General features: G+C 44.1%; 2 protein-coding genes and 1 long non-coding RNA gene across 5 annotated transcripts; all 3 read left to right on the top strand.

The window, feature by feature from the left end:
• Window positions 1-11,276: 11,276 nt before the first annotated feature.
• LOC146195990 (uncharacterized) lies at window positions 11,277-47,898 on the top strand. The gene is made up of 5 exons (XM_084597992.1): window positions 11,277-11,537; window positions 31,942-32,218; window positions 38,638-38,781; window positions 39,473-40,921; window positions 47,350-47,898. Exons 1-5 carry the CDS (start codon window positions 11,514-11,516, stop codon window positions 47,550-47,552), a joined length of 2,097 nt encoding a protein of 698 aa, XP_084454118.1. The 5' UTR covers window positions 11,277-11,513; the 3' UTR covers window positions 47,553-47,898.
• Window positions 47,899-55,712: 7,814 nt separating this feature from the next.
• Window positions 55,713-98,408, top strand: LOC146195989 (uncharacterized). Of its 3 annotated transcripts, none has more exons than XM_084597991.1 (4): window positions 55,713-55,790; window positions 89,183-89,205; window positions 92,400-92,441; window positions 98,042-98,408. In XM_084597991.1, exons 1-4 carry the CDS (start codon window positions 55,751-55,753, stop codon window positions 98,264-98,266), a joined length of 330 nt encoding a protein of 109 aa, XP_084454117.1. In that variant the 5' UTR covers window positions 55,713-55,750; the 3' UTR covers window positions 98,267-98,408. The 3 variants fall into 3 exon arrangements, with proteins under 3 accessions (XP_084454117.1, XP_084454115.1, XP_084454116.1); XM_084597989.1 differs by lacking the exon at window positions 55,713-55,790 and adding an exon at window positions 79,988-80,112; XM_084597990.1 differs by lacking the exon at window positions 55,713-55,790 and adding an exon at window positions 80,131-80,269.
• Window positions 98,409-100,505: 2,097 nt separating this feature from the next.
• Window positions 100,506-127,782, top strand: LOC146195988 (uncharacterized). The gene is made up of 3 exons (XR_014706067.1): window positions 100,506-101,083; window positions 101,942-102,029; window positions 106,570-127,782. It is a non-coding gene; the product is annotated as an uncharacterized LOC146195988 (long non-coding RNA).
• The last annotated feature ends 16,397 nt before the right edge of the window (window positions 127,783-144,179 follow it).

Here is a 144,179-nt window from a genome sequence, read left to right as displayed (position 1 = left end):
AAGAGCCCAAAGCTGACCTCGCAGACCCCACGATGAAGCGACCTTACGACCACTCGAGCGATGACAGCGGCCCCGCGCAAGCCGTCCGGCGTGTACAGGGGCCTTGGCTTTCGGAAAACGGTGAACATTAGACCTGATTCTCCGAAGCAAGCATTCATCCCATCTCGCATCCATTGTGGTGGCAAGAATTTCACCTCCATGTCCTCCGCCCGTGTCCATCTGTCACATGATGCATACGATTACAACCAATCGATCGGGACGATCGCTCGGTTGCTACAGATCATGCTACGAACACGACGAAGTGGGCAGTGGCGTGGGGCGGAGCGCTCGCGCTAGGCCCGCTGGCCATAAGTATGTTTCCTCGTCATGTCATCAGGTCGTTCTGTTTCTGTTGTGTCGTGTTGTTCCATCACTTGTCGCGCCACCATGTAACAATATGACGAGCGTAAACTGTCAACAATCACTAAGTTCAATGACGTGTGTATACACATTAGTATAGAGAGCAAACGCAATCGTTACGAAACGACCTGCGTAGATGACATGAAAGCAGCGAAAACAGACACGGTCATTTTTTCGCTGTGTCCCTTGTTCTTGCGTTCCCTACCCTAACCTTTGGGCAAATTTACGCGCCAACTTGCCTGAAAGAACGTCTTGGAAAATTATACCTCTAGTTCCGAGGGTCTTTTTCTGATCTACATCTGAAACGCGTAACACATTGTTTCCGCCAGTACCTGGGTGTCCTTCATATTCAGAAAACTGGGATTCTGTATCCGTGAGAGTGTTCCTCGCCGAAGTCTTAGCCAATGTATGGCGGGTACCGACCATCACCTGGCCACGGGCGTGGGGTGTACTGATTTTTATGGTCTGACTATTCACAACAAAATAGTGGTGGGGGAGCCTCAGTTCGCAAATCGAGCCAACGTTTCGACAAGTGTACTTGTTTTCGTCTGGGCAAAAGCAAAGTTTTGGTCCAGACGGGGTGCAGACGAAGACAAGTCCACTTACCGAAACGCAGGCTTGATTTACGAACTCAGGGTCCCATTCCCTCTACCCTTGTTCTGTGCTTCTTTCATACCGTGTAGACGACTCCTTTATCTCGTTCTACCCTGAACGACAGTATAGGTTATAGAAAGCTTTGTCTTATGTTTGTCTATACAGCAGTTTTCCCATCCAGAAAATTATTCGATGCTGTGGCGTGAGTTCTAGGTGATCAGTGATATAAACAGATAATTTCTTGGATCTGCTTTGGCGTCGTCTATAAAATAGTCTTCCCAGCCAGCAAGTCCTTACCCACAGTGGCGTGAGGTCAGTGCGATCATTGAAAAAAACAGAATTTCTGCGGCAGCGTGTGCTTTCCGTCCTGCCGCACTCCTAGATGTAGCTCGTGTGGTATCTTCGGGCACCACCGGGAAGGATGCGTTCAGACGTATGCCCGTGTTGCCACGAGTAGTGAGCCCCTCCAAGACAACGGGAGCGAGCTGCTCATAAATCAGGAGCACCTAAAGTGTGCCGATGCCATAACCCCTCCAGGATCCGGCCAGGGTCCTGCTGTCCGGCAGCCGGAGAACACTACTAGCGGAGTGAATACGCAAGCTGGCGACCCCCCTGCACAAACAACTGACAAGACGGCGGATGCTGCTTCGTCGTCTGATCAGCCAACTACGAAAGGCACTTCGGAGGGCAGCGTAGCCGTGTCCCCGATGTATGCGACAGCCATTTCCATATGCCAGCTACGGAACGGGAAGTGCGTAGGCTAGAAAATCAGCAGAGGGTGGAGGGTGCTAAGAAAGGCAAGCTAGCGTCGTTGCGAACCTTGACGCGGTCTTCGCGCTTACTCGCAACGCCAGACCGCAGCTGTGAGACCATAGTCACAGTTGTTTTTTGCTGCGGCTATATTATGGCTTGCTGAAACAAAGTAGCTAAAAGTTGTCCCTCTAACCGTCCGACGGCTGGCCTCGAGACTGAAGCAAGTACAGTTGAACCGTTTGTTAAGCTAACTAAATTTAGACATCACGCAATACATGAAAGAAAAGTTCAGGATGAGCAGCAAACAGATAGTATGATGTTTGCTTTTCGGCCATGCTTCAATGTTTGCGTAAGCCATGCGGTCGGTTTTTCATCATGTTGCTGTCTTTTTCGGAGGAGAAGTGTAGGCATAGTAGTGGAGCAACTAATAACTTGTGCGGGGGCCGTTTTATTGCGGGCGATATCAAGTACAAAACACTTGCGTTGAGGGTGGTTGTTCTGTATGCACCGATGAAACAAAAACTAACAGCACGGATTTTTTAAGCAGTTGGTGCCTTTCCATGAATCCAGTCGGGCGCTTATATTATTGCGATATTTGAACGGTGTTGTGGACCCTAAGGATCGTTCGAATCGAAATATTGTAAAAGACCAGAGTGCCGAATTGCTGAAGTCTGTGCTCAACGAGTTCAGATTAGAGGAAGTAACAGCCCTGGCGAATGGTTAGAAACGTGTGCATTTCCCACATTTTTATTGTTGTAGTCACGCATGACTGGACAGGATATATGTGTCGCCGGATGTTTCTCCTTCCTGCAGCAGTATGAAGTGAAACAAGTGTCATTTAGTGACGACTGCTTAGTTGCGGTCACTCTGGACGGAATGAGGCAGTGTAAAGCAAAAATGAACTGGGACCTGAGAAAAATAATCTCTAGGCTTACAGAAGACGATCTAGTTTTAAGAAAACCTAACGAAAGCTTGAATATATTTGATTAGACCGAAACAACCTGTATTGATTCCTGGAATGCTTTAAACAGGAGGTGAAATTGAATGCCATTGAGCGCTCTTACATTATTACGTATGAGGAAAATAAACAAGAAAAGCAACTGCAATGGGTTTTTAAAACGTTTGGGCTTGAAGAGGAACAAATGCATGGCAGGTTCATGCAAGATATAAAAAGCATCATGTTAGGTTATGTTTTGTTTGTGGGGTTTAACGTCTCAAAGCGACTCAAGCTATGAGAAACGCTGTAGTGGAGGACTCCAGAAATTTCGACCACTTGGGGTTCTTTAACGCAACGCGCACTGAAATCGCACAGCATAGTGGCACCTTGAAAGGGTGCGGGATCGAATCGCGGCCGCCGAGGCCGGGATTCGATCCCGCACCCTTGGGAACAGTAGTAGAGTGCCGTAACCACTGCGCCACCCCGGCTGGCATCAAAGTAAGGCTAGAAGCTTTGGAGGCCCAGAACTACAGAGGCGCTGCGATAAGAGCGAGAACGAAAAAATGGCTAGATGGGGAAACGCCAACAAAACGTGCCCTCGCAGATGAAAAGGGATATGCGTGCTCGAACGAGATATCGGTTCTATATACAGGGGATAGAGGCACGATGGTCAAAACGAAATTACGAGTGCCTTCGTGGTGCAAGCTTTTTGCGAGCAAAGCGCCAAGAGAAGAAGAGTTTAGAGATAACTATTTGCCTCTGATGCCATTATTAGGAAAAGAAGTTACTGAATAGTTAGAGAACGAAATAAGTGTATATAAAATACAGAAAGCCATTGATGAACTGAATGTCGTATAGTCCCCAGGACAGACGATTTCAGTGCGACCGTTAACAAGAGCCTTAAAAGTAATCTGTCTATCATGCTCTATAGGCTTTTCAAGGAGTGCTTTGACGTAGGTTATCACCGTCGTTTAGCAACCCGCATACGGTCTTAGCTCCCAAGATGGATTACCCAGCCAAGCTTTTAAAAGTTACAAATAGACCGATCAGGTTAACAAATGTTGATTACAAAATTTTGATGAAGGTGTTAGCTAAGAGATTTTGAATACATTATACAATATTTTGTTGAACCTCATAAAACGTTTCAAATAAAAACCAGGACCATATTTAATCATATTCATGTAGCCCGCAATGTGCTCGAGTGCTGCGATGCTCTAAACAATAAAGTGGCCATGGTTCAAGTTGATCTTGAAAAAGCATTTGATCGTGTGTCATATGAAAGAGTGTACTGTTGTTGGAACATATTGGCATTGATTTAATTATTCTTAAATGAATTAAAATGGTTTATGTACGTTGTTCTACACGCCTTTTGATTAACAAAGCGTTATCTGAAAGAATTGCTCTAAGATCATCTCTGCGGCAGAGATGTCCACTGGCTCCTCTACGTCTTTTTGCTATATATTTGGAACCATTTTCTAGAATTGTAACTGCTAATGAATACATCCGTGGTTTTAAGCTGGGAGCATGTGAGGAGAGGATATTGGCATACGCTGATGATGTGGCGCTTTTTGGTAAGACCGTGAAAGCGTTGCGGAAGCTTTGAACGTATAACACAAATGTTTTGCTGGCAAACTGGTAGCGCTGTCAATTTACGGAAATGTTTCGGAGTCTAGTATGGGGAAAGAAAAGAGGAACCGGACATTTTCTGTTACATAAGATAGGCTACAAAGCCCGGAGTTTATTTGGGAGTCTAGTTGGAGAAATAAAGGGAGAATACTAATTACTGGAATAAAAAAGCGGAAGAAATACGGGAATGGACGAAAGTATGGATGATACGTCATCTATTTTCGCCCTTACGACTGTATGTAATACCTTTGTTGTGGAAAGGTTAATGCATTTACTTCAAGTATTGTATTTTGCCCGAACCGATATCCAAAGGTTTCACTGTGTTTTTGCGGTCTTTATTTGGTCGTCCAAGTGGAAACGAATCTGGAGAGATGGCCTGTTTTCGCGAATAAAGGAAGGAATGTAGTCACTATGCATCTTTATGTGCGGCAGGTGGTCTTAAGGTATTGTTTCGTACATGCCAAAAGGATGACGAACATTTATGCAAATCATGCTATCAGGTGCAGTTCCAGAGCTTATAGTGTCATCGTGCTCTGCTCGGAGATTGGCTGTGTCACGCTTTCTCTAATCAGTGGTATACGTGTTCTGGTTCTCGCGCGTGCGGTGCTCTTTAGAGTATTTGGCGACGGTAAGGCCTAAGCGGCTGTACAAGGATGTTATTGTACATTTGCTTCCGGCGCAATTGTACAGAGCCCTATACTGTGAAGGCCCATGGAAAGACGTGCTCAAGTGAGTTTAAAACATAAATTTTGCAACGGGCGTAAGCACATTCTTTTTTAAACTGCATACACGAATCCTCCCAGTCAAAACATGGATGGAGGAAATGGGCTTTTTTTTTTCTTGGAGCTTAAGCTGTCTGCTGTGTAGAAAACCTGAAGCAGTTGAGCACGTTTTCCTTGTTTGTTGAGTGCGGTGTTTTTCTGGGATGTTTTAGAGAGGACCCTTAAAAGAGACCTTCCACTGACACCGAGCGGAATCTGGTACTTGAAACTGTAAATGATAATTTCCAGTCTGACCTAATCATGCTATTGGGCCTGCACAGTATTTGGTGGAGTGGGATGGCTTATAGACATTGTGACGTGAATGCACGATTGGTATGTCATTATGTTTTCAACAAGTGTAGAAACTAAAAGAAAACTTAAAGCGTCAAGACGCTGCGGATGGGGTCTTGAGTTTGATTGACGAACTTGTGGTAATGAAAGTCCATTAGACACGGTTGTCGGCCAAGGGGCATGACAACCACGATCTTTTACTGATGTATTTGTTCCAATTTATGCCATTAAGAAAGACAAACGGGGTGGCGCGCTTGTTACGGTGCTCGAGTACTCTGCCCAAGGCTGCGGGATCGAGTCGTGCCCTGACGGTCGCTTTACAATGGAAACGAAGAGCAAGGCGTAAATGTGCTGTGCAATATCAGTGTACGGTAAAGAACCCCAGGCGGTCAAAATCTTATAAAATCAAAGCTGGAATCGCTTTGGGTCCCCCCAAATCAAACAAAACAAACAAGTTCAACAAATCTCAAATATTATAGGTCGCAACACTCCTGTAGGCGAATACTTGTATTGCGGTTACGGTGGGAAGGCACTCTACGTTTCTTACGCATCGAGAAAAAATGCAGTTCGATGAGTTTCATCGCTCAATGCCACACCTGCGAAAAATCTGAGGTTTCTTGCTGCTGGGAAAATACGTTTCTTTTTGTTGTAATGATGACGGCAGTTTTCTTGATAGAGAAACGGCCACTGCGCTTGGCAACGTTATCACTCAAGTACGCACTCGTGTAGTTAAACCTACGGTGGAAAGGAGGTCACTTGGGCTACAAGCGATCGTTGTACTTTTGGAGGTTACTCTTGAAATCGCATGAGGCATTGCTCTGGGAAGATTATTAACGAACAAAGTGACCAGTCCAGGGGTGATTTGAGGACAAGATTCAGAGGGCAGTACGTGTATATACTAGATATCGGGCTTCCTCAAAAGACCCCTGCCAAAGAGAATGAACATAACACTTCACATTTGAGTGGTTGTACAGTGCCAGCGCAAAGCGACTTCTGAATGTTATAGTAGTACGGTACGATGTAACTGACCTGATTTATTCGCCACAAGTGTTACGAACAGAGTTCAGCAGATCTACTTTCGCACTGACTGGACCTTACAGCTGTAGTAACGCACGCTTCTGTGGTGCCTACAACAATACCTTAGAAAACATTTAGACAACTTGGTACCTAAAAGATATTTTAAAATACATGGCAATGGTTGGGGACTCTTGGTGGTTGCTCTAAAATAATCATATCGATGTTTTAAGTCTCGTGGTACGTTTTCTACTTTACTTTATTAAGAGTGCTGAAAATAAACACCTGCAGCCAACAGCTTCCTCAGGAAATAAAGAGCCAAGAAAGTCGGTTTTTCCTGAATTTAAGGTATCAATTTCAGATGCAAAATATTTGTTACCAATTTGAACAGAAGGTGAATTACAAATTTACCCGGAAACTACTAACGGAACGCTTCATCCCTTTCTTTATATTACGGACCTATAAAGCGGAAAGGCTTTCTGAAAACTAAAGAATCACAATTTCTCACGTTTAAGATCGAGCACTCACACTAATCAATAACAGCACACATGGCAGCTAACAAGGTCACCTCCCTCGTAGGAAAGTTCTAGCTTTATAGAGGAATCACAAGCCATGCACTTCGACTTTACTCGTATCCTCCACCGAATTCAGGACAATTATTACTGACATATTTTGTCCACCGATTTCGCGCTATATCTCAAACCTTGTCCTACATATGCAGGGCGTTAAATTACCCTGACGCCACAGACTAGGCTTTTTCAGCCAATTCAGCACCCGCCTAGACATTCCACAACATCATCTTGGAACTAATCTGTGTCCTTAGCACCGCTGACTTTAGCTAACAACTTGATGGTAGTAGCAACAAAATATTTGTCCCTCCATGCCGAAAGGAAACCCTGTCCCACTGTAGTGGAGCTAAAATTGCCACATTCCTAACTGCGAAAAGAGATTTTCATCGTACCAGTTGGTAAACTGCGCTTATAGAAGAAACTAGTTTCGGTATGCATTTTACGAGTGATTATGAAGTGTGGCGCCATCGAGAATTGGTGAACGAAAGCTATGCGCTAGTTCTGTCATTGCCGTCTGAAAATTGCTGAATTATTACTATCGTTTTTTGTTAAATATTTCTCCATATGTTATGCCTAAGTATTTCTATTAATGCATTCGTCTAATTTTATTTGTCAGGTACTGTGAATTTAACAACAGTCAGAAAATTTCCAATCCCAACACGGTTTATTTTAATGAGCGCGGATGGCGGGAATATTCGTAGACAAGAAAATTTTGCCTAAACGAAACTGCCGTTTTTTGATACAAGGGCTCTATGGGAAGTTTCGCAACTGGTAATACTAAAGAGAGCTCTGGTTGGAAATATTGCCTATCGTCATCCCTGTTGTCACCAAAGTTCTCACCAGAGACAGAGGAACGGCGTTTACTGCCGAACTTGCTTACCCAAGTAATCCTGCAATAAAGCCAAACAAGCCATCAAAGAATCACTGCGCAACATTCAACGAACCATTGCGCTCACGAAAAGCTTGATCAATAAATGCGACTGGCGAAATGCTCTTAATGTAGGGCGACGTGGAACAGCAAGCCTGGAATAACGTCTTCAACTATGAAGTCCGCGAACTAAACGCTGTCCAGTAAATTAGTCAACTAGGGTTCAACTAGGCACTAGGCACTAATTAGTCAATTAGTGCCTAGGGTCGCTCATGGCACAATATGAAACCGCGCCCAGAAAAACTTTTATAAGCTTACAACATAAATAAACATCAACATCGCCTCCTACCTTTATCGAGCAGCGAACATATCCAATGCCCTGGCTTAGAAAAGACACCCAAAATTCTGATATTAGGCCAATGTCGCACTACATAAAAGTTTCGTCACCGAACGTAGGTTTAGCCGGCCGCTCTACACCACGAAATAAGTGAAAAGTTCTAGCGCAGCTACCTCCACCTGCAAAAGCTCCTTCTTCGAATCTGAAAAAATGAATAGGAAGTTGTATCGAACCCAGTCACCCAGTACTGCGTGACTGAGTGACTAGCGTGCCGTTTATACTCCGAAGGGTGCATATAGGCCAAGAGCAACGTTGCGATTGAAATGCCAAGGCTTATTTTTGCTTTCTGCCTTGGTAACGTTTCGTTCTCCTTTCTTTTTAACAATCATAATCTATTTGAGCAGAAAATGTCGTAAAGCTTACGAATGTTTATTTGCTCTCTGAAAGCCGCTGGAACCCGGCCGTTATGCGTTCAGTGCGCTTAAATTGTTTTTCATTGAGACACCTATTGAAGCGTATTATAAGGGGTAATGTTGCGGATACGCTACCGTATGCTGGCACTCAAATAGGCTGCTTTATGACCTGAGAAACAGTGATTTAAGGGCGGTTGTTCGTACTTGTAAGCAAGGGCTGTCCTAGTTAAACGCTAATAAAGGAAAAAAAAAAAACACGGCAGGTAATGCAGTTGTGTGGGAACGTGGGCAGAGACACTGAAGCGGATGACCGTTCTGGGAAGGTATTTTTGTGTCGTAAAGAATGTAAGGTGCAAGCATCATGCATGGTGAGAATTGAAAAAAAAAAAAAAAAAAAGCAGCGAGGATTAGGAGTGCTCCTGGGAGAAAAAAGAAGTGACATCCTCTTCGTTACATTAAATCACTTCTGGTTTATTCATTTTAGTCTTTGGTATTTTTAAATTACATGCCAATCGCGTCTTATGCCCTTTTTGGCTCTACTTCCGGTTGCGTGACATCGTCTAAGTTACAATAATTCACTTTTTGTTTACTCATTTAAGTCTTTGGTATTTTCAAATTGCAAGCCAATCTCTTATGCCCTTTTTCAGCTCTACTTTTGGTTGCGGCACGTCACATCCTCTACGTCACATTAATTCATTTCCTGTTTATTCATTTTAGTCTTTGGTGCTTCCAAATTGAGCGCCAATCCCTTCCTTTGCCCTTTTTCGGCTCTACTTCCGGTTGCGTGACGTCACATTCTTGACGTCACCGTAATTGAGTGATTTAATTAGCTATTTATTATTTGATACATTCAAATGTGGCGCCAAGCCATTCGCTTATAAGACCATTTCCGCCAATACTTTTTAAATTTTTGCCTCTAATTAGTTACCTAAATATTCTATTGGCTTAATTATTACTTTCTCACACTAATACATCACGCTCTATTGATTGACACCACTCATCAACCTCGACTTCTCAATTACAACTGCTGCAGACACGATTTTACATATTTTGCCTCTAAGTAATTACCTAATTACCGTACTGGCCTAACTATTAATTCGGACAGAACAATACGTCACCCTCTATCGACTGACACCACTCATTGACCTCTACCGCTTCTCAATTACTCATAACTGCGGTGGATAGCTTTTACATTTTTGCCTGTAATAATTACCTAATAACTTTTGCCCTAATTATATTTTCCGCAGCAACATTACGCCAGCCTCAATCGATAGACTTCGCTCCTTAACCTCTACCGCTTCTCAAGTACCTGCAACTGCTGAGGACACGATTTTGCGGAAACGGTCTGCGGACAGCAATCAGTAAACATTACGAAGTAACGCTTTCGTGGTAATATTTTTTGCTCTGCTGCCTTATTGCGAAGGAGAAGCATTGTCACCTATTCCAGCTATGATGCTGGAATAAGCGACAATGCTTCAGAGACGATCTTCCGTGCTATCACGTTGGACACGAAACAACCCAGCTTTTCACTCGATGTGGGTAATGCTTTCTGGTGCCTTCTTTAGGTGTAGCTGTCAGTTTTAAAACAGAGTGATAGGTGTTTATTGAACGAATGCTGATAGCTTTGACTTTTTTTGTTTTCAAACGAAAGAAACAAAGCAATGCTGTGGGTTTCCAAAACTGAATAGAAAGTTTAGTTTTGCCCAGCTGGTATCTTATGCTCATCCTGTGTTGTAAAACTTGTATTTTGGCTGGATTAGACTCATGCAAAAAAGCTATGTTAACTGGTCAGCCAATATAACTTGCTGCTAAACAAGTTTGATAGTTCATCTGGTTCAAAAATTTATCTTTTGAAATAGGGTGCTCTTTTATGAAGTTTATTTTAGTTTTATCCATACTACACGCAATGCTGGCTAAATAAATCAAGCTGAAGCTATTTCTCCAGGAAACTGAATACAATTAAATCATATTTACCTCCGTTTTCTCACCTGAAACACGTATAAATATTCTTAGTTATGTCCCAGTCTCAGGAACAAACGAATGAGAATGTAGGCATTACTCTTACAGTGAACCAGTCACAGCATTATTGAGCTGCAAAGAAAACTGCAGTAGCAACACCTTTCTTCGATAGGTATATCCTCAGTGCAGCATGCTTAAACTGAAACTTCTATTTGAAATATTCCCTTCAGAAAAACCTCGGCGCAGAAAATGAGCCGCAGTGCCGTGCTTTCGCTGTGGTTTTATCTTAGCTATCTGAATCGCTTTATCTGGACACAACACACGAACGAAGCGAAGGAAGGAACAAGCAAAGGCCCCATAAACGATGACCCTCTCGCAGATATTGGAGGACCATCAAGTTTAGGAGAGCAGCATGATCTGCGCGGAAAGTGTGGACACCTTGACAATGAGCTTGCCTATTCCCAGGCACCTTTTGGGCTTGAAGGCGCAGCAAGGGGGCCGATAAGAGAGAAGCATCTCGTTAGAGCGTCGTTACAGTGGCAGCTCCGGAACCAGTTCTGACCGCATCAGCCGGACCCGCGCAGAAGGCGCGAACTTGACTCTGTGATGCGGCCGCGTAACCTCCTCGCTCGGCCTTGATAAGCGGCACCTCCTTGACGAGAAGTGCCGATCACCGCTCGCTAGGGACGACAGAGACGAGCGTCTATTGCGTATCTCGTATAACGACCAAGGCGGGACGTTCCGCTCGTACGCGTTGCTGCCGTTTGGATGAGAGAAATGAGAGAAGGGTTTCGGCGGAGAAAAAGGATATCCCCGACCGAGGTCCCCCCTTTTGCTTATAAGTTTGAAACGAGGAAAGCTTCAGGGGGAGAGAGAGGGTTCAATTTAAGGGGTTCACGTGCCTAGACAAGCGGACGATATTGCAGTGCGTCGCGTGCTGTCGAGGAAGCCTAGCAACAACAAACGGAGGGCCTACACTGCAGTTCCACAGAATGAGAACCAAATCCTGGACACTGGTAAGCGGCTCGCACACGTCACTTTGTTCGCTCTGTTATTTTTTTTTTTTGTTGCACCGACACATCATGAATTGAAAGAGGGAATTAGTCATAGTGCAGCAAGAATGCAGGAGTTTAGTCTGGGGAGAGTGCATGAGAGGTTTGCATTGTGAGCTGTTCTTTCTGTACCTTCGCGCAAGAGGTGACGCAGGGGAAGAACCATTAGCAGTGGTTGACTGATTATCTAATAGACAACAATGAACTATGACTTTCAATGACTGGAATTGGTTCCATTAGGCTCTATGTGGTTTTTCGTCCCAACGCCACTTAGGCGATCACGGCCTAAGTAGCTGGATATAGACATTTGAAGCGTTCAAATGTCACTCACCTCGCAGAGAACACAGCCACATTTAACGCATGCAGCGAAACGCGGTTGTTGAAGCCAGAAACGAGCCTAAATGTTATAAGTAGTGCCGGGAAAATAAAATGCACATTGAAATATTTTCCAAGATATAACAAAACTGAATACGTTTTTACATCAAGATATTAAAAAGTAAGGCTAATATAAGTGAAAAATAAAAATAAATGGTACATTAAATTAGATCACTTTCCGTCTTCAAGCGTTACCGGGTGTCCAAATAAATGTAACCAATGGTTTCAAAATATGGCTCGCTGTAGTCAAGGAAATTAAATTCAGAGCAGTGGAGGGTCCTATTACCTACAGTGCTGCATTGCTGTGCTTGTCAACTTTAATCAAATAATCAGATATATTTACATTTCCGGGAAACAAACATCAACGGAAATATTGTAGACGTTTTCGAAAAAACGGTTAAATATGTTGTTTTTGTCAAGTTTTGTTTTAATTAGCTTTATTTGCTCTACTTCAAGAAAGCTCTCATGTGATTCAAGAAAGCCCATTGCACTGTCAAAGCTTCATTGGAGGCAGCACATAAAACAAAAAGCGGCTTTTCCTTATCTAAGACACATCTCCGCAGTCAGAGCAAGTGCCGCCGTATCCTGGAAGCTTTTAATTTTTCTTACTACACGAGGTATTGCTTACAGCCGGTAAATAAAGCTGTTAACGTAAACGGTAGCTTCATGGAATCAACGTACCTATTTTGGAGACGACCTGTAAATTTCAACCTGGTTTTTCGATTCAACCATTAGTAGTTCAGAAACTTTCGAAAAAAGTACAGAATGTGCACTGAAGAAAGCAAAAGCATGAGCGTTGCTACAAACACGTTGCAGAGTAGAAATTTCTTTTTCTTTGCGGGTGTTCGCTGTAGGGCTCCATAAAGCATGAGATTGAACGATGCGTCGTCTCTCCTGTCATGTGGCTTTCCTAGGCGCGCATTTGTTACGGTGCTCTCGCAAGTGTAGAGTTGGCAGTACGGCTGTGTTCGTCGTCGCACTCCCTTCGTTACCATGAAGACGGCAGGAACGCTTAACAAGAAGGACACATCTCCCGGAATCTTCCGGACAGCTCTCGTGAATAGATCTTGCGCATGCGAGATTTCCTCCTTAAGCTAAAAAAGGCTTTCGCCTTAAGTAAGTAGGTAGTCTCGTCCACTTCTAGCTGTAAATGCTCACTGGTTCCAAAGCGTCATTGCTTCCGGCCCGGCCCAGCAGTACCGCTAAGTGGCAGGCCATGTGAGGCAGCATGTCCGGTGCCCTGTGTGCTTGCATCTATTTGCATCAATATGTGTCTGTGTCGGGCGCAGTGTATTTTTTTGAAAGCAGTGACAGTGTTATAGCTAGCAGTGGATGACCCTGCACATATGATCTTTGCTATGTATTTAACGTTTCGAAAATCAAAAAACATACTGTACACTAGGTTAGGCGGCGCTGAAGAGCCCCGAGCGGGTTTTTACTGCGCAAGGACAAACCATCGCTTTTTAATTCTGTAGATACATTAAGCTGGGACACCCTGTGTTCAATGAGTACGCTTTTAGTTTTCAAGGTTATTTTCAAAAGCTTTTGAAGACCCATACATAACAAAAAAGTGGTTTTTAACTGGGAATTAAAGCGCTCTTGGGCTTGATCAATGTGACTAAATATTTTGCCCACACTTATGCTCGGTTTTAAGGGAGTGACGCGAAAGCGTCAGTGGAGCCCCTTCGCGGTTCCTCTTGACGATGCAGGCACGCACATTGCCTTTTCTGTCTCCACCCCAAGAATTTGGTGGAAGATCATACGGCATACATAAAATGCCTCGCTTTATTCGTGTTGCACGAATGTTCCTGCGTGGCCCAGCGGTAGTGTGCAGGGATCGCAATCAATGAGTCCATAGTTCAAGTACTGCCTAAGTGTCTTCATTGCTGAGCACTTTTCACGTGTACATATATTTTTTATTTCTTGATCACGTTTGCGTAGTCTTCCAACCTTCTAAGTGCATTATATTTAATTTTTAAACGCTTATTGATTCCACCGTTCCACGCATGAATATCGCAGAAGTAACCGAGAAAGGGTTTTGTTACACATCAACTCCGGAAGCCGAGTTTCGAGCAAAACAGGGCTCTCTTATTGCTAAAAATAGCAGCTTGGGCATGTTGGTTATGCATCTCGAGGCAACAGGGCCGAACGTGGACGGGAGAACAAGATTAGAAGACGACACAACGAACTGTTAACTCGAGAGTGTTATTGCTGTTGCACTAAGTGTGATCACCGGCATTGCTGGACTGGTTGACATTCCTATTTTGACACGGCTATGGAGTTACATGTATTTTGTGTACTGAACGCTGTGGCGACATCACAGGCCTCGCTGTCATTATCGCTCTTATCGCCTTTTACATCATTGCTCACTCGAGTGGCGTTCAAAGCACGGACGTTCTTGGCCCTCACCCTGTGCCCTCCTTTTCTGTGTGTGCCATTTAGAATCATATCTCCGGCCATCGACCTCAATATTTGTCACATTTATCTGCTACTGCCATTCCTTGAACGTGTTATGTCTGGCCATTTTGCTAAAAGGTTATTTGTATATAAATGTTGACTCCATGTAACTCATGGCAGCAATAAATGGCTTGAAGGTGTTTATGTTCTGGCAGCCTCATATTTCTCTACTAAAAACGCCTCCTTGTAACATTCCACATAGAGTACTTATATAAAAGAGTTTTCTCATATCCAGAAGAGCAAATAGCGGACTAAAGATAAATATTTTCATTGAAGGACAGAACCGAACGCTACATTTTGAAATTTATACTAAATAAATAGAATTCAATCGGAGGTTTTTCGACACTTTTGTTCATTGACAGAAAGTATGAATCGGCACATCACATTTTTTATTGATGATCCTTTCAAAAACACTATTGAGACAGAGAACTATCATTGCTGTGGCAATGAAACAGAATGGCGTCTCTGGGCGATTGTTACAGGGTGTGCGTATCTTAGAGGTCGAAAGCCCTGCTTCTGCTAACGGAAAGCTTTCCACGCACGAACAAAGTTGAGCGTAGATTCCGACAGCCTGTAGCGGCACACCCACACACCAATGAGCAACATCACGTCCTCTTCGTTACATTCAGCTGCGCACTTCTCGCCGTTCCGCAGGGCGTGTGGCGCCATATCCGGCGCTAGCAAGCCAGGATTCTCTGTAGATCACAGAAAGATGCGGGATATGCTGTCCACCGTGACTTCTAATATCTGGCATAAAGCACACGCTGCTAAGACGGCAGGCAGGATTATGTGATCAGTTTGTGCGGAAATCAACATTGAGAGCCGCAGCGCTCTGCACGCATACATCAACGTATGGCACTTAAGGCGCCATAGCATATTATCCTGCTGTAAAATACTATCCGTTACCACGTCGGGGCGTACCATACCGTGATGTACAAGACATTCTTCTTATCACATCTCTAATTACAAAAGTGAGCTGAAATATTTAAAATAAGGCAGTTTAATTAGACCGACAAGCGATAACAGCATGGCAGAAGCACATTAGCCGTCGAAAAACTGCTGGCAGCCGCATTTTGAACAATCTTCAACCAGTTAAATTCCTTGTTCACCATAGCCTCTGCAGATAATAGAAGTACTGCACATTCCTTTTAGGGATAAGAAAAAAAAAAGGACGGTTTCATTTTCTTAAGGCGAAGCAATGTAAAGAAAAATACGGTCACGTATGGTTAGTGCAATGCGAAGAACTTACAGTTCACAAATAGGCCATTTTTCATAAAGAGTTTGGTTTGGTTTGTGGGGTTTAACGTCCCAAAGCAACTCAGGCTATGAGAGACGCCGTTGTGGAGGACTCCGGAAATTTCGACCACCTGGGGTTCTTTAACGTGCACTGACATCGTACAGCACACGGGCACCTTGCTTTTCGCCTCCATCGAAAAGCGGCCGCCGAGGCCGGGATTCGATCCCGCGTCCTTAGGAACAGTAGTCGAGCGCCGTAACCACTGCGCCACCCCGGCGGGGTACGAAACTAAACTAGTACTGCCAATCCTCTAAATACGCTAAGAAAAAAAATGGCGTGCGCGTGCTGTTAAGAATGCAGTTCGTTTAAATTCATCCACACTACAAGTTTGCAGCTTACCTTAAGCCTCAGCGACTATAGTGTTAGTTAGTTTATAGTACATAAAGAGTGTAATGTACACCAGGCTTGAAGTTACTTGCAGCACCTACTTAGTGAGAACTATTTCAAGTTTATTCCAAGAGTTACAACGCCTGTTTCGAAAGAAGTAGGAACTAGTCGGAATCCCGCAGGGAGGAAATCTTTTTTCTAGCGCTTCAGGTTCCTTTTGCCGCCTAGCTTATTTCACACAATGTAGTCTTCGAATCTGGATAGCCGCTTATCTTGCATGACGGTAAGCATTAGGCAAGCCTATCATTTATAGGCCGCTTTGTTCCTCGACACTCTGGCAGCACTATCTCGCTATGCAGATCTGCCTCTCACGTCAAGGTCCCTAAACTACATTCAAAAAAGGACGCGCCACCATCCCACATATACAGTTCTTTCTTGTCGCGTTCGCTGTCAACTGTGGACAACCCTCATCGTCATTATCAAAGCGAATCGCAGTGTGCCTCTAATTTACATGTTTAGCCTGCTTATTTGTGAAACGCAGCTACATTTACTTACCTCTACAGTCTAAACAAAACGCTGTGCACCTGTCAGCCATCGGCTGCCAAGCTTACCCCTTCATTTTTTGGATGCAGCTCAGTGTTGTGGTTGTAACGTGAAAATTAAAAGAAATTAAATAATCATTAAAAGTTTGCGGAAACCCGTGGAGTCGAACGCGGTTCTTCCATAGTGCGGGACGAGCACGCAACCACAATGCTACAAAACCGCATTGTTCGTCTGCAAATGAAGGTGGACCTAATGTGCGCAATACCTTACCACTATCAGCTTAAGTTTAGGTGCGTCTTTAGAGGGAAACTGATTACGGATGTAGTAGTTAAGTGGTAGCAAAGAACATTTCCGCTTTGCTTACCTGCGATGCGGCGCTCACTAGAACATTCTCTTTATTATACGGGGCTCCCGGAACAGATGGCGCGAGCCGCCACCCGATTCCAAGCCTTATGCATCCATCCATCACGTTCAAGTCATCAGCGTTTAAGCTATCGCGTTGATCGCTTAAGGACGAAGCTTAATAGCGTCCTCCAATTTTTTTCTTTGAATAATGAAGTTGCCAAAGCTCGTCATGCTGGAAGCTCTACACAATACACACTTTTTAAAATAATTAGCATGCCTCCATTCCGCAAACTCCACTGCACGTATCTTCGCATTCTCTCTGTTAAGCACAGACGCATACATGAATAAGTCTCACTCGGTCGCGCACTCTTATTCAAGATCGACACGATGAACATTACGGCTTCCAACACCACAGAATGGCAGAAAAGGCGGATAACCTAAAGTAGGAAATGTATATCTGTGAAACATTTTTAACACGATAACGTTAAAAGACCCCGTTAACCAAAAATTCGGCGTAGGCAGCCAGCGCCGGCGTTCTGAGAGAAAAATCACAAAAAAATCACAAGTAAAGCTGGCTGGCAGTAACAGGCAGCAACATGGTAGAGCACTAACTGGACTTAGGGTTGTCCGACGTTACGTTTGGCAGAAGTTGCCAACTTGGGTTTCTCCTTTCATAGGGGAGGATGATATCAGAATGGCCAACCAGGACCGCTGCTTTCATGTTACCCCTATAGGCCACGCATGTTGCTATGTACGACTCGGTTAGAGAATGGCTTTATATGTAGGCTATCGCACCGTACTCGTACAGGCGGAGCTTGAGCGTTTGCCATAATTTGTCTGCTCTAAAATGTATATTGCACGCGCCTAACTCTCGCCACAGTACTCTCTTCCCATCCCCCCGTGCCCCCTCCTATTTAAGGCATCACTTTATGGAGATGAGCTAGCAATAGCGTGGACAACACGAGATTTCATTCTCCTTTATTCGAATTGTCGTGCAAAAAGTTTTAAAAGTGCGATGCACCCTAGAGGCGCGTGCTGTATTTCGTTGAGGCTGCCCTAAGGAAGGCAGTTTAATCATGTAGCTTTGTAAGAGCAAAAAGCGCTCAGTGGATCATGTTTCGCGTGCGCGCTGCTGTATATAATCTTATCGAAGTATCACGAGGCTCGTCGCCGCCGCCGAAGCGTGCCGCGTATGAGAGGCAACTTGCATGGGTCAGCGCATATAAGGAGAGTACTGAGAGCGGCTCTCGACGACAGTTAGAAAATGCCCTGGGCGATCGGGGATATTCATCGGTTAGAGGTAAAAAATAAGCAAAGCAATGACTTTGGCAGGATATGATCTGTGCCAAAATCTCCTTAGGATAAACTCAGGGTAAAGGCACCACAATTTTTTCTCTCCTCTTGGAAGTAAAGATGTGTGATCAATGAAATCCCACGTTTCCAATTTCACAGATGCAGCGCTATAGGTAGCTACATTTTCAACTGTCGAGGTATTTCAAAATGCCGCACTGTGAGATTTGGTAAGGCATATTAAAGAGTTGCCCCGCCGATTATCAGAGAGCAGTATGTACAAAAGCCCTAGGAGACGAAATAAGCATGCCTGGAGCTTTGAAAATATTTGAAGAATAATAGTCATGTTGATCGGGAAAAAAAATGAAGCTGAAAATATTCTAAAAGCAATAATGAAATATTATGTAACCGCTGAAATAAAACCTTTGCTGCAAATCTAAATTGATGAATAGAACTTGACGAGATAAAAGGATTTCATGTCTTCGACGTCGAAACAAAATTAACCCTGAATCAAAATCTTAATTTTCAAAAAGGGTTTTCTTTGCTCCCAGTGCGTTAATTTAGTCCTTTTGTTTCAAGTTACATCAAAGAGTAATTTCGAAGAGCAACAATATGCCACAATAGCTCTTGAAAACTGTTTCATTTTCGTGTTCGTGAAATGGAATTGCTCGAAGAAAAGCGGCTTTTAAAAATAGTTAGTCGTAACACCCACATCGAATTGCACAAAACAATCTTAAAACTGTCTTAGCTAAGTCCAGACTTAACTGGAGTCTAAAGAATAGGCCCCTAGTATGGCCGCTTAAGACTGGAGTTAAGACTGGGCTTCAGTCCTGACTTGAATAAGTCGCTTGTATGATTACGACTCTAGTGCTGTCTTGGTTAAGACACAAGGACGCCAGGTGTCTAAGTAGAGAAATTAGGGAAATACAGGGATGCGCTGACACTGTCCCTGCTGTAAGATGTACACATTCCGTCAATTTTGCGTTGTGTAAAATCCGTGCCATTGCTTTTTGCGGCTTAAGATTGTGTTACGAGGAAAAATGCCCCAAGTGGTTGCTGAGGCCGTTCTGGGAAGCCACTGTGGTGAACAGGAACCCGAAGCGTTCGACGTTCGGAACACGAGCCGTCTTAAATAAGCTTGGTCTTTCTGAAGACACCATTTAAGTCTGGACTTAGCTCGGTCTTTATCGTGCAAGCCGGCCCCAAGCCGCGATTATAGTAAAGGCTTTGAGGTCTAGCGCTTCCACTCGACAGCCTCACTGTCACTGGCCGCTGGCTGATGGAACTTGGCTGAGGGGTATTTAGTAGACATTATCCGGATTCGCTTATTCCGATAATATTTATCTGTTAGGCGGCGGCAGTTGATCTGAGCAGTTACTGATTGGCAGACGGGTTTGTGCGCTTACGAGAGCGCATTAGATGGCCAAATTTGCAGGTGCTGCCGAGTTCTTTCAGATGAGAAAAGAACATACCAGAACTCTTCCAACCACACGTCAGACACTCTTCCTAGGCAACACAGGTTCGTTGGTACAGCTCGGATAAAGAGGGTGTTTAACCCTACGCGGTGGGAAGAGTCGAACCAGTTGCCTAAGCCAAAGGAATGCCGGTTTAACAATACTACTACCCTTCCCATATTGCTCTTACCATTTTTCATTGAAAGAAACGTTTGCATCATTATAAACATCTTGGGATCTTTCCCTCAATTTTCTGGCATTCATAAAGTTTCATTTGTGCGCAATGTATCCACAACGCATCGCTACAGCAAAGTGCTCCTGTGGTGCATGAAGTAGCCGAAAATATTTGTACAACGCAATATCTAATGCCCCCCCCCCCCCCTTCCAGTCTTTGGAATCAAGCAAAACCTTAAACGTTCAGGTAAACCATGGGCAACTATGCCCTAATCATAATATTTAGGTGATTTTTTAGCTTCATGTTAGAAGGCACATGAATATTTTGATCAGTATCAATGTGAAAGCATGTTTCCGCTCATGTGTGGAGTGCACATGATCTTTCGAGAGAACGCAAAATGTTTAAAAACATGATATGTCTGAAAGATAAAATGAAATCATGGAGCAGCAGGCCATTGCATTAGTAAGTCTATAATATAAAATGCTTGAGCATGTTATTTGCAGTAACCTATCTATTCACCTGCAAAGTGAGAACTTTTTTTTTTTGCTATCTAGAGCATGCATTTAGGGCTGGAGTTCACTTTGATAAACAATGATTTTCATTTATTTAGGATATAGTTCCCGCGATTAACTCATGCAAGCAAATAGACTGCACCTCCTTGGGCTTTTGGAAAGCACTTGATTTCGTTTCTACCCCGCCGGGGTGGCGCAATGAAGGCGCTGGACTACTGTGTCCATAGATGCGGGATTTAATTCCGGCCTCAGCGGCCCCTTTTCTGTCTAGGCGAAAAGCTAGGCGCCCCTGTGTGCTGTGCGATGTCAGTGCATATTAAAGAACCCAAGGCGGTGGAAATTTCCAAAACCCTGAACAACGGTGTCTTACATAACTTGAGTCGCTTTTTGGCGTTAAATGCAATAATCCAAACCAACCAAACTAATTCCATTTCATATGCACTTGTGGGACAAAAACTTTTCCTCCTTAATACGCTATTCGACCGGGTTATATGATTGAAGCATACCTAACGGAAAGAAGGCAATTGGCGGGTTCCGCAGCGGTTCGCGTTTGGCCGAATGCTTTACATGACCTATTTAAATCAATTTGGAGAACATAGATCCTATGCTTTGGTGGTGATGATTACTGTATGGCGGAGAGTGAACGTTTGCAGAATGAGCTGAACTCTATATTATGGCGCTGTTATTTCTGAAAGATAAATGTCAATCTTTCCAAGTGTAAACTCGGGAGATTTGCAACTAAGCAAACAGTCAATGCTTACTAATATGTCATATGTGAAACCTACCTATCCACTGCAACAGATTATAAGTACTTTTCGGATATTTTCTCACCCAACACTCATGGAATGCTTAGGTTCATGCCATAACATTGAAGGCTATTTGAATGTTAAAGTTTCCCAGACATACTTATAAGCAGGTACCTGTTAGTCTGAACCGAACGTTATACTCATCAAACGTACGTCCCATCCTTAGGTGCGCGTGCAGTGCTTTATATCCGTCAACTCGAACATAGCAAGCTGGAACTAATTGTGCTACGAAGAAGTTCGGCAATGGCGCGAAAGGAGGACTCACGCTAGGCCAGCCATTAAATCATCTTTTACCCTGTCGCCATGTTGTGCCGTCGTCTTGTTTGTCGCCACGAAACATTTTGGTTGGAAGTGATGTGCACGCCATCGCCATTCTCACTTTGGATTGTCGACGCCATCCGTACGTCGGGAATATCGGCTGACCGCCTGGGGATATCGCCGCGCACCTTCACCCCAACCCTTCCTGCCCAGATCTGACCAACCGCAACTACCACAGCCCCACCCCCAGCACTGATCTGAAGACAAGGCGCACAGACGAACCAACCAGAGTCGAGACCAGAGTAAAGAACCGAAGGAACCGAATGACATGAACACGCAACCCCCGCCCAGCCGCCCAGCGTGACTTCGAGCTATCGGTCCCACGGCTGTTTGGTGGCGGATGGTTGAAGAGCTCCAGGGGAGGTGGATCGCACAAGCGTCAACGGGTTCATCGTCACAGTGATGGCAAGCTATCATGCTCTTCTATGTTTTCTTCAAACTCCTTCCCGTCGCGTCACCACCGACTTCTACGAACCGATCGCGAAAGATCGCTCGGCGGCCTTGGAAAGTGTTACGAAGAAGATCGGCAGTGGCGCGAGAGGAGCCCTCGCGCTAGACCAGCCAATAAATCATCTTTAATCATGTCGCCATGATGTGCCGTCTTCTTGCTTGTCGCCACGTACAATAGAATCACGTGCTGCTCGCTTCGCCTCACGATCATGACTTCTGGACAAGATATGCGATATTTCAAAGCAGCTAGGCTAGCCGAAGCACAAAATAAGAAGAAAGCACTTGATCATGTCACTACTTCATAATATTTTGAACTCGAGAACTGGAATTCTACAGTTAGGTACCTCGAAAAAACCGACGTATGTATCTGAGACACGCACTATGCTCTTAAAGTAAGTGGAAATGCCCAGCAGAGTAAACACATTGAAGCATATAGCCTCTTTCCAAAGACAATACATGAATTGTATGCTTTCCACAGATCATTTTCTCGAAAACTCCATTATCTTAAAAATGAGATTTGAAAAGTTTTATGTTTCAAATATGACTCTTGCTTTCATTTTTGCTTTTAACATTTCTTCGGGTTTTTCTGTGTATCGCGGTATAGGCCTTTTTTATTTAGTGCCATTTTAACTCTTGCCTAGTGCCATACTACGATAGTGTATGTGATACATGCCATCATCGCGTGAAACATTATTTTTATATTTTCTTGACATTGATTCATCATGTGACTTTGCTTTACCAGCTTTTCAATCGCAGTGTTTATTAAAGCCCAACTTCGCGATTGAACTTGGAGGCCCTGTAGGTATTTCGAATACACAAAAATAACCTGCGAAAAGAGAAAGAAGGATTTCCGCCTCTGGGTTTCCAACCAAAGTCAGAAGGAACAGTGCAGATCTCCTGGCCCAGATCATAGAGCACTACATCACTGTGCAACAAACTTGCACTGTGCATTTATCGTCTTCATGAATCTATCTGCGCTGATACTTCATTTCCCCTAATAAAGTACGCCTAGAGTTACTGCTTTGCCAGGTGCCTTTGCTAGGGTTGCGCGAAGGCGCCGCATAAGCAACCAAGTTGTGGGTGAAGCCATACGTCCTCTTTGCAGGAATCAAGCAGTGAGACTGAAAAGCAGTCGGGAAGAGATTACTTTAGCGGTCCTAATAGAAATAAGTCACCGTCGCCGCAGCTCGCACACAGCGGGGCATGTCGTCCCCGCGACAGATGGAGTGCCTGTTGTGTCGGCTTCAGCGTGTTACACAGTTGCTTTGTGGCGAAAGAAAAGGAACGTGCAACTCTGGCAAGGTCTACATAGTAACACTAAGTATGCCATACACATAACGCCATCTGGCCGAGTAGGGCAGATGTTCGCTAGCGCAATGTTGGGCGAATCCATCACGTGGCGCAACAGAGCTCTTAATGCTTACAAATTATTCACAACGCTGTGAGAATCTTGCAATTTTTTCTCCATTGGTAATCTGTCAACAGAGTCTGACTGTGCCAACTGCTTTATCTAGATGGCAGTAGTGTAGGCAGCAATTTCAGCAAATGATGAATAGGACATGAAATGAAAACTTAATAACAAAGTACTCGAAAACATGAAATATATTGAAACACAGTTGAAGACGATGAATTCTGATTGCCGTCCTTTCTGTCTTTATACATTTAGCGAGATAAGATACAAAGGCCGTAAATTTCTTATGTTTAATTCTGAACCGAAAAGCTCGGAAGCATAGATTAGCTGTACGCTTCCAGGCCTAGAATATTCATGGTCACACACTTACTCTGACCTGCCTTTCCTTCTTTAGTTAATATCAAGTGTATTTTTGTTTAAGATCAACATTGCGTGTTTCGTCAGCAGGTCCCATGTCCCAGTGTTTCAGACTTATGCTTAGGCCCATGTGGTTTCCGTTCCTCTAGGCACCTCTCATTGTTTACTATGTTGCACAACTGAACGCCGTTCGTGAGCTTTATCAGCTATCTGACTGTAATATACCGCCGATCGCGGTTTCTCAATGGAATTATTTATTCGCGACTTTCTATCCGTCCTCTTATTGAGCAACTAAAAGTACGACATTTCATTTTCATAATGCCAATGGACAACAAATTGATGCAATCAAGGCAGAAAGCTGGATTAGTTTGGGTGTCATCACGACAATAAATCACCGAATAAGAACATTTAGGCGCTGCACTGTCATTCGATGTTGCATTCCTTTGATTTCGTTTTTATCCTGCGGCGATTTGAAAAAAGCACCAAACCTTTCACTGGATAATTTTATAATAATAATAATTGCTAATTATGAGCTCTATAACGTCTATAAAGCATGCCTAGCAGTGAAAGGCGCGTGCAGAGGTCGAGAAGGTGTAAAAAGAAACTAAGTGTTAATGAAAGCACCAGGTGCAATGTCTTCCATATTATCGCTACTGATCTATGCGGGCTATATTCACAGCTAGGAGAGGAGTGTTTTAGGCGCCAGTTAGATGGAGTGAAAATTTCCCAGCCGATTATGCTAGTGATGGAGCTTTTAGTAACTAATACTGCATGATAGGTCCACTATATATACCACAAGTCAGCAAGATGTAGGAATAATCAATACAAATATTGTATTTCACTATGCTGCTCATCCGCAGCTAAGCTTTCTAACATGAACACCCTCTCCTATTATTACCTGTAATGTATTTGTATTGTTACGTAATATGTGCGGATTATATGATTAAGGTGACCGGACATTGATGATGAGGGTTACAATGCGGCGAAGACATCAAACTGATGTGAGCTTGACCTGGTAAATATATTGAGAAAAATGAAAGAGGCATATCAAGGAAGACCACTGATGCAATATCGAATCATATGTAGTGTTCAATAAAACGTTGACTTATTCACCTGACACCATCGAGTGCTGGATAGGAGACAAAATTCTGAATTCGAAACAGGAGCTTAGGCTTATTGGAATGAAGGAAGCGGCTTCTGAAGGGAATTGTGACTCTCATAGCAGAGCGGGCCACGGCAAAAGAAATGCGTGCTCAAAAAGCTGAAGGAGGCTACGTCACGACAGTGTGACATACACTCTACTCGCACAGCGGCTGTTATGATCTGCAAAAAACTTCTGAAAGCACTGCATAATCTGCAATGGAAGACACGAAAGCCTTATCATTTCTGCTGCACACGGTACGTCGCGCACACCCTGTATAGATTTTGCTATCAAGGCCAAGGCTCGTGCCGCACAGTGAAAATTGTTTTACCTTGGCACGCTTTCGTCGCAGTGCTTCTGCAAGTGTGGGATTTGACGGTACGTCGTCATTGTTGCGCGTGGCCTTCTTTGGCGCGCGTTCGTTGCAATTCTCCTGACAGTCGGCATTTGGCTCTACGGCGTCGCTTGACGTCGCACCCCCTACATTGCCATGGAGACGGCAGGTACGATAAACAAATACCGCGAAGAGATCTCGCCCACACGAGATGTTGACCGTGAACCAAAAAAAGGCTCTTCCACTATAAAAAGAAACTGGAACTCCTGGGTGTGTGAGAATCTCCTTTAGATCGTTATCACCTTAAGGAAGACAGGAAGACATATACATGAGCTGTTGGGTGTTTGTCTCATTCAAATGACCATAAAGAATATTTCAAGAGAAGTACCTGGACATTCGATGTATATTAGGGGAATAACTCATCGTAAATTCTCATTGGGCAGGAAGTTTTCGAATGCCAAGTGTAGCGGCACAGTGGTCGGTCTTCAAATCGCTTTGCATGTTTCGTGCCATCTGTCAATTCCTAGCGAAATTCTTCACCAATGTCATTTATTACCTTTCTTTTATATGCAATTACAGATACAAAGTTCGAATTAAACCTGCTTTGGACGCCGCAAGAAAACTCTCTTCCTTCTGGCATTTTTAGATTTTTTTTGCCGTGTGTAATTGGCGAAGTTGAATGAAGCATTATGCCTTCACAGAAATACATATGTCGAACCATATACAGCTAGACCTCTTAAGAGATAGCATGCAAAAGGGACTCACATAATGTCAGCTTTCGAGCGTGATTCTGCATTTCCTGCAGCGGGCTCATTAAATAAAGAGCACCACCGACCTCCCTGACACCACGACGTAAAGTTGGGATTATATTTAGCAGGATCTAAACGTGCGTCACAGAACCTCCATTGCGCAAGAAAGTATTTCCTTTTTTAGGCGGCCATCAGTAAAAATAAATAACCTCGTCCGCGCGCTATTCTAAAGCGTCATAGTTTTGAGAGACGCATCGCTGTTTTTCCTGCAACCTCTGAATAGTCTGCGTCGTGAGGTGATGTTGAACACCTTTTTTGTTGAAGATTCTATATAGGATGTGTACAATTTATGCTCTATGATGGAGGTGGAAAATAATGGTTAATGCATGCATCACGAGTCGGAAATCAACTTTATTGTTACTCTTCGTAATAACCAGCTATTCGGATAAAATGTACAAATATAGGGGAACAATTTCACGGTCCACTATACTGCAACCCTAAAATAGCGGAGCGGGACATCTTACACAAACATAGGAATCTTCTGTTAAAAAAGAGAGGCGTTCCATGCTTACGACCATTTAATAGTGCACTTGGGACTTCTGCACCCTCAGGATCAGGTACCGTTCTTCGTACAAAGGCATTAAAGAGCGTGTATATGGAGGGCAGCTTCTCCTACCGAAGAAAGGAAGAAAACTATATTGAAATACATGGAGCACCCGTGATTGTTTGCATATCGTTAGGACTGCCGATATCTCAATCCTGTGGCAGTACACGGCGTGTTGTTATGAACTGTATGCAAATGAGCACCAGGTACACTCGTTTGAAAACATTGAATTTCAGACATCAAGTCGCCGAGTTTGATAATACTACGGTTGAACTAAAGCGCTCTCCAGCTATGCAGTTAGGTGTGCAAAAGGGCTCAACAAGAGCGAATTAAAGCCGTTGTAATGAGAATAGCCTCAAAACGAAATTAGCAGTGGATGGAGAGGTGGTAGGTTTTTCTATTTTAATGAATGCAAAAACAACTGTTCCGGCAGTGTATTTTAGGGAGTAGTTTCGTTGCGCGTAGATACCTATTAGGTGAAGAAGAGGGGAATCGTAGGCAACTGTGAATTGTTTTTTGAACCAAATTTGGTAAGAAATACTGATAAACAAAAAAAAGCATACTGCAGCATTTCGTAACAGCAGCAGAACATGAAGCGATCATGAAGATTCTGAGAGTTTCCGAGCCAAGCCGTCTTTTGTTTGAAGATTATGTATTATCGGTGTCATTCGCAGTATAATGTTCCTTATCATGAAGATGGTATCAGGAAAGCAAGCTAGATATAGACAATCTTATAATATTTTGTCAATGCATTGTTATAGGTGAATGAAAAATGACACTAGAAGCAAAAATGAATAGACCTGGAATTAGTGCACATGCTGCATAAGAAAGCAGTGGTGCGTCATCGTCTCTTCATTTGTCTTAACTGCATCCAAGTTATGACGAATAGCCACTATCGTTATCTAGTACACTCTCTCTTGATAGAGGTGTTGCTGTAGTTGGTCATACAAGTCCATTTTTTGATAGTCAATTTCATTTCGTTTTGTGAAATACACTATACATTCAAATGGGACATTTTGCGAAGCGCTAGCTGACCGAGTCTTCAGTGTCGCAGCAGTAATCCAAGCAGATTTTGTGAGTATGTCTGGCACCCTCTTTAATTAACAAAGTCATAAGTACAGTGACCTTTTCGAAGATAAGAAGAAAAGTTTATAAAAATGAGCCTTGTAAAGACAAAACTGCACAATTCTCAAAATGTGTCCTCTGTGAATAGGCGGAAGCACTCAGATATAGAGGCTTACCACCGAGTACTTCTACGATTGCACAGGCACGTATACATATGCAAGCACATAGGACAATTAGTTCAGTCTTTCAGTCGTGTCCGACTCTTCGTGACACCATAGACCATGTCACGCCACGCCTTCCGGTCTCTCACTATCCTCCTAACATCACATAACTTCATCTGCAGCGCGTCGAGGATGCCATCTAACCATCGCGTTCACTGCCTACCCCTTTTCCGGCGACCCTCAACCTTTCCCAACATCAAATCTTTCTCCAGCAGCTCCTCTCTTCTCATCAGATGACCAAGGCATCTGAGCTTTAACTTTAGAATTTGACCCTCCAATGAGCAGTCAGGGCTATGGTCGATAATATCGACTAATGTGATCTTCTGGCAGTCCAAGGAACTCTCAAGAGTCTCCGCCAGCACCACAAATTAAAACGCGTCAATTCTTCGGCGGTCAGCCTTCTTCACAGTCCAACTCTCGCATCCATACATCACAACTGGAAAGACCATAGCGCGAGTTATACGGATCTTGGTTGAAATTTCATGGCTGCAGTCTCCTTCCAGGGTAATCTTGGAGCCTAAGAAGAGAAAATCTGGCACAGCTTCCACTTCTTGTCCCTTGATGCTTCATGACTTGATAGGGCAAGACGCCATGATCTTTGTCTTTTTAATGTTCAGTTTAAGCCCAAACTTCTTACTCTCTTCTTGTACGCGCATCAGAAGTCTCTTGAGTTCCACTTCACTTTCTGCCATTAAAGTGGTATCATCCGCATACCTAAGGTTGTTGATACGTTTTCCAGCAATCTTCACTCCAGCTGAAGACTCGTCCAGACCGGCCTTCCTCATGATGCACTCTGCATATAGGTTAAATAGGCTGGGCGACAGTATGCAGCCTTGTCTCACTCCTTTCTCAATCCGAAACCAATCAGTAAGACCATGCCCAGTTCTGACTGTGGCCTCTTGCCCTTCATACAGGTTCCTGAGGAGACAGATGAGGTGAATTGGTACTCCCATTTCTTGGAGAGCTTGCCACAATCTGCTGTGATCTACACAGTCAAACGCTTTCGCATAATCAATAAAGCAGAAGTAGATGGGTTTCTGGAACTCTCTTGCTTTTTCCAAGATCCAGCGAAGGTCGGCAATTTGGTCTCTAGTATCCCTGCCCTTGCGAAACCCGGCTTGCACGTCCGGAAGCTTCCGATCCACATGTTGCTGCAGCCTACCTTGGAGGATTTCCAACATCGCCTTGCTAGCATGCGAAATAAGCGCGATCGTGTGGTAGTTGGAACAATCTTTAGCACTGCCTTTCTTTGGAATGGGGATGTAAGCTGACCTCCTCCAATCCTGTGGCCACTGCAGGGTTGTCCAAATCTTCTGACATATTTTATGCAGAATTTTAAGAGCGTCGTGGTTGGGGTTTTGAAGCAACTCAGCTGGAATACCATCAATTTCGCTACCTTTGTTCTTAGCAAGGCTGACTAAGGCCCATTCAACTTCACTCTTCAGGATTTCCGACTCGAGATCAGTAATCACAACAGTTTTATGTTGGGTTTGCACATCCGGGTCCTTGTACAGTTCTTCTGTGTATTCCTGCCACCTCTTCTTCCTCTCTGAGGCTTCAGTGAGGTCCTTGCCTCGTTTGCCCTTTATCACGCCCAGCTTAGTACAGAAGCTTCCTTTGATATAGTTGATTGTATTATACAGAGCTGTTGTGTTCCTTAATTGGCTGTTGTCCTCAACTGCTTGGCACTGTATGGTCAGGAAGGCATTCTTATCTCTCCTTGCTATTTTCTGAAAATCCGCATTGAGAACCTTCTATCTTTCTCTTTTCCCCTTAACTTTTGCCATCCTCCTGTCTTCAGCTATTTGCAAAGCCTCTTCAGATAACCAGTTTGCTTTCTTGCATTTCTTTTGCTTTGAAACTATCTTAGTAGCAACTTCTCGTATTATATCACGAAGATCAGTCCACATCTCTTCAGGCTCTCTGTCTTCTAGATCTAATTCTTGAAATCGATTCCACTCTTCCACAGCATATTCTGAAGGAATTTGATCCAGATCACACCTGAAAGGCCTTCTAGTGTTCTTGCTTTTCCTCAATCGATGCTTAATTTTGGCAACAAGAAGCTGATGATCGGTGCCACAATCGGCCCCAGGCCCTGTTTTTACTGCTTGTATAGCGCTTCTCTATCTCTGCCGGCAAAGAATATAATCGATCTGATTCCTGTACAGACCGTCCGGTGAAGTCCATGTGTACATGCGCCTCTTGGGTTGTTGAAAATGAGTATTCGCTATGGTCAGGTTGTTTTCTTGACAAAACTCGACTAGCCTCTGCCCAGCTTCATTTGGCTCACCAAGACCGAACTTGCCTGTAATTCCGGATATTTCTTCACTCCCGACCTTAGCATTCCAGTCTCCTATAAGAAAAACAACGTCTGATGATGGAGTGCGGTCTAAACGGCATTGCAGGTCCGCATGAAATCTCTCAACGTCAGCTTTTTCAGCAGTAGTGGTTGGTGCATAGACTTGGATAACTGTTATGTTCAAAGGGTGACCTTGGATCCGACGTGAAATCATTCGGTCGTTTTCGGGGTTGTGCCCTAGCACTACATTGCCCATTTTTCTGTTTACTATGAGAGCGACCCCATTCCTTCTCTTGAATTCGTGCCTACTATAAAATACATAATGGTCGCCGGAGTTAAATTCTCCCATTCCATTCCACTTGAGCTCGCTAATACCCAAGATATCAATGTTCAATCTGTCCATTTCTCGCTGCTCATGGACATAGGACAATAGGACATACGAAAGCATCTTCTATAAAATGTGAAAATGTCAGCGTGTCTGCCGTTGTGCTTATCTTCAATAACTAAATAACTATGGTAGTAATGCGTGCTGAAGTTGTGACTACATGCAAGAGGCAAAAACGAGCAGCGTAATGATAGACCATGCGCAGTAGCAATATTGTCTTAAAGCTCGTGCCCATCTGACTGAAAGAAGCATTATACAGGGATGATTGTGCAGGGCATGAACAAAGCCGGGAGCGAAAGGACACGAAAATGGAAGAAATTCAATTCATAACTGGGAAGAGTTGAGCTTCTTTTTAGGGGATCACTGGCTTCTGTTGCTCCTCATTCTCGCCGCAATCCTTCACAGTGTACTATGCTACTGTGTCAGCCTTGTACCAAACTCGGCTCTTCACGTTTGCGTTAAATCTTGTGTCTGCAGTGCCATATTTCCCACCGACGAATAGCTGAAAAGACCTGTCCGTATCTTCGTGCATAATGACGTGAAGATTATATTTGTCTATTTATTTATTTATAGTTTTATTTATTCCCACTGCACGCCAAGGCTGTTGACACAGCATGATTGATATTAGAACCACAAAAAATATTGAAGAGTATATAACAAGAAAAAGAAAAGGAATATTATTCAGGAGTAAATGTCAACGCCGGCGTTATTAACAAAAGCAACAAAATTCAAGAACGCAGGGCAACACAAGGCGCCTTTGTTTTGATAAAAATACTTCATTTCTTTTAGGAAGTTGTTTGACGGAAGAACAATTTATTGTAGTCTGCTTCACTTTTTCACTGTTTTACCAAAGTAGAGAAAACATTGTTGTGGTTGCAACGAGTTTGTTGAGTTATTTTTCGAAATTTGAAGCAGTCACCAGTGGATAAGCAAATATGAACAGAAGCGCTAAAGGGCAGGTCTTCAATGGTAATTTGAGTAAAAGTGTCCTGCAATTAGAAAAATATCTTAGATTTCACCGCCCAAGAGACACACTTATACCTAGGTGTTTCGAGATCTTGACTAAGGTTATAACTTAATTAGTCGTAGTTGATCACGCCTACAATAATAGCTCCTGTAGAAACATTTACATTTTCTCTTTGTTTACCATCCTCATCTAGAGAGACGCTGTTCATATGACGATACTAGCACGTAGGAGATATTTTTACATTCTAGTTTACTTTACATAAGCACCATACAGTAAAACGGTACAAAAATGGTTAAACATTTTACCAGAGATGAAGTTATGGTGTGTTACCTGGTTTTTCATTTATACATGAATGTTAACATTGTCTGCCTCAGTTTACTTTGCTTTAAATATGGGCTGTGTCTGGGGCTTCCTGTACGTTCACACATCGACCATATCTGATGGACTGCCTTCTCTGTACGTTGCGTTTATTTCGCACCTTTGCAGGAACCATGGGACGAGCCAATAAAGGCGAAGAATGAATACAATGTCTCGGTTGAAAGGCCTCCAGCCGAGGCGGCGCGTCGGAATCGTGCATCAGGTGGTCCCGACGGCAGGCTCAGCTGGTTCATAGCGGCCCTCTGCTTCTTAGTGAACCTGCTCTTCTCTTCATTCTTCCGTTGCGGCGGACTCTTCTTCACCTCCATCATGAGCACGTATGACGTGACCCGTGGCTACGCCTCCCTACCCCTCAGCATGTACAGTGGATTCGTTAGTCTCTCCGGTGAGACCTCTTGAACCGAACTGCTCCTGTCTGATTAAAAAACGGTCGTGTTTTAAGGCTGATCAATAGCCTCAGTTACAGTGGGCAGTATTATTGACTGAACTGGGAACGTGCTCGTACTTAACGAGGCCGAGTACCAGGTTCATAAAACGCAACTCTGCGCCCTGTTATTTGAATATAAAGCTAGGAATACTTGAATTTTGCTTTTTTCTTCCTTGTATTTGAAGACAGAGGAAGTTGATGTTTTCATCGCGCTATATCAGATGTCACTCCACAACAGTTTTGTCGTGCTCGGAACCTACTTCAAGACGCTGTGCTTCCTGAGGCATACAGAGAAGGGGCTGTCGAGTGAGGCAGGTTTCTCTCAAAATACATAGGATTAAAGCCGGGATTCCTGAACCATAGAAAAAAGCGATGTTTTAATACTGACACTTGGCAGCAAGCCCGCCGACGGCACAGCACGGCGACGGGGTTAAACATGATTTAATGGCGGGCCTAGTGCGGCGACATTGCTGCTTATCGTCCTCGTAACAATAGTAGGCGTCATCGAAATTGTTACTTTCAGGCAAGCCCCAACAGTGTAAATAATAGGCTTCCCACATATGCATATTTATGATTTGGACGAGGTGGTTATGGAAGCACTGCAAATCAGGAATTGACCTGAACTTGGCATAATTACACAGAGAACAAGGGAGGGAACCACTGCACAAGAAAAACAAACAGGGCTAAATGGCGTTAGGAAATTCAGAGGCGCTAGCTCCAGAAACTATCATCGGAAAAGAAAGGAAATGTACACAAAAAACGCTAACTTTCCTTTCACACAGATGTCGCTCCATGTATACAAGGCTTCGACTTTTTAAACACATTTTTGCATCCATGATGACAGCCCCAAAGTGTTTCCGTTAAATGTGGCGCGATGTTTGAAAGGTTTGAAAGGAAGGGGCATGCAAACGACAAGTGTAACACTGCAATTGTAAAAGTACTCATGCAGATGACGCGCATTTGAGGAGACATAGCCCGCGGTGTTTGAGAAGATGGCGGTTGAGAATATTAAGTCGTCTTTGGGTATTCCCACCTGGTGCTTTTTTAAACTCCGCACTGCCAAATGAATCACACAGGAAGAGATTTGTGTCTGAACAGCGTGTTAACAAGACGAAAGCGTTCATGAAGAGCGCGTATACGCGCCAGCTGTTTGAAGAAATAATAAATTACAAAAAACATGGCATCGGTAGTTAAGCAATGTCAACCGGAGCTTTCTATACATCACTCAATCAGACGTGACAATAAAATATTTTAAGGCAAGGTCGTCGTCTGAAGAGCACAACCCAGACAGCCTGATCGCTGTGTAGTACGTTTTTTTTTTTTTTCAGATGAACAGCAGCGCAGTTTGGTAGCAACTTCGAAATAAAAATAATTTCAACTCTCAGGTTAAAGTTGAACAAGAGACGTGCCATTTGTGCTGATCCCCAGAATCATGCTGGAAGTCCGCAAAATGCAAAGAGCAACACAAGTGGGAAATCAAAGAGGTGCTTCATGCGAAAGCCATATACAAGAGGCAATATCATGAAAAAAGCATATTCTGAAGCTCATTACTGTATAGAAACATAGAAAGCAAGACATGATGAAATACGAAAGGAAAGGAAAGGAATAACGTAGTTTACAAGCTTGAATTACGAGAAAAGAGATCGCTGGCGCATCATTCACTCAAACATTCCTCTCCCTGCAGAAAATGCCTTCCTAACATCACAATCTTCAAAAATGGTTAAAACTGTTTTAATCAGCTCAGTGCTTCTATCTGATGAATCGAATAAAAGCAGTGAAGCCTATGCAATGCATGTGCTATTTCGACTATAGTTTGAACGGATAAAAGCAAAGTTGTCCTAAGAAGTACGGATTAACAAGTGACAAGGATCAGGATGAGTTTGAGTGCGTTCTGTGGAGTACAACCTGCGGCATATTTATCCATTTAACAGTGTCGTACCCATTTCCTTCCCTCTTTTTATCTGTCGAGCTTGTGCCCACTGCACCGCTGCAGCTTACTGACCTGACATGGGTGTATTAGCGATAATTCAGTTTCAGTTGTGGGCTACCTTAAACTCTCCTGACTGTGCAATCGGGGCCCTTTTTGTACCCAATGTTCGCTTGAACGGGTAGTACGTTCTGTAAATCATGACAGGAAGAATATGTTCAGCTTTATTTCTATGCCCAGAAATGCAACAGCAAAAGTGTTAAAACTGAAGACGAAAATAGAGGAGCGTGAAATAACACAAACGAATAGGACTAATTGCTTGCTGCCCGAGAATGCATTGGAAGAATTTTTCGGCCAAATCTTCTGTAGTCGGCGGTAAGGAGGGGGGGGGGGGGGAGGGGGCGGACCAAGGTTTACTTGGAACTTTTCGAGACTGCAACCAACTATTGTTTTAGGGTTGGCCAGGGCAAACCTCGAAATGAAAGGGTTGGCCCCCAAATTTGGGATTAGCCACCTACCGGTACGATTGGAACCCTATATTATAAGAGCTGGGCAGAAATATCTCACGAACTTGACACCTTTTCTCATTTCTGATCACAGTTATGACGTCACAGTCCTACTTAACGAGTCTGAAGTTTTCAGTGGGGGATTGGTCATAACGCTGCCACAGTTTCTCTCAAGCGATATAATACATTCGAAATAAGAGGATGCTTTTTTTTGTGCTACGCACCGATGACTGGCTCGTCACAGTAAAATACAGAGCAAAAATCATATTTCGACAACTGATTACGATAGTAACTAATGTTACCTCCGCCACAGCTGTGCCGGAATATTTTATATCACTTAATTCAATAGTGAAAAAATAAGCTTTAGATATTGCCTCGAGAGAGATATTGTATTTGTCAATATTACTGCGAAGCTGTATACGTCTACCGTTCAAGGAAATTTTGGTGTCGTTGTCGTATACAAAAAAAACGTCTTGTGGGGATCATCTCGTTCAAATTTGCAGTGTAATCGCTGGTTACCCGAGCTTCGGATTTGTGTTAAATAGTTTGTTAGTTTAATCCGCACCAAATTGCTTGTCTGGACAAGCTTTGTCATATGTGAGGGAGTCGTACCGACGACCTTTGATCATGAAACCGTAAGGGGGGCTTAACTCCCTGAGGCCGTGGCGATAAATTATTATATTGGTTTAGACAAAAAGGAAACGCGAATCTATTTGTCATACTTCTTGGTGGAGACTTGAATCGCGCAGAAAGACAGGAGGGAGGTGGCTGTCAAAAAAGAGGTTCTATACTAGAGGGCTTCAAAATCTCCGTCAAATTAACGCGGACGTCGATATAGCCACGGGACGTACACACAGCGCATACGTCAGAATCACGAAGAAATCAAAATGGGGTTAGAACCTCCGTGTTTGCGTCGAAATAGAATAGAAACGCATAATTCAGACTCATTACTGCTTAATATCACCGAGAAAAATATATAATTAGGGCTGTATACCTCTACCGTCCAAGGAAATTTTTGTGTCCTTGTTGTAAGCAAAAACAACCATGCCTTAGAAAGGGGTTGACGTCATTCGAAGCCCTCGTGTGAAGTATAAACCACATAATGTAACATGAGTGCGCAGCAAATATTGCACTCGCATTCCTTCTCCCCGCGAGTGTTTCCCGGAAAAGAGTACCGTTGCGTAAGCTGTTCCTAGTGGAAAAGTACCCGACGGCACACACATAGTAACTTTAGCCAAGTGTTTGAAAAGGAAACTTTTGAGATGGGCCAGAGAAACAACGTGTATACGGATGCTGACCATCTGGCGCGCCACACGGAATGTTTTGTTTTGTAGTTAACTGATGTATAACTAAGATAATTGTTTAATTTACTAACTATTCCCTGTAGAAAATCAATGGATTTGCAGAGTTGGAGAGCACTTTCTAAAACACCATTCTATTTATTTCAGGTAAACAAATCCTCACTTGCATCGTTTTGCAATGCTAAAAGAAAGCCCGCGAAACACAAGAAAAAAATCACTTGACTGGCGCATTCGTGGGCCACGATTGTGCTGCTCTCAGCCTAGGTTTCAGTGAACGAAATCAGCTGCGGCCTTTACTCTGTGATCCCGTTGAAGCGGAAGGCCGATACATCTGCGGTGATTTCGTCGTCCGTTTCAGGTAGGGCGCACGTGAAGGTGCATTGTCGCAGCGAGCTCACCGGGTTGACTGCAACCATCTCCAACATATAAACCTACCGCTGGGACTGGGCTCTCAAGGCATGGCCGCAGCTAATTCCGTTCATTCAAACTACGATTTGGAACACCATAGTCGTGGCGCACGAATGCGTTAGTCATGTGATTTCTTTTTTAAGTTTGCGGACTTTCTTCGGAGCTTGGAAAAGTGATACACGGTGGCTTTATTTATCGAAAGTAATTATAATGGGGGTTTCAGAAGGCTGTCTCCAACTTTGCAAATCACATTTTTGGTCTAAAGGCAATACTTTGAAAATTAGGAAAATTAGGAAAATTATCGAAATTATAATCATTTAATTTCTAAATAAAAATTGCATGTGATGCGCTAAGTGGCTGGTTTGTTGGGCGAGTTGATAGTTTGTTGGGCGAGTTGGTACATATTCATTATTAATTTAAACAGCGCGAATTCGAAGACAAAGGACCAGATAAAAGAAAGCCACAGTACGAGCGCTGACTCACAACTAAGCCTAAGCCCTTTACTCCAAGGCCAAGATAAAAACAAACATGACGAAAACGAAACAATCACGTCGCACAACTGTTACAACTGTTACGTACTCAGTACGTAACGGGGGTGCTTATTTTGTCGTCTAAGGCGCTGCGAGTCACCCAAGGAACACCAGCACACACCACTCTGGCTTCTGTTTCTTCTTCTCCCCAGCCTCTTCTTCCTTTCTGACGGCGCGAAGCACGTTACACTTCCCTCCTCGCAAAGCCCCAGGGCAAGCAGTTTAAAGAAAGTACCGAGGATAGAACCTTTTTAGCCGAGCCACATGCACCACCTGGGTCCGGCGTGAGCATCGGCCACTTTCGGTGCGGCGTGAAATTACACAGTTCATGTCACTCAGGCGCTCCAAAACGACAAAAGGGCCGCTATAACGAAACAGCTGCTTCTGGGTTAAACCACGCTTGCGCAGCGGCGTCCACAGCAACACTAAATCACCGGGCACATAAGAGACATGTGGACGTCGGTTGTCATAACGCTCCTTCGAACGTTACTGTGAGTCCAGGATGCGGAGGCGGGCAACGCGGCGAGCTTCTTCGGCTCGACATAAAGTAGTGGCAATAGAAGGCTCGTTGTGGAGGGAGAAAGGAAGGATGGTATCAAGACAGCTGCGGGGAACTCGAGCATACAGGAGGTAAAATGGACTATAGCCAGTCGTCTCATGCTGTGCAGTGTTATACGCGTATGTAATGAACGGGAGGATGTCATCCCAGTTCTTGTGATCAGAATCCACGTACATCGCCAACATAGTGGTCAGAGTGCGGTTGGTCCGTTCAACAAGTCCATTCGATTGCGGGTGATACAGCGTTGAATGACCGTAATCGCAGGTGCATAGACGAAGAAGTTCTTCGATAACTTCTGTAAATTGGTGCCCAAGGTGACTTTTCTGTCTTTTTTAGTAACTTTTTGTGCAGCAGGTGAACCCAGGGGTTGTTTCACGTGATTGTTTCGTTTTCTTCATGTTTGTTTTTATCTGGGCCTTGGAGTAAAGGCCTTAGACATAGTTGTAAGTCAACGCTTGTACTATGGCTTTCTTTTATCTTGTCCTTTGTCTTCGTGTTCGCGCTGTTTAAATTAATAATGGCAGCTGTATGTATACAAGTAGTTTTTTAGGCCTTTCCGAAGAGCAAATAAATTAATTTTACTGTTAAAAGAACTTTTTAGTTTCTACAGAGAAGTCTTAATTAAGCACCTGTTTGAAAACAAAAAGTACCCTTTGACAATGCGAAAGAAAATTTAATTAGATTTGGTCAGGGCAACACTTCTAGAAGCCATGCTCGACATTCCTGCACCGACAAAATAGCTTTAACAGACGTTAGATTGGATCTTGGGGAAGTGAGAATAGCAATGTCCTGCCCGCAATGGCTTTCACAGAAAGAGCATTAGGAATAATTTGCTGTCTGTAGCGATTACGGAGCACGATTACGGAGCTGCGCACGAGTGTTTCTTCTCTTCTTGGCCCTACGAGGCGCCATGTCCACAGCTGCTGTCGACAGTCGAAGCCAGCCTGCATCATCGAAATTCAGCCAGCGTCTGCTGAAGTCCTTATTCGAACGTCCTTCTCAGCACCTTTTTTGGAATACGTGGTACAATAAGGTCACCAAACTTATCGCACAGACGTCAAAAGATGCATTTAACTAATAATATTGCTTGGATATTACAAATATTATTTCATAGTGACCCCATTAATGGGTGCACCTTTATCGCAGGTCTCATCGCCGGACCCCTCATTCACTGGTTTGGCGTGCGCTGCGTCGCCGTGCTTGGCGGCCTAATGATGGCTGCGGGCTTCATGAGCTCGTACTTCGCCAACGGCATACCATTCCTCGTAGGCTCTCTCGGTATAGTCACTGGTAAGCCGCGTATATACTCTTCATCCGCTGTCATTATTTTCCTAAATGGAAAAAAAGAAACCTAATAAAAAGTTTATTACAGACTCAATACGACACAATAAGAGGTGGGGATGAGAAGTGTCGTTAGTAAGAAGGGATAAAAGAGGGACCGCACTGAAATATGCCGTCCACTGAACTAGATCACTCATTGAACAGTTTTGTGCATTTTTGAAAAGCAGACTTGGAGGAAATCGTGTGAGTTTTACAGCGATTGTCTCTTTATATTGTTGTCATCTTTAAGAGCCTACGTTCACTGGTGGCCAAGATGTCTCTTCTTGCCTCTAGATAAACACTGCGCGCATTTGGAGTCAAAAATGAAGGGTTGGAAGCTTTTGGGTACTTCTAAGACTTTCACGCGCATTTTGCGGCTTACACACTCCGAATGAGAAATAACCTGTCAACATAAAACTTCTCGACATATCAAACAGGCTCGAACTTTTTATAATATTTGTTAAAGGGCCCTTCTGCTACACCCTTTGCCGCCCGCCGATAACATGCACCGATATTCAAACTTAACTGAAAGATGCAGGACAGAACTGTTTCGCGTTAAGGATGCATCATACGGCTATATACGATGGCCAAGAAGGTTTGCTTGTATATGTCTAAAATTTACTTCATATTTTTATATAATGTTGCCTTCTATTGCTCGCAGGCTTTGGAAATGGCATACTGTTCAGCTGCGTCATCGTGGCCGTCAACGAATATTTTGACAGGCGTCGTGGTGTCGCTCTCGGCATCAACATGACTGGTGCTACCGCAGCTTCTTTTATCTTTCCTAAAATTTTCGACGTTCTACTCACTGAGTACGGCTTGCACGCGACTCTGGCGCTAATAGGAGCCCTCCTGCTAAATATTGCAGCAGTAAGCTTTCTCTTCCGCGAGCCGCCTTGGGAAGAAGTAGAGAGACAGACGCCTGAAGCTCGGGGAAATGCACAAAAACATCAATTTGAAACAGTAACTTCGTATTCGGAAGACTGCATCCGTGCACATACCACGAGGCCATCTATCACAGTTATAGCTCCTGGAACAACCATGAGTCGCAGGGGAACGAAGATTTACGTGTCAGACAAAGATCTGGTCGACCGCAAAAAGTTGACTCTTCTCAGACAGTCTATAGATAGCACTTCCTTGAGAAGCACCACGCTTGACATGGGCCATGATGACACCCTCACTACTGAAGAAGAAATCAACCAAGCACGTTCTAGGAGAGGTACACTATTGAGCGTCGCCGGTTCACTCATTGAAGAGGAGAGGGCTATGGCTGGCTCTCGACGAGGAACTCTCATCAATGTCACTAGAAAGGGATCCATAATTGGCGAGCTGGATCTGAGGAAAATTACCTTGCTGCAGGAAGCAGTGGATCAACTGTCCAAGGCGAACAGCGTTCAGGGCAGCTGCGATGAGACAGCCGGTTTCCTGGATAGTGAGCGTGTCACAGAGAATACGTCGAAGAACGGAAATCGTCTCAGTGTGACCGGGCGACCGAGCAGTGACAACCAGGTGATGATGGCTTCGAGAAGAAGCACCTTCTCCTGCACTGAACCACGATGTCAGATTGAACTTCCTTCCAAGCCAGACGAGCCTCTACGCGTGATCCTTCCACAGATCGAAAAGAAGCCAGACTCAGCCATGCACAGTGCAAAAGTAGTCCTCTCCTTACCTCGTTTTTACTGCCACATGATCAGTTACTTTTCGTTCTGTTTTTTTCTGGACACATTCCTCGCCATCGCCGTTGATTACGCGGTCGACGTCGGTATCGAAAGTGGCAGTGCCGTCTTCGTGCTCACCTTCTTCTCAGTGACAGACACTACGGGCCGCCTGTTCGTTCCACTTTTGACAGACTACAAAATTGTGTCCCCGTACAGCCTGATGACTTTATCCTACCTGACAATGGCTGTGATCGCTCAGACAATGCCTTACGCGCAAGACCTTGTACCTTTCTGGGCCTCGATGATTACACTCGGGCTGCCTGTAGGCTACATCATGGTGGCCATCTCTGAAGGCATTGCTAGAGAAGTGGGTGTTCATAATCTACCCATTGCCTACGGGTTTACGGCTGGATTAACTGCCATCGGAGCCTTTATGAGACCAGCAGTCATAGGTGAGTTCTGAGCCTTCGTATCGGTTGACTGCCGAAAGAGAAGGCTTGAGTCATCTTAGCGTCATGTGCCGAATGAAATATCTACTTATAACGCAAATTTGCTCCAATAGTAGGTCATATGCAAACAACGTTTTCACTCCAGCACTCCTGCCTAGAAAGTACAGCGTTGAAAGCTATAGGGAGCGAAGAACTTGAAGTGACGCAAGCAGGAAGATGGGAGTTTTTTTCTTGTGGTTTTTTCGATTACGTACGTTTCCCCAGCAGAAACTAAATTAGTGCAAACAAGTTCAAAAGTACAAATAGTATTGTAGTAGACGTGCTTGTGGCATGTGCGTTGTGTTGGCTGAAGGCAAAAGTGGACGACGGGAAACATTTTCGATAAACCTGCAAACAGCAGTCAAGCTCTCGGTACATCCGATAAATAAACGCGTGGTAAATATCGGCGCTCCTCAGCCCGTGCTGATATATACTTTCCCAATCACTGTCATTCGGAAAGCATACAGATAAGTGATATTTTATAGTGAGCTTCTATGTTTCAAGTCAAGATCAGCCCACTTTTACGAATACCCGCGAGACGTTGAAGGTTCGCTTAGCTACAGCATCAAGCGTAAATATATTTTCCAAGCGTCAAAAATCACCTCCCCAATTAATGCGGCGTTGTTGGCGCGAATCTCAGAATACGAACGCGTGACATCTTACAGGCAGATAGAAAAAGAATTGTTGGAGTTTTATCAAGAACGATTCTGGTTAGCATGACTCTCCTGTACCACCTTTTTAGGCTATCCCAGTTCTTTCAGCATATTTTAATATGCCCACATTACACTTTTGCTATAAGCTTAACTTTTAAACCCCTACAAATTATCCTCTCTCAAACGTTCATGTTTTCACGCCTTCTATAGAGCTATACCGGGTGCTTCTTTACAATTGATCTAATCGTTTCTGCAACTGCGCGCTATGACAAGCAGTAACGGACTGTATATTGAAAGAAAAGAAGCATGGCAGATAGGGGAAGATTATTAGAGGGGCGGGTAGGATTTGGAAGATTGCGAGGATGAAGTAGCTGCAGTTTGTGCACATTCGAGTAAATTGTGAGAGGGGGGAAAGATCTTTGCTTTCCAGTGAGCATTTACAGATTGGATGTGATCTTTATGGCCTGTAACGAACCGGAAAACATTGCAGGTGGATGTGTAAGGGCGTGCTTCTGACTACACGGCAACCGATATCTGCGTGGTGGTCATTTGTGAGAAATAAGAAATAAATGCAAATCTTTGTGACAGGTCATTACTCTGCTACCTACATCAATGTTCAAATGGCAGGATTGAATTATTACCGTCAACTGCAGGGCATTCTTCTAAATCGTAGGTTCAGCATTTTAAAGTTTTTGTCCTCGTTTGTCGTCGCTGGTGGTGCTATGAAGCAAACTTTTGCCTATAGGGTTTTCAAAAGAGTACCTTCGAAACTTACTCACTAGTGGTGTTTCCCTTAAGTGTCCTAATTATTTACTTATTTCTAGACTTCCTCTTACGGGGAGTGCGCTAGCCAGTGTAATTATCATGTTGTGGAACCCATTTTAAATTAGTTCACTTCTTCCCACAAGGATGCAAGGATCATAAGCGCGCACACCATGGCTGTGATTGCTGCTCATCTATACAAACACAAGTCAATTCCCCTCACTGCAGTGTGCAGTGATTAGGGCGCCCGACTTCCGCATGCAAGGATGCAGGATCGAATCCTCCGCGGTGTCCGCGTTTCGATAAAGGCGAAAAGCAAGGCGCCTAGGTGTGATGTCATTGGACGTTAAAGAACTCAAATTGGCCCGAATTTTCGGGGCCATATACCACGGCTCAGCCTCATAAACATATCCGCCCAGTTTGTCGCACTTTCGCTCCATTAAAGCCCAAATTTGCATCATCGGAGTGGCACATGTCTTTCCAGCAAGGGAATCGTACAAGTACAAGCTGCTCTAGAGCTTAATCGCATATTTATTTACTTTTGCGCCTAGTTGGCAAAACGCTTAATCCCACATTGCCCAGCTTATTGACAATGTACTCTCTACAACTAACGATTTTTGAGCACGCGATAGTCTGCTTCACATTAGGGTGGTTTCACCTCCTGTAATCAACATCAATGGACCACTGACTAAAGCTAATGCCTCAACCAGCCGTTATGAACTTCTTGCTTCCTATCGTTCTCTATTGTCTTCCTTATTTTCAAAATAAAGCCTGTTTCCTGAGATGTAAGTATTTTTTCATCCGATCGCACATTGCGCAGAGCAGTATTGTTGGTGACTATGGCTTCGGCCTACGAAACCGAAGAGATCGCTCTTACCTCCCTATCCTGAAAACGTTAATATTGCTCACAGCACCGCCGTGTTTTCAGCATCTGGTAGCCATTTCGGCCTTAAAAAATACCGATCATTGCACGCCAGAGGTAAGGCGAGGTAACATGTGTAAGCGCATTTTGATGGCAACGACCTATATTTTCATTACGTGCTAAAATTTATTTTCTACTTCAGGTTTTGCTCCAAGCAAGTAGGCAACCATAAAATATCAATGGGATGACCTTTTTAATATAAGTTAGAAGCAGCTGTGGGATATATGAGGATAACAATATACCTATAGAAATGGTATAAGATTTCTATCTGTATGAAGAGGTTCCTCCTTAAGTGACTACTGCATGAAAATGAGCAATTATAAGTTTCTCTAGGAAACCAGCGAGATACATTTAAAATAACACACAAACAACTGCGGGGTATTCTGGGTAGTTTTAATGAAACTATTTACATAACTAGATTAGCTTCAGATGTGCACCAATAATTGACTTCAAAAGTTTGTCCTTTGCCACATGTGCTACAGCATTTTGAATACAGGTCAGCTGGGCGTGGTGCGCAAGCTCACTTAGCACGTGTTTCGCTTGTAGGGATCACACCGGGAATGGCAGCGCGCACGTCTAGCTGGCTTCGCGCGCTTGATCGCTTATCTGAAAGTGCTTTGAAATTCGAGTGGCTTATCAACAATAGCCACTCGAGCGCTACGAAGAGCTACGACGGGGAAACAGCGCGACTTTGAATCAGGGACAGCAGCTCATGGAGACGTTAACCATAGTTTACCCTACCTGCTCATTTAGAGAAACTTTATTCTCACTCGCCTTTCTTAAGAAACCTCGCTGGTCAAAGCGCATGGTGATGAAGCAAGTTTTGTCCGTGGCTCGCAGAAGTAGTGTAACATTGGCGCCACGTCTTCTTCACTAGCAACTTTCTTCCCTCTCTCCCTCTTATCTACAGGGCAGCCTACCCTTATGACGACACCATTTTTTATGCGGCTGAATGACCAAATTTCTCAGGCACGTTGGAGCTGCATGCTTTTTAGTCTCACTAATTTATTCCCGTGTTAAAAATACTTTAGCGACAGTTGTGATCTGACGTTCTGATTCGAGTCAGTGAAACGTGGACGACATGAGGATAAAAAAAGTGTAATGTTTTGCATAGATCTCTGAGTCTACGTTCACACATCTCAATGCCAGGTCCATCACTTCTGGGTGCTCGCAGCTTGCGCTATTACGGTAGCAAAGTTTTGGGTGGGAAGGAGTGGGGACAGTGTACAGCAAGGTATCCTCATGCCGAAGTCACAAGGTCGGTTCATTATAGGAGCACTTTATCTTGCACTTTGACTTGAGATAACCACATATATTCACGCGCTGAAAGATGAATCTCTTCATACATTCACTACACAATGCGATAAGCATCAAAGCTACTGGCTCCTCATGCCACACAATGTGTTAGCGTAAATCCTAGACACACATTTCGTCTACTCTTATTTGCTTACCTTCACTCGCAACAGTGTTTTGACCTCCACCGTTCCCCAGGAACAAAATACTAATAACAACTTCTGTAAAATGATCTGATCTCTGGTAGGATTCCATGCGCAAAGCCTACCAAAATATACCACAGCAACATTATTACTATAGATTTAAAAAAAAATGTATCTGAGTAGCGCATCAGAACATTGGTGCTCAGATTACGGGGAAGAATTTTGTGCCAATTTTAGAAAGTGCGAGTTGCAACCTATCGAGCGACAATAAACAACCATTTTCTCCAGAAAAACACATTATCTTCAGGCCATTCTCATAGGAAACAAACACAGATACAAATTTCATGCAGATCTTCAGGAAATTCTCATAGGAAACAGGCACAGATACAAGTTTCATGCTGATCGTGACTTCGGTTCGGCCATGGTGCATCGCAATTGAGTAGAATACCTAATCGATGCAAAACACTCATAGATGCGGTTGCTACACCCAGTGAACACACAAATTATATAGACACTGAGGGAGAACTGCAACAGTAGACAACCATTTAAAAATGTAGTTACTAAGCGTGGTGCGGGAAAGCCAGAAGCAAAATATTTTTTTTATGTAGTACTCGAAATATAAAAGCCTTGAGATAATTTATCAAAATGTTTTAGCCCTGCAACCAAGAGTATGTCGGTCAGATTAGAGCGCGGCTCTTTTCACGTATAAAGTGAGCTTATCCGACATAGTATAAAACGCGCTGCGAAAGTTCAAGGCAAGCTTTTGAGCAAAATGACTCTTACACAAAACATTGTTCTATCACATATGCATATTTATCTCACAGCTCTCACAGGGGAAATCAGATGGAGAGGATCAGATAACTACAGATTTGCTAAAGGATGGAGGGGGGGGGGATATCGCGCTACAAAACCTGGCCACGCTGCATACGCAGTGCCTGGTGTCATCGGCGGTACCAGAACCATGGACGAATGCAAGCATTATCCTCATTCATGAGAAAGAGGACTCTAGGGGCTATAAAAATAAGAGACCAATCAGCTTACTGTCTGTTATGCATAAGATATTTACTAAGGTAATCGCCAATAGAATTAGGGCAATCTAAGTAGACGGAAATCAAGCAAAGGATCAAGCAGGTTTTCGGAAATGGTACTCTACTATAGATCATATCCATACCATAAACCAAGTGATGGAAAAATGCTCGGAATATAACCAGCCCTTATACATAGCATTCATTGATTATGAAAAAGCATTTGACTCAGTTGAAACCTCGGCGGTGATACAGGCACAGCGAAATCAGGGGGTGGACGAGCCGTACGTGAAAGTGCTGGAAGATACATATAGTGGCTGCACAGCAACCATAGCTTTACATAAAGAAAGTAACAAATTTCCCATAAAGAATGGTGTTAGGCAAGGAGACACAATCTCCCCAGTACTGTTCACAGCTAGCTTAGAGGAAGTATTCAGAGACATGGAATGAGAGCAGTTAGGGATAAGGGTAGATGGAGAATACCTCAGTAATCTGCAGTTTGCTGATGACATTGCCTTGTAAAGTAACTCGGTGGATGAACTGAAAAATATGATTGATGACCTAGACAAAAAAGTAGAAAGGCAGGCTTAGAAATCAATATTCAGAAGACTAAGGTAATGACCACCAGCCTCGGGAAGGAACAGCAGCGAATATATCTCCTTAGAACAGGTAGTAACCACCGATCCGGACCATGAAAAGAAAATAAGAACAATAAGATTGGGATGGAGCGCATTTGGCAAACACTCGCAGATTATTACTCGAAGCTTACTGGTATCGCTCATGAGAAAGGTATACAACAGTCGCATCGTACCTGTACTCACCTATAGGACTGAAACATGAGGCTAACCAAGAGGGTTCTGCTTAAGTTGAGGACAACCCAGCAGGCTATGGAACAAAAAATGGTAGGGGTAACATTAAGAAATAGGTAGCGTGCAGAGTTGGTCGGAGAAATAACTCTCTAGTGACATTCTAGTGAAAATAAAGAAGGAATGAGCATGGACAGGACATGTAGTGCGAAGACAGGATAACCGATACTCGCTTAGGGTAACAAACTGGATTCCAAGGGAAGGAAAGCGTAGCAGGGGGCGGCAGAAAGTAGGTGGGGGGATGAGGTTAAAACGTTCTCAGGGGTCACGAGGATGCAGCCAGCACAGAACCGGGTTAATTGGAGAAATATTGGAGAGGCCTTTGCCCTGCAGTGGGTATAGTCAGGCGGATGATGATGACGATGATGATTTATCTCACATGAAACCGTGAAGGGTATCGCTAAAATGGAATATCGCACACGTGCGTGGTTGGAATGATCCTAAGAAAAGAAATAGCCTCGTGATTTTCTCGCAGAGGTATTCCGTATTTTCGGTGCTCGTGTTATTTTACTAACGCCATTCAATGCTGCAAGAATTTATACCTTTACATGTACACCTGATTCCATAGCATGCGACAGTGACTGGCAGAGAGTGTTTGCAGCTTTCCGTGTTTCGGCACGTCTCGCGCACCGGGGGACATTGACGAGTGGAAATACGAGCTTCAGCTTTGGCGAAGAAGGCAGAATTGCTCACAGAGGGCTTTCGATTTGTCTTCTTGTACTGTTCAGGTTTCTTCCGCGACAGCTCTGGATCCTATGACGGCCTTTTCCGGCTCATGGGCGGAATGGTGTTCGTGTCTTTCCTGCTCACCGCTGTGCTGTGGATTTCTGATCTGCGGAGAAGATCGACGGCGAAACACGGCAAACCTGAGGACGTCAGTGGTGTAATCACGGATTCTGACCACACTTCGGTCACGGAAAAGCGCCTGTGATGCTTAGAACTCGAGAAATTCACGCAAGAGCTCGCATGTGAGATAATATGATACCCCACCAGATAACGCCTAGACGCGCAAGGCTGCTATATTTATTAGCAGCCTGCCTGTGTCTTTGAAAAGGCAGAAGCGCGTTATTCGCGTTGGGTATTCGTAATCCGCGGAAAGAAAAACCATTATGCTCAGGTGTGCTAGAAAAATATTTTATTTTCGACAAGGAAGCTTCGAACACGTGTGAGATATTTATTGCTATCGAATTCTAGCGAAGAGGCACACATTGCTTTGGATGGAAAGCGAATGGGCTGGTGTACATTACACCCAGATATTATCTGCCAATAAATGATACGTGGAAGGTTCTTTTTGAGTGCCCTTCCTTTCGCCAAGCTTTCTGTCAATGGATTTACGTCCACAATCGTGCAAGTTGTTTGGACTATGTGCCAACTAACACCAGCTGTCTAGTTGCCTTGTTTCATCTGCAGCAAAGTGCGTTTATCCTGTATACATGAAGCTCGTGCATGAAGTTGTTTTTAACGCACAAATGTGGCCTCCTATTCGCGATAAAACACAGTTATCGTCGACAAGGTGTCTTGATAGATTGAACCACTCCCAAGCTGTGTTGAAGAAAATATTGCCTTTTAAATTCCGACAATCTTTATCACTTTTTATAATTTCAAATTATTACAGAAATAGTAACCTACATCTTTTGAAGTATGCTATACTCGGTAATTATTTCATTCAGAGTAATGAGCAAGGAAAATCTCTATTGCACCAGTTGGTGAAGCCTATCGCAGCGCTCAACACTAGTTTGACAAATGCGTTTTAGTTGATTTATGTGCGGCACCAACGCGAAAGAAAAGGGAAAGGGCACATGACATGTTCATCAATACAATTGGCGGGAACTTTATGAGGCAACGCGTCGCATTATCTATGTAAAGGAAAATGATACGTGTACCATTAGGAGACAGTATGGAGCACTGTCGGTCAGGCAACAAACGCGACTTAATGACATCTAAAGCAAGAAGCAATATGCATGAGCAGGCTATGTAAGACAAACGCGAGTAGTCCGCTTTTCGTTAAGACAATTAGTCTGATGAAGTGGCAGGTAGTAGAATAAATTTCAAGTGGTGGATGAGGTTAAGAAGCTTGCCGGAATTTGATGGCGGCAGCCTGGATCCTGCCAACCGGAGACAAGTGGGAGCGCACATTTTGCTGTGTTGGCATAATATGCCTGATAATTTGGATGATTATTGTGAGGAAATAGAATATGAGGAGGGCAGAGAGCATATTTTATGCGAATGTACACATGACATATGGCAATCGTCATTGGTACTGGAATAGTAATTCAATGTTAGTTTAAAAAAGAATTTTACTTTATCAGGATATTGTCAGCATAGTTAGACCCAATGGTTAAGTACAGTTTAAAAAGTTTGAGCACATTACTATGATACTTGAGGAAATTATTGACAAAAGGGTGCAATTAGCAGAGGTGGTATCCCCGTGCATTGATGCCAAGAACTTATTTCTTCAGAGGCAACAATCCCGTCAAGACCGAGAACAGATTGCATGTTTTTCAGACAGCAGCAACAAACCTCCACAAACCGGGTTTTATGTCGCAGTATGGTATCGATCGTTGTGAGGAACCTTTCTGAAAAGGAAGTTCCACTAGTCTATGTAAACCCCAGAGCATCGCTTCGCGTTTCACGCTTGACGTTGAAGCCCGACCAAGGTGAAACAAAGAAAAGACTGTCAGGATTAAAAGGGACCACGAAATGCCGAAAGTGAGGTAGAACAAATCGGTCGAAAGATTGGTTCTCCCTCATAAGTCAATTCATCGCAAGACCTTTTTAGCTAGCGTCATTAATACCAGAGATATCGGCGAATAAAAATTGCGCTCCTTCTCTCTCCCCACAACTCAAGACTCAGAGAAACCAGAAAAAAAAAAGAAAAAAGCTTGCGAACTCCTCCCTGCCCACAAAGCGTCATCGGGTGAAGCTCGGTTCTCAGACTTCCCGATGCTGCGCCTGTTTTCCCAAGCGTCACCCACGCATTCTTCGGTCACTGCCTAACTAGTGTCGTCTGCCTAACCAGTGCCTAACCAGTACCGTCTGCATAGCTTTCAACCTTTTCTCGTATCTTACTCGGTCGCTGGTTTCTTGTTTCTTGACCTCTCAGAATTCTGTGCAAAAACCGCGCAAACGAATTCGCGAGTGCATATGCCTGCAGCTGGGCAGGCTGCTGTCTACACACATCGGAGGCGGCCGAGGAAGAACACGTTCCTTCATATCCCTGTCCCATCCAGCGCAAATTAGCATGCATCTCTACCGAGCATGGCGTTCTACAGGACCCCTTTCTTCTCTCGTACTTCCGGGGTCAGTCTCTGGTGTCAGTAGCCTTTGTACCATCTTCTGCAGTTTGAACAATGGCGGCCGGCCTCCTCGCGGAGTTTACGCATGGATAAAGGTAAACGATCGAGCGTGCTAGTTGAATGCGTGCAAACATGTCGTCGTCGTTTTTAGCCATGAGGGTTTTCATTATGGTCGGCGGGAGGCATCTCTTGTGGTGCATAACAAATGGAATCTATACACGTATCGCCGGCTAGAGCACAGACTGATATGATCGCTGCAAAGTTTAGATATCGGAACTGGTGATCACGAATTATTCGTCCGCGAATCTTAAGAATTGAGATTAGCAAAAAGGATAGTGTAGTGCTTTTTTTTGACGTCTTTTCGCACATCATTTAGGAAATGCCAATACAATAACGAGTATTCTATCTCATGTGTACACATCGTCCGAGCCAGAATCAATGACGCAAAAGATCAGCAAAGCAGCTCGGCACATGCAGTTCGGAAGTCCAGTTTGTCACCGATTTCCGCACCTCCACACATGAATCGCACACAGGAGCACGCGAGCGGCCACGCTGGAGAGGCAGCAAAGCAGGTGATTCCAAAGCGCACTCTGTCGTGGCTTCGATGCAAAAGAAGCAAGGCCTAGCGACGACCAGAGATCAGCGCACGAACGGAGTGCTTTGGGCCGCAGCGCTCGCGGATGCCATCTCTGCGATAATCTCCTCAGTCTGCCGGACACAAGCCACGATTTCTTATCTCCCAGACGCCCATTCAGACCGTCGCATATCTGCTCCCCCCCCCCCCCCTGCTGCTTGTTCAGTTGCGGGGAACCTCCAAGCCAGATGATCTTGCCGGTAGAGATGCGTGAACGCATTCAGGTCAAACCACTCCCCAAGAACATGTAAGCGGATCGCCACGAAAGTCGGATGAGGGCCAGGGCGAAGACGTTAGGCAAAAGGTATCAAGGGAATGTTAGTGCCGTGTAAGTCGATGGGGGTAAATACAACATTACAAGAAAGGATGCTTTCGCTGTGAGCACGGTGAGCATCTCCCGCAGGGCAGCAGCTATAGTGATCACGGGCCGAGTATTGGAGGCAGAGGACGCCGCAATAGCCCTAGGAATAGTTCAAAACGGAACCAGCCCCATTCTCAGTGATTCCAAAACGATCTCCGTCATTATATTCAAAATTCTTAGCGCGTTGCCAAACGATAGGGACGTAGTGGTCCTCGTATCGATCCCGGCTCACTTGGGCGTCCGGGGGAATGAGGTCGCTCACCAATATGCTCGAGGTTTTGTCAGCTGAGCTGGTGAGGGCATCTCGGTCGCGGGTGCCTGAAGGGGTGAGTCACTGGAGAGGTATCAGGCCATTGCTACTTATTACAAGGAGCTCAGAGGGAGCCTGCCTCCTCCGTCAGTTCAGTCGTTCAGCCGTGTCCGACTCTTCGTGCCCTATTGACCATGTCACGCTACGCTTTCCGGTCTCTCACTATCTTCCTAACATCACATAACTTCATCTGCAGTGCCTCGAGGATGCCAGCTAACCATCGCGTTCGCTGCCTACCCCTTCTCCGGCGACCCTCAACCTTTCCCAACATCAAATCTTTCTCCAGCGACTCCTCTCTTCTCATGAGATGACCAAAGTAGCTGGGCTTTACCTTAGAAGTTGACCCTCCAATGAGCAGTCAGGGTTTATGGTCGACAATATTGACTGATTTGATCTTCTGGCAGTTCAAGGAACTCTCAAGAGTCTTCGCCAGCACCACAATTCAAACGCGTCAATTCTTCGGCGGTCAGCCTTTTTCACAGTCCAACTCTCGCATCCATACATCACAACTGGAAAGACCATAGCACGAGTTATACGGATCTTGGTTGGCAGACCAATGTCTCTGCTCTTTACTAGGCGGTCAAGGCTAACCATTGCTCTCTTTCCCAGAAGCAGGCGTCTCCTAATTTCATGGCTGCAGTCTCCTTCCGAGGTAATCTTGGAGCCCAAGAAGAGAAAGTCTGTCACAGCTTCCACTTCTTGTCCCTTGATGCTCCAGGAGATGATAGGGCAAGACGCCATGATCTTTGTCTTTTTAATGTTCAAGTTCAGCCCAAACTTCTCACTCTCTTCTTGTACGCGCATCAGAAGTCTCTTGAGTTCCGCTTCACTTTCTGCCATTAAAGTGGTATCATTCGCATATCTAAGGTTGTTGATACGTTTTCCAGCCACCTTCACTCCAGCTGAAGACTCGTCCAGACCGGCCTTCCTCATGATGCACTCTGCATATAGATTAAAGAGGCAGGGCGACAGTATTCAGCCTTGCCTCATTCCTTTCTCAATCGGAAACCAATCAGTAAGACCATGCCCAGTTCTGACTGTGGCCTCTTGCCCTTCATACAGGTTACTGAGGAGACAGATGAAGTGAACTGGAACTCCCATCTTTTGGAGAGCTTGCCACAACCTGCTGTGATCTACGCAGTCAAACGCTTTCGCATAATCAATAAAGCAGAAGTAGAGGGGTTTCTGGAACTCTCTTGCTTTTTCCATGATCCAGCGAAGGTTGGCAACTTGGTCTCTAATTCCTCTGCCCTTGCAAAACCCAGCTTGCACGTCCGGAAGCTCCCGATCCACATACTGCTGCAGCCTACCTTGGAGGATTTTCAACATCACCTTGCTAGCATGCGAAATAAGCGCGATCGTGCGGTAGTTGGAACAATCTTTGGCATTGCCTTTCTTTGGATTGGGGATGTAAACTGACCTCCTCGAATCCTGTGGCCACTGCAGGGTTGTCCAAATCTTCTGACATAATGTATGCAGAATGTTAACAGCGTCATGGTTGATGTTTTGAAGCAACTCAGCTGGAATGCCATCAATTCCGCTAGCTTGGTTCTTAGCAAGGCTGGCTAAGGCCCATTCAACTTCACTCTTCAGGATGCCCGGCTCGAGATCAGTGATCACAACCGTCTTAAGTTGCGTTTGCACATTCGGGTCCTTCTTGTACAGTTCTTCTGTGTATTCCTGCCACCTCTTCTTTATCTCTGCGGCTTCAGTGAGGTCCTTGCCTCGTTTGTCCTTTATCACGCCCAGCTTAGCGCAGAAGCTTCCTTTGGTATCTTTGATTGTCTTATACAGAGCTCTTGTGTTCCTTAATTGGCTGTTGTCCTCATCTGCTTGGCACTGTATGTTCAGGAAGGCATTCTTATCTCTCCGTGCTATTTTCTGAAAATCCGCATTGAGAACCTTGTATCTTTCTCTTTCCCCCATAACTTTTGCCATCCTCCTTTCCTCAGCTATTTGCAAAGCCTCTTCAGATAACCAGTTTGCTTTCTTGCATTTCTTTTGCTTTGGAACTACCTTAGCAGCAACTTCTTGTATTATAACACGAACATCAGTCCACATCTCTTCGGGCTCTTTGTTTTCTATATCTACACTTCACTTATACGAGAACAGCTACCACGTGGCGGCGGCTGCAAACGCGGACGCAGCCAAACCCCTGGACGTATGCCAAAATTTTTCCCGACATAACAAATCCGTACTGCCAACTGTACGGGCAGCCTTCCACCTTAGACCATATAATCTGGGACGGCGCAGATTTTCCGCCTCCGGGAGATCTAGTACCATCTCCCTCGCTGGAGCAGAGAAGTTGTTCTCGCCAGGCGGGACCCTGACGTCCAGTCCCAGGCCTCGGAAAGAGCCCAAAAGGTCGCTAACAGACTCAAGATGACAGCCACCTGGTGCATACCCAAGGCAAAAACCATCGAAATTGCTGACAAATAGTGTTTTTTTTTTTTGTCTCTCTGCGGTAATCTGGCGGATCCGGTGTTGCACTTAAGCGGTGCGATTATGTGTACTTTCGCGATGAAGCTGAGGGCAGACTTTTTTTGACGAATGTTTATTTTTAATTAGCAACTCTCCGAAAAAATGGCCGATGCTGCAAAGGTGAGACGGGACGACAGTGCGCTGCTGCGCCGTCGCTCGGTACATGAAGGTTGATGCTGCCAATTTTATGAAACAGAATTGTACAATCAGTACGGTGCTAATTCCGACCAGCTCGTGCTCTTTTCGCACTCCGGCGCCGACGTGCACTTTCAGTCAGACGCCTTCACCTTCTCAGTTAACATCGCGTAGCGAAGCGCCACGCTCAGTGGTTTACGCAGGCAGTAAATGCACAGCGATGAGCCGGCTTTCGTACCTACCGGAAGTGTGCCCGTAATGTACTGGCCACTGCGGCTGCAGCGAAGGGCAGCCTGTCGTGACCTGTAACTCTCGGAACTCGTGACGTGGGTACTCACGGCAGTATAGTCACAAATCACACCGCCACGCGAGAACCGAGCAACCCGCGAATTTCCAAAAAGCTGTTTTTAAAACTGATAATAAGTCACTGCCTATTTGCAAGCAGTTGTACTTTAAGGGTGCGCTCAGAAGCATTCGTTCTACGCATTCAAAATATATATCAGTGAAAGTTTTAGCCATTTAATGCCGCCTTTAACGGTGTATGAATGTAATGTGGCTGTATGACAATGGTACACAACAGTGTAAGAGTGCGTAATGTGATTGTATGAAGGTGGCACATATCCATGTTGAAACTTAACCCTCAACAATGCCTCCTGCCCTGACATTCAGCCTTGCTTTCTTGGAGGAGAGCACAGCCTCGACTGCCAAGCTACCTACCACATTCGATCCTTGGTGCCGCAGAGTACTCATCGGTTTTTCAATAGGTACAAGATTTTGCCATGCCTGGTGCTTCTGCTCAAGAGGTTTCCCTTATCGCCTCAGGCGCCTATTTTCTTTTCAGGCTTTACTAATTGGCCACTGGCTCTACAGTTGATATTTAAGCAAACTTGTGACGCACCATTTCGCTGCCTATTTCGCATGAATCTGTTAGTCTATTCAGGAATAGAAATTCGCACCAGCTTATTGTGCCTCCGAATGTATTCCATAATTGCATCACTATATGCCACATGACCTATCCCAGCCCGTGTTTTAGAACCTAGTATAGCTGACAACCAAGCTTTCCCCTTCATACAAGTCGGGGTCCTAAGCGCGTGGAAATGTTTTTGTATGCGGTTTTAAAAGAAGATAGCTTCACACGCAGAACGAAAAGCCTTTTTTTTAAATTAAATATTCAACTAGGTCGCATATTTTAATACAGAATGTCAAAAGAATTAAATTTCCAACCCAAACATGAAGGCGAGCTTCGTTAAAAGAAACGTGATAATTATTATCAGCTTATAAGAGGAACACACACATTTCGTCACCTATGTCCGTGTAAGGACAAGCATGGGACGAGCGATTTCGTTACCACTGTTGGAATATTTTAAATGTAAAACAATACAAATGCTAACAACATGCGTGTAATAGCATCTACAGAATTAGGCTACGCAGTGCTTTAACCTTGCCTAAAAAAATTCCCTATCGGCTTAAGCAGATAGAAAAAAGGCAATGCCAGAAGCCTGGAAAACGTCATATCTAAGGCCACTACCCGTCTCCTTCTAAGCCGGAGCTTCTATCCTGTGCGACGTCGGTTCCTCTTTGATCAACGGCAAGCGGGACCTGTTCCCCGATCGCAGCGGCGGCAATCGGGCATCCGCCACAAATTGTTCGGGCTGTGCAAATCACTGCAACAAGTGGCTTCCGACTTCCCAATGGATTCCAGTCCTTGTGAACGGTTCGCGCGGCGGATACGCGGTTTCCATGGCGGCGTGAAACCGGCCACGGAAGGGCCGCGGCCGGAAGGGCCTGTCGCAGGGTATGCGTGCTAGGGATGTAGGCTGAGCATAAATAGGGGCAGTTTCTGATACTGGCCGCAAATCCTTCGCTCTACTGAGTCGACTACATCCCGGAGGTTTCTCACCATACTAGGGACATGTCTCGCTATTTTCTAGTACTCCTGGTCATCTTTACAGGTAAGCGCCTATTATTCGCACTTCTCAACTGTTTCTTTTATTGCGAAAGCAGTGCTACGCCAGATATGACCGGTCGTCGCTGTGTCCCGCTTCCGTGTCCGTGTAGGTGTCAGTGTCCGTTGTCCCTCATGACGTTTGAATTCACGTTACCCCTATGTCACGGGCAAGAGCTGCCAACTCGTGTCATTCCTTTCAGATAGGAGGATGATATCAGAATCAGCCTACCAGAACCGTTTGCATTCTCGTTCTAATGCATTCTTATGTAGCAGGCAAAAGAAGCTTCCGCCGTTGCTTTCGCAATTCAACTAGGGTTAACCAGAGCTAAACTAAAACAAATTTTTATGTTCTGTATTCGAAGCTTACAATGGTCTGTAACCTACATGAAAACAAGAGTAATAAAAAACGCGGATCCATATTTAACGGACAGCCTTAAATATTATCGTCTTAGAACGAATGAAAATCTTTGCTGCAAAAGTGCGAACCGTTTCATATGTTCACGCGAGGCAGGCTTGTCGACTCGAACTGACGTTTTATATATATACCAAACGTGGCTTTCAAGTTTGTTCATCGAAATCGATGTCGCACATTAAGCTTGTGTAAAGCACCTGGTAAAGGGCACATCACATTTAGTGCTGGGACAATGAAATATTGACCTTAATGCAGCTGGGTGGACAGATTCCTTGTTAACAAACGGTTCACAACTTCATTTTCTCAATAGCTGTCTGCGTTTGGTCATTCTTATGGGATGTCGTGTGCTATTGAGGTGCATTCTAGCTCCATTGCCTTTTTTCATACAGCAATAGTCTGCTTATCAAATTGCATTCGAAATTCCGCTGAATTTCACTACCACATCAATGTGCACCGCTTTAAGTGGTCCATCATTTCAGTCACCTATAAATGGCCGATATAGGCAAACTCTATTTAAAATGATGTAGACGAGACAACCAAGATGTGGAGGCTAACCGAAAGAGTTCTACTTAAGTAGAGGACAACCCAGAGGGCTATGGAACGAAAAATGGTAGGGGTAACATTAAGAGAGAGAAAGCGTACAGAGTGGGTCAGAGAAATAACTCAAGTTACCGACATTCTAGTGGAAATTAGGAAGACAAAATGGACAAGGGCAGGACATGTAGTGCGAAGAGAGGATAACCGATGGTCGCTGATGGTAAAAACAGGATTCCAAGGGAAGGAAAGCGTAGCAGGGGGCGGCAGAAAGTTAGGTGGGCGGATAAGATTAAGAAGTTCGCAGGGGCAAAGTGGATGCAGCTAGCACAGAACCGGGTTAAGTGGAGAAATATGGGAGAGGCCTTCGCCTTGCAGTGGGTATAATCAGGCTGATGATGATGATGATGATGAGACGAGACAAGTGTATATCTGCAGGCCACAGTTGAAAGCAATTTTTGGTGACATGTTATTCCATTCAGCTTTGAGGTGGGATATAATTCAAGTGTTGAATGAGAACATTGCCACGCAGGGGTCTTAAAGTTTGTGTATATTCTCTGCATGCAAATACTTTATTTTTATACGGTAGAGAAGGATTAACTAGAGAAAATAATAAAATAGTTGGTTGGGTGGATAGCGTGTCAAAGCATAAGGCGTTATAATGCCGGCTTGATCTTTGGAGGGAGTACCAAAATAATAAAGTTAAAGTTTAAAGCGATAATGCAGAAGCGTAGATGCGATGTACTTAGTATAAGTAGCTTTGCTTGTTTATAGATAGGCAGGTGAACAAAAAGGGACGATTGGCAAGCTCATAATGCAGCAAGCACCCAGAAGGTAATTCTGTCATATGTATTTAGTGACACAGAGGCATGCGGTTTTATTTGGTGGCCGCCCGAAATTGATCTTGCCTATCATAATTTAAATACGGCTATAGATTGCTGATCGTGCCTAACGTTGGAAGGTGCGGTAAAATGTGTTAGCGATTACCCCCACACACTTATTCGCCGAGGAGCTGAACTTTGAGCGCTTAGTTTCTTCTCTACTGCCGAAAAAAAGGATGACGTAAATTCAAGGCGATGAAGGTGCAACATCATATGTTGTTATTTTTAGTTTCCTCCCACCAAGATGAATTTTAAACTAATGACTCAAGTGACATCACGCGTATGAGGCATATACTAGGGTGAAGCTGCCCAAATGCAATATAATTAATATGACTCTGCCCGTGTCACTAATTATAAAGGGATTATGCTTGTGAGATAGTGATGAATGAAGAGAACTTTGTGAAAGCAATTTCATACATTGCACCTGTACGTGTGCGTTCGTCTGTGAATAACCAAGTACATCGCCGTGCCATATGCGTCAAGGTAGAAAATACTGAAACTTACGTTGTTGCATTTATTCCTCTTTTTCTTACTGATATTTGCAAGCAAAAATTGGCGGTCTAATGCGCCTCGTGACCATAACTTCAGCAAGCATGCCTCTGAAGCTGCATGCGAATATTCATGCCGAAATTTATTGCAGTGTGGATGAGCAACATCCGACGAGCAGGATTTAAAATAGATTCTCTCTGAATACTGCTTTTAATAGTCTGTTTATAAAAGATTAAGATTATCTGGCTCCACAAGAATATTAAAAGTCAGAACTGGCTTCTGTCATACATTCCGGTGTAACGAAGGCTGGGAGGGCTTTGCATAAAGTCCCAACTCTTTCAGTGCAAAATTATTTATATTTTAAGCGATATAATACTGTCTTTACATCGCATTTATTTTCGTCAAGCTGTCCTCTGCCCCTGAATGCCATTAGAGCTAGGCGGCCTTGTTTGATATAATTACTTTCTGACCGCTCTTTCTCTCTGAAAAATGTTCTAAATTTGCGCAGAGAAACAGGGTGCAGGCATGGACATGTCTGGAAAACAGAGTAAGCCCCTAGCTGTCGTCTGCTTCCAATATACAAGCATCCTAATAGAAATCAACGCAAAACGTTTCATACCTCTGCCGGTAGAAAAACAATAAAGTTTAATCCGACGTTTCATCCGGGGTCCGGCCTACACATCGGATTAAAGTTTACTGTTTTTCTACCATGTGCCATTTCCTTTACGTTTATCTATATATATGCATATACACCATTAGCTCTTTATTATGCGGGTCGCGCCGCTAATTTTACAATAACTTTGGAGCTATAGATTGCAAGGTGTGTTCTCCCCAAGATATCAAAATCGCCCTGAAATTTTGAAATAACAGAAACGAGGCAACTTTGATTTTTATTAAAATTCTTTTATGGATCCTCATTACTTCAGAAATATTAGGTAGTAAAAAAGTGTTTCATTATACTGTATAAAATATAAAAATAAATGTAAGACTGAGCGCCTATTCTCAAAATTGCCAAAATCAGCCCTACATGCCAGCAAGACTCAATAGTTTGTCGCCATTGAAACATTTTTTTCAGTATTATCCAGACCTTCTTCTTTATTGCTGGAAACATTTGAAGCTCCAGGGTTGTCCGTTCTTTCCCCATATTTTATTGAAATCGGCTGAAATTCGTACATATAAAAACAATAACTTTGATTCCAATTTTAATTGCTACCCCAGCATCGATTTTATCGAAATCGACTAAACATTCGTAGGTAAATTATAGATGCCAGGCACTAAATAGTAGTCCATTATGTAAACAAAAATATGAAATAAATATAAAACTGAACGCATTTTTTTATTCCATGCAATTGGTTAGGGCTTCCCCTAAGGATTAGGCGTCAAATTTTGGAATTAGTATTTCCTGATATATTTACATTTTTTCTTATGAAATATATAAAGCATTCTCAATACTCCTAAAGAGGTTTCTCTTCGTTAAAATGTTTGATGATAGCTTACATTTGAGTAAATTAGCTTGTGAGCAGGCGTGACATGGTGCAATTTGCTCTCTGAGTTCTTGGCGGGTTGCAAATTGCGGATCGCATGCAATCGAAGTTGTCACGACCATTTTCTTATCGACGACAAAAAGCGAATCATTGCCTTTAACAGTGACTAGTAATTAACGTCACTTAGATGGTTTCATTGATAAGGGTAAATGGGTAAATATATGTTTTAGTGATTGCTTCCAAGCGCTAAACAGTTCTCGCGTTTAATGTCAAAGGGTTCTGGATCAAAACACCTTGACACATCCATAGATATCCACAAATATAGCCTGAGTATATATTTATGAGGTCTGCTTGAAGGACACCACAATAGATGTGAAACGTTTCTTAATTAAAATTGTAGAGGTTAAGCTACCCTTGAACCATGTTTCACGGGAGTAATCCATCAACTGCACCCGCAGCCACTGCAGCCACTTCGATTTTGGCTCAACTTTCCGCTTCGTGAGCTTCTTGACAAAGGGCTGGTCCAGCTTTTCTTTGGTCGATGGTCTCGGCAGCCTGTGTGGCATAGGTGCGGTCTATGTCTTTAGCTAGAGCGTGTTCCTCTACGCCACATAGCCTCTTTTCGCCACGCCACCTGGTGAAGTAGTTCGACAACACGCACAGGAATGTGGCCGCACTCTTCCAGATGACGGCGTGCATGGCGTATTTCCCTAGGTTCAATGAAAGAGCGTCGCAGGTGAAAGTTCATGAAGATTATGCTGAACGGCATTAAATTGTGTTGTAGCTGGAACTTAATGAAGGTAACGATGTTTGCTGCAAACCGAGAATATTCAAAGTGGGATGTTCCTAACCACAGCGCCCCGAGCTTTATCATGAGAAAAGAATAGCTAACGCTCAAAAAACGTGACTTTATGTAACAAACTGCTCGGCTTCACTCCGTTTTCACAACATTGACAGCTAACTTAAACTTATTTTTAACTTCCAATATAATATTCGTGTTAGTGTGCGGAATGGCCTTAGATAAATTCTAACTGATGGCACAAAATTCCCTGAGGGCGCACAGAATCCCCCGAAACGGACGAGATTTATATCCGAAACGAAATGAATTATGCGCGAGGCCGATTATTTCATAGCGCGCGCATTTGCTCCAAAGCAGTGGCTCGATATTTTCGCGCTCAAAGGATGTTGCACCTTTTTTTACTCTATTTGTTTTTGAGTTAAAATACCACAGTCGTGTAGAAACTGAATCATGCGTGCTTACTGAAACACGTCTAACTAACGTAGGATGTTAGTTATGACTGTACAAATTTTGCCCATCTATTGCACACAGACGCTTGTGCTATTTATGGGCATAACTGACCACCCCTATTGGTGTAAACCACTTACCGCAAATATTTGGCTCCAGTTTCCAACCCTTGTTTTCTCGTATATGCGGCCCATGATCATTTTTCATAGACAAGTCAATGACAGAATGGCAAATGTTTTTGCTTCAAAATATTCTAGATGTGGTAAACGTGACGTTGTATGCAGATATCTCTCGAATGCCACCGAGCATTCTGGGGTGCGTGACGACTGTTGCAATTGCTAGAAGCGCTGCATGTGGTTAGGTGAAGTTACTTTCCAGCTACTTTAAAGATCTAAGTTATGAGATCAAAAGCATAAGATGCCTAAAATGAAAACAATTTCCTGGAGAATACTTCTAATCGAGAGCGACGTTTGCTGCCACGGCATTACGCCAAACTTATATAGCGGCTCCAGCCGCAGTTCTAATTTCCTCACGTATTTGCATTGCATATTATGTTCATAATATCCTCGTTTTCTTTACCCCTGCAGTTGCTGTTCATGTCAGCGCCAAGGTGAGCGCTTTCTCTGCATATTAAATCTCTGCTGCGACGGATTGTGGTGCTTCCGTTTAATTTCCGCTTGTGATTTTGACATTTCTTCCATATTTACACTAGAGAGGCATCGTTTTCACGCAAGAAACGAATAGACCAGGGCCTTGTATTTTGACCGGGAATACAGTAAACGCTAACTGTATTGGCTAGTATTGAAATGAAGGTTGCGCACATGTGCATCCAACAGAGATAAAGAGCGATTTTGAAACTTTACTTCCCTTAGATGTACTTAGAAGTCAATATATGACGTCGAAATTTAAGGCGTTAGGCTAACCCGTACAGCCATCTTAAGGCCAGGCATCGATGTGACGATTATTACTATAGTCGGGAGCGGTATGAACGGACATAACCTTCTTAGCACTTGTTAGAGGTGCATTGTGACCTAATTCTATTAAATTCAATTATTCGCGCAGCAATGAAATGGTAAATATTGGCAACTGGAAATCGAAATCAGACCAGTTGGTCGCAATGTGAGTTCTTTACCTCTTCATCAAGTAGCGACACGCGTGTAGTAACAATAAAGGGGGAATGTGGGAATGCCGATGAAATAGATGTCACAAGAGCGAAGGGCATGGGAGGGTTTCAGCGGACCTGGCTTTGCGACATTAGTGCGTCGGCGAAAGAGATGATGAGATGCGATTGGGTAGGATAAACGGGTCCAGAAGCGACAGGAAATCACTCGTCAGTATCATCCTACAAACGGGTTCCCTACATAGTAATCAGCACACGCTAAGGTGTTCAGTTTTCGCCTGAGCTATAACAATTAGCTGTACAATTTTCCTATCGCTGCTATAGAAAGATGGCGCTATGGGTCATTCCGAATTTCAACATCTTGTGCGTCACCGCAGTCAAAACTTTATCGTAGAAGATTAGTAAAAGACGCTTGTTCTCGAATCTAGGGTAAACACTATTGATCTGATGCTTCCTCACAGGCAGCAGCTTATGGATTCAAATTACGTTTTCGTCTTCCTTCGAAAATTCATTCATATTTTTTATTAAGAAAAAGCAGTAGTGTTAAAGGCATCTAAGCGCCCAGTGTTCTTTGAGAGGAATGTAATCGTTTCCTTTTTATCTCGCGTACACGTTCCTCTCAACTCTTCCCATATTGTGCCACTGATGATGGTCGCGTTGACGGAACAATTATCTTTCCTCCTTATTTTATTTCGCAGCTCTTGACAAGAGGTATGTTTTCTGCATCCAAGGTAGCATAGCAACTCGCACAAAGGTTGACACATTAGGCAACAACAGCCTTTAGGCACGCGTGCAAAATGAAGTAGCATGTTCTCAAAGTTGTTTTTACCGGTCTAACCTTGCGATACTCATCGTGTGAATCTGTGTGTTTTCTATACTTCGTCCTCGAAACACTCCCATCGGTATAATTTTGTACAGGTGATGTTTCGTAACCTCAATCCAACTTGCCCTTTCTGGTAATTTTCGCTTTCTATTCGCTTTTCAGCGCCGAGGACCGAGGCCTACATCAAGGCGAAATATATTCCGCGTAAGTTTTTTTGTCCATCTTTTGCGACCTGGGTTCACCAATTTAGATAATTAGACATCGCAACAGAAAATACAGACCTCTTTGTGCTATCTACTTGACGAGAAATGCCAAAATTAGTTCATTAGCTACGATCTGTTGCTTTCTTCGCGGAACGCAGCAGCATCTTTTCGTCCGTGAGCACCGCTGTCGCTGTTGTTGCTCTGGCCGCAACAAACTAGCTTGCGAGCACTAAACACTAGCAACAGCATACTTTTGGAAACAAATGCCGACAGATTAATTTGGTAGGTCAAATTTTATTTACAAATAATAAGTGCCAATTCCCACAGAATAACGGCCTGAGAGGCGAGTTGGTGCATAATAAAATGAACGACGCCGCAGCAGGGACACAAACACTGTGATGTCCCTTTCATGTTAGTGTCCTTGTAGCGCCGCCGATCATTTCATCCGAAATACCCACAGGTTCCGGCTGCGCTTAACGCCCTTGACAGTTAAAAGCTATTCCAACTTCTCAATGCGCAATGTGTTTCATTCAGCTCTGTCTCTTCCTCAAAACAAGCCTAGTCTTCAGACTTCATACTGCGTATGCTTGAGCCCATCATTGATGAACCACCACGAAATGTAATCTGCGCTGGTGGTTGAACTTCACTCTCACTTGCTCACTAAATCATTCATTCATCCATTGATTCCTTTCAACATTGAAAATTGTTTAAAATTTGCATTTATTTAATAATTCCTTAATCAAAACAGTAGTGCGAAACGGATGCCTCTAGGGACAAGACTAAACAGAGCAGACTGATGATAAGGTCAGGCCACTTTAGGGGCAAGAAGCATTCCCTGTAAAATACATCGTTTTGGAGCTTGTTCTTTCGACGCGTTATTAAATAAGTGTTTGACTTTACGGTTCTGTTTATTAAGCAAGAGTTATTTATTTTATTAAGAACTGGTGATAAATTTTTATCATTTAATGTAGCAACCATGTCCGGTGAAAAGTCACTTCAAATGAATATCCACAATCCTGCCACCGTCAAGAATTACTTATTAGGAACTATAGCGCGCAAACGATGGTATCGAAATTCTGTTTGAAAAAGGAATTGCTATCATCATTAAATTGCTATCACACAACTTTGCAGCGCCTTATCCTGCATAAGCTCAGTTGCGCAAGGGTGATGGTAGTTTTAATGGGAGGCCTCAGAAGAGAGCCCGATGGGTAGCACTATCTACCATATAATTTATACACATAACAGACTAACCGTCTTAGGGGGAAAACAATCAAGTCCTAACTGGGAGGCTACGAAGACCCCCTTATTCCTATTTTTCAGTGGTGTGAAAGCTCGCGATGCTGTAACTCAAGGCATACAACTGCGCTGCTTATGGAGCAATAGCAACCTAGGATCATGCAACTGGTTTCTCTTCGCAGTAAATTTTTAACATTGAGTTTAACGCCTTGTTACTAACCAGCTAGTTTTTCCATGCACTTCAAAACACCGGCATTTATTAAAGCGAAAACTTTACTTCGCTATGTTCACAAATTTCTGACCGCAGAACGTGTCCGCAAAATCGTGTCCGCAGCATTTGTAATTCACAAGCGATAGACGTTAATGAGTGGTGTCATTGTATAGAGGATGATGTATAGTTGCACCCAAAAATAATTAGGCCAAAAAGGTAAATTGGGAACTAATTATAGGCAAAAAAAACCGCAAAAGTATGTCAGCAGCAGTTTTGAGTAATTGAGAAGAGGTAGATGATAATGAGCGCCAGTGGTGGTAATCGATAAAGGGCGACGTAATGTTGTGTCCAGAAAAGTAAATAGCTAATAATTAGGCAAAAATGTAAAAGTAGAGGCAAACATGGTCTCATGAGCCATTGGCTTGTCGCCACATTTGTATGTATCAAATACTAAAATAGTTAATTAAATCAGAAAGTTAAGGTGAATTCAAGGATCTGATGTACCGCAACCTGAAGTATAGCCAAAAAAGGGCATATGAAGAGACTGGCGCGCTGCTTGAAAGTACTAAAGACTTAAGAAGTTATCTAAGGCAGTCAATAAGGGTGACGTCAAGAATGTGGTGTCCTGAAACCAGAAATTGAACAGGAAAATTGCATAGGAAGAGATTGGCGCGCAATTTGAAAGCACCAAATACTAAAATGGGTAAACAAGAAGGGAATTAAATCTGACGTTAAATATGGAAAGTCACGCGCCCGGAAGTAGAGCCATCACCTCCTAGAGCCTAAAAAGGACATAGGAAGAATTGTCGTGCAATTTGAAAGTACAAAATACTAAAATTTGTAAACAAGAAGCGAATTAAGCAACTAGGAGCAACCAGAAGCAACCAACAGCAGCATCCGTGCTCTCGCATTACTCCAATGCAGATTTTGCAGTGCTCTGTAGTTTTAATTAAATCGATATTCCGATATATAATTAGCTATATTTTCAAAGGTATTTCTCGTCTAATCCAAATCGTCTAACCGTTATTCATTTTTAAATCCTTGAAACACTGAATGGCATATATATTGCACGGAGGGAGAAGGCACTCGCGAAATCCATGAAATGTTGTAAAAAAAGGATAAAAAGAAGACGCAACTTAAGTGGGTGTTATTACAGTAGCTATAGAAGACACGTAGGTATAGATTGCGATCGCACAAAAAAAAAACATTAACCAGCATCAAGAGTGTATTCTCAATATATTAACCTACTTATTGACCACAGGACCTGTATTCACGTTTGCGCGTAAGCGAACGCCCTTGGTGGGCCTTTATAGCTTGAAGACGGAACTCACAGGAAGCGCTGAAAATCACGAACTCCTACTCCCGCCAGTATTTTACAGGTGTAACATAGGAGTCAATCATGGCATTTCACAATGATAGAGGACGTTGGATGATCTACACGACGCTTATCAATTTATCGTTTTCATAAAGTCAATGTACGCCTTCTGTGTTGTTATATTGTGCCAAGCTGCCGAAACTCCTTTCTTCGCCCCCTATCTTCCCCTTCTAAAACCGCAAGAAAATTTTTCGACTATTCTTATGCTTTCTTGCAATGACAACGCCAACGATACAAGGTGGGAGACCATGAAACTAACATCTCTCGCTACTAAAAAGGTAGCGTCATCTGTCGCGCAATTTCAATGCTTGAACGGGGAGCTACACAAAAGCACTAAGAGCAAAAAAGGATAATATCGACAAAACACAAGATAGATTCACTTTAAAAAGTAACTTTATATTCAAATATTTTTAATCACGGCAAGAAACAATCACTGCCAACAATGAGAAACTATTTTTTAATACGAGAGGTCCAATCAGGTAATGTTCACTGAAAGAAGAGAATTCAAGAAGCTGCTTGTCAAACACTTTTCCTTTAATTCCGTGCCTTGGTCTAGGGATTGAAGGAATTGACAAGTAAAACAATACTTCGACGAAATGTATCTTAAATGCTCATCATAAAGTGCATATTTTAACGATAAACTGCTTCTTTGCTACCTTTTTTTTTGTGTGAAAGCTGGCGTTTTTACCAGGCATTTTAAGCAAATTAGTTCAGAAATAAACGATGCATTTATTTTGTTGTTGCAGTTGATAGCCTATCCTGCTCGCAAAAGCTTTTCTCAGTACGTTTAACGATAAGCAGCCGGTAAACCACAAGTTTCAACAGTACGGTTATATAGCATAGCGTGATGTGTGATCTACTTCACTGATCTACACACGCTTGCGCAGTGGCAGTCTGTGCTCTTGCAGGCTAATCGGATATATGCGCATCGGTCACCGTCGAGAGATATCACGGTTACGGCCGTTGGTCGCGTGTTTACGCTACTCTTGGGAACTAAACGCATTGTCCTCTCAGAAGAGTAGGTCTTAGTGGGGCCATGACAATTCGCTGAGCCTCTCGCCTCCATATCACAAAAAATGATGTCTAAGGGTTCTTAGCCTGCTAATGTTGTTGCAGCCTATTAATGTTGTTACTGTTGCAGGTCGTCTATGACCTACTGACACGAGCAAGGAAGGAACTCGAAAACTACGAACGCGACGACGAAGTGACCGGCAAGACCGACGTCTACCGGGGCATGAACGAAGCGAATGTGATCCTGGACCGCAGTCATTCCCAGGACATGCTGCGTCAGTAGGGCGGACGTTTCGGGGCAAGCGGGAGGCCAACGTGGGCATCGGAGCCGAGATTCCCATCCGAGAGTGAAATGTGTAGCGATCCTTCTACTTACAAATGCTCGCTCTACAAAAAGCACACGAACCACCGTTATTTCACTGCTTTGTCCAAGATTCAGTGCAACATATAACCACATAACTTTGCCCGGCTAATAAACAAATTCCAATACGTCAGAATTAATTTGTTTGTGCGCATACGTTACCTGGTTTTTTGATTGAGCATTCAATAGATGAATGCAAGCTTCGATCACTACTTCAGCAGACTACCAAAACTTTTTCGCTATACTTGCTTCCGGATGTCATACTGTGGGTGTGCGGAGCTATTACATTGCCATTTTTATCAAAAATAGTATTATGAAACCTTAAATCTGCCACCTCTAACAGAACATGGCACAGAGAGACTACTCCACGCCACTTCATATTGTGCACTTTTAAAAGATAGCCCTTCATCAGCAGGGTTGTAGCGCAGAAAGATTTTAATTCGCATGTTCGGTATACACTTTCCTTTGGCTCACTCACTGACGTCCCATGCACCACTGACACCGTAGAACAAAGTATTACTGCAAAAAAGCTCTACAAGAACATTCAGGGTAACCAAGACAGCTCTCAGACTTTACAGCAGCATGGCCACAGAAGTGGCATTACAGCTCTGAAATCCTGTCACTCATTTTTTCTTTTATTTTTTCCTAATATTCCGAAAACTCAGTTTCTCGTGAGGAATTCAGTTTAACAAGCTATAATGCTCTTGTGATGTGATAACTGTTATATCTTTCTCGCTGTGACAAACCTCGAATTTACGGTTACAAATGTATTTCGTAGTCTTGCGGCTGTGACTGCGGGGTCGTTAACTAGTATTTGTTCCTTTAATGAAATCACATTACCAATCACGCTAAAACGCATCATATTAGCACACTGACTTAGCTTACAATATTGTTCCCAGTCTTTCCGTTTCTTAGCACACTATCTGGCCATCTCTTTAAGAATATGGAGAGTTTAAGACCGCAAAGTCTTTTAACCAAGGGTTATCATAACTCGACGATTTCAGCAGCGAACCGTTTAAAAAGAGAACTTCGACGGAAGTTCTGGTTAAAGGTAACGTATTTGTGATGTAGCAACATCAATGTTCTTGTTTTAGCCTGAAGTTTTGAAACCGACTCATTCTTTAAACATTAGACTAAAATCGGCCGTTCCGGCTAGTATACCTATTTCTCCACTTTGACAATGCGCTTAAATAACAAAGTAAATGTTTCACATCTGGCCACCGTGCGTTCATGAGGCTTGACAGAATCTTACCTAGAATGTTCCCACATTTTCTGGTAATAGTTCTGGAACGCTAATTTTTACATATTTACATACGATGACTTTTAATATTTCCGTATATCTTCCGTCGCCACGCTTCTATTATTTGCTTTTAATTTTCAAAACAGTGTCATGTTAATTTTATAATGCCAGTTTGTCTTATTTGTTCGAGCAGGACCGACATCGGGAGAAAAATTTTGCTAGGCATTTCAAGCTTTTATTTATATTGTCTTTTATAGCAATATGTTCAAAAGTGATAAAATAATCAACATTTGCTGATGATTTTTTTTTTTTAATGTCGCACTCTATTTGGTTTTCTCAGCCAGTTTTAAGTAGAGTCGGGAAACTATAGAACGGAATTTTAGGACACACGGGGAAGCGTAACTTTTGGGTATATATATATATATATATATATGAAGGAAAGAAGCCAACAGTCGGCGAGGCCAAGGAAAGCGTTGGGGATGGTATGCTTATGTCATTTTTTTTTTAATGTTTACTTCGATAACCACAGAAATTAGTAATGTAATCTGTTTAGGGGAAAGATAATTAGACACAAAGTAGAAGAAAAAACAACGTGCCGATGGTGGGATCCGAACCCACGACCTCCTAATAACGCGTCCGGTGCTCTACCAACTGAGCTACATCGGCCGCTGTCCCCCCTGCTACTTTCTTGGGTATTTATGTTGTCTGTATACGAACCTTGAGAGTGTTCACCAGCGCCGCCCTCAGCCATAGCGGCGGACGTGGGACGTCATTTGTTACCGCCAGCGTCACGTAGAACGTGATCAAGAGCGAGGGCGAAAGCTGTGCTAGAACCCTCTTACGCTACCTATGGCCTCAAGACTGCCAGAACCGAGACCCCCGTAAGCTACAAGCAGATCAATCAAGGGGAAATGAGGGTGCTCGTTATAATACATGAAGGAAAGAAGCCAACAGTCGGCGAGGCCAAGGAAAGCGTTGGGGATGGTATGTTTATGTCATTTTTTTTTTAATGTTTACTTCGATAACCAGAGAAATTAGTAATGTAATCTGTTTAGGGGAAAGATAATTAGACACAAAGTAGAAGAAAAAACAACGTGCCGATGGTGGGATCCGAACCCACGACCTCCGAATAACGCGTCCGGTGCTCTACCAACTGAGCTACATCGGCCGCTGTCCCCCCTGCTACTTTCTTGGGTATTTATGTTGTCTGTATACGAACCTTGAGAGTGTTCACCAGCGCCGCCCTCAGCCATAGCGGCGGACGTGGGACGTCCTTCGTTACCGCCAGCGTCACGTAGAACGTGATCAAGAGCGAGGGCGAAAGCTGTGCTAGAACCCTCTTACGCTACATATATAGGATGCGAGAACGCTTAACGTACTTGGCCGCTTAAAAATCATAGCGAAGTGTACGCTTCATTTAAAGAAAAATTTTATTTTACTTGACGTTTTGACCAGAAGCTGGCCTTCATCAGGAGCTGTTGGTCGAAACGTCGAGTAAAATGAAATGTTTCTTTAAATGAAGCGTACACTTCTCTTTCTCTCTCTCTCTCTCTCTCTCTCTCTATATATATATATATATATATATATATATATATATATATATATATATATATATATATATATATATATATATATATATGGTGATGAAGGAAAGAAGCCAACAGTCAGCGAGGCCAAGGAAAGCATTGCGGATTGTACTTTTGTCTTTTTTTTTTGCTTCAGTAATCACATATATTAGTAATGTAATCTGTTTAGGAGAAACTCCTGAAACCATAGGTAGCGTAAGAGGGTTCTAGCTCAGCTTTCGCGCCGGCTCTTGATCACGTTCTACGTGACGCTGGCGGTAACACAGGACGTTCCACGTCCGCCGCTATGGTTGAGGGTGGCGCTGGTGAACACTCTCAAGGTTCGTATACAGACAACAGCAATACCCAAGAAAGTTGCAGGGGGGACAGCGGCCGATGTAGCTCAGTTGGAAGAGCACCGGAAGCGATATTCGGAGGTCGTAGGTTCGGCTCCCATCATCGGCACGTTGTTTTTTCTTCTACTTCGTGTTTAATTATCTTTCCCCTAAACAGATTACATTACTACTTTCTGTGATTAGCTAAGCAAACATTAAAGAAGAAAAAAGATATAAAGTACCATCCCCAACGCTTTCCTTAGCCTCGCCGACTGTTGGCTTCTTTCCTTCACACATATATATATATATATATATATATATATATATATATATATATATATATATATATATATATATATATATAGAGAGAGAGAGAGAGAGAGAGAGAGGGAGATAGAGAGAGAGAGAAGTGTACGCTTCATTTAAAGAAACATTTTATTTTCCGCATAACCTCTTTCCAAAGACAATACATGATTTAAGTGGCTTACCAGACAGGATTTGCCTCCAGAACTTCACCAATAAAGACTAGATTTTAAAATTTTCAGGTTTCTGTTAGTGAACCTTGTTTTTATTTTTCTTTGTGTCATTCAGTGTGTTCTGTTATAGTCTCTTTTTACTCTCATTCATTAATTTTGTTTGTTTCGTAGCATGCGTAGTGGCAATATGATAGTGTGAGTGGTAGATACATTCATCCTACTAAACACTCTTCAATTTTTCTTGACTTTGTTTCGCAATGTGACTTACTATTGCCATCTGTTCAATCGCAGTGTTTCATTGCAACCCCCCCCCCCCCCCCCGTACACTAATGAGCGAAAGGCGCTGTAAATATTTCGAACAAATGAGTAAATAAGCTGTCAAAACTGAAACACCTGCCGCCACTGGGTGTCGAACCAGCGCCAGAAGGAACAGGGAATACTCTCTGGCCCAGACATGAGAGCACTATATCGCAGTGCAAGAAACCCGCTTTTTTTATGTATTCATTGGCATTTGTAACAGACTTTAAAGTACATTCACATCGCAGAAAATAAAACAACGCAGAAAACAAAATAACCCCCCAACTTCTACAAGTATGCCTTCGACGGACTAAAATTCTAATTCTGTTAGCTCAAGCATGGGATACAACCTTGGTACCTGTCTGGGGCATATTTTTGAGATTTCACAACCTCTTAAGCCTGTGAATACTTTCACAAAAGTACATGCGTGCCGGCCAAGCGCCAATCTCACATTAATAGCCACCCATTCGCGGGCTTCATATATAATGGAGGCCCACAAGCATAACTAAATCAGAGGAGAGCGGTAACTCTTTTATTATTCTTTTGTAACACGTCCCCTAGATAAACCCTTTCCAAAGGGTGTAAGAATACCTGTTCTATTGTATCGGGTTTTGTACAGATGAGGATCCCCACTGTAGGAAAAGCCACATTTTCTTTAAAACACTTTACAGACAATTTTCCAGCGTGCAATTTTAAAACTAAATTTTGTATTCCCGGTAGGACCTTCACCTTCTTACTCCCTCTTCCAAATATATCTGTCTGGGCCTCCAGAGTATAAGGCCTGCCCATGGGCTCCGGAAAAAAAGTGTCAAATACTGTGCAAATCGTGTCGCTTAATATTGCTTAGTTAATCCACTGAAAACCTGGAAGTCAGAAATCTGACACTGGAAACAATGACCAAATGTAAATAGCTCCTGTCATATACACCATTCCGACACCAAAATCGGGTAAGGCACGCCCAAGCCTGAGTTGGCACACGGTACGCAAGAAAGTATTTTAACGTTGCGGAGAAACACGAACCTTTCTATCATCTGCCGCACAAACCAGTGCGTAAGCTCCAGTCCCACCACCTTGACGTTCCTGAACAAATTCGTCCTACTGGGCCGCTCCCAAATGAAGGTCCAAATAGACTGCAAAAACGCGATGGAGCTTCTGCACGTTTTTATGCGAACAGTGCAGTACTTGCAGCGCGTACTAAGCTTATAAAAAGGGCTGGGGCTAAAGGTACGTCGGACGGACCTGATAAATAGTCTTAAGCCTGGTTCACATGCATGCGAAAACGCCAGCGATTTCTGCCGCGGCGACGCAAAAACCTGCTCTGAGCTGTCGCGGCGGCTCGAGCGGCGAGAGCGACGTAGTTCCAACTCGTTGGAAATTGTCCGCTCTTGTCGCTGCCGCTAAGTTCGCTCAATCGTTTGCATGTGAACCAGCCTTTAAAGGAACGTTTCATGTGCCCGGTGCGTTTTTCTCGTGGATACGTTGGAGGGATCCCGGAAAGAGTTTTCAGAGGTACGGCGGACGTGGACCCGATACGTTTTTCTCCGGGGTGCGTCGAGAAAGCCGTACAGATTCGGGAAATAGTTTTAGGGGTATGGCGGACGGACCCGCTCTGTGGGCGGTTTACGTCGCACGCACCAGATGCTTTTTTCTCCGAGATATGCATGGTAGAATTGGCCTCGGGATACATCGGAAAAGCCGGGCGGATCCAAGATCCCCGATTGTGTGGTTGTAGCAACAGCTTGGTAGCGATAGCCAAATGTAGCCAAATAGTATTTGATACGAGGTGTGCCAGGTGCAAGACGTATAGTACTGCTTACGTGAAATGTGAAATTACGAAGAATAGTACAGTGGAAATAATAGTGCCTAGAATAGGGGATAGACTACGTTATGGCATGATAATAGGTTCACGTGAGTTGGACCGCGGCAGGATGGCAAGCACGACCAGAGCCCAAGCGCATGTAATTGACAGCCAGCCCACGGCCCGCACGCCCGCTCATTTGATCCTCGTAGTTCTGTTGTTTTGATTCTTCAGAGTTTTCTCACTATCATCTGTGAGGAGATGCATCACGTAACGCGTCGCTTTCTGCTCGTATTGAGGTTTAAATGTGCTTTGCGCTGCTGCAAATTCTACATTTATACAAGCAGCGCTATAAAAGCTTGGTATTGCAGAAGTATATCTATCATAAGCATCAAGTCATTTTTGTTTAATGTACGACTGGAGGTGTAGGCTCCGGTTGATTCTTTCCGCGAGATGCTGTGATGTCTAGACTTCATTCTACAAGACTGCTTTGTGAGACTACGAGAGTGCTGCGATGAGTGCGCCGATGTCGGGACGGACATCAGCGTGTCCATTTATGACCACCGATGTTCTACGTGCATGTCAGTGTTTATTAGGTGCAGTGGTATGTCAAAAACGTCGCGTAAAGAGAGCGTCGTGGAAATTTATTTAAATGTGCTGTGCAATAGTCAGACGGTAATAAGTCATCGACAATTTGTTATCAGATTGCACTACAGAGCTGGAAACTCGGAAAATGATATTTCTACAAAGTACACACCTATTGTTTACATTTGTGCGTTTTGAAGCTTCGAAAAAAAATTTAAAAGGCAAAACTCTAACCTGGCCTTGTACAAAGTTGTTAGGAATGCACATGATACAGTTGTCGCATGTTGGAGTCGACAGAAAATTAAGTGCCCAACCCACACCCCGAGATGCTCATTACTACAGGTGAAATGGTTCAGGCTTCTGTAAAATATGTTCTGCCTGGTACAGCATCTTCCTAAATGTTCAGGCTAATTGTACTATTGTTGAAGGCCACTTTATCATTAATAAAGGAACGAATATGCTTTGTGTTGATAACTAGTGCTTTTTAAATGTATTGTGTTCATCTTTTTGTTTTCCCTTAGTTTATTTTTCTTTTTCATGGTAGACAAACACATATGGCCCACTTTTAAACTTTTCAGTCTAAAGCGTAACATGAATATCTGCCATGCATGTGACAGCTGTAATGCTGGAAAGTTTGACGTGTTTAGGAGGTACGTACACGCTGCGACATCTCAGCGGTGCGTTCGGCTGCTTGCCTGAAGGTCGTGATATTTAATCCTGGTGATGGCAGCCGCACTTTGTTGCAGGAAAAGTGCAAACGCATCTGTTTCCTGCGAGATGTCAACGCAAAGTACAAAGCCAGGCAGTCAACTTAATCTGGAGCTCTTCACTACAGTATTCTACATATGTCCCTTTAGAATGTGAAACCATATATGCCACAAGTAAGGTGTGTTGTTTTTTAGATTTTGTAACCTCTTATCTATGCTGTACAACATTTGGCTATATGTAGTTAGCGAACAGTTGTTGAAGATGAAACGAAAGCAGTATTTGGCATGGTTTCCTGCTTGGATTAATTTGCTAATGCAGTTCTTTGGAACTTGCTTCAATGCTGAACAGTTGAAATAGCAGGCAGTTGAAATACAGGAATGATGTGGATCGTGCATTAAATTTCTGACAAATGGAAAGTAATGGCACCCTCCATGCATGTACAGGGGCCCTTAGACAAATACATAATCGGGCGTTTGATTGTGATAGATATCAAGGGTCGACAGAAGGCCATGCGGAGCCAGTGCGGTATTCTTCATGAAGGGTAAACTAAAATTGTACAACAGCTGCCGTCTCATGCAGAAACAAAAGGGCATATTGTGTATTATTGTGTATTGTGTAGAAGTGGTGTAGCATTAGCGCAACGCCTTCTTCACAAACAACTTTGTTCTCTTTCTGCTTTTATCTACAGGGACCTCTATATTATGTCTACGGCATTGAATTATATGGTTCTATAATCGAATTTCTCAGACATGTTGAAGCTAGCATGCTTTTTAATCTCACTAATTTATTCCCGTTTTAAATATCTTTTAGCAGCAGTTACGATCTGCATCCACAAATCGAGTGAGTGAAATGTGTTGGCCATGACGGTAAAAAAAAAAGTGTATCTTTCTTTGGATCATTGAGTCTACGTCGACACATCTTGATGCCAGGTTACTCCCTTCATGACAGCTTGGGCTGTTACAGACCCAATGCTTGGGGCGGGAAGGAATGTGGACACTGCTTAGCACGGTATCCCCATGTCGAAGTCACTCGGTCGGGTAATTATTGAGGAACTTTATTCTGCGCTTTCACATATTCACACGCTGAGAGCTAGCTGCCTCCTTGGATGGCTACACAATGCGATCAAGGATAAAAGCTACTGGCTCCTCTGCCGCGCACTGTGTTGGCTTAAACTCTCGACACACATTTCGCCTCGTCTTCACTTGTTTATCTTGACTCGCAACAGTGCTTTCGCGTCCACCGTTCTCCAGGAAAGAAAGACTAATAACAACTTCTATAAAATTATTTGATCTCTCTGGTAGGATTCCATGTGTAAAGCATATCAAAATAGACCACAACTGTAATACTACTATAGGCTATCAAAAAAACATTCGCTCGGAGTAACGCATCCGAAATTTGGTGCTCAGTTTACTGGACAAGAATTTTGCTCCGTTTTAGAAAATGTGAGTCGCAACCAACCGAGCAACAATAAACAATCATTTCCACCAGGAAAATTCATTATCGTCAGAAAGTTCTCATAGAAAACAGACACACACACACGTTTCATGCTGATATTGACTTCTATTTGCCCTGGTGCATCTCAATTGAATAGGATACGTATTTGATACAAAACACTCATAGATACGGTTGCTACACCCTGTGAACACACAAATTATATAGGCATTCAGGGAGGACTAGAATAGTAGGCTACCCTTTCACAATGCATTTACCTGCGCGTGGGTAGGGAAAGCCAGAAGCACAATATTTTTTGTATGCACTACTCGAAATATAAAACCCTTGAGATAATTTACCTAAATGGTTCACCCCTACAACCGGGCGTATGCCGGTCAGATTACAGCGCGCAATTTCCCCTTTAAAAGTGAGCTTAGTCGACATAGTACGAAGAAGAGCACTGCGAAAGCGTAAGACAAACTTTTGAGCAAAATACCTCTTACACAAAACTTTGCTCTATTAGATATGCATATTGATCTCACCTGAAACCGTGAAGGGCATCACTAAATTGGAATATTGCACATGTCCGTTATTGGAGTGATGGTCAGAAAAAAAATGTTCTTTTCGTGATTTTTTCGCAGACACATTCCGTGTTTTCGGTACAGGTATTATTTTACTACCGAAATTCGTTGCTGAAGAATTTCTGCCTTTACATTTACATGTACACCTCATTCCGTCACATGAGATAGCGACTGGCAGAGAGCGTTTGCTGTTTTCCGTATTTCGGCACGTCTCGCGCATAGGGAGACATTGAAGGGGGGAAATACGATCTTCAGCAGTGGCGGAGATTGCCGAGTTGCTCCCAGAAGACTTTCAATTTGTTTTCTTGCACTGCTCAGGTTTCTTCCGCGACAGCTCTGGATCCTATGACGGCCATTTCCGGCTCATCGGCTGAATGGCTCACCGCTGTGCTCTGGATTTCAATCTGCGGAGATCGATGGTGAAAAGCGGCAAATTTGACGACGTCAATGATGCAATCACGGATTCTGACCATACTGCGGTCACAGAAAAGCACCCGTTACGTTTAAGACTCGAGAAATTCACGCTAAGAGCTAGCACATGAGAGAACCTGATGCCCTTCTAGATAACGCCTAGACTCACATGGCTGCCAAATTTATGAGAAGCCGGCCTTTGTTTTTGAAGATGAAGAAGTGCGTTAATCGCGTTGAGTATTCATGGCGCGGAATGCGCAAAATGCAAAAACCATTATACTAAGGGATGCGCGAAAAATATCTTATTTTCAGAGGCAATCTTCGCACAAGTGTAAAATGTTTATTGCTGTCAAAGTCTAGCGAAGAAATACAAATTACTTGGTTTCGGATGGAGGCCGATTGAGGTACATTACACCCAGATGTTTTCTGCCAATAAATCATATGTGGCAAATTCTTGTTGAGTGTCCTTCCTTTTGCCAGTCTTTCTCCGGATAATCTCCATCCACAATCATGCAAGTTGTTTGCACTATGTACCAGGCAAGACAGACCTTGTGATTGCCAAATTTCTTCTGCAGCAAAGTACGTTTATCTCGTATACATGAAGCGCTTGCAGGAAGTTAATTTTAACGTACAAATTTAGCCTCCCATCCGCGATAGAACGCAGTTATCGACGACAAGCTGTCATAAAAGATAGAACCGCGCCCTAGCTGCGTTAAAAAATATTTTCTCTTTAATTCCCACTATCTTTATCACCTTTTATCATTTCAGATTATTACAAAAGTAGTAACTTATGTCTTTTCAAATTTACCATACTCGGTGGGTATTTCATTCAGAGTAATGGGCAAAGAAAGTCTCTATTGTACTAGCTGGCGAAGCCTACCGCAGATCTCAACGCGAGTTTAACAACTGCGTTTTAAATTATTTTTGTGCGGCATCAACAAGAAGAAAAAGTGTAAGTGCACAATATGTTCATCAGCATAATTAACGGGAAATATTCTGAGACAACGCTTCATATTATTTATGTAAATGAAAATGATACACATAACATTAGGAGAGAAGATGCAGCACCGTGGGTCAGGCAACAAACGCGGCTTAATGAGATCTAAAGCAAGAAGCCATAGGCATGAGAAGCATGTGTAAGACAAAAGAGAGTAGTCCGATTTTCGTTATAGGAATTAATCTGATGAAGTCAGGCGTGCCAGGTAGTAGCAGAAATTTCAGGTAGTGGATGAGGTTAAGAAGCTTGCCGGAATTTGGTTACCACTGGACCCGGCTAACTGGACGGATGTTAGACAAAGTCTCTAGGGTGGGCGTAATATACCTGATAATTAGGATGATTATTGTGAGGAAAGAAAATATGAGGCGGACAAAGCGCATCTTTCATGCGATTGTACTCATGAAAGATGGCAATCGTCATTGGCACAGATATATTAAAGAAATCCTAATTCTAAGTTAAGTTTAAAGCAGAATTTTACTTTATCAGGATTTCTTACAAAGCGGGATATCGCCAGCGCAGCCATAAAAATTTTCAGGTTATTGACCCAGCTGAGGCACCATTTATACGCTCAGAATTTTTTCCTAGCATGCGTCACGCATTGGTATGGAACGCAAAGCCTAAACAGAACCACGCTCGAGGACAATAATGAAAATTCGGGCACAGTACTATACAACTAAAGAAAGCAGTTGCCAAAAGGAGAGCACTTAGCAGAGCAGTTACCCCAAGCATTGATGCTAAAAACTGATTTATTCAACGGGAACAATCCCCAGTCATGACCGAGTGAAGACCAATAGAGTGCATGCAGCTTCTCACAGCCGCAAGCTCTTTGTCTGGCAGTATGATAATGATTACGAGGGGAAATGTCTTTGGTGCTGAAGCTCCACACTCGGCCTTGAACCCCGACAAAGGAGAAACCAAGAAAGCACTTCCAATAATAACAATGTATGAGTGTGTAATGTGACTGCATCACAATGACTCATAGCCATGTTGCCATTAACCCTTAACAATGCCTCCTGCCCTTTTATTTATTCATCCCATTCACTTGCTGCCTTCTCAGAGGAGGGCATAGGCTCGTCTGCCTAGATACCTACCAGATTCGATCATTGGTTCCTCCGTGTACCCACCGGTTTTTCAATGGGTACAAGAATTCCCCAGGCCTGGTGCTTGGCGCTTCTTGAATGAAATGCTTGGGAAAGGGGTCATGGACCAAAAGTGTCCACGCCTTAGCAACGGTGAGGTCAACCAATAAAACGGCGCAAGGAGACGAACACAAGAAAATGAGTGGAATAGAAAGAGCACCTTTCATCATTTTCCTGTTTCGTCTCCCTGCGCCGTTTCATTGGTTAGTATGAACCAAAGAGCCCTTCAGCAACTACTTCTACAACTTTATGGAGCGACAGAAGCGCCAAATGGATGAACGGCTGGAAACAGAAGGTACTTCTGAACAAAAGCTCTTCCTCCATATCGCCTTAGTTGGGCAATTTCTTTTAAGGCTTCACTAATTGACCTCCACGTGGCGCCACATTTCAAGAAAATTGTGACTCCGCTGTTCTTCGTGCTACGTTTCGAGTGGTGTAACACTATTTCGCTGCCTAATTGGCATGTATCTGCCAGCTTAATCAGGAATAGGGATTCGAAACGACTTGTTGTGTCTGCGAATGTATGCTCTAATTACGTCACTATAACACGTGACCTAGCCTGGCGGTGTTTTCGAATCGGGCGTCGTTGGAGACCAAGCCTTCGGCTTCATAAACGTCGGCGGTCCAAAGTGCTTGGAAATTTTTTCTATACAGTTTGTATAATGATATCTACACAAATGCAAAGAAAAACATTTTTAAATTCCATACTCAAATTGAGTCACATATTTAAACAGACAATGTTATCACGATAAAGTTTCCAACACGAACATGCTGAGCAGCTTCATTACAAGAAAGGTGATAATTGTTTTCAGCTTTTTAAGGAAACACACATATTCAGCCATTTTTGTTCATGTGAAGACAAACTTGTGAAAAGTGATTTCGTTTTTCACTGTTCAAATATTTATGGATAATAAAAAAATGAAAAGGTTTACAATATGTATATAATGACATCTACTAAATGACGGTACCCAGTATTAAGACCCTTCCTCAGAAAATGCCCTTCCAACTGTAGCCGATAGAGCAAAGATAATTTTTAAAGCCTGTAGAACGTCATATCTGCAGTCATTATACCCGTCTCCCTCTAAGCTTCAGTTTCTGTGCTGTGCGACGTCACTTCCTCGTTGATCAACGGCACGCATCGCACACGTGTCAGCCAACCCGTCCAGCCGGACGTGTTTGCCGATCGCAGTGGCGGCAACCGAGCATCCGTCACAAGGTATTCGGGCTGAGGAAACTCCTGCACGAGGGCAGATTGCAAAGCAACGCGTGCCGGCTTCCGACTTCCCTGTGGTTCCCAGTGCTTGTGAACGGCGCGTGCGGCGGACATGCGGTTTCCATGGCGGGGCGAAACCTACTCCTTAAAGGGCGTGTCACAAGGTGAGTGTGATCGGGATGTAGGCTGAGCATAAATAGGGGCAGTGTGCGATACTGGCAGCGAATCCTTCGCTCCACCGAGTCGACTACATACCGGAGATATCTCACCATAGTAGAGACATGTCTCGCTACCTTCTTCTAATCCTGGTCATATTTACAGGTAAGGGCCTAGTTTTTGCGCGCCTCAACATCTTTTTTGGCCCCTAATCGAAAGTTGTAATGGTCTTTCACTCCCATGCAAATATAATAATTCAATAAAACAAGAAGGACGCATATTTAACGGACGGCGTTAAATAACATGGTTTTGGCACGAATGAAAAAGCGTTTGCTACAAAAGCACTAATCGTGTAATATATTTCCGCCAGGCAGGCTTCTCGACTCGAACTGATGTTTCATACATATGTATACCAAACGTGGCTGTCGAGTTTGTTCGCCAAAACCAAATTTTGCGTATAAGGTTTGTTTAAAGAATCTGGCGAAGTGCTCCTCATATTGATGCATTCAGCAAACGAACATCACCCTTTATGCAACTGTGTGGATATAATCCCTCTTAACCAACGGTTCAAAATTTGTTTTTGTTTTTTTTTCAAAAGCTATCAGTTTCGCTCCTTCTAATAGGGTGTCGTATGCAACAGAGGTCATTTCTAGATCCATTGTTATATATATATATATATATATATATATATATATATATATATATATATATTGTAACCATGTGCCATCAAATTACAACCGAAATAATAAGGGAGTAATTACTCATTGGCATCCGCCCAAGTGCAGTTATACGACTACAAAGGAAAGCTATAGAGCTTTCTAAGCGGTTTCATAGTTACAGGAAAATTCATCCTGGTCCAAAGATCGAACCCGGCCCCATCGCTTTTCCGAAGCAGTCGGTCTACAAAACTGATCTTACCACGACGGTCAGCAGAACAGATGGTAGGGCGAGACCGATTTGACTTATAATCGAAGTGGCAATGATGTTGGTTGAATATTTATGGGAACACTGAAAGCTGGAGTAGATTTGTAATACGGGAGTTATCATTCACTGGCATCCACCCAAGCGCAGCCAAACGCCTCCAAATAAACGCTTTCCTTTATAGCTGTTTGGGTGCGCTTGGGTGGATGCCAATGTGTAATTACTCCCTTATTACAAATCTACTCTCCCTTGGAGGTTTAACCTAATTATTTGCCTACATCTGAAATAGTGCTCACTACCACACCATTTTGCACCGCTTTTAGCAACTCAATGTTTCAGTCTTGTGAATGGGACTCATATAAGTAAACTCGATTTAAGATAACGTAGAAGAGACAAGTGTATAACCTGCAGGCCACAGCTAAATGCAATTTTTGGTGACAGGTCATTCCATTCAGCTTTGGGGTGAGGCATAATTGCAGTGTGCAATCAGAGGACTGTCACGTAGGGCACCTAACGTTTGTGTATAATCAGGGCGCGTAAATACTTTATTTTATTTTTATACAGTAGAGTGGGATCAACTAGAAAAAAATAACATAATGATTGGGTGGATGGTGTGGCAAGCGCAAGACGTCAAAATAGAACAGTAGGCCATCGGCTTGATCTTTGGAGGTAGTACCAAATTAATGAAGTTAAAACTTAATGCGATCATGCACAAGCGGAATGCGACGTACTTAGTATAAGTAGCTTTGCTTGTTTAGATAGACCGGTAAACAATACCTTATACTATACCTTATACTTATACCTTATACTGACACCAAGTATCCAGATAGTTTAGCGGTGGATCTGTTATATGTATTTAGTGACACAGAGGCACGTGGTCGTATTTGGTAGTCGTCTGAAATTGGTCTAGCCTATCTTACTTTAATTACGGCTATAGATTGCTCATTGGGTTTAACGATGGAAAGAGCAGTAAAATGGCTCAGCGATTTCTCTCACGCACTTCTTCCCAGAGGAGCTATATCTTGTGCGCTAAGTGTTTTGGCTGGTGCCGGAATGAGGAAGCAGTAAATGCAAGGCCATTATGTTGCAACAGCCTATGTTGTTAACTTCAGATGTATTCTATCAACCTATATTTTAAACGAATGTCTACAATGACATCACAGGCATGATACAAAAGAGCAAAGTGCGAAAGCAATTTAAAACAAAGCACTTGCGTGTTTGCTTTCATCTGTGAATAACCAATTACATCGTCCTGCTCTTTGCTTTAAGTTGCGCCAATATTTTGAAAGTCAGGCGGAAAATAATCAAGCCTACATTGATACATTGATTCCTCTTTTTCTCACTGATATGTACAAGCAAAAATTGGTTGTTGGGTGCTGCTCGTTCGGTTTAAGGCTTGATCATAACATCAGCGTGCATTCCTCTGCAACCGTATGCTAATATTCATCAATAAATTTGTTACAATGTGGATGAGCAAGATCCGACGAGCAGGATTTAGATTAGATTCTGTGAATACTGCTTAGAATGGTAAGTTTATTAAAGTTTGAGAGTTGCTGGCTCCACAAGAATATTAAAATGTAGCCCTTCTTTAGTCCAAACATTCCGGTGGAATGAAAGCTGGGAAGGATGTCGAACTTTTCCATCTGTATCAGCGTATATTTAGCAATATTTTAAGGCAGATTGTGCTTTTTTAAAATCACGTCTTCATTAAGCTGTCCCCTCTCAATGAATGCCATTAGGGCTAAGGCGCCTTATTTGAAGGAACTACATTCTGACCGCTCTTACTCTTCGCAGCATACTAAAAATTTGTACAAAGAAAACGGGTGCGGGCGTTGACGTGTCCAGGAAACAGTTATTCCTTAACTCCCGTCTGCTTCTGATCTACAAGCATCCCAGCAGAAATGAACGCAACACTCGGAACACCCGTTCCTATACCGAATCAGACATTCCCCCTCATGCCGAAGTGGTTCTGAGCAGTATGCAACTTAGAACACTGCATATTTTCCTGCCCTGCTGTAATTCAGTCACCTCAATTTCCACGCCATTCTTCCTAAACATGGCTGACTCGGTTAGCATCTGACCAGCTGAAAGACCAGTTGGCCTTGCTGACCCTGACCCAGGATTTTCTCGAAGCTCAGTAATGCGTTAAGTAAAGTTGTTTTCTCCTCCTCCTTCTCCTCCTCTGTCAGTCCGAATCACTGCAAAAGAAAAGTGGAGAGGGGATACTAGATGTTAGCAAAACAGCGCTCACCAGAAACACTTAAGCTTAATACAAGCTCTTTCGTGCGTTGGTCTTTCTCACCGTCGTGTTTATGCAAGCAGGAGAAAAGTAAAGTGAAACCGTAGCAGATATGGTAATATTTAGGACAGCAGCAATATATCCGAAGGCAAGAAAGGACGATAGCTTTTATTTTTAAGTAATGAAGGGCCAAGTAGGCTCAGTGCCAAAGAGCACGTTACATTTGCTCCTAGTTTTGCATGTCTCTTCGACAGAGAGAATAAGTAACACCGCATACCCACACGAACAGACGGCCCGATGTGCCATCCTTAGTTAGCTTTAATATCGTATGTATGGGAGCTTTGTGCAAGATATTAACAAATATGATCAGTCTAGGCCAATGAACATAAGGGAAAGCGCGAAGTTATCTAGTTAGTTTAAAATTGCTAATAAGTACACCAAATTATGAGTGAGAAAAATATGAGTAATAGAACGTGGTGTTGAAGTTAAGATTTTGATTGAAAAGAAAACGACGAAATTAGAAGAGTGTAAAATAGATAACATTTCGATAAAGTAGTGAATGTTGCTAAAACCCAATTGAGATCCTCCTACATTCAACGAACGGATCAACGACTTGCTATTTTTAGTCCGATTTCATTCCTGTTTCGTTTTAATGGGTGAGGATACCACGGAAATTAAGGTCTACGTTATTTGATAAGTGATTCAACACCGATGCTTGCCTAGATTTTCCAGGATCGACGAAAACCTGCTCTCAGCGCCGTACTCAATTTTCTCAGAAGCGAGTCAAGAATTTGTTTTGAAATGTTGCGCCGGCTGTCGGGCGGCGAGGCAACCACCATCACAAAAAGGCAGTTGGCGCGCTTGTTTTGCCGCTCGACAGATAGCGCAACATGTGAAAGCAGCTTCACTCGTTTCTGCGAAAAAATTGCACGCCACCAAGAGCAGGTTTTCTTCGATACCGGAAAATCTAGGCAAGTACCGATGTTGAATTACTTATCAAATAACGTAGATTATAATTTTCTACTTTCTGAACGTTATGTCAGCTCGAATAAGGCAGTAGATTTCGCATAGCAATTTGTTTATACCCGGCCCCCAAATATGATAAAACAGATATATATATATATAATGCCACCTGGGGGTCTGAGGAAGCGCTTGAAAGACGAAGAGATGCAGACTCCCGTGCGCTTCATCTAGCTAGGACTGTGGTCTCTTGAGTTTGCGTCTCTGCCCTGTTACCGTTTCCCATAAATCCCTGTCTTCGTGACAATATATATATGGAATAAAAGTAAGAATACCTCTTTATTTTTATACATTTGCAGCAGTGCTGCAAGTAAACAATGAGTAGGAGGGGATATAGCTAGAAGGAAAATAATTGCTGACGATTACGTTACTTCCTAGTGCGAAATTTTAGCGCAGCTCATCAGATGTTTCATCTTTTCGATAGATTGAGGCAAAGATTTCGAGAAAGACACGTATATACAATTACATACATTTTTTTTATTTTTTTGCACACGTATTCCTTCAAGAATGCGAACCAGGCACGTTGTAGCGCATATGAACAAGGACGAGAGACACTCTCGTCTTTGTTCATATGCGCTGGAACGTGTCTGCAATGCACCAACTTGCCCAACAATCGGTGCTCTTAAAAATGCGAAATTTGAGCGCAGTTCATCACATGTTTCATCTTCTCGATAGATTGAGGCAAAGATTTCGAGCAAGACACGTATGTACAATTACATACATTTTTTATTTTTTTGCACACGTATTCCTTCAAGAAACACTCCACTAACAGCTCTTGGCTGAATAAACGATGCGTCCTGGTCGGAGAAATGAAGAGAGCAATTAAGTTACCTGGAGGTTGTGGGAGGCAGCGCGTGAGCTCATAGGAACGTTGCGCGATGAACCGATAGTAGCGACTGACTGATGCCGCTGACGCCGCTAGCGAGTGAAAGAACGTGACTCTGCGTTTCGGCTTGGGATGCACGCACCTTGATCCGCTGATAGCGAGCTGGCGCTTCGGCACCGGAGAGCCCCTTCACCGCTACGCAGGAAGAGGAGAGGGGTGAGGGTATAAGCAGCAGTGAATGGGGAAGCGCGCAGCAACAGATAACACGCGCGGTCGGCGCCATGCAGGAAGAGGAGGGCTGAGCCGGGGGCTGAAAGTGGGCGGAGCTGGTTACGAGGCCGACGCCGATGCCACGCGAAACCCAGGAATGGGCGCCAAAGATCTGCGCTCTAAAATAAACTCCAGATCTGCCTCGTGGATAAAGAGCAACGAAATAATGGTAAAAATGAATTTCGCAAAAAAAGGGAAGGTAGTCATAAGCTTGCAAAGCATGCTCAATAAAGTGAGAAAAGATAAAACTGCCAGAAAGGAAGTGCCAGTTAACCGATCGGGAGCTTTACGAGGAAGTATGGCAAGTTGAATGACTGATTAGGAAGAGATGAAAGAGTTCCCAGCATCGCAACACGGGGTTCATTTACTTTTGTAAATCGCGCCGTTGCTTCTGTGCGAAAACAATCCGCGAACCATTTCGGATTTCAAAATTAGTCTAATGAGAGTTACTATCGAGATCGCTATATTGCGGGACCCGCAGAGCGCCCAAAAACTGCGTTCTGCGTCACCTAATAGCACCAAGCCGCTCTATCACCTAGAGAAGGCACATCGGGATCGTCACTGATACTTTAAGCGCGTAGTACCGATCGCTACCAGCGCCAGGTGCGTTTGGATATCAGGCTAGCGTGCACCCAAGCCGTTGCGATGGGTCAAAGAGAGAGTACCGGCAATAATGGTTTGCTTGTTTTAGTGCGTTAGCGGTATGAGTGACATTCTCCGAAAATATCAGCGTTTAAAGCCTTCACCGCCCAATGTGTCCATCCCGGATAAAGCCTGCATCTTCCAACAGGATCACCCCGCCCCTCTTCCATATGTCCTCTAGACGTGATGCTAGTTCCTTCTACTCAATTTCCTACCCACTGGCACATTCTAAAAGCGCTACCATCCTACCAACTCTTCCACCGCCAGTTTCAAAGGATGCGGTCGCCTTATACCCACCACTTCACCTTCTGTTCCTTCCAGAAGCGCCACTCTCACCCTTTCTGTCTTCTAGTCTAGACAGGGTGCTGTCTCGTGTACACCTCTTCCCTCTTACCTTCCAGTTTCCGAAACGCGACCCAATCCCCCTCCCATTAATGGTGTTCCAACCTAATACCCACCTTCCCATCCGCCGCCACCTTCCAGATAGGTCACGTCTCATCTGCTATATAAGCTGCTGTATCTTTCTGCACATCTTTCCGGTCACCGCCTCCACCAGGAGCATCACATACCCCCGCTTCCATCCCCAGAGGCTAGCGCTACAGTCCAAACACCTTACACTACAAAGCCCCTGTACAAAACATCGAATTCCAATTGAAATTGCAGTACATCGTGTGAGAGCGATGAACTTTAAAATGAACGGGAAAATACTAATGCAAACTCAAATTTCTTCCATCACAACGTGTTGCCACCATGTACAGCGTGCGAAAAATTCATGACTGAAGTTGCCGCCAGAGATAGGCCGTAGACTCCAAGTTGGCTGTTCATTGTTTTCTAAAACTGACATACGGGAAGGAGCTGTTATTATTTATTAAAAACAATTTTATATTTTGGTCTGTCTTCCATGCAAACCATAAACGGCACATAGCAGATATATTTTGAATAACTGCATTTTTTGAGAGCAATTAATACTACTAGTTTCTTCTATTCTAGGAGCTTTAGCCATCCTGGCATTCGTAACCTTGTGCACAGGTTCACTCAGCTTTCTTGCACGAAAAATTCATGACCACACCAGCGAAGCTGATAAAAGTAATAGATAAAAATGACTGCAGGCCCCATTACCGCCACGCAGAGTTACGCAGACGCTAAAGGCACATGCAAGATCCTTCATCCGACAGAGTGGATGGGCTGGCACACACCCTAGCGAGATATTGAAGCGGCACCTGGCGCCGGTTTCTATGACACGCATATAAGTGGGAGTGAAGGTACAGAAGGTTTTTAGGATAAAACAAGATGGTGACATTAGATGACGCAGAACGCAGTTTTGCAACGCTCTCGGACGTCCCGCAATATAGTGATCGCAACAGTTCCGATATCCTATTAGGCTGACAACGGCCGAATGTATCTTAAACCTGACGACGTTTTAACGGGATGAAATATTCCATAGGTTTAAGAAGCGTTTCTTCTTTTTTTCTGCCCAGCGAAAGGCACAACCCTCTGTAAAATTTCAACAGCGATCATAAAGGCCGAAATAGAAACTTTCACTCCAATGCTGCTCGAAGGCGCAGCAAGAGACTTATGTCCTGAGCTCGCCTATATGTGCGTGGTCGCGAATCGCTACTAACCGCTCGAACTTGGGTGTTCTTTTTTTCACTTGGCCCCAAAAATGGTTCTTGTATTCGTAATATACACTGCACTATTTTTCTTCAAATCAAGGTTTTCGAGCTTTGCAATCAGTCAGATTCGTCTGGTAAGGGGAACAGAAAACGGACTTTCGAGACTATTAGTGGCCGCCTTGAGCGACAGCTGGTGAGCCTACTGTTCTTGGGCAACTGAAATATGAGAACAATACATATCTAAGCCAAGCATCCTGAGATCTCGGGCTCATTGCTAGCGCCATCCATATGCAGCCGGCATAATACGATGCAGACAAAAATACCCGCATCACTGTTTTTTTTTTATTCTTCTTTTCTTTCTTGCCTTTCTCTATCCCATCAAGTCAGAAGGCGGGAATTCCCCGCCGCACACACATCAAAGTGTCGTGCGTAGTCGACGTTTCACCTTCACTTTGCTACCCGCGTTGATTATCCCAAGCGCAGCCAACAGAATTCCTGACAGCTGTAAACAGTTCCTCCAAAGCTAAGAAATACAATGTCGGCGCATAGTCACGCGTCTCGTGGCATACGAGCACGATCGTGTTCTTGGGGGCATTCACGTCCTTCGCTGCGGCCTTGTCTTGTCAGCAGGCGTGACATGGAGCAATTTGCTCTCTGCGTGCTTGGCTCGTTGCAAATCACGTTGGCGCAACAGATTTCTTTTCGGCAATGGGCAGCAAATGCCTGCTACGAAAAGTGAATAGAACTTGCCTTCGGCGGTCTCGCTGATACGAGAAAACATATGTTTATGTGATTCGTTTTAAGCGCTGGGCTGTTCACGCGTTGATTTCATAAGGTTTAAATCAAAATACCTTAAAGTAGCCAAAAGTATGCGCACAAATATTCGCCGCCTTTGGATACCGTCCACCAGCATCGCCCAGGAGGTTCACGTCAACGCCGTCACGAACGCCAACGCTGCTTTAGCGCACGCTTCAACGGGAGATCATTCGTTGCGGCTAACAAGACCAGCTGATTGCAAGCCGAATGCCACCTCGACGCCGATGTCATTGCTTGGACCCACGAAACGCGTCGCCCGCTTCGAACTTAAGCTCGAACGTTGTCTCTTAGTGTGAAAGTGGAACTCTGTTTCTTAGTGTGAAGCATCGTGCTTATTAGTAGTCTTGGTAGCTTGTTTTAGTTCTTGTAATTTTTTTTTGAGTGTTAGCGTCTGTGTAGGTGTTTATTAAATGAGCGTCCATGGGGGTACGGCTGGCGTCTTTATTCATGCTTTCGGCCTGAGCGTTCGCCGGAGATCCTTAACAGTGTGGTTAGGTGAAATTCATGTCAAACTATTTTTCAAATCCAACCATTCATTTGAAAAGTGTAAGGTGACTAAAATAAAAACAAATAAAAAGATTTCCGCAGAGAACATCTAATCGAGCGCCGAGTAACGCTGCCACGGTATTCCGCCAGGCGCATGTATCGGATCCAGCCGCAGTTGGGATTTCCTCTGTATTTGTATTGTGAATATTGTCTGTCGTAATACGCTCGTTTTCTTTTCCCCGCAGTTGCGGCCATCGTCAGCGCACAGGTGAGCGCTTTTCCTGCATAATTAATTTCTGTTGCGAGAGAACTTGGTGTTTTCATTGAATTTTCACTTCTGACTTTGAGATTTCTTCAATATTTATGGGTTTTAGCAATGCATTTGATAAAGTTCACGACACAAAACTCATTTAAAAACGAAAAAACATTAATCTTACAGACATTTTAATATCAAGGATTGTAGATTACCTCACCAATAGAGTGCAATTTGTTTTAGTCGATGGGGTGCAGCTCCAGTTGTCTCCCAGTCACCTCTTGGGTGCCCCAAGGAAACGTCTTGGGTTTTTTGCTTTTTCAGATTTAACTCAATGATATTGTTAATGTGGTTACTCCAGGAAGGCATATTCGCTTGTTTGCGGATTGTGTCGTATTTCGTGAAATTACATGTGCTAACGATCAGAATGAACTTGACCGGTGTCTTAAAAATTTTATTGATTGGTGCAGTGAGTTTTCCTTGGTTCTTAACACTGAAAAAACAGTTTCGATGCAAATACCACATAAAAAGAAACCGATTAGCAACGTGTATACCCTCGGATCATCAACACTAAAGCAGGCTAATAGCTACGAATATCTAGGTGTAATAATAACAAGCAATCTTTCCTGGAACTCACATATAGATAACATATGCTCCTCTGCATTTAAAAAACTATGTTTTCTGAGGCATAAATTAGGAAATTCTCCTTCTCGCGTAAAACTGCTCACGTATAACGCTTACATCAGGCAAAGCTTGAGTGTGCTTCGGTTGTATGGGACCCATTTACTAAACTTAACATCTATAAATTAGAAAGGGTTCAAAGAAAAGCTGTTAGGCTTATCTATTCGAAATTTAAAATCACCGATTCCCCCACTGAGATTATGGCGGCTAACAATATTGAATCACTTGAAACGCGAAGACGAAAATATCGCCTTGAGTTTCTTTATTTTTTACTTAACCATAGGTTAGCTTTAGATCCTTCGTAGTACATATCCTCTCTATCCACACGGCATACCCGACATCATCTCATTCACGCATTGACGCCATATTTTGCGATAAGTGACTGTTTTAAATATTCGTTTTTTCCCCGGACAATATTCGGTTGGAACCATGTTATGGCACTGTCATAATTTCACAAAACTTGTTTCCTCCTTTCTATGCATATTTTTTTATTGTGTTCTGTATCATTTAAGTTTTCTTAAAAATATATGCCCTGCTTGCACCTTGAAAAGGGTATGCAGTATGTACTAAATAAATAAAAATAAATAAAAAATATTTAGGTAGGGAGGCATCGTTTTAACGCAAGAAACAAATACATCAAGGCATGTCATTTTAGACATAGAAAGCGCTAACTATATTCGACAGTATTCCAAAGAAAGGCACCTTCATATTCACCCCACACAGAAAAATCGCCATTTTGAAGCTTGGATCCTAATATATAACGTACTTAGTAGTCAATATGGGACGCTGAAAGTTGCCTCTCTGGCCTGCAGAGGCCGAAGTAAATTTAATGCGATAGCGTTATGCTAACCCGTACAGTCATCTTCAGACCAGGCATAGGTGTAGCGTTTATTGCTATAGGGAGGAACAGTATGATGACATAACCTCCAGAGCCATTGTCAGCAGTCCAATGTGACTTTAAATCAAGTAAATTCAATAATTTGTGCTGCAATTAAATTGGTAAATTTTGGTGACTGGAAATTGAACTCAGGCCTGTTCGTCGCGACGTGAGCTATTTACCTCTTCATCTTACATGGCTGCGGCAGCGATAATGGGGGCAAGTGGGGATGCCGATGCAATGAATGTCACAATAGTGAAGAGCGTGGGAGGGTTTCATCGCACTTGGCTTCGCGCCGTTAGTGCGACGGCGAAAGAGATGATGAGATGCGATCGGGTAAGATAAGACTGTTGTGATTTATGGATGCGAGAGTTGGACTGTGAAAAAGGCTGACCGCCGAAGAATTGACGCGTTTGAATTGTGGTGCTGGCGAAGACTCTTGAGAGTTCCTTGGACTGCCAGAAGATCAAATCAGTCGATATTGCCGACCATAAACCCTGACTGCTCATTGGAGGGTCAAATTCTAAAGTTAAAGCTCAGCTCTTTTGGTCATCTGATGAGAAGAGAGGAGTCGCTGGAGAAAGATTTGATGTTGCGAAAGGTTGAGGGTCGCCGGAGAAGGGGCAGGCAGCGAACGCGATGGTTAGATGGCATCCTCGAGGCACTGCAGATGAAGTTATGTGATGTTAGGCAGATAGTGAGAGACCGGAAAGAGTGGCGTGACATGGTCAATAGGGTCACGAATAGGGAAGAGTCGGACACGACTGAACGACTGAACTGAACTGAAGATAAGACTGTCCAGGACTCCAGATACGACAGGAAATCACTGGCCAGCATAATTATGCAAAACGGGTTTCACACATAATAATCAGCACACACTACGGCGTTCATTAAGTTTTGGGTTATAACAATTACATGTAATATTCTCCTATCGCTACCACGAAAAGCACACAAAAGCAAGAAGGACAGCTCTATAGGTCATGCCGAATTGCAACATGATGTGCGTCACCGAATTCAAATCTATATCGTAGAAGATTAGTAAAAGACACTTGTTCGTCAACGAATCTATGGAAAACACCATTGACCTGATGCTTCCTCCCATGCAGCAACTTTTCTAATGAAATTTCTTTTATGCTTTCCTTGGAAAATTACTACCAGATGTTTTTAGTAAGAAATGGTTGTAGTGGTAAAGGCCTCCAGGACACCAATTATGTTTAGGAGGAGTGTAATCGTTTTTGTTTCACCTCGGGTGCATTTTCCTCTCACCTCATCCAGATTATGCCACTAATGATGGCCGCGTTGACGGCCAAGGCAATTATCTTTCCTCTTTATTTTCTTTAGGCAGCTTTGACAAGAGGTACGTTTTCGGAATCCAAGGTGACGCAATAATCGCAGAAAGATTGATGCTCGCATCGCCACCCGCATTAAGCGATGACAGCCACTAGGCGCATGTGTAAAATGAAGTAGCATGCTCTGTTCTCAAAGCTGTTTTATGGTGCTTAACCTTGTCAGACTTATCGCGTGGACTTTTGTGATTTCTGTGCTGCACCCTCGCAACGTTTCCACCAGTATAATTCCGTACCTTTGATGTACCGTAATATCAATCCAAATTACTATTTCTTCTAATTTTTGCTTTGTATGCGTTTTTCAGCGAAGATTGCCGAAGTTTAACTTCAACCCAAGGCCAAGCCGAGTAAGTTTTTTGTCCTTCTATTAAGGCCAGGGTTCTTTCATTCAGATATTTATAGACATCGCGACAGAAACCACTGACCTCTATTTGCAATCGATTTGATGAGAAATGCCAAAATGAATTCAATTGCTACAGTCCTTTCTTCGTGGAAAGCAGCCGCATCTTTTCGGCCGTGAGCAGAGCTGTCGCTGGTGTTGCTCTGGCCGCAACGAACTAGCTTGCGAGCACTAAATACCCGCAACAGTCATCATCATCATCAGCCTGACTATACTCACTGCAGGACGAAGGCCTCTGCCATATTTCTCCAATTAACCCGGTTATGTGCTAGCTGAATCCACGTAACCCCTGCGAACTTCTTATCCTCATCCACCCACCTAACTTTCTGCCGCCTCGTGCTCCGCTTTCCTTCCCTTGGAATCCAGTTTGTTACCATAAGCGACCATCGGGTATCCTCTCCTCGCAGTATATGTCCTGCGCAGGCCCATTTCTTATTCTTGATTTTCACTAGAATGTCAGTAACTTTAATTATTTCTTTGATCCACTCGGCATGCTTCCTGTCTCCTAATGTTACCCCTACCATTTTTCCTTTCATAGCCCTCTGCGTTGTCATCAACTTAAGTAGAACCCTCTTGGTTAGGCTCCACGTTTTAGCCCCATAGGTGAGTGCAGGCAAGATGCAACTGTTGTATACTTTACTCTTGAGCGATACCGGTAAGCTGCTAGTCATAATCTGCGAGTGCTTTCTAAATGCGCTCCATCCCAATCTTCTTCGATGTCGATGGAATTGCATAAACAGGTTTGAGGTGCGACCTGATGGCGGTGAACACCTCGGACAACGCACCCCCTCAATTGAATAGGCGCTTGACACCCTGGTGCAGTAATTGGCCGCAACCTCCCCTGATTACTCCCATAAAATCACGGCCCTCATTCACCAGCGGCTGCGGAGCAACTGACCAAGGCGGCGGTCAACCTCTGACGCAGCAGGGGGTGCTAAAAATTCCTGGCTCCGCTGAGCAGGCTGCCATTGAAAACTGACCCCGGCAACGTTTAACGCTAGAACCCTAGCTAGCGAAGCTATTTTAGCAGTGCTGTTAGAAGAACTAAAGGGTATAAAGTATGATTACATAGGGCTCACGAGGTTAGGAGGCCGAATGAGGCATATACTGTACTAAAGGATGCGCATGTGCTGTGCTATCGAGGTTTACCGAGAGGCGAGAACTAGGAGTAGGTTTCCTTGTCAATAAATATATAGCGGGTAATATAGACGAATTCTGTACTATTAATGAGAGGGTGGCAGGCATCGTAATTAGGCTTAGTACGCAGTGTAACATGAAGGTTGTACAGGCCTATGCACGAACACGTAGTTATGATGACCAGGCAGTTGAAAGCTCCTACGAAGAAGAATCGGCAATGCGAAAAGTAAAAACGCAGTATACTGTACCCAATGGGCGACTTCAATGCCAAGGTAGGGAAAAAGCAGGCAGGAGACCAGGCAGTAGGTGACTATGGCATTGGTTCAAGAAATAGCAGCGGGGAGTTATTAGTTAGGTTTGCAGAGCCTAATAACTTAAGAATCATGAATACCTTCTTCAGCAAACGGAAGAACCGGAAATAGACACGGAAAAGTCCTAACAGGGAGACTAAAAATAAAATTCACTTCATACGGTGTTAAACCCCCGCCATTATGCAAGATGTAGAGGTAATCGGGAAAGTGCGATGCAGTGACCACAGGATGGTGAGGTCCCGAATTAGCCTAAATCCGAAGAAGGAACGCAACAGATTAGTAAGAAAAAAATCCATCAACGAATTAGCAGTGAGGAGGAGGATAGAAGAGTGTAGTAGCTCGCTACAGAATAGATATTCAGCTCTAACCGAGGATGGCGACATTACCCTAGAAACAATGATGAATAATTTCAGAGATATCATTATTGAGTGCGCTGTAGACGTAGGCGGTAGGATAGTTAGAGAGGATACCGGCAAGCTGTCTAAGACGAAATATTTCACTGAGAAACGCCAATATGACAGATTCCAATCCAACACAACAGATAGAATCGACCGAGATATCAAAGCTAATCACTAAGCGCAAAGTGGTCGATATAAGGAAGTATAACACGGAGAAAATTGAGCAAGCTCTAAAGAACGGGGGAAGCCTTAAAGCGGTGAAGACGAAATTGGACATAGGCAAAAACCAGACGTATGCGGTAAAGGACAATGCGGGCAACGTCATCCCAAAAATTGACAAGATAGTCAAAGTAACCGAGGTGTTCTATACTGATCTCTACAGTAGCCAAAGTAGTCAGGACCGTAATGAGATTGGCGGTTAGGAAAAACAGTCAGACGTTCCGCCATTAACGAAGGACGAGGTCAACACAATAGAAACTATGAAAATGGTTAAAACAGCTGGAGAGGATCAGATAACTACAGATTTGATGAAGGGCGGGGAGGATATTGTGCAAGCAAAACTGGCCACCCTTTATACGCAGTGATGTTGTCATCGACAGTACCGGAATCGTGGAAGAATACAAACATTATCCTCATTCATAAGAAAGAGGACGCTAAGGACCTTAAAAATTACAGACCAATCAGCTTACTGTCTGCTACATATCAGAGGTTTACTAAGGTAACCACTAATAGAATCAGGATAACCTTAAACTGCAATCAAGCAAAGGATCAAGCAGGTTTTCAGAAAATTTACTCTACTATTCCATGTCCATACCATCAACCAGGGGATAGAAAATTGCTCGGATGATAACCAGCCCTTATACATAGCATTCATTGATTACGAAAAAGCATTTCACTCAGCTGATTCCTCGGCGGTGAGGCAGGCATTGCGAAATCAGGGGGTAGACGAGCCGTTCGTGAAAGTGCTAGAAGATATATATATATAGTGGCTGCACAGCAACCATAGTTCTGCATAAAGAAAGTAGCACAATTCCGATAAAGAAAGGTGTTAGTCAAGGAGACACGATCTCGTCAGTACTATTCACAGCTTGCTTAGAGGAGGTATTCAGAGACGTGGAATGGGAGCAGTTAGGGATAAGGGTAGATGGAGAATACCTCAGTAATCTGCAGTTTGCTGATGACTTTGCCTTGATAAGTAACTCGGTGTATGAACTGAAAATAATGATTGATAACCTAGAGAGGAAAACTAGAAAGGTAGGCTTGAAAATCAATATGCAGAAGACTAAGGCAATGTTCAACAGCCCTGGGAAGGAACAGCAGTTTACGTTAGGTAGGGAAGCACTGGGAGTATTAGGCAAATGTGTCTACTTAGGACAGGTAGTAATCGCAGATCTGGACCATGAAAAGGAAATGACTAGCATATTGAGTTCCATTCTTGGTTTAAAAAAATAAAGCAGGAATATCCACTAGTACCAATTGAGTTAAACTCCGCTGATAGTTAAAATCTATTTTCAACCTCTGAAGTTCACAATTTATTTAAGTAAGCACCTGTCTTCTCTTCAAAGCAAGCATTGTTTACAAAATTCGTGCTGCATAAGTTTGATCCTTTCGTTGATGAGCCGCGGCGAGATGTTACCTGTTCTTGTTGTTGGACCTCACTCACTCACTCACTCACTCACTCACTCACTCACTCACTCACTCACTCACTCATCACTCACTCACTAATTCATTAATCCATTGATTTTTCATTCATTCAATATTTGTATATTATTATTGTTATTATATTTATTATCATTATTATTATCATTATGTATTTACTGATTATATTACCTACTCAAAACAGTTTTCGTTCGGTATTCATCATGCAATGATGAACACACTTACAGACTAACCGTCTTAAGTGGCAAACAATCATGACATAACTAGGAGGCAGCGAAGATGCTCTGCTGCCTAGTTTTAGGGTTGTGTAAGCTAGCGTTGCAATAACTCGTCATACAACTGAGCTGCACATTCAACAATAGAAACGTTGGATCACGCTACTTGCTTCCCTTCGCAGTTAATTTTGAACATAGAGTGTAACGCGTTGTTACCAACCAGCTAGATTTTCCTTGCACTTCTAAAACATTGGAGTTTTTTTATTAAATCCACATTTCTGTATATTTCTACCAATTTTCAAATGTAGTTTTTGGTGTAATCGGAAACCACGAACCGTTCTTTATTTGTAAATCCAGGAATCACCGAAAGGTAGGTGCATTGAACAGTCGCAAAAAAGTATGAAATCTAGTAAATAAAGAAGACCCAACTGAAGTGGGTGTTATTACAGTAGATAGAAAGCATGTAGGCATGGTTCTTGATCGCACAAAACAAACAAATCAGCGTCGAGAGTGATTCCCAATCTATTAAATTGCATATCGACCACTGGACTCACGTTCATGTCTGTATTTAAGTAAACGCCCTTGGTGAACCTTCATAGCCTGAAGGCAGAACACGCAAGAAGCACCTGAGAGCGCAAACTTCTACTCCCGCCATTTACATTACTGGTGTAACATAGAAGTCAATAATGGCGCTTTGCAATGATAGATCGCATTGATTGATCTACACGAAGCTCGTACATTTATCGTTTTCGTAAAGTCAATGCACGACAATTTTGTTGCTCTATTCTGCCAAGCTGCCGAAACACAGTTTTCTCTGCCCCTGCCTTCCCCTTTTAAAATCTTAATACTCTTTTTCAATTCTTTGTATGCTTTCTTGCAATGACAGTACTAACGACGCAAGGTGGGAGACCATGAAACTATAACAGCTCTCGCTACAAAACGAAAGTTGCGCCATATGTCGCGTCATTTCACTCTGTGTAAACAGGAGCCACAAAACGACACTAAGAGCAAAAAAGGATAATATCGACACCACACAAGATGATAAGATTCAGTTTAAAAAGTAACTTTAAATTCAAATATTTTGAATCACGGCAAGAAACAATCATTGCCAACAATGAGTGATGATTTTTTAATACGCGTGGTCCAGTCAGGTAATGTTTGCAGAAAGAAGAGAATTGAAGGAGCAGCTTGTCAAATACCATTCTCTTAATACCATGCCTTGGCCTAGGTATTAAAGGAAATAAGAAATAAAACAATATTTCGGCGAAATGTATCTTAAATGCTCATTATAAAGAGCCTATTTTCATAATAAAGTGCTTCTCTGCTCATTTTTCTTTGCACGAAAGCTGGCGTCTGTTTCCAGGTATGCTGTGGAAATTTGTTAAAAATTGTGCCGAATAAAAAGATGCATTTAATTTGTCGTTGCAGTTGATAGCCTCTTCTGCTCGCAAAAGCTTCTCTCAGTAGTTCAACAATAAGCTGCCGGTGAGCCAAAAGTTTCAGCAGTGCAGTCATATAGCACAGTGGTATGCATGATCTACTTTCTTGATCTTCACGCCTTTTTGCGGTGGTATTCTGCGCTCCTCCAGACTAATTGGATATACACGCGTCGATCACCGTGGAAAGAGATCACGGTTATAGCCGCTGGTCGCGCGTTTCCACTTGTTATTCTTGGTAACTACACGCATTCTCCTCTCAGAAGGACAGGACTTAGTGTGGCCATGACAGTCCACTGAGGCTGTCGCGGCCAAGTTACTGAAACTTGATGCCCAAGGGTTTCTAACCAAGTGGAAAAACTGCATCCTGCTATTCTTGTTAATGTTACAGTTCCGCTACGACGTTCAAGCACAAGCGGGAGGCCGAAACCTCCGAAACTTCGAAGGCGGCGCCGCAGTGCGCGGCGAGTACGACGTCTACCGTGGCAAGGACGGAACGAAGGTGATCCTGGGCGGCGGTGTTTCTCAGGACGTGCTGCGTCACCAGGGCCAGACTTTCAAGGGCAAGCCGGAGACCAACGTGGGTATCGGCGTCGAGATTCCCATCGGAAAGTGAAAAATATTGCGAGCCTTCTGAATATGCTCGTGCTACAAAAAGGACACAAACCACCATTGCTTTAACTGCTTTGTACTGGATGTAGCGCAATATATCACCACATGACTTTGCCCTGCTAATAAACAATTACAGTGAGTCAGAATTGATTTGTCTGTTAACATGCGTTACCTAGTCATGTGAGCGAACACTCAATATATGCAGCAGGCTTCCATGACTCCATGACTACTGCAGCAGACTACCAAAGCCTTTTTGCTGAAGTTGATCTCGGCTATGATATCGTGGGTACGCAGAGCTCTTGTACTGCACCTTTTATCAAAACAGTATTAAAAAACCTTAAAGCTGACACCTCAAGTAGGATGTAGCACACAGAGACTGCTCAGCGCCCCTTGATATCCTGCAGTAGCCCCTTTACCCTAACAGTTCTTGTTTAGAGATTCTTTAACTCACATGCTCGGTTTACTCTACACTCTGGCTCAACCACTGATGACCCATGCACCACTGACGACGTATCACACACGAATACTGGAAGAGCTCTCTAAAAAAACATTCAGGGTAACCGAGCGAGCTCTCAGACATAACAGCAGCATGGCCATGACATTGTATATGCAGGTCTGATATCTTGTCACCACTTAAATTTTTTTCTGATATTCCGCAAACAGCTTTTTGGAAGGAATTCAGCTTTACAAGTTATAATGTTCTAGTGACATGATAACTTGTGTTGTTCTCGTGCTGAGGAAAACCGGCGTTATGGTTTCAAATATTTTTTGTAGCCGTGTGTCTGCGACTGGGCGGACGTTAACTAGCAATTACTACTTTAATAAAAATCACAATACAGATCACAATAAACCGCATCATATTTGCAAAGGGACTTCTGCTTCCAAAATGTTTTTCCAGCCTTTCCGTTTTTTATCACGGCACTACCTATGCGTGTCGTTAATAATATGGAGCTGTTAACACGGCAAAATATTTTGGAAGGAGAGCTTAGCATTATTCGACAATTCCAGCAGCGAACAGTGTAGAAAGAGAAAACCTTCAATGGTAGTTGTTCTGGTTGGAGAAAAAGTATTTGATAAATAGCAACAGCAAAGTTTTTTTTTATCCTAAAGCTTGTAAACTGACTAAATCTCTAAACGTTGGGCTAAAATCAATCAAACCATTTCAGCTGATATAGCTATTTCTCTATCTTAATATTACGGTTAACTCAAAAATTAAGTAAAGTAAGAAAGTAAGAAGCCATCGTGCGTTCATCATGTTTGACAGAATTTTATCTCCATTTCCTGGTAATAGTTTTGGAACGCATATTTTGCCTATTTACACATGATGACCGTTAATATATCTGCAGATCTTCCGTTACCAGGTTTCTATACTTTACTTTATTCCTCAAAATAGTTGCCCATTAGTTTTATAATACCAGCCCGTCTTATTTGCTGTACGATCAGAACAGACATCGGGAAAAAATGTTTGGCGGGGATCGGAAGCCTTTATTTATATTTTCTACTTATAAGTTTAAAACGTTTTAAAATATTTCACATTCGCTGACGGTTAAATCTCGCACTCTATTTGTTTTTGTTTTCTTGCAGTTTTAACTGGAATAGGGAAACTATAAAAGGAAGTTTTAGAGCACAGGTAGAAGCTTTTATCTACACCCACCCATGTGTATCCCAGAGTCATTGGACTTGGTAAAAGTGAGTGTCATCAGGCAAGAACAGCACGTATCGCGTGCAAATCTGCCCAAACCTTCGCTCAAACACCACGAACATCCTCCGTGCGTTAATGGCGCGCCTCAAATCGATCAAAATTCAGGGCTCTGTGTTTGAATAACTCGTAGGTTTCATCATTTCTGCTCATGAATAGATCAGTTTATGTAGATAAATATTAGACGCCCGACTACTGCAGAAAAATGAACCTAACGCCGCACTTGGTGCACAAATATCTGCCCGTAAAGTTATTATGCGTGCCTTCGCAAGCTTCGAATTTTTACGTGTCATATGGACTGAGGAAGTGCAATGAATGCGATTAAGGAATAATATACAGCCATCTTCCATACGGAACTGAAGAGTGCAAACAGAAGACAATCCACAGAGAAGAAGAATGGAACTCAAGGTCAGGCGCTGTCCTTGGGTTCTCTTCTTCTTCTCTGGATTGTCTTCTGTTTACGCTCTTCAGTTCCGTAGAAAAACATAAACCAACTAGGCCCAACTGAAGTTTTATTAAAGTTATCTTTTATAACTTTGCTTGGGGGGGGGGGGGATCCTAGATTGCTAGATGTATGCAATAAACCAAAACTTATAATATTCGGCAATGAAACTAAGCCAAGGTGACCGAATATTTCGGCATCAACACCGTTTAGAAAAACAATTTCGGGTATTTTATATCACACGTCAACGTTTTAGACGCAGGAAATACTTGATATGTCGCTAAAATAAAAGTGCGGAAAACAAGGCGAATTTGTCATCGTCATGACATATTTGATGAAAAGAATTACAATTGAAATTAATTCTGTTAGCATTTCTCTAATGCCTACATATTTCAGAGATATTTGCAGCAGAAAAAGGGTAGTGAAAAAGGGGGCAATGTCGAATACTACACTTGATTTATTTCACGAAGGCACGACAAAATTAGAGTTGCTTCGAGTGGAGGTGGAAAGGCAAACACAAGTGAAACACTGAAAAATGCATGCCGCATGCTCTACTGAGTTTCAGACCGATCGTTAAACATCTTTGCTGTACTACAGAAAGTAATGGTGACCTGGGCCAATCCTGACGACGCCCACAACAGGATCGTGTCCTTACCCCGATCTTCGATTGATTTCGGCAGGTGCGTATAGGAATATATCTTCCAGTGCGTGGTATCCTTATCAACCCTACCTCTTGAAGTGCTGAAAACTGCTGATATATTTTATTGCAGTACCATAGAAAAAACTCGCATTCCCCTTTTTATATATCAAAATGAACAACTTTAAGCGGTCAGTGTTGTTTTACCTAGTTTGGTATGTGTTCAGTTCAGTTCAGTCGTTCAGTCGTGTCCGACTCTTCGTGACCCTATGGACCATGTCACGCCACGCTTTATCTTCAATTTATCTTCAATTAGTGTGGCTGCGTGTGCACCTCGATGATGCGCAAGTGAAGAGTCACGTCGCCAAGTGGTGCTATGACGCGATGAACGGGATGTGAACACACCAGATAAGCTGCAGAAGAGCGGAAAGAAGCGCCAATGGGCACTTCATGGGTCGCTCTTAACTTCGCACGGAAAGAAGACAGCGCCCAGACAGTGATCGAGCCGTTTGAGTAGCAGGTGAATGCGCCTCTCTCGGCTTTGACTTACTTTGTGTACGGGATGCCGCCAATAGTAAGTGCAAGTAGCCGCACTTTCGCATTCATTCAGCTGGACATTTCAACGACAAAACTAAAATCGCAGAAATGTAATGAAATGAAATTGCAAGGAGGTTTTACCTAAGACCAAACTTCGAAAGAGAAGATCTCATTGCAGTACATTAACAGGCATGGATATGCATTGGAGGATGGGCCCCAGAATTGAAAACCGAGTCGCCAACGTTGGTAAAGTTGGGACCTAGATTGAATGTGTAGGTTAAAAAAAATTGTTGTAGTTCATAGATTCCGGAAGCTTGACTAAGCATGTTCAAACACTATTTGCTGTTTGACTCTTCCACTGCAGCTTCCGAACCCCATGGAAGCGCCACCGAAGCACTGGTTCCAGCGCGCGACTCCATGCCAGTCGGCAAACGTCAGGGTCACCACAGTCGGTAGGTGTAGACGAGTAGAAGATGGCGAGGATATTTTTAAAGTGGAGGCCCCAGGTGGCGAACCAGATGGGTAGAGGTGGCGGAGGATATACAGAGGACCGGAAGACTGAGTTGCATTTTACCTTGCAATGAGTATACTTGTGGAGATATTCACTGTTAAGAATTAAGTAAGGCTGGTTAGAGAATAGGATGAAGATTCAGCAGGTTCTGGAAAAATATGAGAATCAAGGCGTAATTACTATCTCAAAGATGTATGTATGTATGTATGTATGTATGTATGTATGTATGTATGTATGTATGTATGTATGTATGTATGTATGTATGTATGTATGTATGTATGTATGTATGTATGTATGTATGTATGTATGTATGTATGTATGTATGTATGTATGTATGTATGTATGTATGTATGTATGTATGTATGTATGTATGTATGTATGTATGTATGTATGTATGTATGTATGTATGTATGTATGTATGTATGCATGTATGTATTGATGGATGGATGGCTGGATGTATGGACGAACGGACGGACGGACGGGCAGTTGGACGGATGGATGGATGTATGGACGAACGGACGGACGGACGGGCAGTTGGACGGATGGATGGATGTATGGACGGTTGGATGGATGGATGGATGGATGGATAAATGATTTGATGGACGGATGGACGGACGGACGGATGGACGGATGGTATGTATGTATGTATGTATGTATGTATGTATGTATGTATGTATGTATGTATGTATGTATGTATGTATGTATGTATGTATGTATGTATGTATGTATGTATGTATGTATGTATGTATGTATGTATGTATGTATGTATGTATGTATGTATGTATGTATGTATGTATGTATGTATGTATGTATGTATGTATGTATGTATGTATGTATGTATTGATGGATGGATGGCTGGATGTATGGACGAACGGACAGACGGACGGGCAGTTGGACGGATGGATGGGTGTATGGACGGTTGGATGGATGGATGGATGGATGGATGGATAAATGATTTGATGGACGGATGGACGGACGGACGGATGGACGGATGGATGGATGGATGGATGGATGGACGGACGGACGGACGGACGGACGGACGGACGGACGGACGGATGGATGGATGGACGGACGGACGTGCGGACGGACGGATGGATGGGTGGATGGATAGATGAAAGGATGGATGGACGGAATATAGGAGTGTCTCCTTTGAAACCAGGGGATAGCAGTTGCTATCATGCTTCTTTTTATCCCCATATTTTGAATATTTTGTTAGATCGGTAAACTAAACCATCATTCCATTTTTGAATTTTTATTTCTACATTGCTAACAATATGCCACATTGCTGCTTTTAAGCCACCAATCTTCCAATCGCTTTTGGCTAGCTTGTACCGCAGATTCATTCACCCTACCTCTGGTATCTCAAAATCCCAGGGCCTCAGAAAGTGCCACTGCGCCTGCATTAACATCCGGATGAATACCAGCACATTCGAGTATAAGATGCTCAATTGTTTCTAATGATTTATCACATACTGCACATGTGTCACCTTCTTTGCTAAATTTCTTTTTGTAGCTGCGTATTCTAAGGCACCCTGATTTAGCTTCAAAAAGTAGGGTATTGCCTTTTCAGTTATCAAAGTAAGCTTCCTTCCTGATCTGTCTTTTCCACTTTCGGTATAGTTCTGCACTCTGTTTCTTTTCCACAGAATTTATCCAATTTTTACCTTCTGTGCTTTTCACCTGTTGTTTAAAGCTCTTTATTTTTCCGTCCTTGTCACCACCATACTTGTTATTATCCTATTTCGCTTTTAAGCTATAGGTATTTAAATACTCTAACAGCCCACCTGTTATTGTCCATTTTCCTCAGTCGTTCCTCATATAATATTTTACTCTGAGCTTCCCGCGCTTCGCAAACTGCCCAGCCCATATCTCCCTGTACCACCTCATGTGGGGTTTTGCCGTGGGAACCCAGTCTCAATCGTCCTACAGCTCTCCGATTTATTTCTAATGATGACCGTACCTCTGCTTTTGGGCACAAAACTGCATTTCCGAAAGTAAACCCGGGCACCATAATTCCTTTCCAAATACCCTTCAATGAATCATACCTGTCGTATCCCCACAATGCCCTACGCTTCATTATTCCGGCATTTCTTTGCCCTTTGGCCTTAAGTGATTGCTCATGCTTTCCAATGTATGCAAATCCTTCGTTCACCCATACTCCAGGATATTTATATTCTGCTACTCTGGGTATTTCATGGCCTTTAATTTTAAGACAATAATCAGTTGAGCCGTTCAAAATTATCAGACCAGACTTACCTGCGATAAAACGGAAGCCCAGAGCGTCCCCTTCGTCTCGGCCATACTTAACTGGAGTTTGCATATCTTCCTGTTATCTGCTAACAGCACAATATCGTCTGCGCACATTAAACCGGGAAGGTGCTGTTCTACGACCTTTCCACCAATCTCTATGGTAGGTTAAACCCTAGATTACTTTCTTGTAGCCTCCGTTCCATATTTATCGTATAAAGCATGAACAGCAGCGGTGATAGGTGGCAACATTGTCTTAATTCTTTGCATACCTTGACAGCGTCCGTACTTTTTATCCCTTCCCATGTAATTTTTATTTTATCCCGGAATATTTCCTGTAGGAAATCTGTTATCTCATGTCTGATACCTTCTTTGTTTAGTATGTTCACATGCGTTCCCTGTTTGTGTTGTCGTACGCCCCGTTTATGTGCAGAAATGCTAAATACAAAGGTATATCTTCCGTTCTAGCTATTTCGATGTATTGGGTAAGCACGAACACACTATTCTCTAGCGCCAACCATTTCTAAACCCGTTTTGAACTTCTCCGAGTATAACAGATGCCATCGTAATTGGCCTGTATTATTTTATGAGCACTCTATGTTCTTTAACTTTGTACATCAAATTCATTTTACTCTGCCACGAGCTCATCGGAATTTGCTTACTCGTTATGACTGTTTGAAAAGCTTTTAATAACGTTTCCTTACTTCTTGGACCAAATTCAGGGGCCTCTACATAAGATCCTCTGGACAGCGTCACCTAGTGACAAATAGCGGAAGCATAGCTGAAAAGAATAAGAGCGTATATAAAACCCGCCTTTGCCGTCGCTTCTGTGGCGCAATTAATTAACACTACTTAACTCAGCACCAAAAAATCTGTTCGAATCCTGTGAGTGCAATTTTTTCAGGTTTTTGCTACAATTCTAAACAATTAAAAAATTACTAATATCCCTCCTGGGGTGCGTTCCAATTTAGGTTGCATTATGTAATGCTTTTGATTTTTAATAGCAGGAAATTCAGCCGTGAACAAAGCAAGCAGGCGACGGTATGACAACGGCAACACTGTGCTATTACCTTCACCGTAATCATTTCCTGCCTTCAGTGTGTGTATGTTACCTTTTTGTTGCGTTCGTAGAGACATTTGTCAGCAACAATTGCCATTTAACTCGCTGAAGACAACAAAGAAGTCGCGGGACCCTAGCAAGCGGCGCCGTGCTACACGCACCTAACGTGTGATGAGGAAGAAGAAGTAAGCACCACCGGCTCACTGTGTCCCACCAGAGGTCAAAATCAGGCTGCAAATAACTTTCGCAAATGACAGCATGAGAATGAACGCTCTAAAAGAAGCTAAACATTAATGCGTAGTCTGCATCTGAATTATTTCTTTCCTCGACAAACAGAACAGGCAATTTATCCCCTCCAAAAGAAAGCGCTGATAAACAAGAAAATCAGGTAAATATAAATGACAAGGAAGGTTACCGCTGGGATAGCTAGATTTTTGTGTTAGCACGACCTAGACCGGGCACAATTAACAAAACTCACACCGCCTGGACTGGCTGTTAAACCTAACTATCCATTAATTACGAAGAAAAAAACAAATCGTCCGTTTATTGCGGCACTCCATGCGTCTCAAAAAGAAGCTAACGTCGGCAGGAAGAACCGCTTCAAATGGCGGCAGAGGTTGCAAAACTGTGTACATGTGCAACGCGAAAAATGCTCTCGTGTTTGAGCTTGGCGACGTCGAATGCGTCAAGAATTTCTAGAGCTGGCTGTATTGAAGCTAGCTTGGCCACTACACATTTCCTTGAGCAGTTGGGAGAAGCCACAACTGAAGTCGCGCTTTTGATTATGCTCCCCGAGAGGTATTACCAGATCTCCTTTCAAGCAAGGTTCGCATTATCCTAGGCCACTTTTCTCGTGGCAGTACCTTGCATCTCTGCGAATTGCGCAAGCTGCAACCGAGCGGTTTATTTTTTTTCCGCTGCTGTGAGTTGCGTTTTTTGCTTGTTTGCGTTATTGCCGTACTCCGACGAATGCATGCTTAAATTCCAAAGCCACACTCTGTGGCCGATGTATTACCATGCGTGCAGAAACCGCTGCCTCCAATGTAACCTCTCGGAGCAGCTCTTTTCTGACTGTGATAATAGCTGTGCAGCGCCGTAACACGCTACGGCACGTGATGTTCATTACTCGTGGTCCTTTTTTGTTACCTTTTTACTCTCTTCCACGCTGTTGTAGATTCAGGCAAGAATCTGCAAACAGAGCTACGAGAAGAAGGAAGACGAGGATTGGAAGCGGGCGCGCGCGAGGGAGAGAGCGCCACGTTGGGACATCGATAGCCAGGGAACAATCTGGTATTAAAGATAGCCAGAGGCGTCCTGGTGTCTACCCTCCTTTTATAATTTTTCGTGCCGAAAACCGGGAGGGTAATATGAGTCCTTCAATCGATCCTTTCTGGAAATTGCAAGAGGAACGACAACAACCCTCCAGGAAGATACCAGGAGCTTCGCCATCGAACCCCAGAGGATAGGGAAGAAGAGAGCTTCAGTGACACGCCATGAACCGCATCATGAGGAAGCTTTTTATTCAACGACAGTTTCAGACCCAACTCTGCCGTGATGCAGGTGATCTACTACAATTGAACGAGCGGACAACTCTTGACCGCACAGGAAGCACAGTACAATGATGCATCGTTGACGTTTACTGATACGAGGGATGATTTTACGACCCAGAGGGATGACGGCAGTCACCCAGGAGCGCCTGTTGTACTATGGAAAATACCTTTGGGTGAGAGGTATTGCAATAAGGAACCGAGCCAGATGGGACGGCCCCAGAGTAAACAAATCATCGAGCCAATTACGAATGTTGAAACACGAGCAAAGGCTTCTGTGCTGTTTGAAAGCAATACTGTTTTCAGACCTAAAAAAAAAAAAGATTGGGAACAAGCGCAACATGTGACTCGTGCGCCATCAAAACGAATCGACTTCATCGCGCTGCGGGGGAACGAGACTGTCAAGGAGGAGCTTGTGGGATATAGCGACTTCACTCAAGTCTCTCAGAAGCCGCCAAAGGAAAACGATAGAAGCGCACACAGTGGACATGAGCAAACTATGAGAGACAGTAAGCAGCATAGAAACTCAGTCTCCGTCGAACAGCTCCCCTGTGCGGCTTCTGCAAAGTGCGTGCAAGAGCAAGATCGCGCAGCAGTGATTCTAGTTGGCATGCCGACTTCTGTAGGAGGAAGAGGAGAAAAGGAGGGCGGAAGGTAGGGATGTTAACCAGAAAGAATGAATTCCGGTTGGCAACTCTGCACTGGGGAAGGGGAATGGGGAATGGGGGAATAAAGGGGGACGGTAGCAGGAGAGGAGGTGAGAACATCAGAGTCTGTCAATCAGGCTAGTCTCTCTTAAAAAGCGGGGAATTGTGCTGTGTAGGCTTTGAGCGCAGATGACTTTTATGGCCAAGGTCCCATGATCTTCCCTTCCGTTAAGGGGTGAGCGTCCACACGATCCAACGCAGTACGCAGCGTATGTCGTTCGGTTGAAAAAAACAGGGCAATCACAAAGGAGGGGCTCAATTATTTCATTCATGCCACATCGTTCACAAGTAGGGCTGTCAGCCATCCCGATCAGGAAGGCGTATTTGTTTGCGAAAATGACGCCAAAAACGGCACAGTAACGTTGTTTCGCGGCGTATCGTGTGGTGGGGAATGCGCAGGCGCAATCGAGGGTCATATGCCGTAAGGCGACTGTTGAAGAACTCTCCGGTGTTCTACGCTGAATGTGTCAGCTCCACAGCTAAACAGCGAAGCCCGGTCGCTGCGTCGGTTTTCGTTCTTGGAATTTGGACTGAAATTCTGTCGTTGCGGGTAGAACGGGTAGCGTCGTCCGCCTGGCTATTTCCTGAAATGCCTCAGTGTCCTGGCAACCTCTGGTAGATGATGTCGTGGCCTTTGGTTATTGTGGCGGGGTGCAGCGTTCGGATCTCTGCAATTAGTTATTCATTTGAGCCGTGTCGTAGTGCCGCTTGCATGCCTTGGAGCGCTGGTTTGGAGTCAGTGAAGACTGACCATTCTAGGGGGAGTTCCTTTCTGATGTATTCGACTGCAGCCCGTAAGGCAGCCAGTACTGCGCCAGCCGAAGAGGTGATATGTGTAGTCTTTAGCTTTATCAAGATGGTCCTTGCCTGTACTACCACTGACCCCGCAGAGCTGGCTGACGTAAGTGAAACATCTGTGTACACGTGTATTCGGCGATTGTGCTTAGAGTGAAGGGGATCCAGTGTCATTTGTTGCAAGGCAAGCATTGGTACCCAGCTTTCTTCTTTGTGCAAGGAATTGATAGGTGAATCTGAGGTTCATGTAGTCTCCATGTGGGTGCGCACGGTCTTGAAGCAGCAGGGGAACTGCGAAGGAAGATGAGTGCGGTGAGCTTCAATGGTTTTGGAAAAGGCAGTACATAGTCTAGTTGCTGGGAGATTTGAAAGGTGTGATTGGGAACTCGTGCGAGGTGTCTAGTGTGTGTTCTCATGGTCCCGACAGCAACATAAGTAGTGACAGGATGTTCCCCGGCTAGAACAGTTGTTGCCGTTGAGGTGCATTTAGGCAAACCGAGGCAGATTCGGAGAGCTTCCGCATGCACACTTTGCAGATTCCGAATGTTCGTCTTCGTGATGTTGAATATCGGAAGGCTGTACCGCATATACCTCATAAATAATGACCGATAAAGTTGTAGCATCGAGTGCACCGATGCGCCCCACGACTTTTCTCCGAGGAAGGAGAGGACATGGACAATGGCAAGTAGCCTCCTTTTCATGTCATTTAGATGTGGGCTCCATGCGAGATTCCTGTCAATAACAACTCCCAGGAAGCCGGGACTTTTTTCATCGGGAATGGTCTTCGCGTTTATAGATATGGTATAGTGTGACATTGGTTTTCGTGTGAAGGCCACAAGAGAGCATTTCTAACTTTAAATGCTAAGGCCGTGCAAATGTAGGTAAGACGTCACAATTGATGCGGCCCTTTGAAGTCTCGCACAGGCTTGGGGACGAGTCACACTTGATGCGCAAATGCAGATATCAGCATAGATGGACATTTGCGTATATTGTGGCAGCACATCGTCCAGGCCAATTAGAGCAAAATTGAACAGGGTTGGTATCAACACCCCACTCTGTGGGACTCTGCGTGAGCACCGGTGTAAAGAGGTTGGTCCGTCCTGAGTCTGGATAAAAGCGACCTCTCTGATACAAAGCTGCGTATCCAGCTAAACATACGGCCTCCAATATCCGCGATGTGCAATGTTTCCATAATAGCCTGATGTGTAATGCTGTCCTAGGTGCCCTTAATGTCCAAAAACAGTCCTGGAGTCATTTTTTTCAATTTTGTTTGCACCTAAACGGATGTGACCAGGTGATAGACGAACGGCCGCGTCGAAAATCTTACCTGACTCACCTGTGGGGCTGAAACGTGGAGGCTAACCAAGGGAGTTCTACTTAATTTGAGGACAACCCAGAGGGCTATGGAACGAAAAATAGTAGGGGTAACATTAAGAGATAGGAAGCGTACAGAGTGGGTTGAGAAATAACTCAAGCTACCGACATTCTAGTGGAACTTAAGAAGAAATCGGCTTGGGCAGGACATGTAGTACGAAGAGAGGATAAAGATGGTCGCTTAGGGTAACAAACTGGATTCCATGAGAAGGAAGGCGTAGCAGGGGCGGCAGAAAGTTAGGTGGGCGGATGCGGTTAAGAAGTTCGCGGGGGTCAAATGGATGCAGCTAGCACAGAACCGGGTTAAGTGGAGAAATATGGGAGAGGCCTTCGCCCTGCAGCGGGTATAGACAGGCTGATGATGATGATGATGAAGCCTGTCATCCAAAATCCGTCACACCATCACGCAGGAGGTTGCCGATGCACTTCCCAGTTTTGGCCAGCCAGCGCTTGTCACACTTCATGTCGACCCTGTTCCACTTCAGCCCATACCTCTTGCTGCATCATTGAGTTACAACCCCCGTGTTGTAGTGCCGCCTCTACCTGCACCAGTTCAAATGCCTCCCACATATCCAGAGGTTACCGCCCGCCCTACGCCGCCACAGTCCATTGCGTACGTGCCGACTATGGCGCCACCGACTGTCGCTCCACGGTTCCGATCAACAACGCCTCCCTACAATGCTTAGCGAACGAATTACAACCGGCTGTGATGTTATGTTACGGGCCCAGGTACGTTCAGGAGCTCCGGCAGGTACCAGAGCAGGTTCACAGACATACGCACGCTTTTCTTTTCTTGACCAGCGTATCACGGGCAACACACATGCATACAGCCTAACCTGCTACCTAGTGGACATATCCAAACACAAAACCGTCCTATTTCTGTTTTTCCGTCCGAGTGCACAGCCGTCCACTCGTGCACTCGATGCCGGTGAAGGCGAGTCCGCCGGTGCTCGGCGTCCGGTTGAGGCAAGGCCAGCGGCCGGGGTGTGACGCGGGCTCTGTTCACGCCCAGTCGCCCGAGGACTCGCTAACGCGGCAGGCCACGCTCCGGCGTCTGTGTCCGGCGTCTGCTTCGCAGTCCGGGGTACTGCGGTGGTCACACCCGGGTACTGCAAAGGCACCAGTGCGGCAGCATAAGTGCGGCGGCCAGGCACGATGGAGCAGTTGAGCTGCCTCCGGAGGTCGTTCGCAGGCGGGCGAAGCGCTTGGTGGCACCAGACCCCAGACCAGGTGCCCGGCAGGTGCTGGCGAGCCGGCCTTACACGCCAGGCCCAGGAAGATGAACTTAGCTGCCAGCGACGCCCAGGAACGTCCCTCCCGTTCTCTTGCCCGAACAAACTCTTGCGCACTGGCTCGCCCCGCACGCGGCCGCACTTCACTTCTCTCGAGCACTCCCACACACGATCACCATCATCACAACCTCCCGCCGTTTCAAGACAGTTTCCTGCGACTGTTCTAGGGCCGGGGAGGGGAAAGACGTGGCGGGGGGAGAACAAACTACACCAATAATAAACACAAATCAGAAGCACACAAAACTACACAATCCAACACACGAGTTCATTTTTTAAATTTCTGTTCAGTCACCAGAAACACACTCCCACACCTTTCACATGCGGCTCACGTAACAGACACAGCACTAAATCACTAACACAAGAAATAAAAGGCTGCAGAATGCAGGCCCAAGTTCGCACACGGCTTATGTAGTCAGCGCCCACATTATCAGTTTCCTTGACATACTCTTAAGCAGTTCATATGGAAGCAAGTTCCCATAGTTTGCGACACCTTTGCATCAGTGGCAGTCCTTGCGTGGCACTAACGTAATAGCGGGATACAGTCACTGTAGTCACATTTATTGCGACAGATGGGATGAATGTTTGACATGTTTCCTTCTACAGCGGCGACAGCCACTGCGGGGAAACTAGTACGCCGTTTCTCATATTTTTTCAGCATTTTGATGTGAAATTGTTCCTTTCCACCTCCCAAGTGAATGAGGTAGTTCACCTCGTTTCTCACGCCCACAGCTTCAAAAGGACCTCGCCATTGCATGAATAGTTTGTTTGAATAGGCCGGCAGGAAGATGAGCACTTTTTCTCCAAGCTGTAGCTTCCCTGGCCGACTCGTGAGGTTTTGTGCGAGACCTTTCTCGGTGGTGGTGCTGTTTTGATGCCAATAGGCATATATCGGAAGTGATATAGTACTGAAATACTGGAAAAAGCCGTTTTTTTCCTGCTTCCAGCAACCATAGTGACCTTCCAATAACGTACCCTTCGTAGAATGGAACTTAGAGAAAAACGTTTTCTGTCCAGCAAGGGCGAAGACTGCATCAGTGCGCGGAATGAACCCACAGTCAGACTTCCGGAAGTTATTGAACTCCCGGAAATCACAGCCCAATCGTATGCGTTGTCTGACATCTTGAACACGATTGGCACATGGTAGAGGGACTTCGACTTCTCGATATGCCAAGATGCAACATCTCCCGTTATTTCACAAGCTGCTTTTTTCCGGCAGTGAGTACGATGGCACTGTTTTATGGCTTGTGGTTTCATTTCCGTCCTAGGCTTAAACCGAATGTGCTTGCGGAAACGAGCTTTGCACGTCGAGGTTCTTCGCGCACTTCTGCACTTTCCCGCATAGTTTGCTTCTCGTGAGGGGTGTTCTTTCCGGCCACCGACATCCTTCTTGAGATGAACCATCACTGATTTTAAGGCTTTGGGAACATAGAAGAGCTGCGGCCAATCTTTCGCTTCCGCTTGTTCTCCAGATAGTCTGGAAACATTATCAGAATATGTACTTTTCTTGGTATGCCTCGGTCGCCCACCTTTCCGGCGGCGATCCTCACCAGGTGTGTGAGTCACTGCAGCTGTATCTAAAGTAAGATAGTCATCCCGACATTCCGGACAATTTCCAGTGCTGCTCAACAGTCGATTTAAGAGCTTCTCACGCTCAACATTTCGTAGCAGCCTTATATAACCTAGGCCAGCCACAGTCTTGACTCTCGTTATGCATTTCCCCATTTTCACGTATGCTCACATTTGTGCTCTCAACGACTTTATTCTCAACCTACTCATAGGTGCACAGTCCTTCCCTGTGATCCTTTATCAAGGTGCTTACGTTTTCAGTAATACTGTGACAGTCAGTAACGCACATTTCCATGCAGACATAAGTCCTTATGGAGCTCTTAGTCTCGTTAAGAACTGACGTGAACATTTGAGGATGGTGCCCAGCTGTATCTATGTCAGAACAAAGCACATGTAGCGCGCGCTGAAGGCTTCGTAACTTCTTTGACAGCTTTCTACTCATGCTCTAGATGTGATGTTACCCTACTAGCAGGTGCTGCGGCCTGTAATGCCCCATGTGCTTCATTAAACAGTGGGGTCACCTGTTAGGGCTCTGATTCAACCCAGTAGTTCTATCTATGTAACGTCCAACACCATGAAACGAGGTGTTTTTCTCCTCCGCTGTCACGTGCTTTCGAAGCTTCAATAGTGTTTTGTCAGTCGCCTTCAACCATTGTTCTCTCTCACAGTGTTCTGCAACCTCGTGCAAATGCTTGGGTTTGGCATTAGGCGTCTGCCGCCCATCCGTTCGCGTTTTTGCCCAGTCCGCTTCTAATTCCTCTTTGTCAATGCTAAGCTGTTCTTCGTACCAGCCGAGGAATTCTTTAAGCGTCATACCCAGCTGCTCGCTCATCAGCACCAACGCCTCGAGCTCCATCTTCACCCCTCACGACGGCACAGATCTGGCACGGCAAGAAATGTTTGCCCGAATCTTTCTCGACACTCTGCCCTCTCTCTGACGGGTTAATTCCTCGAATCCAATGAATTCTAGGAATCCTGGCAGGCTCGCCAAATTGTGATGTTATGTTATGGGCCCAGGTCCGTTCAGGAGCTGCGGCAGGTAACAGAGCAGGTTCACAGACACACGCACGCTTTTCTTTTCTTGACCAACATATCACGGGCAACACACATGCATACAGCCTAGCTTGCTACCTAGTGGGACATATCCAAACACAAAACCGTCCTACTTCTGTTTGTCCGCTTGTGCACTCGATGCTGGTGCAGGCGAGTCCGCCAGTGCTCGGCGTCCGGTTGAGGCAAGACCAGCGGCCGGGGTTTGACGCCGGCTCTGTTCACGCCCAGTCGCCCGAGGACTCGCTAACGCGGCAGGCCACGCTCCGGCGTCTGTGTCCGGCGTCTGCTTCGCAGTCCGGGGTACTGCGGTGGTCACGCCCGGGTACTGCAAAGGCACCAGTGCGGCAGCACAAGTGCGGCGGCAAGGCGCGATGGAGCAGTTGAGCTGCCTGAGGAGGTCGTTCGCAGGCTGGCGAAGCGCTGGGCGGCACCAGACCCCAGGCCAGGTGCCCGGCAGGTGCTGGCGAGCCGGCCTTGTACGCCAGGCCCAGGAAGATGAACGCAGCTGCCAGCGACGCCCAGGAACGTCCGTCCCGTTCTCTTGCCGGAACAAACACTCGCGCACTGGCTCGCCCCGCACGCGGTCGCACTTCACTTCTTCTCTCGAGCACTCCCACACACGATCACCATCATCACACCGGCCTACCTGCTCTACCTGCGGTATTTCAGGCCACGTCGCCCGCCTGGGCCGTCGTACTCTGCGTTCTTCCCCTGCACGCACTATGGCTGACTAATTATCAGTAATACAGCTTGCGCCCACCTTTGGTGACATCTCGAGGGCCGCCGCACAGCTCATCGGGCCGCCAGCACATTCCACTGCACCGCTCTCCGTCCCTTCGCCGTCTGTCCTTGTCGCCAGTGCGGCGTCGCAGCGTGACACAAGACTCGGAAAACTTGCAGCCGCAGTTACTGGGGCACGAACTGGGCACATTGCGTCTACCACATGTCCACGTCTGTCTTCGCCGAACGTTCTCAAAGTTTTCATTGACGGTGTTCGTGCGCTTGCACTCGTCGATACAGGGGCCACTCTTTCCGTTATTAGCGAAAGTTCTTGCCGCTCGCTTCATGAAGTCACCATCCCGCCTTGTGGACTCTCTCTTCGCACCGCCAGCGCCGATTCCGTTCGTCCGCCTGCTGCTTGCACAGCGTGTGTATTTATCGCGGACGTCTTACACGTCGTCGAGTTTTTACTGCCTGCGTCATGCTCGCATTACTTAATTCTTGGCTGGTATTTCCTTTCCCGCCACAATGCTGTTATTTACTGCGCTCGCGCCCACGTCGCCTTCTCTGCGCTCTATGATGCGGTTCTTGACCATGCGCCGTCTTTTTCTTACGCCACACTTGTCGCCGACGACACCGACATTCCGCCCAACTGTGCTCTGATTGTTCCCGTGTGTGTACCCTTTTCTTTCGACGCGACTGTTCTTTTTCCTCCTCCCATGTTCACCTCTCGCCGTCGCCTCCTTCTTCCCTTTGCTATCATCTATATTAACTGTGGTGCCACTGACATTGTTGTTGCGAATGCCTCAACCGCTGTGGTGCCGCTATTTCGTGGCGAACGCCCTGGTCATGTTGAATTTCCGGACCTTATCTCGCCGTTTGAGGTTCATGAGTATTTACCACAGGGCCCTAGTAGCCTCCCTGACGCCATTTACTGCGTCTGACGATATACCGAGTTGGACCTTTTTCAATCGTCTGCTGCCAGTGGCCTCAACCCGACTCGCCATGAGTAACTGTTTGCTCTTCGCAACCAGTTCCGTTCTTTGTTTGACGCTCAGACGACTTCCTTGGGCCGTGCGACCCAGGTTGTTCACCACATCTACACCGGCACTCATGCCCCTCTTCGCCAGCGCCCTTACCGTGTTTCGCCTACGGAGCGCCGTGTTATTGCTGAGCAGGTCCACGACATGCTACAACGTGGTGTAATTCAGCCTTCATCTAGTCCGTGGTCGTCTCACGTGGTACGTGTAAAAAAAAGAAGAATGGCTCCATAAGATGTTGCGTTGCCGTCTCAACAAAATTACACGTAAAGACGTATGCCCACTACCCCGCATTGACGACGCCATCGATTGTTCACAAGGAGCCGAGTTATTTTCAACCCTGGACCTGCGCTCTGGCTATTAGCAAGTCCCTATGGCTTAGTCTGACCGACACTAGACAGCCTTTGTTACCCCTGACGGACTATGTGAGTTCACTGGGATGCCGTTGGATCATTGCAACACTCCTGCTACGTTTGGGTGAACGATGGACAACATATTACGCGGCCTCAAGTGGAACATTTTTCGTTGCTATTTGGATGGTATCGTCGTTTTCTCTGCCGATTTTCGGACGCACCTCGTGCGCTTGCACCAAATCCCTACCTGTCTCACTGGCGCGGGTCTCCAACTTAACCTGAAAAAATTTCGTTTTGGCGCCCGCAAGTTCACAATACTGGGTCATGTCGTGTCCAAAGATAGCGTCCTGCCCGATCCGGACAAACTTCGTGCGGTCACTGAATTCCCGAAACCAACTTCTGTTAACGAGCTACGCTGCTTCGTCGGCCTATGCTCATTATTTCGCCGTTTTGTCCGAAATTTCACTACCATCATTGCACCGCTCACAAAATTGCTGAATGATCCCGCAGACTTGTCTACATGGACCCCACTCTGCGACGATGCTTTCACTACGCTCCGACGACGACTAAGTTCACCGTGCATTCTCAGCCATTAAGACCCATCCGCTCCTACAGAGGTGCACACTAACGCCAGCTGCATCGGCCTCGGTGCTGTCCTCGCTCAACGCAAACCCGGCTTTTACGAATGTGTGGTTGCTTACGCTAGCCGAGCGCTAACGAAAGATGAATCTAACTACACCGTCACGGAAAAGCAGTGTCTTGCAATCATGTGGGCCTTAACAAAGTTTCGGCCCTATTTATATAGCCGCCGCTTCAACGTTATAACCGACCACTATGCCCTCTACTGGTTGGCTTCCCTGAAAGACCTTTCTGGACGTCTCGGCCGCTGGGCTCTTTGCCTTCAAGACTTTATGTTTGACGGGATATATCGATCGGGACGCAAACACAATGACAATGACTCCTTGTAGCGCTCACCGCTGCCTTCTCCTGCACTCTCGGACTCGATATCGGAACCCTCCGTTGCAACCTTCACTTCCGATGATCTGCCTTTTGAACAATAACGCCGGGATCTTTGGGTATCTTCGCTCCTAGACGTCCTCGCCGCGTCCTCAACGTCTTCATTCCCGCGAGCCCTTCGTCGTCAAGCTTCCCATTTTACGATCCGGAGTGGTCTGCCGTATCGCAAAAGCTATCGCCCAGATGGTCGCAAATGGCTCTTAGTGGTTGCTCGCCATCTTTGCACATACATTTGGGCCCATCACCATGACGACCCGCAAAGCGCACATACTGGCTTGCACACATAAGACATAAGACATAAGAACACACAAGCATACGAGCGTCTCCGCCAGCGGTACTACAGGCGGGGGATGTGCAACTTTGTCCGCCACTATATTCGCTCCTGTACTGCTTGTCAGCAGCGGAAGTCATTTCCGCGCCCCTCCGCCGGCCCATGCATTGCCTTGTCCAGCGCGACTCTTTCATCGTGTCGGTATTGACCTCTATAGCCCCCTTCCATCTTCGACATCAGGCAACCGCTGGATAATAGTAGAAATTGATCACCTCACTCGCTACGCGGAGACTGCAGCCCTGCCTACGTCTAGTGCTGGCGACGTCGCCTCCTTCATCCTGCGTGACTTCGTTCTACTTCACGGGACTCTTCGTGAACTTCTCAGTGAATGCGGCCGCGTCTTCCTGTCTCAAGTGGTCAACGAGCTGTTGGAAGTTTGCCAAACAATACATCGAACCACCATAGCTTACCATCCTCAAACCAACGGCCACACAGAAAGATTTAACCGAACTCTTGATGACATGCTCGCCATGTACGTTTCTTCTGACGGATCTAATTGGGATCAGGTGCTTCCGTACGTCACCTATTCATATAAAACAGCGTCTCAGGCAACTACTGGATTTTCCCCATTCTTTCTCCTATACGGTCGTGAGTCTTCCTGTCTCGTGGACACCATACTTCCTTACCACCCTCCCCCCCAGTTCAGAGTACACTTCTCTTTCTGCTGTTGCCCGTAATGCTGAGCAGTCTCGTCAGCTGGCGCGCTCATTCATGTTGGACATTCAAGATCTTCGCCGACATGAGAGCGATCACGGCAAGCCCGCTGCTGACTTTCCTACCAACACCCTCGTTCGGCTCTGTGTTCCGGCTGATTCCAAATTCTCTGCAAAGTGTAATGGCCCTTATTGTGTATTAGGGCGTATATCACCAGTTGACGTATACATCGTTGAGCCGGCAAAGCCTTCTTCGGACCACCGTCGCCGCGGGCGAGAAGTTGCTCACGTCAGTCGACTTAAGCCATACTACTATACCCTTGTCATACCCTCGCCTTAAGTCGCGAGGATGGCTCCCTCTTTCTGCCGGGGCAATTTTAAGGAAGAAGAGGACACAGCGCCGACACTAACAACTATGAAGACGCCAATCAGCTGGCGCGTGCGCTGAGAGCTCGGACTACCTTGTTCGGACGAGATTGTGCTTCGCTCTACAATCGCCTTGTGTTACCGGTCGCCGTCTCCAGTCCTCCGAATAACCCCCAATAAGCCTCTCTTAAATACTGATTATTATTGTTAACCGGATGAAGCACTTATGCTAGTTCACGTAAAATGTTTACGATATCTTGCTAGTTCTTTTGCACGCATGCGGAGAAAATGCGTCGTAATCGGATATTCGCAAAATTTTCGATGTGTTCGGTTCACAAATAAGGAGAATACGGAATTGATTTCCATAGACATAGCGCCAAATATCTGAAATTCGAGAATGAAGTCCACGGGAATTTCCCTGAAAAATAGAAGCTTGCTTGAGATTTTTCTGAAGAGGTGAGTCCGGGGGAGCCATGGTACCTAATTTTTTAAGGCCGCAAGAACTTACTGTAGTGCATCCAGTACTTGCAGAGCATTGTTTGCTGCTGGCTTGTTCAGGCTCGTCAGCAAACTGCGCATGACATTCATCAGGGACGTGAGCATAGCGATCACTTGCAGATCTTGGCTGCTGTCAGAGTCTTGTGGTTGCGCTGGCTCAATTATATGTATTGGAAGTTTGGATAGCAGCAACTTTCTGGCCTAGTGAGCATAGAAGGCTTCGGTAGTGATGGCCAAGAGGTGTGACAGGCTCCAGGTGTAGCATCACTAGAAGGTTGGATTTCTGCGGTTACTGTAGGTGGTCGCGGAGTTGGACAAGCCATAGTAGCACTTGGAGCCTTCTCTTCAACGATGGTTGCCTTCTTTTTCGATCGTTTCCGGTGGAGCGACGTCGTCGCACTTTTTCAGTGACTTCTCTGTGCGTGTAACCATCCCACACCATTTGCCTCAGTACTGCCCTCTTAGTCTTTTGCCGCGGGCAGTCTCGGGAAGTTGAGTCGTGGGGGCCACTGCAGTTGGCACATTTCAAGACGTTCACTCGGCAGACATCAGCGCTGTGTGGCTTTGAACATCTGGGGCACACGGTGGAGTTGCTGTACACAGCGCTGATGTGGAATATGTTCATGTACTTCCTGCATTGTAATGGTTTAGGCACAAATGGTCGAACTGAATGTCGAAAGTGCCCGACCTTGACATGAGCAGGTGTGTAGGCACCTTTGAACATAAGTTTGATGCATGTTGACTTTCCAAGGCGTTGAACTTGGTCTATGGTAATGCTAGTAGTCACTGGCTTGATCAGCTGATGTAAGTCATAGTCACTGACGCCAATGTAAACGTTGAAAATGACGCCAGCCGTGGTCCCGCTGCTTTGGAAACTTAGCGGGCGAACGCTGATATTTCTGAGTCTGGTTACTGCGGCTAGCTTGTCGAGTGGGCTTCGCTCAGCGACATCAACGGCAAAGATATTTTGTAAGGATTTATCCTCAACTCTTTGATGGCCCCCGATACGAGACTCTCCAGATACGGGGAGGTAGCTTGCCTGTTTAGACGGTTCATGTTGTCCGTCTCATTTTGCGGTAGAAATAAGGCCGTATGTGCTGGTACACTTCACGCCGTGATGACCGTAGCCGTGCTCGATGAGGACGACTTGGCGGCTTGTCGGCGCAGTCGATGTTTTGTTTTTCAGTGTCAACCGGTACGAACCCGTCGTCGTCAGTCGAGGAATCTTCACTGAGCGCCGAGGACGCATCTATGTTCTGGCTGCCTGAGTCACTTGTATGGTACACCCTCTTTCTCTGGGCGACTGTTGTCGACCGACTGGTTACTAAAGGACGCCCAGCGGTCTCCTCGTCCATTGCTGTGGTGAAAGGGAGCGGAAACTCCCTATGTGTTGCACAAATTTAAAACTAAAACTGCAGAGATTTATAAACAACGTTCGGACACAGAACACGGGGGTGGTCACAAAAGGTAAGTGGGTCGCGTTTTCAACCTCGTCACTCCACCAGTGTCACGACCCAAAGTGCCTCAGACGAGCGGACGCAGAGTGACGTGCAAGCAGACCCACGAAATGTTCTCCAAGAGTTCAAGAAGCTTTCTTCGAACAAGGTCCCCCGTGAGCGCTCTCCACGCTCCAACCCCGACCTCCGTAGATTGCACGAAAGATGGCGAGGTGAAAACAGAACAGATGGTCTACGATGTTATTACACAAGCGTGAGCATTGAGTCTTACAATACTGCAAGTACTTCCGCAGCGCGCACAGTTAGTGAAGACAGCCAACGAATCTTTGAATAGCCTGAAAAATTGGCGGCCACTCTTTCACAAGCATAGGAAAAAAAAGAAACGCCATTGCTCAAAAAAGAACATGATGGAAACACATGTGTTAGATTGTTGTGTTGTGTCAGACTTGTGAGATGAGTCATTGTTGAGGTGAATAAAATCAATGATGATTATGCTGCAGTGTGGTGGGACAAAACCACAATAAGTCCTTCATGCCGGCGAGAGGGGCTCCAAACAGCAGATGTCGTCGAAGTCCTGCGCCCCGTCCGTGTTGCGCCAGCTGTTCCACATTGAGTATATTGCACTCTACACGACTGGAAGCAAGATAACTGAGAGCGAGCAGGAGCTTTACGAAGTGAGCTTCAAGCTAGACGTGTACATCTCGAACTGAATGAAATGATCAGTGTTTTGCCCGAAACACGGCGGAGAAAAAAAATGAACCCCCCGCCCCCTCCCCCTCCTCTAAAGACGTTCCTTAGAAATAATGCAAGTGTTGTGATAACAGATACGGTGCGCTCTTTGCCGTTCAACGAAACGCATCCTCTGGACATCATGCAGCATTAACGAGGATCCATCGTGAAAGTAATATCAAATACGGTTAGAATCACCAAGGGGACCACGACGCGAAGCTGAAGAAGACGCTGGACGAGCCCAATAAAATTCCGGTATTTGCAGCTCTTGCGACAGCATCTTGGACCCCATTCATCAGCCGCATCAGCGCATCAGTCCTATGGTGGTTACGTGAGCTCATTGAGGTGACACAGTTGAAGCTTTGAGCTACCTCTCACCTCAGGGTGAGAGCGTGTTGCAGATTCAGAGAAGAATCTGCAAACAGAACGACGAGAAGAAGGAAGACGATGATTGGAAGCGGGCATGCGAGCGAGAGAGCGAGCGCCATGTTGGGACATCGATAGCCAGGGAACAATCGGGTATTAAAGATAGCTAGAGGTGCCGTAGTGTCTGCCCTCCTTCTTCTATACACGCCACCGCCAGTTTAATGTTTGCGAGGGGATTTGAGCTTACCTTCCGGAAACAAATATTAGGCACTGGGCGGCTTCCTGTCGAAGAGGAAGCGGACTGAAAGGCAAAGAGCTCGCAAGACAAAAATCACTGCCACTTTGTCATTTGGTCTGTCAGGTGCGACAGAAGACGAAAAACTCTTTCACGGAGAGGATGAACCATGCTAAAACAGGGGTGCACCCCGAAGGTGGCTCCCAGCAAACAGCCCTCTAGAGAAGCGGAGGATAGTTGTCAAGGCAGTGGAAAATACTACAACTGTAATAAACTTTAAGGTCAAGACAACGGTTATGTTGTATGGTTAGAACAGAGTACTAATGATGACTTTTCGGAAAGATTCGACGATCATAAAAAGAGAGCAAACTTCGGAACTACTTCTTCCCTAGGCATTTCGGTTTGAAGGCAACAAATATAAAGCATATGGAAGCAACTTGGAAAAATGCGCGCTATATCAGGATATATATATTTCATTTTCGTCATTACCTGTTAGTGTGTGGGTATGACAAGGTCAAGAAAAACAGAAAACTGCTGCAATACAATGCGCTGCTAAAAAAAAGAGGATTTATTACATGTCATCAAAATCTACGATTCTATGGCACCACGCCCAGAACAAACTCGCCTGCAGGCAGTTAGTCTATAAGGCTTTAGTAGAATCTAGAACTTTTTTCATATGCTCATACTTATTACAACTGGACTTGATAAACGTGTGGCAGTGTTTCGTACTTGGACTATAAAAGGTGCTGCTGCGATAATTGCCACAGGCTTTTCAGTTACTTTACAATGCCACACGTATGAAGGCACTTTTCTATTCAGGCTGCTTATTAGCCTGTCTTCGGGACACTGATGGGACAGGGCAATGCAGATGATGACCTCGGTATGACCTCGCGGGGAAGGCTGCTGGGATTACCCTATGCACCTTAATCCGGGATTGTCATTTTTCTTCGACTTTAAAAAGCGCATGGACCGAACATCTTACCGACGCTGGAAAGATGAGACTCCCTCAACTATCCACCTAGCCCATTCGGACTACTCGTGAGTCGCTAGCCTAAAGGCTACACCACCGATGTATAACTTTCCTTCCTCCTTTTCCGTTTTTAAATTTAATACGCTGCATCGTCTACTCGCTATTTGTGGAACAGATTTTCATTAACAATGATAACAACATCGAGGACTGCAGTACTAAAGCTATCATCCAGGAAGTCGCATACGGAATCGATGCTAACAAAACAGTGCGTAGAAGCAACTTGAGTGTACCTCCAATAACTTGAGTTATCTTGTAACCGATGCTATAGAAAAGTGCTCAAAGATAGAAGGACGGCACGTCCGGCTTTTGTGGAAATAAATACCAATAATCTAAGATGTTATAGTAAGTATATCGAAATAAATGCTGCAATATTCCTCCGAGCAGCAAACTATTTTTTCGAGATATCCTACTTCTCTCTCACAGGAACGTTAGGGGCAGCATAGGAAACCAAAAGAAAATCTGAGAATGTAGTGGCTGCTATAGAGAAAATGTATGATATGCGGAAAATCGAGCTCATGAACATTTTCCCGTTGAAGAAATTCGCTTGGCCAAAACTTCTGCACTGGGATACTTCATCTGAAGCTTTATTTTGACTGTACCCATCACAATTTCGAGCTTACGTTTTAGCTTTCAGCTTGGCAGCTACAAAAATCATACATATTGCGGTCACGTTTCACGACTTTGAAGGCAGCGGTAAACTTTCTCAATTCCTGACTATCGAGGTGTAGGAAATAATCTATCATCCTCGCCCCACGCATTCCTCAAACCTTGAGGTCTTCTCAACGCATATAATAATTGTTGTTCATACATGTACAAGTACTTGATAAATAGTATTCTATTAAGGATGAAGCCTTACTTGGCTATGTTTGCGAAAACGCGTCGGCGAAACTTGGAATATATATTAATATAGGCGCAAATTGTAACATGAGATATGACGTCACATAAAAATGCGACTGGTAGTCTTGAGTGTGTGTAATGACAAGTGGTATATTTGTTTCGTAAATACTACCATCCTTCGCAGAAGGCTTTGGGCAGGAGTGGGCCTACATAGTAAAGAATGTAAAACAAAAAAGCATTACAAGATATATTGAAGATGAAAAAGGCGCGAACACATTGATGGCCCACACCCTAGGGCAGATAAGCACTGGAAGCACAAAGGTGGTTCTTGCGAGCGTCTAATGCTACATCAGCGGACCAGATGCCAACTACACCACAAAAAAGAATAATAAAAAAATTGAAGACGTCCTCAAGTTTCGCACAAACAATAATGCTTTGTGTCATCTAGTTACAGGCACTTCAGTCTTGATGAGAAAGATTCGGCAGTCAAAAAGAGCAATCACCGGTTGCCAGGAGCCATTCTTTTTTTCACAAAACAACTTGTCATCAACGTAGAGCTTTCAGAGCGTCATGTTGGTGAAAGACGCTATTGCTAGCTGGCATGTTTCCTTCGTCCCATAGCGTCAACGGACCGCCTGCGAAGAAGAATCAGGCGCTGTCATGTTTGTGATATAAAAGTGCAATTGCTTTTCTTAGGACATGCCGCGCTTTATCTAACATATACCATTCGCTCACCCGGCCTGCATCCCGTCTGAAGCATACGGGCTTCACATTATAAAGCACCACAGCTATCTGGGTAGGCAGCTTCCGCAGAGCCCGACGGCGTGCGAAACCAGGATTACATTGAAAGTAGTACTCATGCTAGAGTATTTTGTAGTGTCATAATGTAAAATATGTCGAAATTGCAGGCTTCTCTAGAGTAATATATAAGAATGCAATAAGAACGAAGGAACAAAGAATTCAAGACATGTAATTGTAGCTGTGTATGATATTTTCTCCTTGAATTTCTTGCACTTTACGTTTTTTTTTTAATATGTGACGCTAACAATATTATAACTCGACGGAAACATGCAGTGCTTTGTAGAAACGCTGAACACTAAAAAAAAATACAAGAAGGAGCAATGAAATTGTCGTCCGAGAAACAAAGATATCTCTCTTTAATATTTCTCCTTGGTACACATTGTTTTCGTTTCGCTAGTGCCTATTGAGTAGAATTTAAGCCAGTCTGGGGCATCACCATGTTTTGCCGAGTGGCACGCCGCCACGCGGCCGTTTCCTAGGGGACTGCAGGGTCGCGCGGTATCTTCGCTGCCGTGCCTGCAAGGCAGCCACTATTAGTAGCCTTCGGGCGCTAGAGGATATTGCAAAAGGTATTTTCACTGCATGATTGTGTTGTAGCACGTTTATTTTCATTTTCGCAGAGTTAAAATTGACGCCTTATTTATGAGACTTAGTTTGTCATTCACGTTATTATTTTAGGAACTCAGGCCGCAGCCGCGCTAATGCTTTCATTTCAATGCCTCATAGTCGAGAAAACGTCTTCGAACAATCGCGAGCACTACTCTTGTGTACGGCTCGCATATGATTTCACATCAAATGCCTACTTCATGCTTCTGCTAGCCACAGCGGACCTCATCAAATAGCCTATGTTGCCGCATGCGTGGTGGTGCACTAGTCACATCAACAATTTATCTCTGTGTGCTCATCTCAGTTGCCAAGCTAACATCTGCCAAGTTTTGTTGTATTTTATTCGTAAACACCAGCGCATTTGAATAGTATCTTTCCATGCGGGGAGAATCTCAGTGCCCAGACATTTTTTGCACTTTCATACGTAAAGCATGACACATGTTTTTAAATCTTGCACATACATTGTCGTGCGCGTCAAACATAAGGACAACAGCAACCGAGAAACAGCAGCAAAGGAATGCTAGCTGGAAGATAACAAATGAGTTTTCATATAGTATATGATTGTCAGCAACCCCAAAGCGACATCGGCAATGAGGTAAGACGTAGTGGAGTGCACCGAATATTTCGACCGCCTGGAATTCGTTAACGTGCGCTGACATAACACACTAGACGGCCGCCTTCCGCTTCGCCTCCTTCGAGGCTTGGCCTTCGGTGGAATGGTCGAACATACGTCTTCGGACTCACCAATTAGGAGTCTTAACAACTAGGCCGTTGTTGTGAGGCACAACACCACTTCGCTACATGTATTAGGTCTTGAATAACAAATAACACAGTAGCCAACTGTCAAGATTTCTTCAGCCAGGAGACAAGTTTATTTTCTTTCGAAGCTGTTGTGTGCCAAAGCGCCGCATAGTTGTTTCGGCCAGCGTCACAGCTTACAACAAAATCGTCGTACCATCTTTATTTTCGCGTCTCAAGCAGACGCTAACAGCAAGGTACTATGCTCAACCATTTCCCACGCCAGCTTCGCTCTGAAATGCAGAAAGGATTTGTATTGCTTGGGATTGTCCTTACATTCCCGTGAGAGAAGGGCAAAAAAAAAAACAGACGAACCACAGGTAACCGAAAAAAGCGTTTTAACTAAACAAACTTCAGCTTGAAGCTCGCCGAATCGGTTACCTCTCAGATCATGACGTGAGATTTAAAAAAAAATTACATCCAGGTGCACGAAGTGCAAAGAAAAAAAACAATGTGAATTAATCATACGTGAAGGATAGTCACAGAAAAAAATACGCCAGCGCATTTCAGCGGATAAAGGGTGATGTTCAGTTTCTAATATGCTCGGCAGGCTATCCTTGAATATAGCGTCAACAAGGGAACGAGGAAACTGTTGCGCATGTAGCGATGAATACTGCTACGAGTAAAGCGAGCGACTACTGTTTCACATTTTGCGAGTGCATTTATTCAGTGAATTCTGCTAGGCAGCGACGAGAAAGCGCTGCTTGTATCTTTGCAGTTGTTCTACGTTTACTGTTGTGTGGTTGACTTTACTGGGTGCACGAAAACAATTTTTACTAAATAATTGCGCAGCTGTCAATAATTAGGAAATAATAATTAGTAGTCATTATTATATAATTAGTAATTGGTAAGTAGTACTGGTAACTATAATTTATTTGGTCAATATTTATTGATCAGTAAACCATTAATTGGCTATTAATTATTAATTGATCACTGATTTGCATATGGCAAATAAGACATGCATTCGGGTCTCTGTGGTTGGTCCAGAGCTCCATGATGTCATCCCGTCTCGACCAATCAGAGCCGCCGCAAAAGCGTGATACTTTTGCTGACGACAACGCTGCGGCATTAAAAGGCTTCCGCCTTAAAATTGCTGTAGTACTCTTTTGATCTGGAAACATATTAGAAGCGATGAAATACACACCCTTAATGCTTAGGTGGTAGAACGCCTTGACGACAGAATTGAACAAAGCTCGCTCACAAACACGTCTTCTACACGAGACGCCCGCGCGACACGCAGTCCTCGGGCTGCGCGCGCCGGACAGATGGTGCTGAGCGTTAAGAGTAGGTAACAGTAGGAGCGTGCTAGCAGTCGGCGTGCGAGGGTAAAAAAAGTCTGGTCTATTGATATGCACAACAAATGGTAATTGAAGTAACATGCGAAAATGCACATTTTCGTAACGGAATAAGGAAGAGGTACTCACGGTTAAGCCTGCGTTCTGTGGATAAAGTTGACGAAATATCCTTTTCAAAAGCATTTAAACCAGAAGAGCCAAGCACCACGCCGAGACACACCTTTCGCTTGTAAGAAAACCGGCTTGTGCGGGTCAGGATTAGTTATCGAACCTTGCGCTTCTAAATGGTGGGAGATGCTGTGACGGTATGATGCTCGGTATGATGTAGGCACAGTAATGTCAGCCCCCACGAAATTGTCAGGTGTGTGTGCCTTGGTAAGAAGAAAGGCAGACGCGTTAAAAAGTGAGCATCGCTGCTATGTTAACCATAAATCTAGGTTTGTACAGTGCAGAACGCAGGTAATCTACAAAATTCCTCTTTCTTGTGGAAAATACTACATAGGGCAGACTGGCCGTTGTTTGAATGTCCGGCTCTTCGAGCATAGAAATTCTTTAACCCCAACATCACAAGACAATCTGCCTAAACATTGCACGAAATGTAAATGCCGCCCCATTTTCGATAAAACTATCGTTCTTGGCACATCGCGCAATCAACGTACAAGAGAAATTATAGAGGCATATCATATCATCAAAGGAGGGGATAAGTGTGTTAGCGAAGCATTCATTAACTTAACTAAAGTAGAGATTACATACCTTGAATCAGTGGTCAAGTAGTTTTTTCATGTGTTTTTTGTGTATCTTTGCAGACTTGCCTTTTTTCCAGATTTGTGTCAATTTTTGTCAATTCACCTCCTTTATTTCATGTTTTTGATAATTTTTTGTACCCTATATATTCTGTTAGCTTTTCTAATAAAAAATCAGTTGTGAGTAAGCGCTCGTGTGTGTATCCTTCTTTTTGGTCCTTGTCTTCTTTGCGCTACGTTTCCTAAAATGAAAATGCTGTGACCACTGAGCGATGGGTCCGCATTCCAGTAGCCCGAGTGCCCACCAGTTTCTTATGGGCACAAGCCACGCCCAGCTCTGCTTATCTTATTTGGGCTTGGGAGCTTATTGGCGGCTTGAAATTCCGCCACTTCAAGGGACCGTCGTGCGACTCTCATGCGTCATGTATATCGATTTAATTCGCTCACTGCGGTTCTTAAGATATTTTCTTAACTTGCCGTTCTTCCTAGAGAGTCATACAAACTCACGAAGAAGAAATACAGTCGGCGTTGCAGTAGTTCGGATCGTATGACGCCAGTCAGCAAAAAAAAAAAAAAATGGCATTCAGCAAATCTATCATAAAACAAATCGAGCTCATTTACGAGTTCCGAGCACACTACCCGCAGTACACAGCATTAAAGTGACTGGTGCGTAGCGAAAATACGAGTTGGCCGTGCATTGTTCACATTTAACAATACTTCTCTACAACGCATGCGATGAGAGATTATTCATAGCAAATGCTGTTTCCCCGTAAGGAAGTGAGGAAAAACTCGCTAAGGCGACTTTGAAATAAAACCACTATTGAGCATTAACAAACTATGAAGCAGGCAGCGCTGCTTTATTGCAGTCTGTGTAAATATCAATATAGCGTTAAGAGCCCGGAAGAAACCAGCGCAACAGTTTTCGATTCATTTTGTGGCATTTGTGAGTTACTTCGAAGATTCTGCAGCTTGTCGCTGTAATCAGTTACATTTCAGAAAAAGTTGTCAAAATTTTCAATATTCATTAAAATCGGTTACATACTTCTGTGACGTGCAGAATGGCTGCATAAAATCAAGCAGAAATCTACTGCTCATGCCAGAAACATAGAAGAAAAAGGCCTCAGTCGCTCGCATAAATCAATACAAGCTGTTTTGCAGAGTGTAAGGTATACGTAGTCTCTTCGCTCTCATAGCCAAAATGCCACTCTTGGCAGAAATTTACACCGTTTCTTCAGGTACGTTAAGAGCGTCATGAGTAGTAAAAGAGTATCCGTTAGGTTTATTCTCTTAATGGAAGGCTAAACTGCGCATGCGCCCAGAGAGTGCCTGCTGAGAACAGCTGGCATAGTAATGGCACTGATAGCCAGGTTAAAAAGGAGGAGACTTCCACTTAGTGAATGTATGCTCACAGTACTACCAACATATACTGTACGACCAACCCCTTACATTTGCATGTAATACTGCTTCGTCCTGCCTTCTGATAACCATATGCATGTTGTTACTCAATATTTTAAAAATATTTCCAAAGCGCACCTTTGTTTACACCGACAGGGAACACTGAATTTCCCATCGGAATAAATAATCACCGCAATGAGCAGTGCATCCAACTACGACTTACAGAAAATCTGTTTTTGTGTCTCGCATTGTGGTAAAGTTGAAAGTCTACGGAGACCTCTATTTTCAGCCTTCTTCTGTATTTATAAACTGCAACAGGGATTGTTGACTACCTGCCCACTATTTTCGCCACGCGAAGACTACTTATGGCGTTTTTGTTCTTTCATTATTTGTTATATTTTTTCTCTCACCAACTGGGCGGTAATGACTGGTCTCATTCCGCAATGACAGGCGTGTCACCTTTACGGCTGTGTTCCCGTATCAACAGGTTCCATGCACGAGCTTCCTCCAGTAAGACCATGGCGAATGCTATGAAACTCCAAGTGGTTCCTTACGTGTGGTGTTTACCGGGGCGAAATAAACAAAACGGATCATGGTTAAAGAATGGGCAAAGAAAGTAGAGCTCTACAATGCAAGCTAAGCGCCCACCAGGAGGGGTGACCTCCCCTTGCGGCGTCATCCCCTCCGGTCTCAGCCCTCTTTGTCCTCCTCCTCCTCCGCAGAACCGGCTGACCTTGGCTGCAAATCGTGCGGCCAACGTGAAATGCAGGCTGACTGCTCGGGGGCATCCTCTCCCTCTCAAGGCCCTAAGAAGGAACATTTCGGCAGGAAAGCCTTTCGGGTGGCGAAATTTCGCGTGACGCTCGACCGTAGCTGCAAAATGTATAGCGGCAGGCACGCCATAGAAAGTTGACTTTAGTTACTCAACCCATCTGCGCGCAAATTCAGCGTCGCAGACATCGAACCGCCTAATTACAAGAAGGTGTCCAGCCTCAGAATTTCCCTCTCCGCTGCCCGGTGCGCGCTGCGGCTTCTCGGAAGCAGAGGCGGACAGCCGGCCTCGCCGGAATGTTTGCATCTCCAGCGACCGGCCTTGTTCGGTGAGCTGTGTGCAGTGCGCCGGAAGATAAACTCCGTTGGCTCCCAGAACTACAATCAGATACGTGCTGCATCTTCGGAAAATCCTCCCGTCTGGCCCATTCCGCAAATTTCAGGTTAGTATTCTAATTTTACTGCGACCGTATTGCCTTCGAATGCCTCTAGGAACTGAAATATCGTTACGCTTAGCTGGTTTCGGGAACAGATGGCTAAGAATGCGCAGCAGAGAATTGAAAAATTTGAATGCGAATATAAATTCGCTGTATATGCGTGCTATTATTTTGCCGTGAAAATCGGTCTAAACCATCGTCGTCGATTTTTTAGCAAGAATTCTTTCATAGTATTCTTCAAAAAATACGTGCCCCAGGCTCTGCCATAGTTCTACCTTCCGCCCGTTGCTTTCTGCTTGTAATAAAATTTACATTGGCAGTTTTCATTGAAAGAAAGTAGGGAGGTCGTTCAGCACGTGTCAGCTGAAAACAATGACGTGAAAGGCCCGGGCATCAGACTGCTCGCTCCCAACGCTTGATGCTGCACACGAACTGAGTAATGTGCCAGTCACTGAGAGAGAACTGCAATAAAAACGCTTTTTTTATTAAACCTGGGGACTATACGCTTCGGTTTTGTGAAGTCTGGGTGAATATGGACAAAGTGAATGCGTCGGACATCATATAAAAAGAATAAATTCGTATATAAACAACCAAAAGCGGTTAGCACAGCTAGGGTTAGGGTTGACGTGTTCTAATGGTTACCTTGCACAAAAAGAAAGGTCATCTAGCAGTCAGTGTGTAAGCGGTACGGTTGTGCATGCGCGTCGAAAACTTTTCCTCTTAGACAACTTTTTCAGAGAGGACTTCGGTTGTTTTAGGGTGCAGTAACTATCGCTAATTAGCAGAATTTAAATTCAAAGCAGTTGTCAAGTCGTTAAAGTGCATCCTTATAGAATTGCTATAGTTAGGCACACCAGCGAGATTTCACGCTATTCAAATAGGCTCCTTGAATAGCAGCAGCTTTGCATGCATTTAGTTGTCTGTAATTAAGAGAAGACGCTAAAAAGCATGAAAAATAAGAACATGAGCTGAAAGTTCTGCTAACCGTGCACCAAGAGCCTAAATACTTGTAAAATGGAGGCGTTGCAACCAAACGACTTCCTGTATGACTAGCTCGGCATTTTTTTTAGCATTCCTATTATTGCTGTCCCATCTTAGCACTTATAATTGAAGTCACCTTTGATTCCTTCGCAGGAAAGTAAAACGCAATGCATTTTAACATGTTAAGCATTTATTAGATCAATAATTGGAAATCGTTCTTGATTTTTTTTCCTTAGGAACCTCTCTTGATCTGGCTTTCTTAGTCAGTTTCGTTTTATTTATTTGACAGTTTTGGCTTCTATAAACAATACGCGCCTCCATTTACTTTTACGGAAGGAAACAGCGTCTAGAGCGCCTAACCTCAACTGGGTATATTGGAGGCACAGTAACTTCATCAGCGAGCAAATGCTCGTTTCGTGTTCTGAATTGTCTTCCGCGTTTTCTCTCCATCCAATACGAGCTACATGAAAAACAAAATCTCTTTAATGGTGTTCTCATTGCCCTTTAGAACCATAAATACGGGTTAATATTTGTTAACAAGTGTGCACAGAAAACGAGTTGCATAAAATAGTCCGAGCGCAGTTAGGAAAGATAACGCGGCTCGGCTGTATCCCACTCCTAGAGTCTGCTCACGTCCTCAAGTAAACATGGACCAGGTGTGCTCGTTCGCTTAATCTAAAGACGGAGTGAGGAAGTTATTTTGGCTACATAGGGCTGGGTAGATTGTGGAATTTGGCAGCGAGCCTACCAAAGTATCATTGCGCAAATGTACTTAAATATTTCCATCCAATTTTGATAAAGGGTAAGAGCAAGTTCTGTGTTCAGAGACCGCCGTTTAATGCGTTTTGATGAACGTAAATATCCTAATAGGACAACAAAAGCGAAGATATTTACCAAACAAAACATTTCGGGGCCTAATTAAGATGAGACATTGAGCGAATAAAATCTCTTGATAGTTTCACGTAAAATAAGAAGAAAATATGTACTACTATGTTGTCGAGTACCACCTGCTGGGAGCCTGCCACCAAGTGCTCCCCCTATTGAAGACAGATATCGCTCTGATGACTTTACAGCTTTCGTTGCTTCCAGTAGCTTTAGAACATATTTCTACACCACACTTATCCTCACCACAGGCGGCGAGAGCACTCCTGACTTGGTCAAACCTAAATTATTGGCTAGATAATGTAGCCATTGATATTTCAATTAAATTTCTTTATTCGCGGCGCAGAGATTAAAGTAATGACGTTCTGGAGCCCTTTGCCGTTTTTCAGTGGTAGTTCACATATTTCCTCTTAACCATGATGTCTGAAGGCAGAAATGAGGTTTGGGTTCTTTTGTTCAGCTTAATTTGTTCTCGTTTATTAGAGGGTAAGAAGAAAACAGCTTCGCAAACATTACTTGCTGCTCAATAAACCATATAGACAGTAACAAAAGGCACTAGATTGGCTATAGTGTACGTTACTAGTTTCGAGGGCTGTAAAGAACTCATGATATGCTTAAAACGAACAGTGTGATGGAAGATTAGCTAATTAGGTAATTATTTCGGTGATCAAGAATTGCTAATATGACAAATATTAAAATTTATGCCGATTTTTTTTTTACAAACGTATACTTTAAGACGTTCACGTTAGATTCCGAGTGCTAATTTTCCCAAAATAATTTCGAATAGTATAAATAAACCATATAGTTGCATATAGATAAAACAGTCCCGCTTTTCACAAATACTCCGATGTGAACAGTACAAATTAAAATAAACCAGCCTTTTTACTGCTTATCAGTCCTTTTAGTCTTTGAAGATATCACTTCCGCTGTCTTGTAAATAAGCATGCACGACGGAAAAGTATTTTTCCGAGATTACTAACATTTAGGGGATGGTTTGATACACCTTGGTAAAATCCTGTAGCAAAGTGGCTAAGCTTCTGCCGTGAGTTACCACATATATTAAGGGAACACTATCAACGTCGCGTTTTTGAATCGCTAGTCAAATATATTCTTTGCGAAAAGGTGGAGGAAAAATTTTATTGAGACTCAAAGCACAAGAGAAGTTAAAAGCGATTCCCTACCAGCAAACATTCTGAGGACCGCGTTTTCATCAACAAGGCTCAAGTTTGACCTTTGCATAGCACTCTGCTGTAACCAAAATTGCTTGTCACGGCTAGTCGTGCGGTATAAGTGGGGTCCACACCAACCGAAAAATCAAGCGGTATATTCACAACTGATAACAATTTTCAATATGTGTCAGACAATTTCTGATCAGTCGAGATGTTGATAACGTCACAAGGTTACGTGACATGACCGACAGCGAGATTGGTCAATCGGGTGTATAAAGACAGGAGACCACATGATATCGTCAATTGTCAGGTTCTTAGGCAGGTGACATCGTCGAGAACTGACTGGTCGTCATGGTATCTGAATTCATGACAGCCCATGACATAGTTGTGTTTGATGCTCCGGTTGTGGCTGGCAGTTGGCAGATGCGCTGGTAACGTAACATGGCATATAGCGCTAGTGGGCTTTAAGCACTTCAGAGCTGCACTTTGTTGTCGTTACATGTGCCTAGCAGCCCCGCGATTTAGGTTGTAGGGGAGGCTGAGTTAGTGCTGCGAGTATTCCATATTGGAAGAACGGCCAGAACAGCCAGAAGCACCATTAAACGACTGCTAAAAAGAATAAAAACAAAATAATACAAATTATAACAACAGTACTGGGCTGCAATGTATCAGAAAAATTGCTTCCATTGCTATCACATTCCATTCTAATGTGCGTGATTTAAATCCACATAATTTTTTATTGCCAACCACGAGTTCATAGAGAAGAGTTCTGTACATTTTAATACGCATTTCTGCCTGAACAATGCAATTGGCATACGTTCCAAAATTCCACACTCAAAACGTATTGCTGAATATATTCACCATTCCTTTGAAGTTTTGGCTCATCTTTCTCATTTCGCCCAGCAAATATTTTTAAGTACTTTATTTCCTGCTCTCCTCTTTAAAGAAATTGAAAGGAATCTCTCTTACTTGCACCGTGCTATCATGTAGTCAAATTAAATAGTGAAACTTATAGATGAGAAATTGAGCACCGCTGAGTAATAGCGGATAATTATGTAGTATATAAAACGGCCGCCGCTTGTTTTCCGTCTAATATTTTAGTCTTTCGGTATGGATTTCGTAACATTTTCATCTGATATGCGCGGCATATCAACTTCGACGTTACAGTGTGCTTTGACCGTATATACTGATCATGTTATATTTAGTTTCACGATATTTAGTTCCCGTGAAAACCATTGCAAAAATGACAAAATATTCGGTACATAGAGCGTCTCAATATGCCCCCCAGCAAGCGCGGCAGACAAAATGCGTTCTGGCGGGGCCAGTGCACCAGACTATAAAAATGCACTCCCATTAGAGAAGAGCGGTGGACTCATGTTCACTGGCGCCCCGCACTTGTCGCCAGCGTGACCTCGAGCTCCATAAAGACGCCATCAGCCCCCCCCCCCCCCCCCTTCATTCATCGCAGTGCAAGCCATTCACCTTCTGTCGTTAGCTGTCCATGGCCACCCTCGCATCCTCTATGTCTTCATTGTGTAGAAAATTGCGATGTCCGATTCATTATCCTGAGCTGATGCGAGAAACGGCGACTTGGGCAGCGCCGTTGGCTAAATGGCAAGCGCTGCTTTCTAAGGCCATTTTTTGACGTCATCGTCTCATCTCCCGGTGTAACGTCCGTGTGATAGGCGTTTTATAGCTTTACTTTACTCGCATCTTTGGCTTGTAACTTGGAGAGGTGCAACTATAGAAGACAGAATATGCACCAAGGTTTTCGCCCTAAATGCACGCTGAAGAGAAAAATGAATTTTGCTTGTGTGGATAGATTACCAGCTAATAAAGGACAAAACCTCCATTCTTATAGAAAACAAGGCCATTGTAAGGAAGAGAAGGACGGCAGCAGTTATTACAAATACCTCCTCCAGAACACAATCTTTTAATTACAAGCACCCTTCTGAGGAGGCTGTCTTATCTGCCGCGGTTACATGTCTGACATGTTGGGTTTTGTTTCTGAAATGCACGGGCTCTTTTCTCGCGCAAAGACGGCAGAAAGGCATACCAATTGTTGTAACGCAAAAAAAAAAAAAAAAACCCGCACTTGGTAGCATAACAGGCAGCCAGTTTTGATGTTCTCAATCAACCTCCTCAATCGCAATCTTCTCAATCTAAGTTATTCTCAATCACATTTGCGCTTTGCATGCTGATCATCCGTATTTGGCATGCCTCGGTTTATAAGCGACGGCATACAGTTGCAGTCGAAGTTCTTATTGGGCGAAATTAATGTCTTGGCAACTGCTTACATGTTGCAAAATATATTATGCATGCAACTTATACGGGTTGTGTATTTCGGTTTGTTGGGCAAGACAAACCTTCACAAAACTGGCTGGAGCTACCGTGGAGGTCGGCTTTGTATTACTCGCGGCCCTGGCTGCTGCGAGAGAGAAGGAAGGCTGAAAAGGAGTTGTAAGGTTTTAAATGAAAAGGATACTGATTAAATAAAACACATCCTGGGCCCAGCTGGATTTAAACTCTGGCCCTTCGAATCTCTTTCCGAATGCCTAAGCCATTAGTGCCTAAGCCCCCAGCCCCTCTCCCTTGTTCGACAAGGGTACGTCCCTCTGTATGCGAAAAGATGAATTAACCAGTTAATCGAAGTGAGCCTATCTAATTCATAAGAACCGCGACACATGCGTTAGCTCTCATCTGTAAATATCCATCAGCCTGAAATCTCATATCTTTAGGATTTTGAATTGTCTTCACAGTTGCATATATTCTATGAACATGTGCACCTGGTTGAAAAATCATTCGGTATTTTTATGTATGTTCTCGAGAACAAAATCTTTTGATAGTCGGCACGCTTGCCGTGTTCTTTCTCGTGCGCTGTGTTTCGCGCTGTTTCTACAAAAAAAAAGCCGATGTCATGTGCACTCTTTCTTCTTATTTAACGGTGCCCTCTTCACTCCTCACCATCTCACGACGTCCTCTGCACTAGGTCACGTGGTGTATTGAGGTGATAGAGGTATACAATATGAGGCACGTATGTTGTCGTGGTTTGCATCCCTGTCGATAACTAGACTACAGAAGTTGCATGCTAATTAGTAATTAAGCGAAATGGTATGCAAACCACCATAACGCTGTACAAAGAACATCTACATCGCAGTTTTGTTAAGAAAGAGTTCAATGTGACGACACATGGAGGTCCGTTATTGATGCCGTACTAGCAAAGAGCGCCCCAGAGGCCACATGGGGTGGGGAGCGAGTGTAAGCGCCACTCCCAATTGGTTATCTTTTGTCCAATTCGTCGCGCCATTTTGCACTTCGATCGCGATTGGGATGGTTGTGCGTACAACGTATTATGTTTATTTAGGTTATAATCTGAAAGCCACATGTGTTTAGTTCTTATACTCTGTAATGAAAAAATGTTGGATACTAAAAAAAGAAATACTTTGCACTAGACAATGAACCTTCACACAGCCATCGAATGGTTTCTTTGAGCCATCGCACACCTATATTTAGAGGATTTGTTACGCTACACTTGGCTACGACTTCTTGCACGGTGGTGATATCAGTAATGTTTACTAAGCTATATTTTGAAAGCAATAAAATATATAGGCTTCTAGGTCGGTAACGCAATACGCGGCCGTTACTTAACATAATAGAGCCTAAAGATCAGATAACAAAGAGCTATAAGTGAATTTCGTAATTTAGTTTCATTTTTTAATTTAGGCAACAAATATATTGCGAATTAAAATGACGCCAGCATCCAAATTATGTCCGCTTTTACCATGTCGTCACGGCGAATGCGATTCTACATATATAAACATAGATATACGCATGCAATAGCTCGATGCGGGTGCTACCTTTACAAATCAAGAAAACGTTGCAGCTCCCACTTCTTTGCAATTAATACACTGGACGTTTGTGTAATAATTGGTATAGAATATTCAAAGTTCCTGGCGACATTATGTTGCGCTCCGACACTATAATGTTAAGATGCAAGGAAGGAAATCACAATCAACGAGCTTCAAATAGCGCGTCTTCGGCGTTTGCGATCTCTGAACATGCTGTTGATAAGGAAAATATAAAAATTGCGACTCGCATTAGAGTATCGAGTTCTTAATCTAATACAGAGGGAGCTTTCGACCTGTACCACGACAGTGGCGCAATTGGACAACAGCGTCGAAGGCAAGAAACTGCTGCGCCACAATAAGTTTAGCATTTACTTTAACATACCTTAAGACATTTATTGTAGCTCCTTCCTTCCACTGAAAGAATCAGTAGTTGCACAACCAATTCGTACAAAGTAGTCTCTGTTGTAAATGGTGGACCGGTTTTGGTTTCTTATTAGGCCTGCTTAGTGGCATCGCTGTGTCCAACCGGACGTGCCTATGATTAAACCTTGTATCCCACCTGCGAACAAATGGAATAAAAGCGAAGCGCCACACTATGAAATATGACCTTGCAGCTTATTATCTTGAAAACACTATGTCAGGCAGGGTCACAGGCATTGAGCGCCATACGAGTTGTTGATCTGGGCGATAATTTTGCCACAAGTAGAAACCTAGTTGCGTCAACGTTATAGAAGGACAGTCTTTCGTCTCGCTTTACTCCTATTTGCCGTTATTGCGCAGGTTATTGATCATGCTGTTAAATTAATGCCTCTTATAGTAGAGCCCAGCTGGCATCTTAATTACTTAGAGCTCGTGGAGGTCATTGAGTATACAATGTGTTAATCAGTTTGGCGTGCTGCCTATTCTATCTGCTTACGTTACGTAGAAAGACCGAAATAGAGATTCGTGCCAAGGTAGGCTGAGGGAGTTTTTTCTTCAGTATATTTGCATTCGAGCCTCAAGGCATGGTATCGACAAGGGTTAGTTTGTATTTGCTGGGGAACATAGTGCATGTATTCGCTAATTAATATCAGTGAACACATATTACCAATATGACTCGGTATTGAACTGAATATTTATCCAATGGATTATGTTAAAAGAAAGTACCATTGTATTTTCGACACAGGAATAGAAATGCGTTGGTATCTTCCGGAAACAAGTATAGTTACAGGAACCAATATATTTCACAGTTATCTGACAAATATGCGGTCGAAAAGAATACGAAAATTCCTAAACAGCCACATTTGATTGAAGAAATCCAGCTCATAATTTGTTTGTTTTAGCACAAGGTTAAAAATTCAGGCGAGACGTGCCAGCCTTCAAGAGAACGTGCAACCTATCTTTTTTGATTTGCTTAAAATATAGGTAATTATTTCTTACCGAAAAGTGTTGGTTTTGCATTTAATGGTTTTTAAACCATTAAAATTAGTCAATACAACCTTTGTCTCCAGCCCATTAGAACGCTTTCAAAGGCCGGCCCGCTGCTGCTAGCAAAAGAGGAGGAAGAGCTGGCGATATCCAAGTAACCTGTAGCAACGGTTTGATGTTTAACAATGTTAGAAAATTTACTCCTTTATTTGTTTTAGCACATGCCGTTCCCTTCCCGAAACTGTGTATCACGGGCGTAAGCATGAAAAGGAAACCACGCACACCTCTTTCACGACTCAGCGTGCGACTTAAGCAGGCATATTAATCTGCGCAAATGTATGCTTCCGCAACAGGTCAGCTACACGTCATTCTGCTTTATTGGTACATAGACATACGTTCTGCATAGTGTGATGCTGACAAGGATGGTTAGCAAACCGATAAAAGCACCATTTTGGTAATACAATACTGAGCAGACTCCAGCTGACGCAGCTTCCAACCCCCCACTTTGGAAACCATCATGTGGACCGATTAAAATCTTGGTCAAGCTCTCATTTAAAGGCCAATACAGGCCAAGATTTGAAATGAGGGGAAAAATAACTATCTTTTCTCGTAGTGACTGCAGAAAGATTCGGGGAATAAATGCGCTTGTTCTTAAAAGAAGAGAGTGAAGATATGGAGTTCTTGAAAGAATTTTGCTTGTACTGCGGGATGCTACGTAAAACAGCAGCACAGAGCGCAAATTACCGAGATATCGGCAAGGCTTTAGAAACAAAGAAATCAGAGTTGAGATTGAAATGCACGCTTTGAGTTTATTACGATTTAAATCGCCATGCTTTCGGTTGTGCAGTTTGAACTCACAGTGCATGGCCATCACATGCAAAGTACATAAAAGTATTAAGTAGAAATTAGCGAAGTATTCAACTCCTCGATATGTGATCGACCTCCCAACTACAAACGTCCCTTCAGCAGGCGAACCAGTGAAACCTTTTAGATGGGAACGATATTAGTCCGATTTATTATGCATGTTTACATTAATAGTTTGAACAGAAAAGCTATCTAAAAAAATGTTGGCTTTTAAACAGCACTGTCGCACAGGAGTGTAGGTATACTTGGGAGAAGGGAATAACTGCGAACCTGCAGGCTCATCACCAGCCGTGACATTTTTGCTGCTGCAGATGGACTCCTTTCCTTCTTTCCGCCCTAAAATGGCTGCACCTGACTCCAGCGGCTGTGGCAAACGATGTGCGCCGATGACACACTTTCTGTACTTCACAGATGTAAGTGTTAGAGTCGGCTAGCTGCAGCTTCGTCTCTGCCGCTGGTAGCTAAGCATCGCCTGCATACACTTCGTGCCTGGGAAAAAAGGCACACTTATTATTTGCACACTGTACCAGACGGATTTGTTTCACAAGCCTGCAACACGGACTGACCAGAAGGCGCTTTACTACCTGAGTATAATGTCAAGCTAACCAGCATCAGGCATCTCTTCGCAGGAGCAGCTGAGGAAAGCAACATTTGTCGCTCACATCGTTCCGAGATTTCGCAGGTTTGTAACTGACAATATGCATTTAAACTTACCAGCCTTGAAGATCACGGTCTCAAAAAAAAAAAAAATAAATCCAGCGTCTGAGTTGTGACAAAAAAAATCATGGGCCTGGCTCTGGAAGGTAGTACTTAGGGGCTGACATGGCCAGCCACTGATTGGCCGAAAAGTTGCCTGCCGTCACATGATGACATGAAGTGGCCAATTTCGAATAAACTACTGCCTTGAGTCGCTCCTTTAAGGTGGTAGGGTGAGGTCAGAATCATGCTTTCGAGGCCATGAATTTGGAGAGATGCGCCAACCCTAGGTCACGCAAAAGACATATTCGTAGGGCTCAGTTAGGAGGGTCGTTATATTTGCGTCCTGTGGCATATCCCATACGACTCTATGCTAATGATTATGTGTGAGACATTACAGGATGAAAATAAGACGTTAGAAATTTGGCAAGTAGCAAAATAAATACCCGCGAACAAGGGCCTGCATAGAGAGCTGGCAAACGGGGCCGTCAAAACTGTCACGCGCTATCTTTAAAAGCGGAGCTTAGGAGCTACCCAAATTGTTAGAGTAATATACCTCTTAGATCCAAATTCGATCTCCGTGTCGACGCCATCGTTTACGTCGACTGATCTTCCCATCACTTCACGTTATTACATTAAAGCGCACCCCCTCCACCCCCCCCCCCCAGGTTGGGGGTATTATACATAAGGGGTTGGTGACACATAGAAACAGAAGAAACATTTACATGAATATAATATACTAAAACTTTTCGCAGTTAAAAAGAGCAGCTACACAGTTTAAAAACGTAGATGGGCAGGTGATTGTGACGATGTTGAGTGGAAGATCGTTCCAGTCGAGAGCTGATTGGGCAGGAATGGTGCGGCAAATGTGATAGCGCCGGATCGTCCCCGAGAAATTTGACGGGGATGACCGATGCGGAGTGAAATGTGTGCTGGAGGGTTCATGTAGGGCGCGAGATGAAAGGAACAGTAAAAAAAAAAAAAAAAGAAACTTGTAAAATAAGCCCATACTTTAAATTCGGTGGTGACAAGCATGGGTTGATATTCCGGATTTCCTTTTCAATGCCCATATGCTCGCGTTGCACGAGTAGCATGAATGAATTAATCTAGTGGCTCGATTCCGGACAGATTCTATGGAAATTCTTAGATCTACTTGGTTAGGGCTCTAGATGCGTGAGGCATATTAAAAGCTTAGACCAGGCAAGTGATTTGTAAGCTAGTAATTTTAGGTTACGAGGCGCTTGGCGAGGGCAAAGTTTTAGGAAGCCAAAACTTCAGTTAGCAGGTAATATTACTTGAGTGATATGCGTATTCCCGCTTAGATCGTTGCTTACGGTTACACCGAGGTATTTGCAAGATTCAGTTCATTCAATCCCGATGTGTGAAATTACATAAAAAAAAAAAAAAAACTTGAGAGGGTGACGTTTGGGGCTAAATAATACCATTTTGCATTTTGTGGTGTTAAGTTCCATTAGCCATTCGCTATGCCAACGCTGTATATAATTTAAGTCGTTATGAGAGCAATTTGATCGGAGGGGTTATAAATTGCGCGATATATAACACAATCATCGGCGAACATACGAATGTTAATGCGCATAGGATCTGAATCGAGTTCTACCGCTCTACCGTGTTTATGGTGCGTATGGTACGTGGTAAGTATTTGTGGTACGGCTTCCTTTCTGCTATTCAATGCGTTCTGTGAGGACAGTTGACCGTTTATCTGAAATTTACACGGGTGAGGCTTTATCGCGCTTGTCTAGTGAACCTTGACGGTACCCGGCAGCTTCACCATACATCGCTCAAACGTGTGGTGTATATTAACTGCAGTTTACCTAATGCTGTCAAGTTGAATGCCATTCCCATGCCGCCATGTCGAGTAACGCGAAGAAGCCATTGCATGAATGTAGAACGCTCCACAACCATGGAGATGAGCTGCGGACAAGTGTGGGCACGAAATAAAAGCTTTATGAAAACACGATATATATCATGAAGCCGCAGCATCTTAAAATAAAAATATATGTTATTGAAATGTCCTTGAGCCAAGTTCCACGAGCGTTAACCATTGGCCGCAGCCGCAGTAGCTGCTGTCGCTTCGATGTTGGCTGGCTTTATATCTTGGTAAGCTTTTCGGCAAGGGGTTGTTCAGGCTTTTTATAGCGAAAGCAATACTACTCTAGGTTTCGAGAATTCAGGGTAGCTCGGCCGGTAGCCACGTCTTATCCACGTGACGCCGTGAGGGCACACCCCACGTGACACTAAGGTGAGAAGTGGGCTACCAGCTCAAGCGGTCGGCAGGAGCTACCAACTTGGATCTCTCGTTTCACATAGGACGGTTATGCCAGATCAGCCAGCCAGGACCCTGGTATTCATGTTACTCCTATAGGCTACTAAGGAACGTTCATACGGCTTGGTTAAAGTGGGGCTTTATATGTGGGCTGAGGAAGAAGCAAAAGAGAAGAAGAATGCTCATTCACCCGTAGGTAATGCTTTCGCTCAATATTTGGTTCAGCAGCGTTGAACACTTGTAATGTTTTGTTCGATGGCATCAGCAGCCTGTGTGCACTGGTGTAGTATCTGCCTTTAGTGAGATGTACATGTGTAAGGCGCACTTATCTAGGATAAATGACGGGGCAAAGCGCGGCGTCAATGAACCTTGGTGAGAACGACGATGCATACTGGACAGTGGTATAATGATGTCTTGCCTGACCACGACGATGAAGACGGCGATGTTTGCGACACAGCGCGAGAGCTCAAGCTCAACATTGGACGATCCACTGACCTTGAGATTTGGGCATTGCAGGAGTGAGGCAAACGCTCTAAACAGACTTCGACGAGCAAATGAGCATGTCGTAAACCCAGACGGAAGGAGGCGGCAGCACTCACTGCAAAATGTATTCAAATAAAAGGCGCACCTACCACAAAAAACCTAAAGAAACCATGTTAAAAATAGCTATCCTGTGGACGGCAGCTAGCGTTACGCTGTGCTCTCTGCGCAGGAAATAATGAAAACGGTATGATAGCAAGACTGCTTGTGAGTATATAGCCACGATTAATCAACATTTTTAGCTGGAAAACCTGATAACGATGCTCTTTCTCAGCTTTCCTGGGTCAGATGATGGCATAGAGTTCATCAACAAACTCCGGATATTCTGATTCTGATATAGCTACTAATTTTGGGAGAACAACAGGTGCCCGAAAAAATATCAAAAGGTTCTGAGACTGGGGCCGAAGTTCTGTGTACAGCCGACGCTTGCAAAACTGGAGAAGATAGCTCTTGCAAGGAACATTTCCCGACAGGCTCCGCAGGATGAGCGAACAAGGTGCAATGTTGACTGCGTTGAAGCCGTAAGTTCATAAAGAAAAAAGTAACAAGGCTTTTTAGGCTATCTCCCTTTGTTACCTTTCTGGCGTCCCAAAAACTGCGGGCACTTCTCTCCGATAAACAAGGGTTTTTCGTGATTATGCCAGATGACATGTTCAAGGAAAAATCGAGACTAGCCATCAACAAGAATTTCAAGTGTGTAAATGCCACGGTAAAAAGAAATAAGACAAAGGCTTTACAGTTACTGTTACTGAGCAGTCAGGGACTCGAATGCCTGTATTCCTCAGTAAAAAAATGCAAAAATAAATTAGTTAGAAATATTTTTTTGCCGCATAAGCTGCATAAGCCGCATAAGATGCATAAGCCGAACATTCTATTTCGATGCATTGTTACTGAGAGAAACACATGGCAATATGCGGTGTCAAAGTTTTTGCAGAAGGGTCTTGTCAAGCTGACAGTAGAAGATCGTTTTCGTTTGTCGGATTCCACCGATTTTGTCTAATACCTGTCGTGTCACGACCCAGGCTCCTGTAAAGCCTTCAGTATAGACGTTCAAGACCTCTACTATTCGCTTCCACATGAGCATCTCGGTGGTGGTGGTGGTGAAAAACTTTATATTTGGGAGCCTTAAGGGATTACATTCTAATGACGGGTCGGCTCTTGGCTGCGTTTTGTGGCCGAAAGCTGGTGCTTCACAGCGACACCCAAAGCCCAGTCTGTCAGCCGCTTTTGAACGGCCGGGTCAGAGCTGGACACCGCAGCCTCCCATCGCTCGAGGTCGGAGAGTTGCCAAGTGGCTGGAG

The sequence above is a fragment of the Amblyomma maculatum genome, chromosome 3 (assembly GCF_055883805.1).
Source record: "Amblyomma maculatum isolate TAMU_Amacu chromosome 3, ASM5588380v1, whole genome shotgun sequence".
Lineage (NCBI taxonomy): Eukaryota > Metazoa > Arthropoda > Arachnida > Ixodida > Ixodidae > Amblyomma > Amblyomma maculatum.
This window is presented reverse-complemented; position numbering and strand designations above follow the sequence as displayed.

Bases quoted from the DNA above. Each gene is read 5' to 3' on its own strand.
- LOC146195990 (XM_084597992.1), top strand. From the start codon at position 11,514: ATGAGAACCAAATCCTGGACACTG. The intron at 32,219-38,637 runs GTGAGACCTCTT...CCTTTATCGCAG, and splicing joins TGGATTCGTTAGTCTCTCCG to GTCTCATCGCCGGACCCCTC. The intron at 40,922-47,349 runs GTGAGTTCTGAG...TGTACTGTTCAG, and splicing joins TATGAGACCAGCAGTCATAG to GTTTCTTCCGCGACAGCTCT.
- LOC146195989 (XM_084597989.1), top strand. From the start codon at position 80,061: ATGCGGTTTCCATGGCGGGGCGAAACCTACTCCTTAAAGGGCGTGTCA. The intron at 80,113-89,182 runs GTGAGTGTGATC...TTTTCCCCGCAG, and splicing joins CTTAAAGGGCGTGTCACAAG to TTGCGGCCATCGTCAGCGCA. The intron at 92,442-98,041 runs GTAAGTTTTTTG...TTAATGTTACAG, and splicing joins TCAACCCAAGGCCAAGCCGA to TTCCGCTACGACGTTCAAGC.